General features: G+C 46.7%; 5 protein-coding genes across 16 annotated transcripts; 2 read left to right on the top strand and 3 right to left on the bottom strand.

The window, feature by feature from the left end:
- Positions 1-1376: 1376 nt before the first annotated feature.
- On the bottom strand, positions 1377-10701 carry DRG2 (developmentally regulated GTP binding protein 2). 2 transcript variants are annotated; one of them, XM_074598056.1, is made up of 13 exons: positions 10546-10701; positions 9274-9434; positions 8765-8854; positions 7523-7583; positions 6498-6588; positions 5990-6062; positions 5769-5859; positions 5476-5573; positions 4807-4883; positions 4267-4355; positions 3362-3420; positions 2886-2939; positions 1377-2800 (listed from the first exon to the last, which is right to left on the bottom strand). In XM_074598056.1, the coding sequence occupies exons 1-13, from the start codon at positions 10607-10609 to the stop codon at positions 2714-2716; spliced, it is 1095 nt and encodes a 364-aa protein (XP_074454157.1). In that variant the 5' UTR covers positions 10610-10701; the 3' UTR covers positions 1377-2713. The 2 variants fall into 2 exon arrangements, with proteins under 2 accessions (XP_074454157.1, XP_074454158.1); XM_074598057.1 differs by lacking the exon at positions 3362-3420.
- A 432-nt stretch (positions 10702-11133) lies between these two features.
- GID4 (GID complex subunit 4 homolog) lies at positions 11134-21117 on the bottom strand. Its single transcript, XM_074597350.1, has 6 exons — positions 20759-21117; positions 18157-18216; positions 17063-17170; positions 16219-16320; positions 15062-15192; positions 11134-13917 (listed from the first exon to the last, which is right to left on the bottom strand). Exons 1-6 carry the CDS (start codon positions 20969-20971, stop codon positions 13854-13856), a joined length of 678 nt encoding a protein of 225 aa, XP_074453451.1. The 5' UTR covers positions 20972-21117; the 3' UTR covers positions 11134-13853.
- Positions 21118-21213: 96 nt separating this feature from the next.
- ATPAF2 (ATP synthase mitochondrial F1 complex assembly factor 2) lies at positions 21214-28377 on the top strand. Its single transcript, XM_074597349.1, has 8 exons — positions 21214-21518; positions 23320-23364; positions 23719-23864; positions 24701-24798; positions 25201-25281; positions 25414-25526; positions 27001-27116; positions 27746-28377. Exons 1-8 carry the CDS (start codon positions 21389-21391, stop codon positions 27881-27883), a joined length of 867 nt encoding a protein of 288 aa, XP_074453450.1. The 5' UTR covers positions 21214-21388; the 3' UTR covers positions 27884-28377.
- Positions 28378-28384: 7 nt separating this feature from the next.
- DRC3 (dynein regulatory complex subunit 3) lies at positions 28385-46160 on the bottom strand. 4 transcript variants are annotated; one of them, XM_074597345.1, is made up of 13 exons: positions 46099-46160; positions 44350-44523; positions 42843-42959; positions 41154-41320; positions 40405-40551; positions 39033-39152; positions 38012-38124; positions 36543-36717; positions 33632-33763; positions 32279-32349; positions 31359-31482; positions 29774-29905; positions 28385-29607 (listed from the first exon to the last, which is right to left on the bottom strand). In XM_074597345.1, the coding sequence occupies exons 2-13, from the start codon at positions 44504-44506 to the stop codon at positions 29464-29466; spliced, it is 1599 nt and encodes a 532-aa protein (XP_074453446.1). In that variant the 5' UTR covers positions 44507-44523; positions 46099-46160; the 3' UTR covers positions 28385-29463. The 4 variants fall into 4 exon arrangements, with proteins under 4 accessions (XP_074453446.1, XP_074453448.1, XP_074453447.1 ...); XM_074597347.1 differs by having other exon boundaries at positions 44395-44523; positions 46099-46157; XM_074597346.1 differs by lacking the exon at positions 46099-46160 and adding an exon at positions 44648-44750.
- A 402-nt stretch (positions 46161-46562) lies between these two features.
- TOM1L2 (target of myb1 like 2 membrane trafficking protein) lies at positions 46563-104764 on the top strand. 8 transcript variants are annotated; one of them, XM_074597058.1, is made up of 16 exons: positions 46563-46668; positions 66827-66911; positions 67606-67684; positions 69356-69505; positions 73853-73987; positions 74961-75119; positions 75886-76002; positions 78675-78808; positions 81262-81310; positions 81977-82100; positions 83202-83319; positions 85248-85323; positions 88512-88577; positions 95795-95854; positions 98486-98522; positions 99056-99694. In XM_074597058.1, the coding sequence occupies exons 1-16, from the start codon at positions 46617-46619 to the stop codon at positions 99202-99204; spliced, it is 1590 nt and encodes a 529-aa protein (XP_074453159.1). In that variant the 5' UTR covers positions 46563-46616; the 3' UTR covers positions 99205-99694. The 8 variants fall into 8 exon arrangements, 6 of the variants coding, with proteins under 6 accessions (XP_074453159.1, XP_074453161.1, XP_074453160.1 ...); XR_012588634.1 differs by lacking the exon at positions 88512-88577 and adding an exon at positions 102693-104764 and having other exon boundaries at positions 46577-46668; positions 99056-99256; XM_074597059.1 differs by lacking the exon at positions 88512-88577 and having other exon boundaries at positions 46567-46668.
- The last annotated feature ends 2283 nt before the right edge of the window (positions 104765-107047 follow it).

Raw genomic sequence — 107047 nt, 5'->3', positions numbered from 1 at the left:
GCAGCGCAGAAGAGCAGACCGTCACCCAGCCTCGCTGAGGGCGGCTTTCTCCCTCGTACAGCAGACGCAACGCAGCGCGCTCCTCTTTGGGGGGCCAAACCCTCAGCTCCTGCCTGCAACCGCCCCCCATCCTCCCGGACAGAAGGAAGCCTTTCTCCAAAAACACTCAGCAAGGAGACTCCGAGCACATCTCCCTTCGGCAGCAACCTCACGGAGACAACGAGGGGTCTGGCCGATTCCATAAACCTCAGGAAGCTCCGGTACAATACTAATGCTGCAGTAGATTTCTCCCTGACCTTAGGACCTTGCTTTCTCGGGATTCAGAGAGATCTTCAGGCAAACCTGCTCCTGCACCGAACTGCAATGTTTGCAGCTTTTAACGTTAGTGCAGAACAATTAGGGAAGCCGTCTGGAAGAATGAACACTGCAATTAAACGCATGCATTTTCAAATATAGCTATAAACTTGCTTGCAAAAAAAGAAGCTACTCCCACTAAAAAAAAAAAAGAAGTTAGCTTCTTCTGGCTTAACTATTTTTACTTCATCCCCATTCCGAATTTAATCATGTATCAGTTCATTTTGAACAGGATAAAATGCCCGATTTCCTCCATGAAGAGTAAGGCTAATTAGAGAGAGGGTTTTTTAATGACGGCACGCTAGACTAGTGAATTTGAAACCCGCAGACACGAAGAGGTAGGCACTAACTAACCAAGGACGTGTTTTAGCAGGTAATACTGTGCCTTTCAGCCTCATGCAAGTGTCAGCCATTTCCCCAACTCCACGCACTACCTGGCCTAAGGACGAAGCCCCGTCAGCAGTTCTGGCTGCCCGTTCGCGCGCCAGGGCTTGGCAGGCTCCTGGGTTTGGAGTGAAAAGTCAGAAGCTCAGGGACAAAATGAAACCAAAAGAACTCTTTGTGCGGGCAGCTCTGCCTGCGCAACCTTCACAAGAAATTTAAAGGGCAAGTTAATGTGCTGGAACAGCATCCCACCCAATTCACACAGAGAAGTGCCTGCTTCCTCCAGCCAGCTCAGGCATAATGCGGCTAATTTGGAGCTCATTCTCTGCTAGCTGTCACCGCGGTCGGGATTTGCTCTGCACTCCAGCTGTGAACAAAGCCAGGGACAGGGAAGGGAACTTACAGAGTTCAAAGTCACCTTCTTCGCTTGGGTATTGTGTATAATATCTATTTATCTCCCATCACACCTCAGCAAATCCCCTCCAGCCCCAGAGCCCTCTCGCAGCTGCTTCACAATCTATTCCCCTCTAAGACCTCCTGCAACAGCATCTAGGATTCCTCAGGTGGCCGAAGGTAAAAAAAAAAGAGAGTTAGAAAACACACCAAACTGCCTACGCACTGCAGGCAGACACCGACAGTTCACGTGAAATAGCAACATTTATTTTCTCAAATAAAATAATCCTTCCATTTCTGCTCGATCAGTTTGCGAGGGGTGGGGAGGAGCACAAAGGAGAGGGAAGGAGCCCTGCTCAGACAAGTCTGCGATCAGACCTGTCCTCACAGTTAAGAATCCCCATCAGACCGAACCCTTTTTCAATGAAAGAAAATAAAAGCTATTGGCAACTCTTGACCCCGGAAGGAAAGAGCTGTTCTCTATCAGGCACTCTGAATTGTTTAGCATCGGTATTCAATGAAAAAGCATGATTAGAAAAAATCCGATTTCTGATGAAAAATATCCAGACAAGCAACAATGTTTAACAGGGCTGGGGTAAAACCCACGGCATGGGATGGTACCTTCAGCTCAAAGAGCTGACACTGGAATTTAGGGGCACGACTGAGAAAGAAGCAGATCCCCAGCAATACTCTCAGGGACTAACGGGCAGGACAAGAGCAAAGGAGGAAACTCCCAAGACAGCTCCTCGGATGAGCGATGCGCCAGAAGTGAATCCTCACTGCAGACTACGGCTCTTTGATCGTACCCTGCTGCAGTTGAGCCAGGTTAATAACTCGTTAACAAGGTTTCATTTCTCATCTCTCTCAGTACCTGTTGGATCAGGATGTCCCACAAACCCTACTGCAGAGCTAAGGAGAGGCACAGACTGCCACGCTTTAATGTTAATTGAGGCGGGACCATTATAAATTCACCAGGGGTCGTCTCCGATGCAGAGACTGAAGTCTCCAATGGTGAAAGCTGCAGAGACAAAGTGTCCCAATAAGCAGGGGGGGGGAGAACTTTGTTTCTGTTTCAGATCAATGATGAAATTAAGTGAATGGATAAGCAGCAAAGCATCAGCAATGTTCTCTCAGCCCTAGCTTCCCCGTCCCAAAGCACGGGGCCAGACTTGTTCACGTAGACCCATAAACTTTCCACCGGTTAAGCAAGCCACTGGCTGCTTAACACACGGATCCACGTGGAAACTGTACTAGGGGCAGGACATTGCTGTCTGTGGGAACTGTGTCCTAGAAGAACTGGCTCCTTTTTTATTTTTAAGAAATATTACTTCACCTGAAACACTGCAAGATGGAAACCCATCTTCCCCATCCCCACCTGCAAGTACAGTAGCCTCATTTTCTGCCTTTCTCCAAGAGAAGGAGCTTCACAGAAGCTTTCTTGCTTTCTTGGCTGTAGAACATGTCTCCCTTTTTCTTTTTCTTTTTTTTTTTCTTTCTTTTTTTTTTTTTGTTTTGTTTTGCTTTTATGTGGTCAGTTCCAATTCTAGCGATTAAAGACAAGGCCAGGCACCACCAAAGAAGGTTACTTCTTTACGATCTGAATGACATCTTCATGCTCCATCATATGGGTTAAACCCACCCTTTGAGGGCTGTATTTTGTGCTTGTCCCCTTTAAAGCAAAAAGGGGGAGAAGGGTTAGGAGACCAGTCACAGACACCAGAGGACAAGGATTTCATTTGCTGTTAAACACTTACCCACACCAAGGCATATTTGAACTGGCTGGCTAATGATCTGTGAATTCGATGGCACTGCAAGACAGAGAGACAGCATGTGAGGCAGTTCAGTGACATTACTTTGCAAACAACTTGCTCAACATCCAGGAACTAGAAGCGACTCAGGTCTATGTCAGAAATTACAACAGGGACTTTAGGAACCAGTTAACAGGACTTGAAAGAACACAGAACAGGCACACAGGAATCACCAGTCCACATAAAGCCCCATTCCGCTGCTTCCATGTGCTTTTTCACTGGACTGCTTAAAGTGATTTGGTTTTGACTTTTATAGCAGCTAGGAAAGAAACCCGAGGCAGATGGAATCAGTAAAGGTAACAAAAGGAGAAGCCCAACTTAACACTGACATATCCTGAGCTTTACAAAGCACAAATCATAGCAGGCTCCAGATGAATCTGCCTTCTACGGACAAGGAAACGTAAAAGATGCAGAGAAATTACCACATGTTCCACAGAGGCCCCTTTCCGTAGAATAATGGCATCTGTAAAGTCTGGTCTCTCTGTGGAAAAGCAAGAGCGGGGGGGGGGAAATTATTGGATTTTCATCAAGTGTTTTCTAACATGCTGACATCACCTCACATTGTTTTGGGCTTACTACTCCCAAATTCCTCCTCCCGTTACACGTGCCAGCTCCCAGACAGAAGAGGTATCCAGGTACTTGCAAGTATCAAATCAGTTCATACTTGACTTAGGACAAACAAACCCACCCAAGTCAAAACACACCTGCATAAGTAAAACCAAACCTCACTGCAATCCCCAAGCTTTCATATCTTAACAAGCAAACAGAAAGTTCCTTAATCTCCTCACATCCACCCAAGTTCAGAGTCACAGCTATTCACAACCAAACAGGAACAAGCTGCAGACGTGCCTCCATCGCTGGGAGAAGCTGCAAGTGAATTATAAAGCAAAAGGAGGATCAAAGGCACTCCTGAGCCTCAGGAGCCTGGCATGGGAAATCACCAAACCTCTCAGAGCGGGAAGAGGAGACCTCTTCTGGGTAGAGATGGGCTGAACAGTTCATCACAGGCTGTGCATAAGGAAACAAGCTGCAAACTTGCAAACTTTATTGCCTTATATCATCATGCAAAGCCTTATGAAAATTCAGCTCTTTCAGTGCAGAGAGAATAGGAGGGTTGTGGTGGGATATACACATGGCTGGATCAGATGGAACAGAAAGCATTTCCCAAAAGCCGAAAGTTTGTTAGGGAAAGCGTAATTGCAGCACTTCAAGACACAAGAGATCACTGACAGCCAGCCAGCCAAGGCCCGCTGGCAGCCTGTCTGCCTCTGATGAACAGCAGCGCTTTGTGCCTTTCAAAACTTCTGTTCAGCTAATGGTCACTTACGTCCTCGTTTCTTGGTGTAGATGCAGGTAAGTGCCAGGTATTCCCAGAGCTTCTCCAGCAAGTAGTCCAGGTTCAGCTTCATGCCACAGCTGCAAAACACCAGGAACATCTCTGTGTTTACTGCTGTTGTGATTTAGAGATCCAGAAGAACAAGGTGAAACGTCTTATTAAAGTGCTAGGGAACAAGGGGAAAAGTCTTTAATGAGGCCAGCAAAGGAAAAACACAAGGTGAAATAAATATGGCTTTCAAAAGGGCAAGGAGCTTTGAAGCAGCAAAGCCCCAGTCAGATACATCAGTACTTCTAAGGAAACAAGCTAGACTGGCTTACTCTGGCCTGCAGACAGTGTGGAAAAGCCAAGCCTCCTGCCTCCCCAGGGGAAAGAAGCCTGGAAAAGGCTGCACAGCGGCTCTGCTTCACCCCCCAGCAGCTGCAGGCAGCCCTGGGAGAAGCCCCTTCTTGGGAGAAGCCGGAGAAAGCGGAATGAAACGAAGTACCACACCATTTGGCCGGTACATCAGGCAGCGTGACAGGCTCCTACCTGATTACAACGCTGTGGGGTCTCCGAGCAAGACGATCCACTTCCTCCATAGATATCTGGTCAATCTTGTTATAAACCTAAGTCAAAGCAAAAACAACACACCCTTTAGGAAGGGAGCTCAGCAACACTGCAAGGAAGTAAGACATGTACATGCAGGTACAACAAGGTAGTTCCAGCATCTGAAACAGAAACTCAGATCCCGTCAGCCGGAGGACAGGTGAAGCTGCTTAGTAAAATAAACTACCAAAATTCAGAAACCTAAATGTAAGTTTGGGCCTTTTAAAGTTGTCCTTTTGGGAAGACTTGCAACACATTCTTCAGCATCTTGGATTTCACTATAGACCCAGTCACTATCAAATAGCGCCAGTAAGTGACCTCTGGCACAAGGGACCAGGAGTGAAAACCTAAATGCGGAGCTTGCAGCACAGGAACCGGAGGCTCCACACCGTGGGAGCAAACCCAATGCCACCAGGACACGCAGCTCGTCCTGCTCCACGGCAGCCAACCACAAGAGGGCACAGGGAACACACACAGAGCACAGCCGCAAGAGTAAAGCTTATAAAAAGCTCCCTGTTGAATCGTTACTGCTTTAGGAACCAGGCACACACAGTGTTTCCTCCAGCAAAGAACTTGGTGCGGCAGAAGGCAGGCTGTTTCTGAGATACTCACGTAGAGGCACGGCATGTAGACCCTGTTGCCTACAATCACATCAATGAACTCATCAGGGGAACAATCCTCTCTGAAGAGGACCTCAGCGTTGAAGATTTCTGAGGTGAACATCGTCAAGGCACAAATCCCAACACATCTACGCACCGCTGTGAGCCAACGGGGGGAGCTCGCTTGTGAAAGCCTGTTCTCAACGCAGAAAGCACCAAAGACACAGCAAGGCTGTCCCACAGCTGGTACAATTTGATTCATGAGCTGCCAATGGCTTAAGGGTCTCCCGTTTTAAGAAAGGATACTATATTCATGGAGGATGAGCTGCACCAACTTCTCGGAGCACTGAGTCAACGTGACAGTTGAGTTGAAGGAGATACCTCCACCCTTCTTCGGCTGCAGGGAGGCAATAAGGCAACCTAAGAACAGTCTGCAAAATCCAAACCCACCCCCTTCGGTCTGTCCAACACGAGGGCCAGCACACAGTGAACTTGTCTGTGCTTGCAGCAGCCCAGGAAACCTCTACCTTGAAGTAGATATTTGGTTTGCTTTTGTTCAGCCGGATTCCTACAGATTCCAGTTCTTTCTCCAGCAGTGCCCTGCAAGGACACTGCACGTTAGTACCCGTGAGACTGGGCCAGTCAGGTGACACACACCCCTTTCCTTTTTGACTATCGTAGATACAGCATTGCCGTAAGCTTTCATGACAACCTAAACCCCACAGCTAATGCAGGACAGAGTCTGTGGTGAAAACCTATGTTGACATCCCCACCTCTGAAGAGCCATCCTGTGGGCATGATCCATCAGCTGAGAAGCCCAAGTGGAGATCTGTAGAGATCTCTGTAAATGCTGCTCCCAGTCAGCTACCACGCTTCTTGCAGAGCACAACCTCCATCTCGCACTCCACAGCTTAAATATTGGTTCCCCAACATTCACAGGACACACAGGCAGCTGGCGTGTTTTCTGGGTACATGGGAACCCCTGAACCTGGCCCATGACCCCACAGCTCCACGTGCCCAGAAGCACACTCTTACCGCTGCACTTCACCCTTTGTGGCATCCAGCATCATAATAACGACGTCTGCTGTCCTGGCCACAGCTATCACCTGCCGACCTCTGCCCTTCCCTGAGAAGAGAGGAGATGGCCATACATCAGCAAGAGAAACCATAGGGACTCCTGCCCGGCTACAGCTGCTTGGAAGCAAGGAAAAAGACCCCGCAGATGCTGTACTGGCTGTAGTCAGCTGCTGGGCATCCCCAAGTGAGCGTATCTGGTCCATCCATATTGTCTTACGTCCAGCATGAGCCCTAACAAATACTCTTTGCTGCTGCTCCTCCACCACAGGTTACATGAACTAGTGTGGGTAAAGCTGAGTACGGCTGCACGGGTGGAAATGACACCTCTGCCATCAGGACAGACATCCCCAAACATGCGCAATGGCAGCAGAAAGAGCTTACCCAGAGCAGTGCTGTGGGCCTGTGGCCCCTATGTGGAGAGGTTACATACACTTCCTGGTCAAAAACGAAAGAGACCTCATAAATCAGGCCATGATCCTCCCCCCCAAAAAAGACCATTAGGAGATTTTCCGAAGTTTCCTAAGGCATCTTCTGACACAACCAGCCAATCTGGACAACGACGAAGCAGAGGGACAAAGCCAACACCTCTTCCATCAGGAGTTATGCGAGGACTGGCAGGAACTCAGGAAATTAGTCAAAAGAGGTTACTGTTTAGCTGCAATTTCCCCCTCCGCCTCTCTAACATCTTTCTTTAGATTTCCTCTCTACCAGAAAACAGATGAGCAAGATAACACTCACACAAGAAGGTGAGAAGTGACTGGCTTGCTTTGGCTCCCACCTCCAGAAAAGCATCTTTCTGCTACATATAGAACCTTCCGTGGGCTCAGGGGTAAGAATCGTGCCTCACATAAGATCAAGGACTCTAAAATTTGGAAAGCCAATGTGGGAACTACTGGCCCGGGAAACCTGCTAACGTTTGAGACACCCAGGTATGCTATTGAGGGCAAATCCCTACTTTACATGAAACACAGAGATCAGCCAACCTTGTGCTGCTCCTTCGATGATTCCGGGCAGATCCAGAAGCTGAATATTGGCTCCTTTGTACTGAAACGGAAACAGAAGGATGGAAAGCTGAGAGCCTTGTGCAGGGCACCTGACCTGCCTCGAAAGCCCCAAGCACATGCTGGGGTCCAAAGCCTGCAGAGAGAGGAACTGAATGAACCTGACAGAGCAGGACAACTTTGCACAAAGCTGATGGCTCTGTTTTGTTGAGGGAACCTCCAGAGTGTTTCCTCTGAAGCTGCGTTCAACACCACGTACTGCGGTAATTTAGGTCCAGACCTCCTAAAGCATCACATGATTGCAGTTTGATAAAGCGCCAGGAAAACAGCACAGCAAGAGTAGCGTTATCCCAAGTTGGTGAAATGGAAAGGCAAGAAAAAAACCTCACAAACTTACTTTCTTGGTCTAATGAGAAAGCACTGTAACAAGCAAGTGCCACCAGCTCTTACTGAGCCGGATCAGAACTATTCAGATGTGCTGCAGGTCTTACAATACCAGGAAATAACGGGAGACTTTCATTCATCAGATCTGCAGGGGCATTAGCTTTCAAACTATTGTGCAGCAGAGTCCTCAGTAACGGCTTTAACGAGTGACTGCAGCTCACGGCTGCATTTGGATGCGTTACAATATTTGTGTTCGTTTTAACACCAATACGGTTACTTTCATTATTTAACTCCGCTTTCAATTCTGACCCAAATTTGCTCATTACTCTTGGACAGTTTTCAGTTTGATGCCCTTTATCATTTGCTTTACTGATGGATGCTTAGGCCACCACTAATAAAACTCCTCAAGGACAAGAGTAGTTGTATTTTCTTTCCAAATTGATCACGGTACAGATTGCCTCTTTTAAAGCTTCATTAAAAACAAATCTGTCAAGGTTTCCAGCCATCTGGTCAATGGCGCCAATAGCGGTTATAAAAAATTCAGTTGAGGATTGTCGTATTGCTCTGGTCAGTCAAACAGCAGCATATGAAACCCCGCGCAGGCAGTCAATCCTGAAGAGTTATATAGCCAAGGGAAGTGCTAAATCAGCACTGCAGGTTGCAGAAGACCTGACACCGCAAGCACTCGAGACCTCCTAAAGCTTAAAGCAGAAGTCAGCGGAGACCTTTAGATATCACTGCTTCTTAGTGGTAGCACAAGTGCAACTGGTGTAGACAGACACATTTACATGTCTGTGTTTCTTACCACTACTATGCCAAAGGGAGGAAAATCCTACTTACTTCTATGACTCCTGGGATACACGTCAGGGTTGTGAACTCGTAAGAGGCAGCTTCGCTGGCAGTTGAGGTCATTAAACTCAAAAACGTGGACTGAAATGCAAGAGATCAGCATCACTATAGTTACACAAATGGAAGCACTGGTAAATCTTCAGCAAAACAAGCAATGCCAAAGCGTTCCTCAGCTTTTAGAAGTCATGTTGTGGCTGTCCCAGGCACAGGGCCTGAAGCGGCGATGGGACAGCCAGCACATTTGCAGAATGAAGGTAAATCCTGTACTCTCCACTATTTTCAAGTCTTGCCCAGCCACAGCAGTGTCAGGCTGTCCGCACAGCAGATGATGGAGTGTTTCCCCTAGCTCTAACTTTCAGCTCTCGGCATATAATAACTTTCTGTTAATTCATGGCAAGAAGGTGAAAGACAAAGAGAAGATGGATATCTGCTTTACAGCCACTGCCAACCACAAACCTGGAAACGCACGTGCCACGTGGTTAACGTAGACACTCACTGACCTTACCCACAGAAGGAAAACCGATCAGTGCCACCCGGGCATCGCCAGATTTCATCACATCGAAGCCTTCCCCTTTAGCAGCTGAGGATTTGGACGGTTCTAGCAACTGAGCTCTGTATTTTGCAAGCTTTGCCTTCAGCAGGCCGAGGTGGTACTCAGTGGCTGGAATAACAAAAACGCAACAACTGGTTGACAGAAAGCTGCTGACTCCAGATTCTAGATTCACTTCTAGAAATAAGAACCTTCCTAAAAAGAAACGCTATGGATTTCAGTCAACGTCTTAACCACTGCCACACACACAAGCTACCCCCCAAACATTCTGTAACCTTTTGAAATACTGGGCATTGAGAGCAGAACTTCTGGTATCCTGCACACAAAGTCAGACTCGAGGGAAACAAGCAGCCAAGAAATTCCCAAGTAACAGGGGCAAGGAGGAGGGAGAGCAGGTGCAGGAACAAATGGGTGAAGAAGCCAGTTAAGGAGGGAGAGATCACAGGGGGAACAGCCCCGCCTGGGCAAAGGCCCCCCCTTACACTCAGTCACTTTCAGCACCACAAAAATGCAAGGTGTTTTTTTTCCCCTGCTCCTGCCAATTTTTAAAGACATATTTAACTTGGAGCTTATGTGTGCATGAAAGTACTTTATTGACTTATTCTCAGCAAAACATTTGAATTTACACCTGATACAGAAAAAAAAAAACAAACAAAAAACAAAAAGCAAAAAACCAGAAGGTAGTTGTTTCCCTTTGTACCAGGAAAGGGCAAGAAAACCAGGAGCTTACATGATTTACTATTTTTGCGTTCCATTCTGTACCACAGCCTAAAGCCTCCCGAAGCAGCGAGGTGCTGGGCACCCTCTTTAAGTTAAGACGTTCAAACCCCGTCTGGGGGACCCCACAGTGGACGGCCCCGGCCCCCCACCCCCGCCGGCAGCACCGGGGGCCCAGCTCCCAGGAGAACCGGGGCGCTGCCGGGGCTCCGGGACACCGCCAGGGCTCCGGACCTCGCCTCCTCCAGGCCTGCGGCCCCGGCCTTCCCACCGGCACCGACCCCCGCACCCCTCTACACCCCACCCCAGCCTGCAGGCTCCCCCTCACCCACCCCCATCCAGCGCCCCGCACCCACACAGCCCACACCGTCACCTCACCCTCCCAGCCCCGCCAGAGCCCCTCACATCCCCGGTCACTCCCCGTTCCCGTCCCCACCAACAGGGGCCCTGCCCCGCCCGGTACCCCCAGCTACCTCAGCCCCCGACCGCCCCCTCAGCCCCGGACCTTTGTTCTTCTGCGTGCGGGCGATCTCCTTCTCGATCTCGGAGATCTTCTCCAGGATACCCATGGCGGGGGCCGGCCGGGCCCGCTCCCCAGGCCCCGCACGCCTCACGCCGGAAGCGCCGCCGGGTCCCTCCGTCCGTCCCCCTCACGGCTCCGGTGCCGCGCACCCGCCGCGCCGCTCCGGCCGCCTCCCGCCGCCCGCCACCGGCGTTCCGCCCCTCCCCGACCCTCGGGTGGACGACCACGGGCCCGTGGGTGTCCCCGGGAGGGTGTTCCGGGCTGCCCGGGGAGCCCACGGGTAGGGGTCCCCAGCTGGGCGTCACGGGCTGCGCGGGAAATGCGGCTTAGGAGGGGGGTAACGGGAGCCACTTACAGGGAAAAGGCTGAGGAACCTGGCTGGTGTCACAGGGAGTTCCCCCCCCACCAGGCCTTGCCCCCTCCGGCTCCTCTAATTAAGGCCAGATCCTGCATTTAAGGCAATCAGCAGCTTGTTGGGCTCCTGGAGAAACCCTCGAGGGGGGAGAGGCAGCCCAGCTCTTCCCCGGAACGGAGAACACTTTGGTCAATAACCACGCATGGACACAGGTGCCTTAAATACAATTTCATGTTTAATTTGGACGTTAATCGCTCCGCAAAACACCTCCTTATCCCCTGCTCCCTCCTTCACCCGCAAGTACACCACTTCTGCAGCCAGCGTGGTTAAAAACAGACATTGCAACCCTTTCAGAGACCAAATACCCCATTTCTTACCTCCGCACCCCAAAGATCCACCCCCAGCCAGTTCTCTCCACCCCACCACGACATACGTAACATCTCTCCTTCGCTCATCAAACGAGTCAAAGAAAAATAAAATCAAAATGAAGGCTTTCGAGGAGGGAAGCTCTCAACACCAACAAACCTCTTGGCTCCACGACCTGCTCTGCGCCCACCACCCGCATCCCATGGGCCGGCATCACCCCGGCCGTTTTGGATTTCAGCCGAAATGGTCTGAAATCCAGGTGGGAAGGAGACAGGCAGAGAGCAGGATGCTCCTTCCCCACCCTTCTCACAACATATCAAGTCTCAGAGAAAAACTTTAAAGGTTTTGGGGTAGTTATACGTATTAAACAACCCCAGGACCCTTCCTAATCCAGCTTCTGCCAACGACTGCAGTGTTAATTCAACTGAAACACGTCAGAAACCCAAAGTGTCAGCCCTGGGGAGTGCAGGGAGACCGGTGCCGCCGCCAATATTGCACAGACAGCTCTGGAGGGCTGCAAATTGCCGCTGGAGCTGGGTCCCTGCACCCACACAGCACCTGGGAGGAGGCTTCACCCCCACGCTTGGTCACAGCCGAGCAGCACCGCTGGCTTTCGCCTCTAAAACCAGGACGTCTTGCAGCACCGCCTGCGAGGAAACCCCTCTCCCCACTGCCAAAGGGGACGAGTGGCTCCAAGAGGAGCAGAATGAAAGTGGGAATCCGCTTCCCGACTGCTCTCCTCGCAGCCGCTCTCCCTCTGCACCTCGAAGCGCTCTCCCTCTTGCCTTCGCACTGCTCTACAAATCTACCTGCAACAGCCAAGACAACGGCACACGCTGCCTCCATCATGGGGGCAGGAATCCTGCCAGGTCTCCCCCCTTCTCTCCTAAGCAGGTCTCTCTCCATTTGTGTTGGGGAAAAGGATTCATCTGCGGCAAACAGCACACACAAGGCGGGTGCTTCCCACATCATCTCCCGAGACCAGCCTGGCCGCTTCTCCGATCACACGAGATCCTGACTTGGAATATAGGAAATGGGCTCACTGAGACCTGAATACTTTTCTCCTTAAGGCTTAAACTAGCAATTCAGCTGCTGCAATAAACCAGACAGACATGCTGCCGAAAGGAAGAAAGTTAGTTAAAAAGAAGAAAACCCAAAGCAACTTGGCGCTGGGCACACGGGGGGCTTTGCTTTCCTCTCAAACCCGTTCTCAACGCCCGTCCGGTCAGGGCGTGACACAAGCCTGCTTGAAGGGGGTTGTTTTTAAAAACAGCCAGAAAAACGCAAACTAAACTCTCCAAAAAGCCCCACAGGTGGGACTGTCACATTAAATATACAACCGAGGCCAACTTTTAAAATGTCTTTAAAAAAAAAAACCAAACAAAAATAACAAACCACACGCGCATACACACACACTTTGGCACAAAAGCCTTAAGTTATATCACTTGAAACATTTCAAAGTCAGAGGAGAGTTACTGGGGGTTTTTTGTTCTTTTTTTTTTTTTTTTCCTTTTTTTTTTTGCCTTGTAAAAAGGTATCAAGCAGTGGTGTTGGTGAAGCATGAAGAGTGAGTACAAATGCTGAACAATCCCAGAGCTGTTCCTGAGACGCTGCTCAACACTTGCACTCCGATTACTTTCCCAAAGCGGCTAGCTGATTACATACACGTATATAAAAACTAACGCAAACATTCCTGGTTTTCAATGTGAAAACGGTAAAATGTAATCGAGTACTTGTGCATTTGCCATAGGGTCCTTGGAAAAAGGAACCATAAAAATATTTTTTTTTAAATAAAAGTCTTTTTTTTTTTTTCTTTTTTACCCTTAACTTAAGTAAAGAGCAAATATACACCTATAAGCAGAGTTCAGATCCACTTTACTGAGAGCCTGGAAGTCCGTACATTAAATTAATTCCCAGTGGCATATCCAGACACCGGAATAGCTCCCAGCTCCAAAGGACTGGCATTCCTGAAAGATCTGCAGCTCCGGCTAACCTCGTTAGCCAGCGCGAAGCAAAGACTCATTCAAGCCTTATCTGTCTCAGCTAACACTTCCCCAACAGATTCTGCAGCTGAGCAGCTCTCTGCCAAGCAGAGCCTCACACACAGGACCCGGCTCTGGAAGCATCAGAGCTGGCAATCTGGGCAACAAACCTGAGTCCCGGCGATCTCAACCTATATCAGGCTGTAACAATGAAAATATAAGCACTGAGCTTATATTTTCTTATTACTCAGAGGACAGACCAACTGATTCCAGCTACTGAGAAACAGCTTCCAGAGAGCCGGGAGGAACTTCAGTGACAGAGAAAACTAGCTGTGCAATAAGAAAGTGCATTTAAAGGTAGCTTAAAACCAGATTAAAGATCAAATCGCCACTCGACGGGAGGGAGAATCAAGCTCCAGCAGCCACGCTCCTTGGGCTGGGTGAGTTAACATTCAGGCTCTCTCTCGCGAGTCCGAGGGGCAGGAGAGAAGCGTGCATTCCCGTGCTCCGACAGGGACAGAGTTCTCCTGGCAGGCCATGCTCTCCTGCCCGGTTTGCTTCCGTGCAGTATCAGTTCTGGACAGCTGTCATCGGAATTCGTAGATAGGAGCGCTGTGCTCAGGAACGTGAGTTAAATTCAATGACTGATACCTGAGAGAGAGGGAAAAGACAGACGAGAGGATTACATAGAGCAACAGAACTCCCCTGGTGCTAACAGCTCCTGCTTGGCTCCTGGTGCCTGGCTCTTCTCTGCCCCTTTACGGTCTCAGAGGCATTCAAGGCATCCCCAACACCCACTTACCAGCAGTGCCAAAATCCCGTCAGGACTTGGCATTGTTCCTCACTTCCATTCTCGTGCCTTTGAGCTACCTGCAGCCAGGCTGCGTTCGAGGTGGGCTGACTGTGGTTTTTGGACACCTTTTGAAGTTCAACAACTTTCATGTTCAAATGGTGTTTGCTACAACTGCAAATTACACTCAGGTCTTTCAAAGCTTAGCTCGAGGGGATTCGTCTGAAAGCCTCCCAGGTACCTTGCCTCCCCGTGAGAGCTTCCAGCCACCCTACAGATTCACTTGCTGCGTGTGACAAATATCCAAGGCTGTCAGAGAGAAAAGGGTTCTCCATAGCTAGTTATCACATGGCTTTAACAAGAAACCAACCAATTAACTTTGACTGTTCCCTGTCTTACAGCAACACCCCAAGGACTGTGGACTACAAAGCACTAGCCTAACAAGATTTCTGCGTGAAGGCAGCAACAGCCAAGCTGTTGTACAGGAGAAAGCACTGAGCTCCTTCTCGAAGGCCCCTCCGACATCCTCTGAAGGGCCAAGGTATGGAGAAGCTCAAAGTTTGAATCACTGATCAAATCACAAACTGAGGGCCCGACAAGTCCTGAGAACACTTGGACTGGAGACCAGGCTTCTGGAGAGATGCTTTTAGTGAACCACAGGTGATGTTTGCCTCCCAACATACCAGACCATTGCTTCACCGGGCCACAGCATATCTCCAGACCTCCTAGCTCCCCTGTGCCACATTGCCAGCCCGATTATCCCTAGCTGTGCAAAAAAGGCAGCACTTTATACTACACAAATGGGCTATGCTAGCCTGGCGCTGGCCAAGTGTGGCACACACGCCCTCCTTTCTGCCCCGAGGTCCAGCTGCCACGCTGAACCTCCTCCCCAGCCCAGAGGAGCACCGTCTGGACACTCCCAAGGCTTCAGACAAGCAGAAGAGGAGTCACTGCTTGGTTTGAGGAGCCACCCTTCAGTCCGCAGGAGGAAGGAAGCTTCCTTACCATTCTGAACTCCTATGGTAGTAATAGCCCTCTATAGATGCTGCTGACTTCTGGAAGCAGATGTAATAGAAACCAGCAAAGGAAGCACCGCTGATGTCTTTGATAGTGTGATCTGGGACTAGGAACTGTTCCTGCACAGAAAACACAGGCCGTATTTTAAAATGCCGGTCAAATACTGCCCCCCCACCCCAATCTGCCCTCCCAAACTGAACACTGGCACCCATTAATATGAAGGCATTTCTGGCTGAGCATTTCCTGCACTTGCAGCAGCCCAGATCACAGAGACCAGTATGTTCTTTCACCACCTGCCACTGTGGGCATCTTACAGGGAAGCGGACAACTGAGAACAGAATCAGTTTTAAAGAGTGCATGAGACCAGTTTCAGTTCAACACCTGCCCACTGCAAACCAGAAGCCAGTTGCAAATCGGGAATCAGAGCTGCCAGATGATGAAGAGGAGGCTTGGAGAAGACCTTATTGCAGCCTTTCAGTACTTATAGAGGGCTTACAAGAAGAGAGGGAGACTTTTTACCAGGGCCTGTAATGACAGGACAAGGACTAGTGCCTTTTAGGAAGAAATTCTTTACTGTGAAGGTGGTGAGACACTGGAACAGGTTCCCAGGGAAGCTGTGGAGGCCCCATCCCTGGAAGTGTTCAAGGTCAGGTTCGTCGGGACTTTATGCAATTGGAAGATGTCCCTGCTCACGGCAGGGGAGGAGCTCCGTACTAGATGATCTTTAAAGGTCCTTCTAACCCAAACCTTTCTGTGATTCCATGATTTCCTCCCATCACAGTTGCACAAAGCTTGTGTAAAGAGGAGGAACTGATCCAGCTGAAGAGCAGAGAGGTGCAGACTGGCCAGTCTGCATCAAACACACAGGCCCCACACAGGGACCAGAGACACCATTTCTCTCATCCTCTGGAGCATCACCAAGCAAGATTTTCCTGTTGTGTTTTTAGCCACGATTGCAGCACTTAAGGACGTAATTAGCTGGCTAGACAGGAGTCACACTGGAATTTGCAAGTATGGTGCGTTACAAGGTTGGTATGGTCAGATCTTTCATTAAACCAGCATAGCTGAAAAAGCTTTCAAGCATCACAAGCCTCTGTCAGTCGCTTGTAAGCAGCTCATCAGAGAAAGAGACACGCAGAGTTTACCTTCCATCTCATGAAGACATAGTCCCCATTTTTCAGATCCTCATAATCAAAGTCATCGGAGTTAAATGTTTTTGCATACTGGTAAAAAGCCTGGAACTTCCCCTGAAACAAAAAAGAAAAGAAAAAACCAGGATGCTTATTTCAGGAGTAGAGCTCACTAGTGCCAGCTGCTATTTAGGAGAGAAAAACTGCTACGGAACAGGATCTCCTCCCCAAAGGGTCTGCTCTTCCCTCGGAGCAGTGCTTAACACACACCCCAGGACAAGCACAGGGCAACACAGAGGATTCCCAGACAACCACAAGCCAGCTGGAGAAGCTCCTACACTTCCAGAGGAAGATATTTGACACAAACATAATAAACATCCGTGTCTGGCAAACAGCAAAGGTCAAGGTGGCGAGGCAATTGGCTGGCTGCTGTGGCCCTGATCCAGAGCACAGGGCAGATACACCCTACCCCGAGCACAGGGCTGAGGTGGCCGGTCGCCTGACTGAGACACAGGTACCAACTGCCCTGCCTGTGCCAGAGCGGCACCTCTCCCCTCCATTTTGCGATAAGCCTTCAAAACAAGGACTGTGTTCTCCCATGGGTGCAAGAGATGGGGATTCCTCCTGCTCCCTTCCATCCCAAGAACCAGCAAGCGGAAAGCAAGACACCTTCTCCTGGATCACAGCCTGCTGAAGGGACCTCTAGTTCCAAAGATCCCAGTGGGGGGGAAAGGAGGGAGACACACAAAAAGGAGAGCTTTCCAGGCCCTTCTGACAGCTTTTGCACAGACACCCTCTGCACCTCATCTCCAAACCAGCTGCTCAGCCAGGACTGCATCCACCCTCTTGATTTATTTACCCAGTGTTTACGATCCACGTCTTCATCAGCATCCCATTTGCGTGTTAAGAAAGGGTGCTTTTTACTGATTATTTCCCCTTCAAAGAAAGTGGTGAGGGTTGGGTACTCCTAGGAGAAAAAAAAAAAAAAAAAAAAAAAAGAGACGAATGAGAGGTCAGATTTGTCACCACAGACAAAAACTCAAATGCAGACAGAAGTGCACATGCTCAGCAAAAAGCAGCATCTTGCAGCACGAGCTCCAAGCAATCCAAGGTCGGTGCTCCCATCCTCCAAGCAGCACGCAAACTCGTCCCGCTCCACACCTCCTAAAGCCTGACTCGTATGCACGCACAGCCTCCTCACTCTTATTCTAACCTCTCTTTACCCCTCTGTTCAGTTCGTGAAACCAAAAGGAGCCCTGTCAGAGTTGGACTGCAGGGAAGCTCACAACTGGACAATCACAAGCGACCGTTTACAGCCAGCACCATTCCCCAGCAGACACCTGGCGGTTGCTGCATGACTGGTATAAAGCCCAAGGGCTAGATTAAGCCACCCCACCAGGGGAGAAGGTGCTCCTCTTCAGCTTTGCATTGGCACCGAATTAGGAGAATGCAGGCACGGAACAGGAGCCTCAACTGGGACAAGTAAGCTTCTCCAAGCACTCCTGTGTAATGACAGACGCATGGTGCACCACAGCTGAAAGAAGCATCACCCCTGGGAGACAGTTCTCACCGACTGTCTGACACCATAAGCACATCATAAAGGATGGACAGGGAAGGAAGCGTGTAAAGATCCGACTGTTCGGGTCCCGGTTTATTGTCTTTCAGCAACACACTACCACTGGTAAGAGTGCCTAAAGCTCACGGCAAGGTCAGATTCATTTCTGCTCAGACCTTAAGGGATGCCAGATAAACTGCCCTCATTCAGGACTCTCATCAAGGCGTCATATTTGCTTGACACGCCAAGAACAACAGACTGAAGCTATGAAACTACTTCATGGTCAAACTTACTGTATGCTCAATCTCTCTGCTTGCTGTTTCTCATGGTAGTTTCTCCACCAGGAAAAAGAAAACCCTTTACACAGCACCTTTTCTTGTTTTGCAGTTAACACTCACCTCTGTAAGGCCTTTAATCTTCAAGTATCCACAGAGATAGGAGTTTTCCATATCCACATGCTAGAAAAGAGTACAAAGTCCAACCATAAGCGTATGCATGAAGGCACCCAATTGATCCAAAGCAGTTTCTAACCCCTCCAAGGCTAATTTCAGTTTCATCTGGTACAGACTGTCCATCTTACTGCCCAACGCTCACATTGGCAGCCCTTCCCCCTGGCTGGGAACCACTCAAAAAGATCATTTACAGGTGCCCAGCTCACCTCTGACAGCCCCCACATTCCAGGCCTGACAATACCCTGTGTGCTTCCAGCTCCATCACACTGAGGCAGCACCCTCTGCCCAGATGTTTCCAACGGGAAGCAAACCTCCCCTCTCCACCCAGAAGGAAGCAGACTCACAGTTTTCTTCAAGTGAGAGCACCACTGGCAGAATTACCCACACTTCCAGCCCCCACATTTCCCAGTCAACCACTACCAGCAAAGTGGGTTTAGGGTAAGTGAAGAGTAAAAAACATCTATTTACTGGAGATAATTCAGGCTAGAGGAAGAAAGCATGGCCCTGAGCTTCATCATCTGCTTATTTAACAGGCCTGACCCACACCTCTCCAACAGGCTACCCATACTCTCTGCCTAGTGCCTGGCAGGACGGCAAACAGCAAAGCCTGCTCAGAAGCCAAATGATGTCGTGTATGTTTCAAAGGAGGCCTTTCTCCCTGATCTAACGCTTTTGTGCCACACTTCTTTTGAGTTACGGGGCTATATCTGGCGGCTTCTGCCCTGCAGAAGCTAGGCAGGGGGCGGCGCCTGTTCCAAGCACCTTTAAAGCCAGGGGATTTTCCAAGCTTTTCCCTGACATCTCCAGATCCGTTTTCAAAGCAAGAAGCTAGTTATTTGGGGAAGTGCAAACATCAACTGTGAGAAGATGGATCTTCCCCACCTGTGATCAAAGAAAAGCAATGTTTCTCTGTGCTCAGCACAGGGAGAGCAGGCAGCCACCTCTTCTCAGCTGACACGCGCAAAACAGCAGCATTTTTAGCACAAAGACACAGCCAGCCCCTGCGAGAAGGCTACGTGCAGTGAAGCTGATCAGCCATAGGATGTCCCCACCACAGCAAATCATATCAGGTACGTTTGTGTTGTTGACAAGGGGAGGACTGTACGTGAAAACAGACGGTCCGGTTCAAATGCTACCCTACCTGCTGACCCTGGGGCTCTGACACTGCTCCACAATGCCAGCACACGTCAGGCTTCATCACTGTGCTTGCTACATGCTCAACCACAGTCCCCCAGACCCCGTGCCACCAAACTGGGAACAAAGCTGTGACTCGCAGGGTGCTCTATAGGAAAGCGTGCATCAGATGTCTGGCTTGCCCGCGTACTAATGACTCCACACCTCGCCAGCTCTGCCCAAAGTGATTGTGCCAATGCCTAGGACTAAAAATAAAGCACGCAGGGTGACAATGACTACAGGGAGGAATAGGAAAGCCACACAAGCCAGCGTCCTGATTCCCCAGCACAGCTGGGCACTACAGCTGTCTGGCTGCATTCCTGCCACAGACAAACAACTTCACTTCGCCCCAGGCTCCCTGCTCAGCCTGGGGGAGCCTCCAACACGCAAGGGATGGGGTACCCTGGGTCCCAGGTCCAGCCAGGGACTGGGACCTGGGTACCTGCTGATTTCCAGCCAGGCTTGAAATACAGGCTGTCCCACTGATAGAGACTTCCCAGGACAACACACACTCTAAGCCGGGCTCTTACCCTTCCACCCTGTGGCACAGAGGTGCACGGCCACCCCAGAGGATGAAGGGAGTGGAGGAGGGATCCTGTGTTATGAAGTTTACGAGACCTGATAGGAATGGGGCAAAAACGTGTGGGGTAAAGGCTTGAGTTCGGTGGGCCCTCCTCAGGGTTTGAGGCGAAGGGGGCAGTCCTGGGCCTCAATGGGCCTGAGGGAAAGGGGTCTCTCCTGGCACGTGAGGGCAATAGGACAAGGTCTTTTCCCCTGACCTGAAAGGAGGGGAAAGCATAAGGGCGGACAGAGATCCTTCCAATGCCTAAGGACTCACAACCATTACCAGGCTTGATGGAACCAGGTGAATCACAGGAAAGCACCACCAAGTGAGAAGGAAACAGGGGCAGGAGGACCTGGCCTGAGGGGAAGGGTCTCCCCGAGGCCTCTGCTACCCTGGTCCCACCTCACTAGGACCGAGGGGAACAAGGACGCTGGCACTAAGGGAAAGGGGTCTCCCCCACCTTAGCCACAGGCTTTGCTGGAGCTCAGGAGATGGGGCACACAACGAGCTCTGGGTTCTGAGGGAACTGGGGGAGCGCTGACACCGACCTGAGCCCAAGGGGGCCAGCAAGCGGAGCCTGAGAGGAATGGCGGTGGGCAGAACGGCAGCAGCCGGGGGACTGGAGGAGGAGAAAAGGCAACTGGGCCTGAGGGGACGGGAGACTGGACGACCGCGGCCTTAGAGGGGCCGGGAGGGGACAAGAGGGTGGCGATCGCGGCCTGAGGGGACCGGCGGGGCGGGACCGGCGACCGCGGCCTGAGGAGAGCGAAGGCCCGGGGAGGGGGAGGCGGCCGCCGCCGGGCCCCTCACCTGCATGACGACCTCCACCTCGTAGGCATTGCCCTTGCTGCGCTGCTGCCCGCGGAACTTGGCGCCGCTGTAGAGCAGCGAGGTGGCCACGCCGGGCTGCGCCGTGTTGATGGGGGGCGGCGGCACCAGGCTACTGGCCGCCGCTCCGGAGGCCGGCGAAGAGGCCGAGCCCGCCGCTCCACCCGCGCGGCACCTCTCGCTCCGCACCGGCATCTCGGGAGGGTCCCCGGGCGCCAGCGTGGACAGGGGCCGAGCGCGGCCAGGGGTGCCGCCCGCTCCGCTCCCTCACGCCGAGGCCGCCGCCGCCGCCTGGCTCAGGGGCCTCCCGGCAGCGCCTCCGCGCGCTCCCATTGGCCCTCGCGGGCGCTGCGGGAGGGGCGGTGCCGGGCGCCGATTGGCCGCGGGCGCGGAGCACGCGCTTCCTCCCAGCAGGCGCGGCCGCAGGGTCTGTTGGGAAGTGTAGTTTTTCCCTCTCCCCCCGCGACGGCACGGGACGGGGCGGGCGAGGGGGCAAAACGCGTTCGCGGCGCCGATTGGCTGCCGCCGCGGCAACATGGCGGCGCCCGCGGAGCCGCGGTGAGGCGGGAGGGTGAGGGTGGTGGTAGTGGCTTCTCCTCGTCTCTCATCGTGATGTGGTGCGGCTGCCGCCGGCTGCTGTGGGGTCGCTCCCCGCCCGCCCGGCTCCCCCGACCGCCTCCTGCCGCTGTCGGGAGCGGCCCAGTGGGGCCGGGTGGGGGCCGGGCTTACGCCCCACCGGCAGGTGAGGGAGCGCCGGGCTGAACGGGGCCACTCCAGCCACCTTCAGGGAGGGGGACACTTCCCTGGCCCGGCGGGGCTGGACCTGCTGGAGGAATCCCCTTCCTCCGGTGACAACCCTCAAGGTCACCTCGGGCCAGGGGAGGGCTGGGCTCGGGGCGGGTGGAAGCACGGGAAACGGTCAAACCGCACCCCCCCGGCGGCCCCTAGGGCTTGTAGCATCTCCGGCGACGTGGCCCAGGTGCTGGGCCTCCCCCGACGCCCTTCTCCTGGCGTCAGCGCGGGTTCAGAGGGGGGGATTTGCTGGCGGCATGGCCAAGTCCCCAGTGCACTGGTTTGCATTTGTGTTGTGGTGTTTCTTGGAGATTTGGGGGGGGATGGGACCAAGCCGGGGTGGTTCATGCACCTTCTGGGCTATGTATCCCCTCCACAGATTTTGCTGGAAACGTGTGGGTTTGAGGACAGTAAAATCTGTCCTCCAAAAATCATTTTGTCTGAGGTGAGGCTGCAGAGTCGCAGTGACTCATCGCAGGGGGTCAGAGCCCACTGACATGACTCTAGGGTACACACATGTTAATTTTTTCAGAACTATGTCTCAACAGTGTGGTGTTTTCTGTGGCCCCAAAGCTTGCAGGTTGCTGTGCCTGAGCAAATCCTGTTCCATTTCCTCAGCAGGGAATATGCCTTTTTTAGCCTAGAATAACAGACCTGCAGGCTGGCCTGCTCGCTTCACCCTCCTCGAGGTAGATTTGTGGTTTTGGGATTTACGATCTGCTTGCTGTCGTCAGGGGAATGGCTTGCACATTATTCCTGCCTTGTGTGAGAGATACAAGCGTTTGCAACACTTGTAATCCATCTCTTGGGTGTTGGGATTGCGTGAAACAGTGCTGGTTTCACAGGAGGCTGCCTTTAAAACGGAGACCTGCAATTCCCTTGGGCTTACCTTGCTGGTGGAGCTGGCGTACTCATGAGCCGGAGTGGGATGTGTGGGCTGGAGGCAGCTGTGGGGGGTGGTTCCTCCGCTGGTGACTCAGTGTCATGCTGTAGTGTGTCCCCAACACCATCCAGCTGTTACCGCCAGCAATAAACCTGCCCCTGTGGGCAGTCGCAGTGGAGGGAACAACGTCTTTGCTCCTACACGCTCCGAGCCTGCTGGCAGCTGCGGCTCTTCCAGAGGGTGCATTGGCTGCAGGTCAAAGCGGAGAATGAGTGAGATGCACTGAGGGAGAGCATGTGGGCTGGCACCGCGTAGGTTTGTCATCATCGGGCATGGAAAGAGAGGTTGCTGTGGCCTGCCCTGCGTCTAACCCTGCTGGGTTTTTTGCTGCTCTGAGACAGAATACGCAGGGAGAGAGAGTTAGTCAGGGCAGTTCAGGGATTAATTTGTCAGATGTGATTGCAGTGGGAGAATCTTGAAAGATTGAGCCCAGAGTGAAACTCCATAAGGAGTGCTGGGACAGGTCTGCTTTGGAAACCACCTCTGCCAGACTGTCTAGAGACTCAGTGCCGGCCAGTTCGAAGGGAGCTGAGAGCCCAGCCTGGCAGAAGTGAAGCTGGTCCCGTTCACTTGCCAGTTGTGCACAGCAACACTGGTTTTCACCAGTTTCATGGTGCTTCCCCAGTTGAGTGGAGCTCACTGAAACGGTGTAGTGCTTGGAAGCTGTGGATGAATGGGCTGGATTTTTTGTGGCCAGGCCACCTCGACAGCACCAAGGGCACTGTCTGTTCTGGGCTGTGATGGGGAGCAGGGGAAGGGACTGAACCTCCTCAAACTGTTCTCTGAACGGCTCTGTTTTTACCCTCAGAGAGGAAGCGGTTTTACCAGAATGTGAGCATCTCTCAAGGAGAAGGTGAGTACGGCCACAGGCACAGCACCGAGGGGCTGGTCCCTGGGAGGGGCGTTATCAGCCCACGCTGCTTCAGTGAGAGCGTGGCGCACCCACAACCCAGGCTATGTGAGTGGGGTATTTGTTACCAGCCTGCTGTGCCCTTTCCTCGTCTGTAGCGAAGCTGTGGGGTGGGAAACAGCTTCCAAGACTGTTTGGGGGAAAAGTATGTCAAAGTGGTGGTGGGAAACTTGAGTATCCCTGATCCCCTGCTCCCATCAGCTCTGCCTCTGAATCTGCTCCCGTTGTGGGGTTGTCTGTTGTTCCTTAGTTCCTGCTCCTCTTTGATTCCCCAGGATTTATACTCTGATTCCCCAGGAGGCTTTGAAATAAACCTGGACCACCGAAAGCTGAAAACGCCCCAGGCCAAGCTCTTCACTGTCCCTAGTGAGGCCTTGGCCATTGCAGTGGCAACAGAGTGGGACTCCCAGAAAGACACCATCAAGTTCTACACTATGCATCTGGTGAGCACGGCAGGTTGGCATGCTGAGACCTTGTCAGGGCAGAACGCAGTGTGCTGGGAGCAGTCATGTCAAGGAAGTCAGAATTAAAGACAGGGAATCGAAATACTGGGGGCTAAAGATGGGTTTGCCAGGCCACTGCCACAGGGAAGGGCTTTTCCAGCTGGCAGAATGGATTTCAGAGGAAGGACTGAGAACCACTTTGGGACTGGGGGGTGTGAGACATGTGCTGGGTTGCATGAGACAGGGGCATCTTCTGAGAATGCTTCCTTCTGTGTTCTTCTCCCCCAGCTCTCCTGAGTTCTTGCAGTAGAATTGGCATGGCTTGGTCTAAAACTGGGGTGACTGTGTAGACATGAGAACCATCTCTAAAACCAGAACATCCATGTTCTGGAGAGAGGTTTCCTCCTAATACCGATAGAATTGGGGAGAAGAGGTTGGGACTTTGGCTGGGCACTCGGGGGAACCTTGTGGTTGTGAGGGCAGTTAGATACTGGCTGAGTGACTGTCTTGGGGGGAATCTGTGTCACTGGGGGACTTGAGAAGGAGCTGGACAGTATTACTGGGGTTAGCAAGGCGCAGGAGGAAATGGGATAAGCTCTGGAGCAGTCCGTGAGCCCTCTCCTCTGGTGCTTGATGGGTCTGCTCCCAAAGCTTCTGAAACCAGTGAGAAGATTGCTATTATGTGAGCCATGTTCTGGCCCTGCATCCTTTTTAGATGGGCTCCTCGGTTCTCTGTCTGCCATGAATTCCTCTACTTCTTCTTGGCTTTGTACAATGGAAGCTTCTGCTTCCCCAAGCTTTGAATAACAACAGTTTAAACTGTCATTATTCCGCAGACCACGCTGTGCAACACGGCGCTGGACAATCCCACGCAGCGAAACAAAATGCAGCTGATCCGTGCGGCTGTGAAGTTCCTGGAGACTGACACTGTCTGGTACGAGATGGGGGCCCTGCTGGCACAGCGGCGTGGTTGTCTTGTCACTGTGGTTTTTAGAAAGGTGGTTGGGGGGAGTGAGGAAAAACGTATACCATAACCCAGTCATGGCAGGGCTCTGATCTCTCCTGGTTTTGGCCCAAGGGTTTGAATTCATTTAGGCCAGTCCTACATCTGCAAACTTCCTAGAACAAAAAAAAAACCCTCCGAATTTGGGGAAGAGTAGGGGGATTGTTAGCAATCACTGCTGCCACTGCCTGGGTGGACAGTAGGCCCTTGCTCCCTTTGCTGTGGTCTCGGAGGGGAAAGGTTTCTTCCCAGAGGTGTGCCCCAGCCTGGCAGGGAGCAGTCTGGCAGCCTGGGAGTGAACATCCAGCGTGGTTTTGTTCTGTAACATCCCAGCTATCGTGTGGAGGAGCCGGCTGCCTTGGCAGAGCTGCAGAAGAATGAATGGGATCCTGTTGTCGCCTGGGCTGAGAAAAGGTAAAAGGTCAAAGATGTTTCTGTCTCTTATGCCCAGCCCTGCTGAGGCCAGGAGCTCTAGTGCCTGTGATTGTTGGAGCTGCAAGGTCCACAAGCCCTGTGCTTTTCTAAGGGGCCGCGTGATTATTCCAGGTACAACGTGGCAATTGGCTCCTCGACCAGCATCCTGGGGCCAAACATCCCAGCCAGCACCAAGGAGACCTTCATCAGCCATCTGGCATCCTACAACATGTGGGCTCTGCAAGGTGAGAGAGGCTGCACCAGGGAGCCCTCTGCTCGGGCTGTGCCAGTGGAGAAGGCGGTTCTTCTCCACGGGGGAGAAATGTGACTGCAATGTTTTTCCTCTCCTGCTGATGTGCTGAGATAATCAGAGTGTTGAGGCTTTATATTTTAAAACTCCAAGCCAATCCCTTAGCTGTATTTGTTAGGACAGGGACTCTCCCTTTAGTGCCACTGGTGTTCAGGGTCTGACTTTGCTGGCCTGCAAGCTGTCTGCTCTACCCCAGCAGAAATAACTTCTTTAATAACTTCAAACTTTCTAGTGACAGAGTCCCCAGCTTTGTTACTAGGAAAAGAAATGGGATTTAGTGCTCCAAGTATCCATGGCTCTGTGCAGTATCCTCACTCTTTCACCCTTATTGCCCACTTGATCTTACCTGGTAGCGCCGAATGACACCTAAAGATAAAGAAATTAAGTAATGTTTGCTTTGCTCAAGTCCTCAAATGCAACACTTGAATGAGCAGCAGACAGTGAAACCGATAGAAGACACTATCTGAGCAGCTGCTCAGGTATCAGGGACAGGAAAGGTCCCTGAGTTGCAAAGCTTTCCCATTACCCCTGTAAAGATATTATTTGATGAATCATTTCTTCATAGTTGGTAATCTGGGTAAGCATGGTGGAAAGGAAAGGCACGTGCCTTCCCTGGGGAAGGGGAGCCTCTGGACAGCTAGTTGATTTTAGACCTGAAATTCAAGATCTGGCTTAGGCTGGTAGCGCAGGACGAGTCTGACTTCAGTTCCTTCCTTCGACCCTGTCCGTGTGCAGGTACCTCCATTTCCTGTCAGCTTGTGCTAGACCATGAGTGCTCAGCAGCTCAGAGTTTTGAGCCCTGCTTTCCTCCTCCTCCTGGCTGTGCACGTCTTCAAGTTTTGCTCCAGTCTCTCAGCCATCAGGCACTCGCTCTCCTGCCTTGAAGAGGGGTGTCTTGCAAGCCAGTAGCTGGTGGTGTGGCAGGAAAGAGCTCTGCTGTTTTATTAGCCAAGCCCAGCAGCTGTGTCCTTTGCCAACACAGCTGTCCCAGGGCACAGCACACCACACACATTTGCGCAGTGTTTTTTTTATGCGTGATTATAGATGTGGGCAGCTCTTTTATCACCAAACAGTATACGAGTCCCTCTCACCCTGGACTTTCAGCTGAGTTCCAGAATATTCGGGCCTGGATGGGTATCCCTTCCCTTTGCACAGGGCAGGTTTGTGGCAGAATAATAGCAGGCAGTTTCGAAGCCATTTGTCACTGCGGTGACGGTGGCCAGAATAGCGCTTTGTGTCTGCTGTTAACTGCAGATCTGATGCTTAAGTGCCCAGATGCAAGTGGGAGGTATCGCTGTCCCTGAGGAGGTACCGCACCCTGACTGTCTCTTCAGAGCATGCGAAGATGCTGCTGGAATGCTGCAGAAAACAGCCATGAATCTTGTTTGTTTTGGGTTATTGTCTTCCAGGTATAGAATATGTAATCACCCAGCTGAAATCTCTGATTCTGTCCATGGGTCTGATTGACAGGCACATTACAGTAGAGAAAGCCGTGCTGCTGTCTCGCCTGGAGGAAGAATACCAGGTAAATGATGTTACAGAACAGCCCTATAATTCAAATAGCAATAATCTCAGCATGACAAATGCATCTCCCACCACAAATAACTGGCAAGGGAAGTGCCTGCTATTGCAGGAGAGGTTCCACTCCACCACTCTCCCCATTTGAGAGTTTGGAGTGCACTGCTGTAGAGGAACATCATGGGCGCAACAGCCCAGAGTGCTCCCAGGGCTGCGGCTGCCAGTTTTTTGCAAAACCCAGATGGCTGCTTTTCTTCCTCTCTCATCTGAAGCGCAAAGTTGTGGCTGGCTTCTGTTGCTGTGGGTTACTCAGCCTGGAGGCCTTTGTAGACACCAAGATAATAACTTGCTTGCTGGTAACTGGCCTGGTGTGAAGCTCTCCCTGACCCAAAAGTGTCTGAACTTGATGGGAATCTTTTAATCCTCCCTTTAAGGGGTTTTGTGTCAGACGCCAGTACAGATGAAGCGTGTCCTCCATACTCATCTGGAGACCTCGCTACCCCCATAGTGAGTGACCGGCACAGCTCCTGGGGGGTTACCCGTGTTTCACAAACATGAAAAGGGAGGCTGAGAGTTGCTGAGCAGCTCTCTGTGTAATCCAGTTCTGAACTGACTTGCGTTCCTCCTCTCCTTCAGATTCAGCGGTGGGGCAATGTGGAGTGGGCCCATGACTATGATCTGTGCGAGCTGCGTGCTCGCGCGGCAGCTGGGACTCTCTTTGTTCACCTCTGTTCCGAGAGCTCGACTGTAAAACACAAGCTGCTGCAGGACTGAGGCTGCTGGGCTGGGCACAGGAGGAAAATGCCCAGCTGTGAATCGCTGGCATGACCCAGTGGATGGTAACCACCCTCCTGCCACCAAGCCTTCCCTGGGATCAGCCTTGTGCTGAGGAGCTGCAACTTTGTGGGCATCTCCTCGCTTGGACTGCCTGCCGCAGTGCAGCGCTAGCAGTTTTGAGCCCACAAGGAGGGAAGGTCAAGGTGAGCTTCCTCTGCATCCCCAAGACAGCAGCTCTGTCCATTACCGGTGTCTGTAACTCATCAGAGGAGCTCCCATGAAAGAAACAGCTTCCTGGGCAGGGCACGGCACAGACATACCCAGCATATGCCACATGTCTTCATAGCTGCCAGCTCCTGACACACACTTGTTATGGAAATCTGAAAACAGACTCCATTGCATCTGTTCTTCATCCCTCAGTGTGCCTGTATGTAACACCAGGGTCTCTCTGTTTGATTAAAGGCACGCCCGTGCTAGATACTGAAAGCCAATGCTGCTGAGTATTTCTTTGTTTTAATCACCAAACTGCGGTGTAGGTCCTGAGCTGCCAGGCTCCAGGCAAGTGCTGAGCTGGCTGCAGGCAGAAAAAAATACAGAGCAGAGCTGAACAGACACTACCTCGCAAACAGATCTGCTCCCTCCGCATCTCTGTGTGAGCCTCTCCATGCTAGCTGCCCTGTCCTTGCAGCCAAGGAGTAGCAGGGAGCTGACAGCAGTCCTGGAGCAAGCGCAGGGGGAACCTGGGCTCCTGACATCTTCAAGAGCACAGGGTACTACAAGCTAAATCTGTGTATGACAGGCAGCACCAGCCACAGGCCTTTTGGAGAGAACCGGCCTCTCCCCAGAGTGCGTATGCAGCCACCCTCTCATTTAACCTTCCCACCTTTCTCCTTGCTGCTTGCCTGGAGCAGTACCGCCCCGGCCAGCATCATTCCTCAGAAGGTGCCCACAAGTGAGCGTAGCAGCCGCTGTCACCGAGCAAGGAGGGGAATTAATGACTCCTCGCTTGGCTGTTGTGAGCGGTGGTGTGTGAGCTCCTCTGGAACCATTGATTTCCCTTCCTGCTAGCTGGGGGCTGCTCTGTTCACGCTGCAGAAAGCTGCTTTTGCGAGAGGTGGTGAGAAGACAAGGCTCCCAGGCACGCAGAGCCCCCGCCAGCCTTGTGCTTGCTGAGCTGGAAACCTGCTGTTATCTTGGGGGGTGGTTTGATGGAGAGCAGTCCTCTCCCAGGCTGCTGCCGCGTGCCTGTGGCTCACAGGTTCCTACCACCGCGCCTGCAGGTACTAAAGCTTTCAGGCATGATATGCTACGATGGTTTGGTTCAATCAGCTCACAGCTGATCCATAACCCCTCGTGACCAGGTCTGAGCTCTGTCTGCCCGGGCTTTGTGCCAACGTGATGGAAGAGACAGAGCTTCATATGCTTTTCCAGAATCAGTAAGTATCTTTTATTTGCAGTTTATGGTGGGGTGGAAGAAGTATGCCTTTGGCCTGAAATGTCCCAGGCAGCTCAGGCATAGAGAGACAGACGTCCCTGCTGGGTGTGCTGCCGCTGGGGACTGTCCTGTGTGCCCCCAGCTAAGGCAGCTGCCCAGCCTGTGTCAGACCTACCCCATCGTCTCCAGGATCTCTTAGGTTATCCAGCTCCTCCTGGAGATTGTCGATGTACTGAATGATCTCTCCGACACGCTCGCGGTTTCTGTTGATCTCATTTTGGACAGCCTGAACAGATTGAAACCAAGCAGCGAAGCCGCAGGCTTGTCAGGGTCCCTTGCTGCAGCACAGAGGGCTTCAGCAAAGGTTAGGGAACATCTTTCCCAGCAGTGTCCCCACCGCTTGGGCCAGACCTGTCTGTGCCCCATCCCCCTGAGCATGCCCCATCTCTTACCTTCTCCGTCACGGAGGTCTGCCAGCGGTAGGTGTTGCTGAGGATGTCGCTCTCTCGCTTATCAATCTTCAGCAGGTGGATGCCATGGGACGTGTTGACTGCGTTGACAATGGTGTTTTTGTCCACAAGAAGCTAGGAAGTAACGTGACTGGATGAGGGGAGGAGGCGGGCTTGTAGCGAAAGACTAGCAGCACAGTAACTGCAGCGCTTGGGGGAAGAAAATAATCCTTCTGTTTCAGCCTGATAAAGCCCTAGTCATCAGAATGAATCCAGTGCTTTACCCTTCACAAGAGGGTCTGGGCCTCGCCGTGGTGTAATGGAGTATTATTCCTAATGTGGGTCGGGAAACTGAGGCAGCACCCTCGGCCTCACGGGCTGGAGCGGGGAACAAGCGCCTGCTGCTGGGGGCTGTGCTGCAGGCAGGCTGCCTCGCAGCACACGGCAGACCCTGCGGGCAGCTGGTGTTGAAGCAAGACTGCATATGCTCCAGCATGCCTGGCCCAGCAGGTGCGGGAAGTGGAAAATCGCTCTTGGAAGGGTCTCTTGCACTGGTGGCATTGGCTGTAAATCTTCATTTTTGGAGAGTCCCAGCTTCTAATCAAAGCAGTGACTTTCCCCCGTGGCTCTAAATAGAGGGTGGCTTCGCTAAACCGTAATGACTCTCCTCCTGCAGCCAAGTGCAGCTGTTGAACAAATGAAGATTGCTTCTCTGTGGAAATGGATGGCAGCGAGGCAAAATGGGTGCACAGCAACGGTGCGTAACTGCAGCCATCTGCACAGACCATAAAGCAGGGAGCTCCCCCGGGGAGGCTGAGGGGTCTGTTTTGTGTCTGTCAGCTCTTGATTACCTGGAGTAACAGTGGGGCTGGGGTAATCAGGACAGAGCGAAACCACAGCGAATGCAAAACTTGAGTCGTTTAGCCACTAAATGAAGGAATAACAGAGTCAAAAAGGTCAGCGGCGTTGCTGCGTGGAGCACTGCAATGATCTTTGTGCTTTCTGAAAGGCTTTTGGGATCTTTGGTATCACAGCACGACTGAGGGCTCAGTGGAAGGCTGTTTGAAATGTCATGTCCCGCCTCCAGATCAGCTCATGGCCTGGGGAGCTCTAGGAAGGGCTTTTGAAATCACAGAGGGAAACAGAGCCCCGGTGCAAGGAAGTCAGAGCGGTGTTTGGATTCTCCTAGGGGAGCAGGGAGAATCTGAACAAAACCAGCTGCGAGTGCAGCAAAGATGCTGCCTAAGTGCCTGCTGGGTTGGGGCTGCCTGGAAATCAGCCAGAGAAGTGAGTTGTGCTGGAGGCAGGAGAAACTTGCTCAGTACCTCTCCTGGGCTGCTGCCACCAACTCTGGCAGGGCCCAGGGAAACCTGCAGTGCAGTTCTCCTCTGTCCTAGTCAGTGGAGATGTCCAGCAGCACTGCAGTTCAGCCAAGTGGCTGGGGCCTCTTAGGAGGAGGTTATACTCTGGTTTAGCCATGGCTTTAGCACTATTGAGCATTCTGGAAACCCCGTCCCTTCTGAGGAGAGGCTGTGGCCTCCTCTTCTTGCCAACTCCTTAGCAGAGATGAATTTTTTGGTGCCCTCACCATTTGAACGTCAGCTGGCAAATCTTCGTCAAGCTCATTCTTGACTGATTTCTCCAGTGTGGTGATGGAGATCTCTAGCAGCTCTTCATGGTGACGGTTTTCCAGGTCCCGGCACTGGGTGATCGTAGAGAAGATGGTTAAGGAAAAGGCTGACGACACCAATCCTACAGATTAAATGTAACCAGATTCTGAGTGTCCACACAGCGTGTCTCCACAGGAAAGAGCCTGGCTGCTGCCAGAAGCTACCATGATGTCTGGATATACACTTGCTGCTCTTCAGCGCAGCTCACACGCATGAGGGCTCATCCTCACTGCCATATATTATGCAGAACAGAGACTGGGACTAGGTTTGCAAAGGAAATTGCAGGAGGCCTCCCAGGATATAAGCTAAACTCTGAATATAGTGCAATTATTTGCACTAGGCCAACAGATTTTTATGTTTAGAGTAGCATAATCTGTCACTGAAGCACTTTGGTATTCTCATCTCACTTTGTTCCAGAAGACATCAACAACACAAAAATGAACACAAAAATGTAAAGAAACTTCAACAAGAATTGTAGGTATTTCATTGCCTGCTATGGCAAGAAAGTACAAAGAAATCAGCCTAACCAGCTCTTCCCAGAGTTTTGTCATGGCTGTGTGGGGAAGAAAGGAAGATTCCCAAAGAGGAGAAAGCTGCGTAAGTCCTACAGACTTTCACCACAAGAGAACTTAGATCCTTTTGTGCTCACCAGAGTCTCCACAGAAAGAAGCTGGGCACCTTGAATAACCATTCCTGCAAAGCTGGGAAAAGACTTTTTCTATTGATTTAAAAATATAATAATAATCAAATTCTATACTGATGTCTCATTTCTGGATTTAGAATTGAAATATACATACATCACTGGGAGGTCCAGGCCAACGTACTATCAAAAGGATATATCCCTTTAACATTTTCAATGAATGTTGATGCTATGACGGCAATGTTTCCTTTGAAATCCTCTATTAGTTCCTTAACAGAGAGGAAAAGAAGGAAATATTACAATGAAAACTTGCATAAACATAAAAGGGAGTCAGGCAGTCTAGGAAGAATCAACAACTGATTATAATTTGGACTCACTGCTGTTATTAGCACAGTCAGAAACTGCACTGCCTCAAGCATTTCAAGTGTTTTGAAAGGGCTGCAGGATTTTCTTTCCTCATTCAGAGACAGAAAATCATAGTCAGTTTATTGGAGGGAAGCTGACTGACTGATGCCTTTACCTGGTGTCTGGAGCAAGCCAGCTGATCCTTTTTTACCCTCACCTAAGTAATGCACCGAGTGTGCTGTATTCCCGTATCCTGCCACGCTGCAGTATCCTTATATGTATGAAGAGCCTCTTGTCGGAAGCATAACCAATGCCCGGGCTTACTGCAGCTTTTGTTTTAGTCCTCAGAAACTAAAATTGCTACTGCCCTCTCTCAAAAATGGCTGATGGAGCATCTATGAAGCGTTGCACTTAAATGTCTCGATACAACAGTTCAAATACAGCCACCTTCTGCAAATCCAGAAGGGCATGCGGAGAGGAACGTTTCTGCTCCTTCCATCAGGGACTGCAGATACATGAGGACCAATTCAGAAAACACTAAAAGGCACAATCCTGATGCAGTGAGCAATCCATTTTAAGCCGCTGCTTTCTGTCACGCATTCACAAAAGTAAACTGCTGCATCTGCTTGCACGCAGGCCCCAGCTCCTCTCTGCTAATTTTTCAACAGCTTACTTCTTTCTTTTTCTTTTTTTTTAAAATGAAGATGCACATTAGCAGCCCTGCCCTAGATTTTGAGGGAAAGTCTGGGGAGAAAAAAGGCAGCTATTATGCAAGCAAATGCAGTAAGCTGAGCAGGAATGTGTGTAATCTTATTCATAGCAAAGATCAGCTTCAAAGAATTACATCTCTAGAATCCCAAATGCATACCTCACGCAGGTCTCTACACAGACCTATAAAACGACTGAATGGCCTCAAGTTCCTTTCTCTAAAGACTAGGAAATCAGCTTAGATAGATGCGAAGGACATACTGCACTCTGCTCTGAGAAACAGAAATCCGTTGCGATGTATTAATGTCCAGGGCCTGCTTTCACCCAGATCGACATTGAGCAGAAAAGACTAAGATGGAGGCAAGTTGTTAGCCTGACTGGAAGACCTGTGCCCCCTTCTTTGTGCAATGGGCTACTAAACAGAGGGGTGAAGCAACAGAAAATTGACCCCCCCATGTTCTGGATGTGAGGTCTCACAGGTATGTGCTTGACCCTTACCTCCAGCTGGTCAGCTGTCAGCATTTCCAAGGTCATGAGTGCGTCTGACAGCTGAAGTATGTCCTCCTTGTACTCGGCTCGTTTAGACTCAGCAATATCATAACTACTGGCATTACGAATCTCATACAGCCTCTAAACACAGAGATAGATACATAAATTACTTATAGTTTGTGTTCAGCACTCCATTGCAATTTAATTAACTTGTTACATATGTGAGAAAAGTTCCTGCTGCTGATTAGCTGAAATGAAATGTGATGATTCAGGAAGTCTCCAGATTTACATACTGGGTAGTCAACAGTGCTGAGGTATGCTACCCCGCTAACGATCCAGGGACATTGCAGTGAAATCAGTGAAAACGCTTCCTCATCCTCCAGTCAGCAGAAGACTTTGCCCCCTTCTACGCTTCCAACTTTGGTTCCCCTTCTGACACATTTCAAATTAAAAAAAAATCCCAACAACTATTAGATTCTTGCCATTGCTGGCCACGAAGAAGAGATTAACAATTACCTTGTAGAAAAAAATGCAGGCCTAAATCCTGATCCCCTTCATGTCAAGGACAATCTTGATTGACTTCCGTAGGGTCAGGATTTAGTATTCTGAATATGGAATACCTATCATTGCCTGCCTTCCTCTTACAACAAGGATTTATTGCCCTTCAGAATTAAATATTGACGTCAGTTTTGTATCAGACAAGATTTATGATTTCTTGCATCAAAAAAAAAATCCTCTTGTGCTAAGCAATATATAATTTTCTAGTCTGTTCAAAATAAGTTAACAATCAAACAATAATAGGAGGAAAAAAAATTATACATGCTTTAAGATGTCTAATCCACTTCTCCTGAGAGGGAACGGAACAGGCTAAAATAGAGAATTCTCATGAAAATTGTTGTCAAGACTTGTGTCTGAAAATGGACTAGATTACCCAAACTTTGCAGCGTTAAAAGGAGGAAAGGGGAGAGCAAGGTATCTTCTTTTCTAATGTAAACAAGTTAGGAGGCTCAAAAATCTCCCCAGTCATTCAAGCCTCACCTCTGGGAGCAATAACTTCAAAGGTCAAGGCCTTTAATGCTTCTTTGCTCCTTAACCAACTTCAGAGAGCAGAGTTATTTTACAGGTTACCCAAGCTTACATGAAAGGATTACAGCGAGACAAACAACCCCAAAGAACGGCTCGCAGATTTCAGGCTGCTGGGACCTCTGCACCTTTTGAACTCCTCCGGCAATTTTAAATGAACGGGGAAATGCTGTTAAAATACAGTGTTCGGTTTTGACACCAACTCCTTCAGTTTTTATATGAAAACTGTCACGCTGACCACTGTGTCCTGTTCTTGCAGCTCAACGTGTAGCTGAGCCTGCACGTCATCGGACAAAGATGAAGGGCCAAAATCTGGCCTCACCCATGTTTCTTTGGGTTTGATTTTGGGTTTTCTGGTTGGTTTTTTGTTTGGTTTTATGGGTTTTTGCAGCTTTTTTTTTTTTTTTTTTAAATGGAAAATATATCGGGAATTCAAGTGCAAGTTAACCGAATATACATATCAATCTTTATACGTTGCCTTCTGGTAAGGCTGCAAACTCGTGCCCTGACCGGAGCTGATGGAGTCAGTTTGCCAGCATGAGTCAGCCAGGTTGAAGGACCTGGGCGCAGCAGAGTGACTCAGCAGGCTGCCAGCGTGTGACAAGGCACCTAAATAAAAGTGACCTGGTTTTCAAAGGGAGCTGGCGCTCGTGACTCTGCCTGGTGTCAGTTGTCAGGGACTTGCTCTGCTCAGCTGACAGTGTTACCAGGCTTTAGCCCCCCACCCCCCTTATTTTTTTCTGTGGTAACAAAATAATGATCCATCTATTATACATGGTTAGAAAGGGATCCAGCTAGAAGCTACGCCTTTAGCAGCCACAATGGCTGGCTGGAGTTTGAGCAGAATGAAAAAAGGTGGTTTCTGCTTTAAAAAGACGAGAAATACATTACAATAACTTTATCTGATTTTTTTGTTAAAGTTCTTTGAGCTGTTGTGGACAAAATGAACCGAAGCAGAAAATTACTCAAAAATAAACTGAATACACTGCAATCTCTTCCCTTTTCTTCCCTATTTTTCAATGAAGAAGAGCTATTGGAAGCCTCAAAGAGAAGGGGAGTGGCATTAAATCTGATAACTCTATATGTTTTAAATCAACTTCATAAAAAATATGTAAACTAAAAGAAAGGTTGAACGTTTCCATTTTCTTAAAAGACTGGTAACTTCTCTGGATGTCAAAAAATAAGCAAAAAAACCCCCAAACCACCACGTTTAGCCACTTTTTTCCTGTAAAGCCTTGAAGGACCTTTACCTTTGTGGACAACAAGATAGCATTATGACATGTTAATTTTGTCCTACGCTGAATTTCCAGTATAGATAAAGGCTGGCAGTGTTACCTGGTTGTGGTTTGCCCAAAGGGTTGAAATATCAATCCCCAAATTATTTTCCTACATAAAGTGCTAAAAAACTTTTAACATGATGTTAGTTAATGACATTATATTAGTTAACACGACAATTTTTCTTGGTATAGATTTATACTGTAAGAAACATGTAAAGAAAGATCCGTGACTGAGCACTGGAAGTGGTTGTCCAAGGAGGCTGTGGAGTCTCCATCTTTGGAGATATTCAAAGGCCGTCTGGACACGGTCCTGGGCAGCCTGCTGTGGGCAGCCCTGCCTGAGCAGGGGTTTGGACCAGATGAGTTCCAGAGGTCCCTTCCAACCTCAAACACTATGATTCTGACATTAGGGATCAAGTACCGATTCCTATCACAGCAGGGTAAATCCAGAACAATTTTCTTAATTTTAATGGAGTCACTCTCGTTGTCAGTGAAACTAAAAGCTGGCATATAATGTAGAGAAGTCACATATCAAACAAACAAAAGTATAACAACGTTACCCTTTTGTTCCGATTTTCGAAGTCTAGGATTAATTTCCTGCCTTCTTGCTGGTTGGCGGTTAACGCTTCATGAAGGCTTTCGTAGAAATCGGAGACTTCAGCTTCTCGTTTTTCATGCTCTTTCAGGCCATAGTTAAATAGGTTCTCACAAGCTGAGACAAACTCCTTCCTGTACGTGACACCAGAGTCAAGGGATTTTGCTTGTTCAGTGGAGCAACGTGCTATGTTCCTTCTATCCCTGTGAATTTCAGCAACAAGAGTTACAAGCTACTGTGATGTAAACTCTGCGGCTCTTGCTGGGAGCAGGCTGCCAAGTATTCTGTCTGTAGCAGGACTGGGTCACCCAGTCACATTTTATGCATAGGATTTTGCTACCTTAAAGGTAGCAAGCTGTGGCAACGTGAGGGGGAAAAAGGCCTTGAGGAAAAAAAAAGGAAATACATATACTTCTCTGACTCTTTTCTGACAGAGCAGTGGAATGAAGCATACAACCCTATCTGTCTTCACAAGCGTGAATACGGCGTCTGCGTCGTTAATAAATACAGCTCTGGAGCCTACAGCCAGAGCACAGAGTAAACTACTGACTCGGTAGCATCACAAAAATAACGTCAATTTTTCTTCTGCTATTATCTTGGCAATGGAATTGTTTCTAGAGTCTATTGTAGTTAAGCCGTGATGCATTTTTCCCCAACAGTGTAATGCAATTTTAAGGAAGGTCAAGTTACTGGCCTTGACAATGCCCTATTAATCTGAATGAGAAAAGAAAAAAGAAAAAAAAAGTGTCTGCTTTCTGATCCCCCGTGTAGGAGCAATGATCAGAAAAAAGTGCTGGCCTGAAAACTTCACGTTGCCAGCTCTGGCAGGTTGTGAGATATGCGACTCATATCGTTCTGATTAGTCTGTTCCTATCTCCTACCACTTCAATTTCAACATGATTTTAGCGACTGCGCTCTTACAATCTAACTGACAGAGATTTATCTTATAGCTCATTTTAAACTTTAAGTGGATTCCAGACTTAAAGAAAGTACAAAGCCCTGATTCTTGAAGGGTCAGAAAAGAAGGCTACCAAAATTGTGTTTGATTCAAGTGAAGGAAAAGAAATATGGTAATTACAATGGCGAGAATTTAAAACGCTGGAATCTCATGACCTGTTGGTGATAGAAATGAGTGCTTTTACAAATAGGATGTTTCAAGCTGGGCTGGCCAGCTTGCCAGTAATATAAACCATTTGTTTGTAGCCCTCATATTTCACGAGATATCAAGCCTTAAAGCTGTCAGTGGTCTCACGGTCTTACAGTGTTTTTTTTGGTTCCATTCCAAAATTAAACACAGACTGTCTCAGATCTTAGATCAATGTAGCTTTCAGCCCTGGACAAAAGCAACGGATGAAGAGTCCCTGTGGATGTACCTCCTTCTTAACCTAAGGCATTCCGTTTTAGCTGTAGGTATTCTAAATCCAGGAAGGATATGCCTGCTGCAGGTCATCCACTCCAGGGAGGTAAGCCAGTTTGGCAGCTTCTGTATCCTCTGCATACATACTGTCAAACAGGAATGATCCATTCAGGTATTCAACAAAGGCTGCCTTTGAAGAGAATCAGAGCAATATAAGTAAAATAAAGCATGCTAACTGCCAGTCCTCAGGATGTGTCTCTTCCATAAGCACTTTACCAGTAGAGGAACACTGGTGCAGACAGTGATACCAAGACAATAGATATACCAATCAAGGCATGAAAGCACCCTGCAATTGAAGTGAATATCATCTAGGTTCACATGCGGCTTTGCCGCTAGAACTGTCTAGCCTAAAGACAGAAAACACTGTTTAATATATAAAACATTATTACATACAACCACATGCTGCACGGCTATTGAGCCTTTCAGATAAGGAGTCAGCAGACTTTGGGGAGGGATGGAGGGAAGAGCTGCAGGTATCCTCCCTGTCACTTAACCGCCTCCTGCTCTTCAGCCAGTCTGGTCTTCTAGGGCTCCGGAGTACACAGCCAGGCCATAACTGAAAGCACCATTTTGCCTGGTCTTGTTTTCAGCCTCTTCATAGGACTGCTGTGATCTCTGAAAGTCCTGAAGACTTTAACCATAAAACTAATGAAAAACATTAACCTATTGTGAAGGAGAAAAAAAAGTCACCGCACCATGAAAATGCTCACAGTTCCCTCAGACCTGTAATTTTCTTAATCTCATATCAGGCTGATAAGATCCTTGGGTATGATTTACTATTTAGCTTCGCAGGGTCTATATCTGTAGTTCCATTGTTCAGCCAAAAGAATTATGTTCCCCCACGTCATGTGTATTCCACAGCAGTTCCTGTTTTCATTCAGAAGATGAGATTCAGAGATCACACAGATTAATCCCAGCCTTAGTTTTAGTACAGTCGATGTTAACCTCTCATTAAATCTTCAAGCAGGTAAAAGAGAAGTCAATATCTGTTGCTCTTCTTTCCCTGAGACAATATACAACCAGCCAAAGAAAACATACCTTGTGGTACTCCAGCTCTTTCTGCTTTGCCAGTTCTTCCTCCAGCTGAGCCAGGGCCTGAGCCTCTTCACGTTCCAATGGCTCAATAAGGTCTTGATACTTTAAAACTGCAACTTCTCGCTGAGAAATACAGAGAAATAAAGTATTTTTATTACATTTTCCAGTATTGCTCAACAAATCTGGGCATAAGCATTCAGTCTTTCCAGAACGTGCACCTAAGTGGCATCTGCATCTCTAGTTCTTTGTGAGCTTTTTATTACATTACCTATGAAGTTTCTAATCCATTCCTCATCCCATTTTTTGTTGGCATATTACTTTGCCTCTGCATTCAATCCATCTGAGGTGATTCAGTCACAGGAAACTTTTCTCTCCCATTTCCTTATGTTTAGGTGTTTTGGGTTTTGGTTTTGTTTCGGGGGTTTGGTTTGTTTTTTTTTTTTTTTTCCTTTTTTAGCAGGAGGCCCTGTTTTGAATCCAGAATTTGAGGTCTGATTTGATCAGCTAGTGAGTTTAATGCATTTACTAGGAAGGAAGAGGCTCTTCGGAGGAGCGGATGGCAAGGTAGTAGCAGGGGCAAGAACCTAATTAACTTGAAACTGAAGCTTGACAAATTTAAGTATGCGATTCTATGACGTACTGTCTGTGTGAGCAGGGACTGGACTCAATGGCCTGGAAAGCCCTTTCTGTCCTATGATAAGAGTAATGTATATTCCAAGTACAGCTCCTGCTCTGTGCCAAGCAAATTTACAATTAATCATGTTCTTTCGTTATAAAAAAAAAAAAAAAGAAAAAAAAAAAACAAACTCAAAAAACCTCCTCTTTTTTTGTTTGAGCCCCGGGATCAGAAAGCAGTCCACAGGTTACTGATGTGGATGCACTGTCCTGTTCCCAGAAATCAAGAATGGGAAGTGCATTTGATGGCACCTACTTGCCTTGATAGTTTGTCAGTCCACCACAAACAAACTGCTCAGCGAGCAGCAGGACCACCAAGCCTCCCGTCCCCTGGATCCACATCTCAAGACTGATTTCCTCCGAGATTTTCTGATCTCTAAAGCGGCTTGCACTCACACTGCAGCCTCTCTGGGGCAACATTAACCAGGTCCCTCTCCCACACACAGCTGCCGATTCTCACAAAACCTGTGAAGATGTCATGCCTCTGACACCTCTACCTCTCTGTCAGATTTGATAGAATTTGGCCTACAGATTCACAGCTGTTAGGTGGAGGCAGAATAAACACTGTGTGTTTCTGTAAGCCTAATTTCTGCAGGGAACCTGCCCTGAATGCTAGAATATGGCTGGCACTTCAACATAGCAAATGCTCTGTAAGATGCTGTTGCCCGATTTCACAAGCAGGGAATGCAGAAATGCTTACCGTAGTGTCACTCACGCGCTTGTAGTCCAAGTATACCAGGTCTGGAAGATGAGCAACAACAAATAGCATATACTGCTCATCGTCGCAGAGGGGGTTCCCCCTGAGATTCAGCGTGCGTAATTTTTTAAACCTCCTGAGATAGATCACCTATGCCAAGAGGAAAGAGATGCTGTACTTCCCAGTGCTGGGGAAGCATGCAGCCTTGAAATTCATTGTTCTTACTACAACTATGTTGGAATATGTATCCTGCTCTGCAGCCAAACACAGATGACATTAAATTATGAGTTTCTAATGGTTTCAGGAAAGGCAATGCTTAAATTCACATTGTGAATATATAAACGATGGATGTAGAAAGAAGACCTTTAGCTGGGGTGGACAAATCAGAGGCCTTAGATTGGTAAGGTACCCTCAAAAGAACCCCAAACAAATCCCAGTTTCCCCTCCCTCCTTTTCTCATATGTAGCTACCTAATCTTTTCCAGCTTTTATGGGAATCAATAGGAATTTTGCCATGGCTGATAGCAGTAACAGAGCCAGGCCCCCAAGAGTCAATAATCTAAAAGAGAAATAGCTGTAGTAAGCACTTAACACCAGGACAGCTTACCAAAACCATAACTTAGACTACAGAGGAAGTGAAATCCTAAGGAGAATTTTCTCCTCTAAGGAGGGGCTTGGACAAAGTGGCAAATGTAATTTTTAGAATATTTGATCCTTTGATAGGGAACATTTGCAAAGATGGGGAGCACTCACATCTTTCAGAGTGGTCAGGTTATTCTTTCCTATGGAGAAAATCTGCAGCTCTTGCAATGTGTCCATGTGCCCAATTTTAGATATTCTGTTACTGAAGAGAGTTAGGTCCTGCAGTTTGATAAGGGTATCCAGGCCCTCAATTACTTCGATATTGTTGAAGGACAAGTCTGGGGAAGAGTTTAGAAACCAAAAGTTTTGCAAGCAAAAACTAAATTATCTCTAGCAGAACAGCCTGAATCAGACCTTGCGTTTAGCTTGGTTCTTGACTTAGGAATTTATATACAGGATTTTCCTCAGGGGCGTTCAGTGTCCCACAGGAAAGGCTCAGCATTAAATTGTCACTCTCTGGCCAGGAAGTGATGTACACATCTCCTCCTTGCAATGAGAGGAACAGTTGAACGCATTTCATGTGGAGTCCACATACACAACCTGAAAGCAATTTCTACCTTATAGGGAAACACAAAATACAAGAAAAGAGGTGGGGAAATGGCCCAAAAGGGGGATATTTCTGTGACAAGTTTGACACTCCCTGCCTTGTTTCTTGCAGACTCTTGCCTGCCATACCAATGCCTACTGTCATGGTCATTCCCATAAGACCAACGTATGCCAGTCCCACGCTCACGATTGCCCTGTTGTCAATGGAGGTATGAAAAGGCATTTACTCACTTCAGCTATTTCACTTGGTGATATTTCCTCTTATCCTGCCAGAACATCTATCCTAACACCTACATTCATCACGACTAAGGGCAGTATTTGCCCTCAGGCCAATACTGAGTGATTCAGGAGTCCAAAGATTGTTGACAAGGTTACCAGCTGTCTGCATCACCCCAGCCCCTGGACGGCTAAGAGACTCATGCAGCAGCTGCTGAACCACTGCGGCCTTTGGGCAAACGAAACCCATGAGTGTGCTTCAAAACACTCTGCTTACATTGTGGTGATCAGCTGTTGATTCACAAGTACATTAGTCATCTGTGCAGCAGAACAGTGCAGACAACTGGGTGGAAGAGCCCATTAGACGTTTCAAGATGTGCTTATGAGCCAAAGCCCTGCATGTTATTTTCAAAGACGGCTGGGGATATATTTACGCTGCCAGCCAGCAATGTGGCTGCAGTTCCCAGAGAATGCTCTAAGCTATGCATCTGTAGCAGCAAGCGCACTGTTCTGCCCAGCATCAAAACCTGCACCACCGTGTGATGCTGCTATCAGCAGCCTGAGTTTTGAGTTGAAAGTAGTCACGTAAGACTACAAGGATGGGCACTTCTTGGGACAACAACGATGACAACCCCTTAAGCATATACAGGTAAAGATTGTAGGTTCTAGGCTCTGAAATGCCAGCATTAGCTTTGAAAACAGAATACAAGCTTCTAAATCACAGAGGTGTTTCCCTAAATATTTCTGAAATTCACCTCCAAATACAAGTACAAACCCTGTAAACAACCTTGAAATCTCAGCTTCCTGTTGCTGCCACACCAAATGTATTAAAACCAGTTTTTAAACATTTAAAGGATTGTTTTGCAGCTCTGATACTCAGACATTTTGACAGTCAAATGAGGAAACACACAGACAGCTAACAGTCTTCCCTGGGAAAGCTCCTATCAGTTGTGTTTGAGAAGGAATGCGACATCCTGGCTTTATCGCAGATTGCTTTGCACCTGTGAAAGCATCCAACCTCATATGCCTGTATCTTACCAAGCCATACAAGGTGAACCAGACTCTCCAGAGCTTCTATCTTCTCAATGATGTTGTTGTTCAGCTGCAGTTTAGTCAGATTCTCAAACTGCCACAGATTATCAATCTGCAGAATATCTAAAGCCACAGAAAAAAAATAAAAAAAATTGCTTTTCATGTGAGACAGCTTTCAGTTTAGCAGACACGCTATCTTGCACAGGGAAAACACATCCAGTCTTACCTCCAAAATTATTTTCAGCAGATTATGATAGCATGTGATGACTGCCCTAGAGAGCTGAGAGGTCCACTGGCTGGATGAGATTTCAATGAAACAGCCCAGTTAACATCACTGTCCTGCACCAGCGCACACTGCTCATCAGCAATGCCAACGAGTCGCTGAGGGGATGCTGACTACGTCCCTGCAGTCAAGAGTGGCTTTATGAATCCACTACTAGGAGGCCTTGACCTTCATTTTCCTTTCCAGCTCCAAGAGGGAGGTTTGGGATGAGACTCCACGTTTGCAGGCTAGCGGTAGCCAGCTACTGCTTTTGTAAATGACTCTCCTGCTCCCGGGACTTTCATCACAGGAGAGCAAGTTGGGGGCTACTCTTGCTGTGAAGGCTGCAGTTTAGAACTAATCAATATCCCTGCGTTTAGCCTTCTCCAAAAACAGAATCGCAAGGGCAGGCCGTTTGGCATTTCAGCAAAACATTTGGATCAAGGTGACAGAAAATACAGAACAGTCACACTTCCAATTCTCTTTTGCCACCCGATGGCTTCCCAGAAGATTTTGTTAGCTGCTATGCTGCTATTATTGTTAGTGAGTGCGGTGTAAAGCGAGGAATTGAATACACAAAATATTCACACGGTTCTATATTTTGTATTTGCAAACAAATACATGCAGGACCAGGTAACAGGGATTCTGTTCTAAGGAACTCAACCAATGCATGCATTATTTTACTGGAGCACGCAATGAATAATCAAAAGCAGCTTTTTGCCCATGAAATTATATACCCCTGAAATACTCAAATATTGAGCCAAATGTCCTTCCTTTTCATTTTTTGAATGCAAGTTTATGACTGGCTTGACAGTAAGAGGCAAGCTGCGATAATGCTACAGATGACCAGAGGAAGCCACGGAATTGAACTGTAATCACCATAATCTACCAAATAGCTCTCACATAATTGCCAGCGATGGCGGAGCCTGCCCAGGCTTTGATTTGTCCACGTACAGAAGGGCCCAATAGGCCTGTGGCCTGTAGGTGTCACCACAATATAAATGTTAAATAAGAATAGCAGTGACAATAATAGCATAAAGTTAAGCAGCTTTAAAGTCACCCATTAGCAAAAGCACCCAGCTCTCTCTAATGAAACTACTTCATACAGGTATGACTAAAAATGTAAGTCCAGATGTTACTTTTCACATAACAAATCTAAGCTAATCATGATTGTTTGCCAGTTAGCCACTTCATGCTTAATTCTACTATCCTCTAACAAAAGAAGAAGAAAGTATATATACTGATACTCACTTCTAAAACTAAGCTCTAGCTCCGTCACGTCTTTAAAGTTAATACCTGTCCTTTTGGCAAGCTTTCCTATGTGCTCTGGACGCTGCTCTTCGATGGCCTTCTGAAGCATTTCATCATCAATAACATTTGGCTCAATATTATTGTATAACTCACTCATTTTTAGACGGTATCAGCCTTAAAGAACAGAAAAGAAAAAGAAATTAAATCACTCCCTGGCTACTATTTCCAACATTCATTGAACAGGCATGACAATTCCCAGGAATTAAGAGCACAGCTGACCATTGAGAAGATCTAATACCTCACAGCTGGTATTAAAGACAGACTTGACTTTTATCGCAAAGTCACTGATGAGACTCTACGCACAGCCTTATAGCCCAAGCGTTGTAAAATGGCCAGGCACGATCATATGCAAACTTCACACCATGTTTGAATGTTGTCCATGAAGAATGCCAGATTTTGGCTAGATAAATAAACCGGGAAAGGAGGGTCTGAGCAGCACCTATGAACAGAAACGATCCATTGTATGGCAGTCATCTGTTGCTGAAACCCCTCTTCACAAAGAGGGCATATTAAAGGCTCTGTGCACCATTTAATCTGGTTATAAAAGGGTAAGTTTCTCATTATAGGCAAGTTTGATTTATAGAGTAAGAGACATGTATTTATAGCATAGGAAAATTAATAACAGTAGTTCACTAAATTTTAAACACCAACATCATAAGAAAAGTGAAAACAAATTTGACAAAGGAGGAAAATTTATAAATAACAGTGATTTTCTAAAGGTGGCAATTAATGCAGATCCATAGTAAAGGCTGTCTGATTCAGTCAATATATAGCACTGCACACAAACACCTTCGCTTTGGGAAACAGACGATTCTGTCAGTCAAAGCTTTCTGTCCTGGCTTTGTCATTTAAATATCCTTAATGTTGCCCTGGAGGCAATGAAACTACTTATCTTTCTAGAACTGTGCGCAGTTAATGAATCAGCATGAAGGACTTGAATCTTCAAACTTCTGCTTGCGTAAGATGTCTATAATTGTGGAAGAAGTTCTGCTGATTTTTTGCATGGGAGGACAGGAATGATAAAGGTCTACGTTTAGAAAGCTGTCTCCTCATCATGCCTTTTAATTAACAAACCAAACCTCTCTATAGCTGTGCCCAATACAGACGGAGGAGTAGAAGGTTCTGAGTTTATTCATCCTTGACCTGCCAGACTTTCCACTTCCCTTGGATTTGTCCAGCACCTCTTTAGTCAATGTCGGATCTACAGAGCGAATCTTGCCCAGAGAAGCTGTGGCTGTCCCATCTCTGGAGGTGTTGAGGCCAGGCTGGATGGGGCGTTGAGCAACCTGGTCTGGTGGGAGGTGTCCCTGCCCAGGGCAGGGGGTTGGAACAAGATGATCTTTAAGGTCCCTTCCAACCCAAACCATTCTATGACTCACACGGCAACACCAGCACCTTGCTTGCACTCAGGGAGAACAACGCGGGCGTCAGTGCACTAGTGGGTCTGTCACCCAGAGGAGAAGCTGCTGCCTACAGCCAGCTGGAGCCCAGGCCCCGGCCCCGACACTCCAGGCCCAGCAGGGCCCGGGACGAGGACCCCGACTCTGCTGTCAGGGTGCCTCTGCCCCAGGTGGGCTACCGCCTTCCCTCTGAGACCCACCCAGGCCCGAACCCCAGCCTCCCGACCCCTCAGGCCGCGGGTCCCCCAGGCTCCGGGCCCGCTCCGCACCCCCGGTACCCGGCCCCCACCTGCGCCTCAGCCGCGGCGCCCGGCCCGGCTGCTAAGGAAGCCCAGGCGCGTTGCTAACGGAGACCACGTGACGGGCTCAACCGCCAATGGTCGGGTAGTGGGTGGGAAGGCTGGCTGCTAATCAGAGCACGAGAAATCCGTGTCAGCCAATCAGCACCGGCACCGTGCCCTCGGGGCGGGAGGAGGCTCTTGTGATTGATGTTTCTTTTGCCCAGTAGCATTACAGAATGGTTTGGCCGTTGCCCAATGGAGAATGCCAGTAACGGTGTCCCTGCTGTCCATCAACCGGAGGGCGTGGAAAGGACTGGGACTATCGCGGGGGCGGGCCCCTCGCTTGACAGTGATGGACACACTCTTCAGCCTATGACTACACGGGGCGTCCAGCCGCTGTCCAATCGAGGTTCAGGAGGCGGGCCACGCTCGGCAGAGCGAGCTGCGGTTGGTGAGCGCGGGTGCCAGTCAGGGCGGGGTGGGGGAAGGGGGGGGCCGCCGGGCCGCTGTTTGTTGTCATCCCAAGATGGAGTTTCTGCTGGGGAACCCGTTCAGCACCCCGGTGGGGCAGAGCCTCGGTAAGGCGGCCCGGGGGCTGCAGGGGAGGCCCGGAGAGCCAGCGGGGCCATTGGAGGGGGTGGGGGGCTCCAGGCAGCGGGGGGCTCTGGGGGTCGGTGAGGTGCTGTGGAGGTGGTGGGGGGTCTGTGAGGGCCCATGGGGGGCTGTGGGGTTTAGTGGAGGTCTCTGGGGGCTCATAGTGGGTTCTGGAGGTGGTGAGGCGTCTGTTGGGGGCTCTGGAGGTATGGGAAGGAGTCGGGGTAGTGGGGATCTCGGGGCTGATGGGGACTCTTGGTAGTGGGGGGCTTTCAGGGCTGGTAGGTGCCGTAGGCCTTAGTAGGGGTCTCTTTCATGGTTGGTAGGAGGGTTGGTAGGAGCTTTCAGGGTCTTTCAGGGTCTTTCAGGGTTGGTAGGAGCCCCCCCTCTGGCTCTGGGGGACTCTTGGTAGTGGGGGGCTTTAAGGGTTGGTAGGTGCCGTAGGCCTTAGTAGGGGTCTCTGGGGGTTACTGTGGATCGTGGAGGGCTCTGTGGGCAGCAGAGAGCTGGCGGGTAGTGGTGGCTTCAGGCAGGCTGTTTGCCATAAGGAAGGAGCGACTCCACTTCAAGATGGTTGATGGATGAAGGAAAGTTGTTGGATCCCCCAGCTCCCCTTCTGGCATGTGCGCACCTTGTTCCAGAGCAGCCCTGTCATTCAGCCACTTTTTCCCCAAAGTGTTGAAACCTCCCTGGAGTGTGCATATGCAGGGACGGTGACGTGGTTTAGAGATACAAGTACATGCTCCATTTTCAGCCTGGAGCTTGAATTGTGGTTTTGCTAATGCTGTGGTGACATTAGGCAGGTTATTTTGAATGTGCTTTCACTGTGCGGCTAGCTAGGGCCTCCCTGGGTTGCTGTGTCTACTCTCTCCCTCCCGCAGATATGTTCACTCTCAGCTGTGGCAAGTCTGGTTTCAGTCTGGGTTGCCATGGCCTGGGCCACAGGAGAAGGCCTGGGTGCCACTTCCGCAGCGTTTGTTAACTTGCCCACGGTTGGGTGGGCTGTCATTGCCATCCGCATTCTTCTCGTAGGCCCTGAAGAAATGCAAGATCTCTCATATTGCGGTGGGAAGGAGCAACAGACTGGCTCAGGTTCCTGCAGCGCGGGGACTGTGGCGTACGGTCCCAGACGCCAAGGCAATATTCAATTGAATGTACTTGTGCTACCATCCCTCCCCAGTGAAACTATGCTTTTAGTTTCCTTGCTTTGTTTCATAAACAGCAGTAATTCTAATGCCTTATTTAGTAGTTATATATAGCATAATGTATAGCTATGTATAGTCTAGTCTATAGCTATTCTAGATTAATTTATGGAACGATAGAAGACTTGTGTCTTTGGAAATTAAAGTGGAAAAATTTTGCAGAGTACCTGGTTGTGGCCCCAAACCCCAGAAGTTCTTTTATAGTAGTCTCCTCACTGACGCGGGCAGAGACACCCCCTTGTAGAGGTAAAAGGCCCTTAAATGGGTAAGTCTCGCACTGTGCTTTGAAGATGGCTGGACTCTTGCTTTGTCAGACTATATGGAGCATATGTATAGCTTGCTGTTTTTCTTTAGCCATCTGGGGTGTTTATTTCTTCTGCTTAGGGAGAGAAGTGCTGAGAGTTGGAGGATAATAACAAGAACAGTGAAAGTTAAACACGATTTTAAAGTGAATTTGCTTTGTTGTGTTTGGCCATCTGACCACATCTGCCAGGACAGCTGGCTGCTTTGCTGCTTGGACAAGCCTTCTATACAATGAGCGTTGTTAAGGGAAGGCAATAATTTCTCATCTATTTGTTGTCAGTTTCTTTTAGCATCAGTAAGTGGTTTAAAGGGGTTTCCTTAAGACTTAAGAATTGTTGGGGGGGTTAGCAGTAAAATCTGCTTTTCTAGCCTTCTGCTGTTCTAACTCTGGAGTGCAAAGATTTTCATAGCTCTTACATCCCCTTGTTCTCTTTGAATGAGCAGTTGCTGCCAACTTAGAGGCTTCAAACACAAAGCTGTGAAGGAGCTGCTTTCATCAGATAAGGTTAGGTGTTTGTGAGGGGCTTATAATGCAACTTCCCTTAATACAAAATTCAGCTGCACTTTTAAGAATGTTTTTTCATCCCCAGGGGGAAGAGATAGCTGCAGATTTTATTTTGAAAGAAAATTTTTTCTGCTTCTCCTATCACTGCCAGTTATCCTTTTCTGAGACAACAGTAAAACAAAAGCATGCCTTGTTCTCAGACGGTGCTATTTGCTCAGTGTTTCCACAGTTTTTTTTTCAATGAGCTTGTGGAATATAATTTTCACTTATGTTTCTCTTCATTCTTTAAAAGAAACTGAATAATTTGGTATTTCTGTTTAAACATATTGTGTTGAACACAGTTGTGATGTTTTCAAGCAAGGCCTAACACTCACCATAAGGGAGAAGTGCAGAAAATTATGTAGGTCCATCAGCGCACCAAGAATGCATGTTCTCTGCCAGGAAGTAGCAGTGGTTCACATGAAGATTTAATTAGGCCTAGACAATGTCTTCAGATAAATGCCAGGTCTGAAAGAACAAAGATGTCAGAGAAGGTTTGAGGAGAGCTGAGAGAGGTAATACAAGGGATTTTTCTCCTTCTCTTTATCTGGATAATGTCTGAAGCTAGACAGGCTTTTTATGTTAACTCTTTTGCTTAATGTGGGAAAGTAATGCTAGGATGAGCTCAGAGGATTTGTAATGGAGATGGATAGAGTCTCCTGCATCTAAAGTGCCAGTTTAAATGGCAGCCAGGTTCCTCATCGCTGAAAGCTACCTGATTTTTTGAATGGCTTACGTGTTAGCCTCTATTTAGTTGCCAGTGGTGGCATAACAGGAACTGTATAAGCCATCACCATGGCTGCTAATTACAAACCTCACTTAATTTTTCTTTAATACTTTGATTGACCCGTGGACACTGAACTGTCCGTATATCTCTAGTAAGGTCCTCTTCCGAGCAGAGGGAGTGGTCTTTGACAGAGGTGTTGTATGGAAGGCAGTCAGCTGCTGTGCTGTGCCAAGGAGATTCCTGAAATTAAAATCCATTTTGCCCAATCCATATTGCTTTTCAGCTCGATGTTGCAGTGAAAGGAGATAGGTAATAATCCCATAGGACTTAGAAGAAGTCTTCTGGATCCCTTCAGAATGTTGCTTTTATCGTTGGTTAGTGATTACTAGAAAGCCTCCTCAGGGGCTCTGTGTTGCAGCTGATGGGCTTCTGGTGTTTTTAAACGGTGCTGGATGCGCGGTGCCTGGTGAATCCAGCAGCCGTTGGCGATGGCTGGATTCTACCTTCTAGTGGAAGGTGTCACTGCCCATGGCAGGGGGATTGGAATGAGATGATCTTTAAGGTCCCTTCCAACCCAAACCATTCTATGAGTCTATGATGCTGGACGAGGAGCCCAGGGGGGCACTGGAGCTTGTACTGACAGATTGTGCTATGTGGCTCTGGCCAACTGAGGGGTGGTTGTGCCACCAGCCCTGGAGAAGGTCTTTGTGAAAGCTGGAGGGGTGGAAAGCTGGAGGGGTGGAAAGCTGAAGAGTCTGGAGGGTTTGTTGCTTTGTTGTGTTTGTCCATCTGACCACGTCTGCTGGGACAGCAGGACACCAGGAATTCTGCTTTGCAGGCTGCCAGGTATGTTGGGGCTGACAAGATCCTCTGTGGCATCGGGTGTTGGCCCGGTTCTTAGAACTGAACTGTTTATTTTTTCCAGTCAATACTGTAAATACAGTAGACCCTTAGGGGAGGACTATTTTGAAGAATACTCCTGATCCGTGAGAAGTACAGGAAGATGTGTAGTAAAACGGTGAAGACAGACTGCTTGCTATTGGGAGAGGGGCTGATGTGGGGAAAACGCTGCAATTTACAGTGGCAGGAATTTGCCTTGAGATTCAACATCCTGCCATAAATTGCGTTTTTATCTTTCTTTGTTCAAGGGAGCCATCTTTAAAGTGTCACCACTCTATTCAAGGTTATTAGAACAAATACCCTTACCATAGGTTAGCGAAAACATCTTGGATGATTAAAGCTGATTGAATTACAAGAATGTGGAGTGCTGGTGACTTTTTTTTGCTCATTCTGCTTATTTGATGTAGGCCATATGGCTTACACATGAGAACACAGTAAAACCAGTTAACATTTTGTAGTATTGTTTTTTACTCTGGAGACTTTGCAAAGGCTTCAGGAGAGTGCTTATTTGTTTGAATCCAAATCAAGTCTTGCTGCTCACTCCCCCCAGCTTCCTCAGGTGTGAAGGGCTGAGTTGGGGCAGTGATGTGTGAAATGGGCTCCTCACGGGGTGATGGATGGGAGTGTCCGGGTCCGTTTTGGTAAGGGCTCTGGTCAGGGCTGTGCGTACTGCTGAAGTCAGCCGTTCTTGCCACAGCCTGAAATCTGCTTGATTCTGAGCCAAAGACCTCCAGGGAGAGAGGTCCAGCACCTGAGTTAAATGCACAGAGACCTGAAAGTTAATTTTTAACAATACAGTAGAAATTAAGGTGTCCCGTATGACTGGGGGTGTTGATCAGGCGGTGCTGGTTTACATCCCTGGTCCCCGTTGATGAAGGGAGGTTTGAATGAGGGGTGCTGCTCTGGGCACTTGCCTTGGAGTCTGTTTTCAGGGGAGGCAGAGTGTGGTGATTTAATGCAGAGCATTGTTTAAGGAGGCTAAAAAAACAGGGTTTCAGCAAAAGATACAGAGGCACTTTATTGAAGCAACAGTGAGGCAGACAGCTTTTCAATTGATTTTTATCAAAGCACTTGCAGTTCCCATTCAAGGCTGTTAAATTGATAATAAATATGGTGGACAGAGTCTGTTTCCAGAGCTGCTGTTTTGTTTCCCCCTCTTTTTTTCTTTCCATAAAGAAGCACTTAAGACCTTTCTTCAGGTTTCTCATATCTTAAGATTTTTATGAGTCTTAGAAAAAAAAAAAGGGTTCCTAAATAAATGAGTTGATAGCTACATGCAAGAATAGAGAGATGTATTACAGTGAGCAGCCCATGGTAATTCTGCAGGAGGAATTAACCCAGGCTTTCTTTACCACATACACAATTTGCCTAAATTTCCCTCAGAGTAAACTTACTACTTTTCTGTGCTGTAAGAAAAACATATCCCCACAGCATATTCTGTATCAAAAAGATGAATTTTGTCTTTGCCTACAATGAAGAGGGCACAAGAAGAACTCTCCTCAGAGTTTAAGTACTTTTATAGTTACTCCGGTAGCTGGTCAGTTGTTAAAAATCCAACCCCCCACTGTTCATGTAGAATTGTGCTAGTCATGCAGAAGAGAGTCTGATAAAGTGCTTTTAGTTTTATAAGATTATTTAGATCTGCTTTCACTTCATGACAATGGATTATGTTGTAAGGAAAATCTCCATGAAATACAAAAATGGATATCTTTGCTTTTAAAGGAGCAAATAAATACTGAGTCATGAATCTGGCAACTTGGAGAACTACATACATGTGTGAAGCTGGATAATTAGTATAATACCATTTAATACTAGGTTTCTAAGACTGGATTTATTTTATAGGCACAAAAGCAGATTGTAGTTCATGAAGGTATTATAGCATGTATTTTTGAGTAATGCAGTTTTATCTCTTCCAGCACAGTATGCTTAAATGTATACTCCATATGCTTCTAATATAAATCTGTATGTAAAGGTTGTAGTGTGAGGACAGCTCGTTCCCAGTTTGATACTGCTCTGTTCATATACTCGGCAGATTTTCTAAACTGCATATTTAAAATATGCTTGACTGAAAACATAGTTAGAAAATTCCCACAAACCCTTCCAACTGATATCGTATTTCACCCAAAGCAAGGAGGTATTGTGTGTTTTCCTTAGTTTAATTAAAACCAGTTTTAAATTAGTCAGACTTTCCTTTGATTTCGTAAACTACATTGGATTTTTAATTAAGCACTCTTTGAAGGTGATCAAGGCGTCTGGTAGTAGCCTCAGTGATAATGGTCAGTGGAGGAGCCATGGCAGTTGTTGCAGAAATTTCGGTGAGACGATCCTTTGTGGGGGAGGACTTTGCGTAGTACCTGCAGGGCTGGTGCCCTTCAGGGTTGGCCTGGCAACCTCTTCCCTTGTCTGACATTTCGTATTTTACTCTGGGTAGATAATTTCACACTTTGTGTTTTGGTTTAAAAATCCGTGCAACGTATCAGTGATAAAAAGCATAAATGTTTGGAGAACACAGGGGGAAAAGAAGAGTTGTAGGAGCCCTGAGAAGTTACAAAGTGACCCGAAAGGCCAGCCCGTGTAACACAGTTGTTCCCCTATATGACGAGTCTGCACAGATCATCCAGAACTAATTTTCGGTTTTCTTATTTGCATCCACCTGGGGAATTACTAGTTTTCTACATAAAAGAAACTTGTTGCTGAGTGTAAAAATCCTATCTGGGATAGATAGGCCTTACCTTCTGTATTTGCTTAGTCAGTCCCCTGACAGTTCACCATTGTTTTGCTCGTTTGTTTCAGTTCTCGTCAATGGGAAAGGGCTCTTTTAAAACTGATGATTCTTGAGCACAAAAGATGCTGGTCTAAAGGCTTTGCTACAGCCTGGTCTCTCTTCCCTTAGGAGCAGGTCCTTTGCTTCAGGTAAACATGTCTATCCATAACTCATGGAGCCGGATCTTCTAATCTGTAGGTACTCTTCCCGTTGCTCAAGGAGGGGAGATGCAAATAAATCCAGCCAGTCTATTATTGGTAGCATTGTCTTTAAATTTAAAAATATGCTCTATGATTGCTCTGTACCTGCCAGAATTATAAGGTAGGCCCCATAACGTAGTAACTCATTTCAAAATCAAGGATTAGGGAAGAAAAAAAAAGTCTGTGTATGTATATACTCTGTCTTTGTTACGACAGTTCCTGGCACGGCTATATATAGACTATTTACCCCTGCTTCTGTATCTCTCAGTTCACAGAAACCCTTTGGCAGCTCCGTGTTTGCGACGTAGTCTCAGACAGTATCAGGAGACTCAAAAATGAGAAGATATTCAGAAGGAACCTGTTGAACAGTTTGCTTAGTTCGTAAGCCTGCTTATTCTTTGAGAGTAAGCCAGTCTGTTCCCCAGCTGGTCCTCAGAAGCCTTCTGGGTTAGATTACTTTGGGAAGAAATTCTTTGTTCACATTCAGATGAAAGAAAACGTACACAAAGTAAAGGCACAGATTGGTGTTATAAACTGTGTTTGAACCCTAAGAACTTTGCAGAGCACTGGTTTCTTAGTCTTAAGGCAAGAAAGACTTTGTTACATCCCACGTGGTCAGGAATGTTGAAGATATTGTTAACTTGGATGTGTTGCATCCTCTGTATTTTTGTGGGATATATCTACTGCAAGAGCTGTGACCAGCTTTGTATTTGACCCAAATAATAAAAATTTCACATTTATCGCATAGCTGAGTAAATGCAGAAATAGTCCCTTTTTGAAATCTGGTATTTCCTGAGGTTTTGGGTTTTTTTTAATTTTCGTTATGTCTCAATTATAGCTTTCTGCATTTATTTTCCTTTTGGGAGGAAAAGGGCATCCTTCTTTGCCTATACACACAAAAAGCTACCTTGAGCAGATTAAATAAATTGCAAGCTTGAGCAGCTTTGCCAGCAAATTTTGGAAGGTCTTTATGCTGTACTAGCCTCACAGGCTAGCGGTGTTTCATAGCTCCCCATCACTTTGTTTTCTCAGACTAACAAATATGTCTGTATGTTTTAATAGAGGCATTTTACTGAGCTGTGATGACCAAATACTTACTAAATACGGATTTTTTTTTTTTCCAGACATCTGAAAGGCTTTAGTTAGTAATTCTGTCCAAAAAGTCAAGCCTGAAGTAAGTTTTCTACTGAGGTGATACAGAGATGAGATACTATATTGTAGCTTTCCCTTCCAAAACATCTTTCTTTGCAGTTGATGCAATAGACATCTGTTGGGCTCAATACAAACGCTTCTCCCTTCTTTATATGAAGCTGTCGAGAATCTGAACTCCTGTATTCACCAAAAAGCACTCCTATCAGTTAACAGAGTATTAAGGAATGTAACCAGTTAATTGGTTCCAAATTAAAGTTTAGGAGAGAAGAATATGAAAACTTCATTGGAATATTTCAGCTGGAGTGAATCTTGAAATCGGTCTCCACGTTGTGACCAGTTATTACCTGAATGCTGTCTAGTACTATTTTTCTGAGCAGTTGTTAATGGTGTATAGGTATGATCATAAGATGATTGATAGTGAAAGGTAGGGGTTAAGCAGGATCCGGCATATATTTGGTTTTGGGGTACCCTTATCTCGTGTTTAAGCTGTTGCAGTAAATAGCTTGTTTTTTCATTATCTTTGAGCTGCCCTTTCTGAGCTGGTTTTCAGTTCTTCTAATTAGAAGGGTATTTTAGTGAAAAGAGCGATCTCAGACCTTTGTGAAATTTTCTGCTAGTACAAATAATGGTAAATCTGAAATCACTTATTAGACAAGAAGTTGTTATGGCAACTATAAGATGGTTGGCTAATCAGAGAGTGAGATCAGTTTTTATTTACAAGCATAATGAGCAATTAAGTTTGAGCAGCTGTCAGACTTGGAAAGTGATTAAAGTTCAGCAAACAGCCCAAATGGGTCAGTGTTCAGTTCTGGTCGTTTTCTGACACTTCAGCTTGATCATGTGTGGGTTTTACCTACTATAATTAAAACTGCCTTTAAAATCCCCATCTCTGACACAGAACTTGGCATAGCCAGTCAGTAATGAAAAACTCCTCTTCCATCCAGGTTCCTTAAAGAGTATTGGCTTTGAGTCTTGCTGCAGTTAATGAGGTATTTCACGTGTAGCATCCCTTAAAGCAAACCTTAGTTTGCATGCTGGCTTGCAGAATCATCTCCAGGCCGTTGATGCTCACCAGGAGAGAGATGAAATGGTGCAGCCTTGCTCAGGCAAGCTTTACACCTCTAAAGGGCACTCTTTCATAAAAGGCATCATTATACTGCTGTTGGTTGCTTAGGAAGCTGCTGCTCGCCTCAGAGGAAGGACGTGCACAGTGTACATGAACATAAAACGCAAAAGAAGTTGAGAAAGTCTTGGTTCACCCAGATACATAAGGGAAGTCCCGGGTGGGCTAAGCTCAGCCAGAGCTGGTGATGCTCAGTCATTCAGCTGGCCACCAGAGAACGGGGCCAGGCTAGTACCTTTGCTGGTACTCATTGCTTTCTCAAGCAGGAGCAGTGACACTAACATATATCAGCGTCGCGCTGCCAAAAAGGCTTAAGTAGGTTTCGTATTTATCATTTGGTATCCTGTGACATCTCCTGTGCTGTTGATTAACAATCTGTAAGCAGCAAAGACCAGAGAGGTGGTTCTCTGTAGATTCCAGAAGATCGCATATGTTCACACTGGGAAAGTTCCCCTCCATCCTCTGCAGTTTCCAGAATGCACTAGAACACAGCCCTTTGCATTTCCTAGGATTTGCTTCCCTGCTCCATATGGTAAATAAGCCAAACTGTTTGTAAGCCGTGCTCAAGATCTGTGTTCTAGTTAGAATTTTAACTGTCCAAGGACCAATATAGTTATTTTCCAAAAGTATGCTGCAGTCCCCTGATGCATTTACATTGTTTTTAATTTTACTACACTAGTAGTATCATGTAATATAGGCGATAGCAGTGGAATGTGAAATGCATTGGGACAGTTCCTGACCTGAAGAATTTACAAAGTCGTATGACTAGATAACACAAGCTGGTGAATGGGGACTTAGGGGAAAATTAAAATGACAGTCTCAGAAATAGGCATTTGCATACTTGATCTAAACTTACGGTATTTACATTTTCTATTTATCAGTCTTTTTCAGGCTTATCTACAGCAGTGACACATGAGAAACAGGGCTGTAGAAATGGAGCAGAATTTTTAATAGCATTATTAGAGGCCAAGAAATCTGCATTTCTCAGCCCGTACAAGACGGAATTGCACACATGTATCTTGTTATTAGCGTTGCCTGATTTGCACTCGGGTTTCCTGAGCAGATCATTTGGAAGTGTTTAGCCGCTAAGCTTTTGCAGGCATAGCGAGCTTGGCTTGTTGGAACGGGCAGCTGGCAATAGAGCCCTTCAATGACAGCAGCGTTGGCAAAAGCGATTCCTGTTACCTAGTGGAACGGGCGCCAGCTCTCCCCTCTTCCCGTGGCGAAAACGCTTAGCGTATTCCAGACGCTGATCCTCAAGCCGTGGAGACATTGGAGAGTTTGAATGGGATCGGAGCTAGCTGCCTCTTGCATAGGCCTGCTGTCATCTTGTAGAGCAGTGTGAGGGAAGGCTGCGAAATTGAAAAGCAAACCGAAGCATTTCACACTAGAAAACGTGAGCCGTCAGCCCTCAAAAGCTGCAGACTCCCCACTGTCTCCTTCGCTTCTGCGTGTTGGATAATCGTGGTTTTCCAGAGGACACAGCTCTCACCTTCGTAGTTGTAGATATACTGGAGAGCCGGCTGTGGGAACATGAACATGAAACAGGCTACTGCAAGAGCTGTTTCATTTAATTCATAACACATTTTAATTATTGTGTATGAACGTTTACTTAAAAATCTGCTGTAGCATGCTGCAGCTAAGGAGTAAACTTGTTTGTAGCTGTTTTTTTTGTAGGCATGAAAGATTTTGACTTTTTTTCCCTAAGTGCAATTAGTGTTTTATTTTAAGCGTGTGAGAACGTGGGCAATTGACTTTAGGAGTAACTTGTAAAAAAATAATATAAATAATACTAATGTAGGAGCCTGATGGATTATCTTTGCTTTATAGTTTGTTTGCAGCAAACATGTTGCAAGTGAGTGGGTGGGAGGGGGAGTTTTAAATATATGGGGATGGATTTTTAGAGTTTGCAGCTGACGTGGATTAAAAATTCTTAGAACATTTCATCCATGAAAGGCAATTAGTTTTGTTTTATGAATATGAAAAGCACGTAGCTTGTAAGTACTGGAGTGAAGTCCCAAGTGAGTTATTAGAACTTGCTTTACTCATGTAGTACAAAATTAGCCATCAAGAGCTGATAGATTTCAAATATAGCTCACTGACACACTGATCATCCATAACTTTTCATAAAGACGTTTTTTCGGTCTCACCTGTAATTACTGGATGCCATTAAAGTCCTGAACGGGGCAGGTAATCACAGATCAGGACACCTTCTTGCTCTTGATGGTGCGTTTTGTGCAGCTGAGATATCAAATTGTAATGCCGCTCTGCCTGCGGTTCTGGGTGGTAAAACTGCACCTGGATGCATAGACTATTCCTCTCTCTCTCACCTCCTGGTGGTATCTTACTGATCAAATACATTCTTCTGCTTTGTATTGTGATACCGTTTTTCTGCATTTTGGGGCAAATGTTTTAAAAAGCAATTTGCAACGGTTTATATAAGGAACTGTCATTGGTGTTCTGTGTGGCTCTTATAAAGAAAACCCCACAGTAATAGAGCCTTTAGGCATACTTGTTAACAAAGAAGTTGAGAAATAAATCACTACTTTCAGCTGCCCTTTCTCTCAGATTTGTAAGTTAAGGCTAATAAAAGTAATGAAATCTGCTCTTTTTTTTAGCAGTTGTTTTTTTGCATTAGGACAAAGTCATGTATATGTATTAGATAGTTGTTTAAGAGCTTTTTTGGAATACTAGGATTTTCTATTGTGAGTTGTCTTTCTGGTGAGAAAAGCTTCACACCTACTAAGGTGTGTTTGGAAAAAGATTATTTTTCCAGCTTCTTTGGCTAGTTTTTTTGTCTGTGTTTTTTTTGGGGGTGGGGCAGAGCCAAAGACTCAGCTGTTAAAAAAAATTTGTATTTCTAGTGTTGGTAAACAGGTGTTATTCATCCAGTATGTCAGTGTTTTAATACGTGAGATTCTCAGGTAAGGAACTGGTAGCCCCAATTAAGGAACAAGGTAGTTCCTCCCCCCCAACCCCCCCCCCCAGTCATCCAAATTCCTTGGAAAAATTAAAACAATATAAAAACTCTTTGGCAGGTAGTAGGGTACAATTCAAGTTCTGCCTATGGCAATGACTAAATGTCGGTGTGATTTGGTATAGAGGACCAGCTGCCTTACCGTGATCAAAGGAAGAGGAGATTTGGGTAACCATCCCAACGCAGTGACCTGTTTAAACAACGCTGTGCTGATAACGTCTCCCATACAGAAATCATATGGACAAGTCACAGCAGTGGCGGTCTAATTCAGAAAGGCAAATCCGTGGGAGAACGTTTTGTCACTCGGAAGGCTTTAATTTATGCTTTCCTGCCTCTCATCTAGAGAAGAAAGATGGACACTCAGAGTGTGATAATATTAGACTAGTGGAAGTGTTGCCTAATAGATCACAGATGTTTGCGAAGTGGCGAGCCATCATCTCCACCGATACAACAGTACGCGGGGACAGTCTGTCATGAGATGTGACATGTCATAAAGGAACATTGATTTGTCGCTCCCCTACAGTAAATCACACAGCAAACATCTCCATTCGAATCCATAAAAATCCATTAATACAGGACGTATATTTTAAAACTGCTTTGACATTTCTGATTGAAGGCTTTAGCGTATTGATTTCTGACGTGAGCAGGTCCTGGTTTGTCAATTGCAAAGAAGCACCGTATGTTGAATACCATGGGTTTGCGGTGAGATGGGGACCTGGCCAAGGTCACTGCTGAAAGAGGTGAAGAAACACGCAGCGCAGGCTCAGTTTTAGGGAAAAGTGCTTCTGAATCATGCAAATAGCTTGATGAGCTGGGAGCTGCTGCCATATGACCTAGCTCTGAAGGACAGCTATTTACAGTACATGGGTCAACCCGTTAGCTTTAATGGGTGTACAGTATGTGGGAGGAAGGCGGTCTTTTGTGTTTTGTTTTTTTAAGCTGTGTAGAATGAAGAACTCAGAGGAATTTCACGTTGTTTTAAAGAAGCAGTACTCTCTGCCATCTGTTTTGAAAGAGAGCAACTTATATACACATGTCATTCAGCGGAGCATGCTGTCAGCAGCAACAATTTCTGCTGATGGGGGAACTTCAGTGAGAAGATTCATAACAAAAGTCTTTATTGTAGAGAAACACACTGTTCTGCTTGGGATCCAGACTCCAGTGCTTTTAAGGACTATGACTAAACCATCATTTGTGCCTGAGATGAATGACATTTGAGTACAGAAACTGCCTGGACTAGGTTACCCTGTCAGGCCATTTCTGTACGATACAATAGCGCAGTCCGGGAAGGTCAGTTTGGTTTTACAACCTGCAAATGCATCGAGACCTATGAGATGTGCTAAACTAAGCGAGTCAGGCAGATATTCTGTCTTGCCTACTCTGATATTATTATTAGAATTTCTGTTTTGTTTTTCTTCTTGTTCAGGTGAAGCTCTGATCTGAGTATGAAAGAAAAATTTTTCTTTGTTATACAGCTGTTAATATTTGTTTAATATGTATTAATCCATTCACCTTGCTCTGCTTCTGAAACTGCTGTGTAGCTATGCTCCGTTAATCAGCTGTAGTTTCCTGCTCCTGAGAGGCTGAGTTTGTGGGAGATGTTGGGCGATGTCTTTTCTGTAGCATATCTAAATCGCAGGAATGTTGTAGCATAACTCTGAATACCATGTGGTCCTTAAAAAGGCACAGTAATTGCATATTACATATTCATGATTGCAGGTAAGCGTGATCTGGAAAGCAGGTTTGAAGAAGTTTGGCATTTGGGTTGCAGCTTCAAAAAGAAGAAAACTTGAAAGTTAATTGGAGAAAATGACAGTTCCCAGTTTGCTGCTGTGCCTTCAAACAGCATTCGAGCTAAATACTCATTTTGATTGCACATGTGCATGTCCACAGCTTCTCTTGTTATTTTATTTTAACGTAGACTCTGCAGTCATTATAAATCATGATTATTCATTTATTCAGCTCCAGAAACTTTGGCAAAGCAATGAGGGGAGGATAGATGACTTCATCCCAAAGAGTTTTGATGCAAGCATAGCTAAAATCAATTGAAAAATCACAACGGTCAAAGTGGATGACCAGTGCTGCGGCAGTACAACCCAAATCACGTTTTTCTGTAATGCCTTGCAGTTCAGATTGAGCCCGTTTGTTCTAGCTGACTGGCTTTTTCTTTGGAAGTGTGAAGCTCAGCATTTTCAGAGCAGTGTGAAATAAGGAATGTAGAAAAAGGACTTGGAGCAGTGAGGTGGCTAATTGAAAAATGCTATTGGAGCTGTGCTTTCTAACAAAGAAACTGGCAGGTTTTTATGAGTAAGTCACTTCAGAGTTGAGTTTTGATCTTGAATTTTGAATGAGTCACATTTATTTTTTAATAGCAGCGTTTTGATAAAAAGGAAAAAACCTCCTGTTGGTTACCATAATGTCTAAGTGTCCGTGACTGTCTTTCTAAAAGCAAATACATAAAAAGCAAGAATAGGCTGTTAGGTCCAGGAGTATCCAAGTGTGTTATTCTAGTGTATCTCTGTCTTCCAAGTGAGATGTCTTGAACTCAGCAGCCATGTGAATGCTGAGGATCTTTAGTCGTATCTTCATTTTGCTTGGACAGCTGATATATGTTTCCGTGGCCTCTGTATGGTCTTTCCCCAGGTCTTATTGACGGTGCCATGCAGGTCATTGATGATTTGCTGAATCCAAGAGAGACAACTGCAGTCACAAAATGTAATGATGCTTTAAAGCAAAACAATTCTATAAGCTACAGCTCAGAGGAGAGGTGTTATCGTCTCCTTCAATAGCTTATCTTCCCTCGTGAGCTATCTTGTGTGTTTTGCGTTGCCTTGCAAAACTCTTTTTTTTTTTTCTCTGAAAGACCTCTGTCCATTCTACAAAAGCATTTTACATTTGACCTCAGATGATAGCCCTTGCTTCTGAGAGAGCTCCACCGAGCTGAAGGGAGGGGGACAAGTAGGATGGAAGTAAAAGCCTGCTAATAACGTGGCGTCTTCTGTTCTCTGTCACATATTATGCAGAGTGAAATATAACACATCTGACTGTTTGATTTGCTAATTTCAGTCTTGGAGCACAGCTGGTAGGCAGGTGGACTGTTAAGAGGCAAGACAAAGATCTAAGATCTGCCATCTTCTGAACTTCCGAGCAAAAAAAAAAAAAAAAAAAAAAAAAAATGTTTTCTGCTGCTTGAGCACCAAATGCTGTTGGAGGGAAGGGGAGAAATTTGGAATCGGAACTTTTTTGCTTTTGGATCTCTCTAATACGGTGCATTGGTGTGCACGCTTCTTGCATAAACAGAAAATGATTTTTTGTATGTAATTCTTCCCAAACATATGAATCAAAAGTCTCTGAAGCAACATCTGGAGAAGTCCCAAGACAGAAAACTGTGATTTCTCTGAGCACAAAGATGTGTTCATTCACAAGATTCTGGTATTCAGACAGAAAAAAGCACAGTTCTTCCATTTTCATTTAATGCGATTTATAGCTAGTACAATATTTAGCTTTCACTTTTGCCTTTTCTTCCAAGAACGTTATGCAGCACCACAGTCGCTTATTGGTGTCTATAGATAGACCTTTTGGGGAGATTTTTACCCTGGTCATGCCTTCTGTAATCATTCAGGCAGAGTAGATGTTCCCAGCGTTTCCAGCAGTCGGTTTTTCAGTCTTGGCATATGGCATGTGAGTTAAATAGCATACAGACTTCCACTTGAGCAGTTGCAATCCTAGTGAAAACCGTCAGGCCGTCTGCATTGGCAGGTTCGGTGTAATGGTCAGAGGAGAGTATTGGAAGAGGGAAGCAGGGAAGAGAGACGAGTTCTGCTTTTTCTCTGTGTGTGAACAAAGTCAAATTTTAAGCATCGTCAACATTAAACCGTAACTTTGAAGCAAAAGTAGTACGAACTGTAAAGGGCTGTGACAGCAGCTTCTCGAGGACCACCAGCAGTCACGTATCTTTGTTAGGTGACTTTTGAGCTGGGTTCAAGATGGGGGTAAAAGTTTTTTTTTTTTCCCCTTGCATTTTAAAGAGCATTCCTGTACTGCCCTGCACAGGCTGTTTATGATGTGGCAATTACATGGGAATTTCTGACTCGATTTCCTTGTGGTGACATCTCTCAGGTCGGAGCAGGTTGTTTGGGAAGAGGCTTGGCTGGGGGGTTTGTGGGCTGGGACGGTTTACACTGAAAACTTTATGCAACTGAACAGTGACTTCTGAACGCCAAAAATGTACACGATTTCAGTGTGAGCAGGGAAATACTGATATTGCCATTTGGCAGAGTGTAAAATGCGGCCACAAGAGTTAGATCTCAGAGGGAAGGTGTGAATGAAAAAATAGCACCATTTTTTCTCCTTTTCTTTGCAGACTAGAGATAAGCTAATGCTTGCGTGTGCATATGCAGTGTCCAAGGTCTGCAGCGTGTCAGGCGTGGAGAGCCAGATTGTCTTTCTTTCTACCAGAACATTTATGCTTTAATTTGGGAAATGTGGTGGGAACTGATAGCATCTTGTTTCCGAGAGAGACTTTCTGATGATCTTACTGCTTGTATCGCATCTCCGTGTCAGACAATAACTCCTGGCCCCTGCTGTGGTGGCAAACTCGGCAATAACACAGCCCTCAGAGCTGCTCCCGGGGCAGAAGCTGTGCAAGGCATCCTTGGCACCCGGGCTGGGACTTGCCAGCCCTTTTGTTACACAATTAAACTCTACCATAAACTCTTCAGTTCAGTGAGGGGAGGGGCAGGAGAGACTCCTGCTCATTGCTTTTTTCCTTGTCTGATTTAACATTTCTTATGTCACCCTGGAATTCTTTGGTCATGTTCCAGAGTCCTTGTGTGAACTAGTGCCATTTAGATGCCTTTTAATGAGCTTGAAAGAGACCGAGGAACTGGTGGCTTTTCTAAAGGGTATTTGCATCATTCGCATGCCATTTCTTCACAATTCTGTGATAGTTTCCAAACTCTGTTTTATCTTGTCAGTCGTATCTATTTGCTGTTTGTGGAGGAGCCTCAGAGATATACATGGCTTCCAAAAACGTCCAATAAATACCAGGCAGGTTGTTGAGTATTTTTAATTTACTGCATTTTTGGATATATTGGCCAGGGAATCTCTTAAGGAGGAGTGCAGGCAGAGCTGTTTCACCAGAAATCCAGAAGTGACGACCCACTGTGTTTTGGTTCTGGAAGAGCTCTACAGGCTTTCAGTTCATTTCAGTGTAATACTGTTCTTCAAACAAATCACACACCAACTCGCATGCCTTCTCTGCAGTCAGTTAACTCCTTTCTAACAGTTGAGAGAGCGCTGCAGCAGCAAATCTGGGTCACACACCCTACAAAGGACAAACGACTACAGATGACAAGTGCTTGTGTGCTCTCTGTCGCTGAAGAAGAGACTAAAATTAGCTCCCGACTCTTATTCGAATTAACAATTACCCAAGGGGAAAAGAACTAATTCTCAAAAAGACAAATGTTACGTCTTAAACCCACACAGTCTCAGCCACGTATTACTCCAACTAAAGAACAGAAATGCAAAAATAAAAAGGCGGTAACCAAACTTTCTGGGAGAAAGGGGATTTCGTTTTCCCACGTGGTTCTCAGAAGGGAAATATGAATGAGGTTATTGAGGACCCCAGACGAGTGTGTGCTACCCTCCGTACAGTGCCGCAGCAGCATCTCTTTACCATCTCCAAAATATCACAGTTTTTAGCTGTGGAGTACTGGCATATACACATTTTGTCAAAATAAACCTTAACTAAATGGGTTTTACAAGCGCAATGAACAAAGTGGCGGCTAGCACAACTTTGTGCAGGATCAGCATTTTCTGCAATCATTTATAAAAAGTGATTATAGCAGACCAGAGAGTACGAACATCGCTAAGTTGCTGCCTGACGCCAAATGCTGTCAAGAACACACAAATTTGTTAATACAGTTTTAGATTAAGAAAACAAATCATACGCCCAGCTTAAGGAATACCCTTTATTTAAGGCGTAATCTCTCATTTTGTGGCACTGTGTTTATAAATCCTTTGCAGCTTTGGAGATCACCTTCTCCAGCAGAGCAGATGTAGTGATTTTTTTATATCCCTGACTGTTAAGGGTTTTTCTCTAATATTAAATAAAACGTTTTCCTAAGCAACGAGGACTATATGGAGGTGAAGGCAGATCACATTTTATAGCAATGAAGTGTTATGTACAGTAGAAGAACAAAATGCAACTAAAAACCCAATTGTTACAAGTAACTTTGCACAGAGATGAATTCCTGTATCCCAGAAAAGATTAAACAGCTCTGCCTGCACTCTTCCTTAAGAGAATCCCTGCCCAACGTATCCAAAATGCAGTAAATTAAAAATGCTCAATAACCTCTCCAGTATTTATTGGACATTTTGGAAGCCATGCATCTCTCTGAGGCTCCTCCTCAAACAGAAAGAGTTTTCATTGCCAAAGAGAACTCCACATGAGGTGGTGATGGCTGGAAAAGACCCAGAGGTGAAGATGGCACAGCTGGGAGTTTTGCCATCTCTGTTTCCTCCCCGGTTGGTGAGACACGGCGATCTGTGTGCGTCTCGCAGCACTGCCTCTCTGAATGGGAATTGAGGCCTGCAAAGAACAATCTCCTGTTCCATAATCTCCTTTTCCACAGGGCCCTCTCCATTCCGGAGACAGATGGCTTCTTTTCAGCACTCTCTGCTTGGATTTTGCATGTGCTGCCTGGTTTGTCTCAGACTTCTGTAATTGCTGTCCTTGGTGGAGCTGCTTTTGCCACTGCTCGGGTGTAGACAAGTCACTGAAACTTGAATTACCCAGACACATAGCCTTTCTCTAAATAATGTCCCATAATTGTGGCCTGTGGGCATCTCTATCCTCAGTCACAGTGATAGAAATGTTAATGGGAAAAACGTGGCTGGTAAACAGAAAGAGAGATGTGTGAAGAAGTCCTTGGAGTCTGGTGTTCTCAAACAAAATCTGCCTTGTTCTGGGGGACAGATTGGGGTCTGAGGTAAAGACAGAAGGAAAGCTGGGGAAGATGGTACCTGTGGTTTTGTTTGTGCTTTAAAATGTTTAGAAGTTGGTGGGGGTTTTGGTTTGTTTTACATTTTAAACGTGCTTTTGTTTACCCTGTTTGCCTTCCAACATTGGATGTCAGAGATCTGTAGAAAAACTTAGACTAATACAGAGGAGAAGGTCGTGTTCATCTCAAAGGTGCCCTTTTTAGGTCTCTCTGGCAACAGGCTTTACGTTCAACTCGATAGCGTTTCTGAATGTGGGTAGTGTAACGCAGCTAAGGTTTGAATGCCGCAAGTGAAAAGTGTGAAAAATTCAGGGGATGTTCTAGGCACCACCAGACAGAACTATATTGATTTAGGAGGAAATCCCAAGGAGGAAATAGTTCTTGTCAACTGATTACTTGAAGTTATGGTTATGCTACTCTTGCAGACGACTATAAATTAAACTGCCAACAGTTGGCATCTGCCACTGTCACAGTGCTATAGGTCATCCTTCCCATAGAAGTTAGCCTGATGCCGGAGCGACTGACTTACCTGCCACACAAATAGTGAGGGAGCATTTGGGAGTCGGGAGGAAGGCGGACTGTGCTTGGGAGATGTGCACGTAGCTCCAGCACGGAGAGGACATTGGGGACAGAGGGAAGCAGTTCCCAGCCCCCTGGCAATCGAGTATTGAGGGACAGCGGTACAGGAGTAAAAAGAATCCCAGGCAAAAAGGGGTGCCCATGAATGATATTGTGACCTGAATTGTCATGTGCTAAATGTTTTCATGTGCTGGTGGTTCTTTCTACACTGAAATTCCGGGCTTCCTTGAATTCTGTCTCCAAGTTGCTATCTTTCCTCCCTCAATTGATGTGTCAGTGTTACCTACTGAAACAGGGAGGAGGTCATGTTGATTTTGGGGAGATTTTCCTACCTTATAACTTGCCAGCAACACAGCATCCAACAAGTTCAAATTGGAATTAGCTGACATTTTCCTACTCTCCCAGGAATTCAGGAGTCTTTGAAGAGCAGCCCATCTATGTGGGCTGAAGGTAGTGAGCTCGAGGGATAACTGATTCTGTCTGGAAACCTTTATGCTGATCCCTAAAACAAGGAGAGAAAGTTTGACATTGCTTACAGTCAGTGGGGACTTTTTTTTTTTTTTCTATCTTCTACTGGATAGTTTCAGCTGAGAGTAACTGAAGATGGACTGAAGTATAGTACCTAATGAGGAAGATATAAAAAGATTTATTTTTCTTTCCTTTACAGAAAAGGCCACCGATGGCTCTCTGCAGAGCGAAGACTGGACACTTAACATGGAGATCTGTGACATTATCAACGAGACAGAAGAAGGGTATGTGCTATTTCGCTAAACTTTGAAAGGTTCACGAGCACAATCTTCATCCAGTTGTACTCAGCATGTGAAGAGATGCAGTGAGTCCGGGGGCAGATGCTCATAGTTTGAATGTGGTTTGCATATAAGCTTCTTTGTTTTCCTGCTCCTTAAACATTTCAGAAGACCACTGTATGATGCAGCACTTTCCGTGGTCGGTCTCTGCTTGGGAGGGCTGGCATGAAAAATGTATTGTTGGAGAGGGTACCCAGTTGTACTTCTGGGGTTCTTGTTTTCAGCAGGTGTATCTCTTTGCAGTGCTGCAATGCTATTAATTTCAGCTATTTGAGTAGAGAGCTTCTCTGATACATCTCCTTCAGCATCAGAAAAGCTGTGCTGCTTGCAGTTTGCAGGAGAACTGATCGCTGGTCTTACGCCCTGAGCCTTTTTCTGAGTGGCTGTCAGTCTTTCCTCCTTGATCAACATCCTGCCTTTTTGGAGGCCTCGGGCATTGCTCTGGTCTTGACTTCTGTGATATCTTGTCTCCTCGCATAATTCTACATGACCCTAGTTTGGTTGTCGTCAAGTAATCTGAAGTTAACACACATGCTTATGTCCAGCTGGAAATGGTAAAGGATTCCTTTTCCCACATTATATGTATGGCATGTGAAGAGCGCCTGAGCTGTCTTCTAAAAATGGTGTGTTTCTCCTTCAGCCCAAAGGATGCCATTCGAGCACTGAAGAAGAGGCTGAACGGAAACAAAAATTACAGAGAGGTCATGCTGGCGCTGACGGTGAGTGGGGGCAGGCTGGAATGCCTCGAAGGGCAGAACCCTTTTCTTCTGTCATTTCCTTTTCCTGGCACTCTCTTGAATGAACGCACTATTTGCTTTAACAGCCACTGCTCTGCCCTTTTCTTCTCTCCAATTGCCTCCTCGCTTCCTTGGGGAGAGTTGCTGGAAGCTTTGCATAGCGTTTTTCTGACTCAATTGATTTCTGCTTTTTTTCTGGGCTCTTATTCATCCCAAGTACTGACTGAGGAAAGTTAAAGTAGCCCAAATGGGTCTGTGTACTCTTTGGGGCTTTCCCTTCTACTCATCTCCCTGCGTCCTGCTGTTTCTTCCCTCCAAGACAACAGCTGTGGGCATATCTGCAAGTGAGGATGATGAACTTGCCATATTTTCAGCTTCATAAGTAGTTGATGCACAATTTCCCATGTGAATGGATCTCTGTAGGAGACTCAAAACTAATTTATGCTGATCTAATTTCACTCAATGAAGTGTAAATTATATTCTGTGCATTTAGGCAGCACTGCTAAGGTGTGAGATAATTTGCCAGTGACCTTTGCTACTGATGACTTTAGCTAGGGGTTTCCTGGGTAATGCAGCACTCCTGAGCGCGCGGTGCTGGGCAGGCTCAGCGCCGCAGCGGTCTGAGGAATGAGCAGCAGTAACTGGATCGAGTTGTGCTGCTGTGGGTAGGTGATCTGTATGATTCTTTCGCACAGCTCTTGTTGCATCTCCCTGACGAAGCGTGACTGTACTTTCTGTCTTTTTGCCATTTCCTATCCTGGATTGTCATTTTGACAGATCACCAAAGACCAAACCATGAGATTATCTATTGTGCTGGAAACAGCGAAATTCATCAGGAATGAGTCCGTGTCATCAGGGCTGATGAAGGTAGCTGAACTAGGAGAGTAATTACAGCCTCCCCAGATAGAGAGTCGCAGTGGTTATTAGGCATGGCTGTAAGGAGAAGTGACGCATTGGATTTATCTCCATGCTAATCATGTTCTTCAGAGGAAAAATCAACAGCTGTTCTTCCATGGCAGTTGAATGGCAAGTGGAAGGTGCCTCTAGCTAGGTTGCAGGGGGAAAATGTGTCAAAGTATAACCTGTCAGAGCATTCACAAGGGAGTGTTTTGAATGAGCGAAGATCATTCACCTGAATTCCCAACTCTAAAACGCGGCTTATAGCTCAGAGCAAGTGGGTCCAGCTGTGTTCCAGGTACATAGGAAATGGTGGAGTGGCACAGCACGATAATATCTCACTGTGACAGGATGTCCTCTGTCTTACCTGCTCTTGATGTGATGCTGTGTACTTAGCTGTTCAGCTGCGCAGGTTGGAAAGTTCTGCTTTGAAGAGGAAGAAACTTTATATTTTTTTACCTTGAAAACGGGCAAAGTTAGATCACAAAAGTGCCCAATATGTTAATGGTGGGTGAGGTACATCTAAATGTGTGTGTAGAAAAGTAAGCTTTCTGGTAAAATTGGGGAAGAAAAGAAGAATTAAAAGTGTGATTTCTCCTCTGTCTTCTCTCCCTCCCATCAAAAGTTTTAGAATAAAATAAAATAAGATAAATTAAAATAAGATAAAATAAGATAAAATGAGAAACCAACCAGATAGGTGCTATGTGTTTGATCAAGCTTTGCTCCAACAATGAATGTTTTCTTGTGTGTGTGTAGGTGTTGGAGACCTGTGTGAAGAACTGTGGCCATCGCTTTCATGTCTTAGTGGCAAACCGTGACTTCATAGATGGTGTTCTGGTGAAAATCATCTCGCCCAAGAATAACCCCCCCACTATTGTACAGGATAAAGTACTAGCGCTGATTCAGGTACACAGCTTGTCTCTGCTTCCATATGTTGCTGCCTGAAATAAGGACTGTCTGCTTCAGTGCTACGCATCGCTAAACATGCTGTCATCATTAAAAGTGTGGCAAGTTTTTTATACGTAAAAACAAACAATATATCCAGATTGGCAGGGAAGAGCAGACATGCACATGCATAGATATTTTATCCAGGCAGAAATGCCTGGATTCTAGTTAGAGAGGTACCACTCTGCTCTAAAATAAGTGGATGGCTTTGCAATTTAACAGTCAAATCTAGAAGCTGGAGACCTGCTTCTGTGATGGGCTTGTCATCTGAGGCCAGGAAATTAGAGGATCGCACTTTCGCTGTCAGTTGCAGAACACTTACCTTTCTGTGTCTGTTTCCCTGACCGTCAAATGAAGCGGTTTCCCTCCGTTAGAAAGCGTTCTGAATTCCTTTTAAAGATGGTTATAGAAAAGTAAATGACCATATAGGAGTTAAAATGGGTTTGGTGTCTTTTCTCTGGTTATTGTGCAGTAAAAGTGCACTATCAGATCCTTGCCTGCAGTGGGGAAGTTCAGACGTAGGCTTGTCTGCCACTTCTCCTTCTGTGCAGCATAACAATAAACAGCCATGTTAATTCCACAAACCATTAGCAACACATGAGGAAACATTGGTGCCTGCCTGGAGGAAATCTGACAATTATAGGAAGCTTTATCACTAAGCTCCTACAGGCTATTGCATACACCAGAGACTAAAAGACACTGCGTATTTAAAATGATATAAACCTGCTGCAGTGTTTCTTGTGGGAAGGTACTTAGAAATGCGCAGCATAGTTTTCCGGATATACTTCTGATTTGTGTGGCAAAGCACGCAGTTGAATTTCTCCTGGTTTATTTGTTATTAGGATATACAGATACGAGGACATCGTTAGAGCATGACAATGTAAATAAGTGATTTCCGAACAGGAGATAGGCTGGGTGGGGGAATTAGGTGGGCATTGCATTGGGGTCTGTGGGGTCCCTTTATTTCTGGTCTCTGATCTCAAGGCTTCTTTAAAAAAAAAAAATCACAAAATTAATGAAATTATTAAAAGCGATTCTTGTGCATCTGAGTGAGCCCTTGGGTGTCTGCCTGCTTTGGTGGGAGAGCAGGTGCATGCTGTGACCACCAGATGAGGTTAAATACTGTCCCATGAAGAGAAACTGTGCGTGTTTCCATACTGTTTGCTCTGCTACAGTGCTTTAGAGAATGTTGGTTATGCTGGGTCCTGGATTTAAGTGGATTCCTAGTCATCAATGCAACTAAGATGGAAGTATTTGTAACATAACCAAAAAGCCGCAGTCATAGCCTCAGTGTATCAAACAGAGCTTTATCTGAGTAGACTTGGTGCAGTAGAGCTAAAAGCCTGGGTACTAAATGCCTGTTGGTATAAAAAGCTTGAGAATTATGAAAGTTGCCTGTGGGTGGGTTCTGTTAGTGTCTCTTTAGCTGGAGGTGGTAGGGGACTTTGTTTTCCAGATTGCCTGACAAGTTTGGAAAAGTGATTGCAGTCACTCATCTCAGCTGCCCTGTGGACACGCACACCCGAAATATCCCGCACGTCGTGACCACTTTGCTCAGCTTAGACTTTGCTCTTTAGAGCTCCCTGCAGTTGGAGTTAACTCCCTTCCAGGGGTCTGATCTCTTCTCAGCTCTGTTCCCCTGCTGTAGGCTCTTTAGAATTTGATATCAGGGAATTAATAAGAACAGAAATGAGAGGATTAATAGCACTTGGAAGCACGGAAAAAGCTGTGCAAACAGTGTACGTGTCCAACCATACAGCTCTTGTACTCCTGGGTCTTTCCATAGCAAGGGCAGATGAAGCTGACACACAATTTCTTAGCTAGAGACTTGACTGTTTTGAGATGTTGGGCATCTTGTGTCTCACTTTCTCAACCTATTTCCCAGTGTACGTGAATTAGCATCTATTACATATTGCTTATCCTTCCTTCTTCTTGCTAAAAAGGCCTTGGAAATGTTCCTTATTGCTGTGCCTCTGGTAAGAGCTTGCGTGTCACCTCAGAGTTGATACCACTTTGCTGCCCAATAGCTGAGCACTGTTATCAAAGATGAAGCATGGGGAAACTTCTAGTGGCACAGCAGATTCTTTGGAGAGTACACGTGTTAAAAAGTGTCCAACGCTGGAAAAAAATTTTTGTGATGGTCACTGATTTAGGGGCAAGATTTGCAATGGTATTTAATTAACCTATTTGGACACACTGAGGTGCCAAGTGGGATTTATACAGCAGCATCCTTAAGTATCTACCTTTGACAGTCTGGCCCAAAGTCTTAGAAGATTTGAATTCAACCTCACCTCTGTCATACACTTGGTCGGACAATGGGCAGGTCTCCTAAGCTCTGTGTGTAGCTCCTTATCCGTAAAGTAAACCTAATATTACTTTTGCCTGGTTGAACTGTAAGCTGTCTAGGACAGGGATTGTCTTACAAGGTGTGTAGACAGCACTTAGAACAATAGCGCCCAGTCCTGCTTGTGGCCTCTGAGACACACACTGATGAAGATAATGCTGCCAGCTCAGGCAGAAGAATAGAAATGAAAGTGTCCTTTGTGCAGAGAGGAGTGTTGCAGAAGAAACAATATATTAAAAAGGTAGAGTGCAAATTAAGTGAATTCACTGTCATTAGTGCCTACAACAAAATTTATAGGAAGCCAGTGAAAAAGAGGATGCTTTAGTACATCCTCCTGGGCAAACAAGCCTCATTAAAAGTTGGGGGCAGCAACGCAACATCCTTCCGCCTCTAAGTTTGCTTTTGAGTGATTATTAAAAGAGAGCATCCCTTGCCTAACATTTTTCACTTGCAAATAGAGTTGAATTGGGGAACACCATTATGTAGAAGCATCATTCAGATGACTTTTTATGTAAATTGAACATGCAGAGAAAGTGCAAGGGTAGAATTACTTGTACAGTCAATATCTCCATCAGAATTAGGGGTGGTTTGGAAGGTCAGTTCCAAGGAAACAGAATGGCTCTTTGCAGTCAGAGCTGTTTTCTCTGGCTCAGATGGGGCTGTTTGGACTTGCACTGCATCAGAACAGTTGATGCAGTTAATTTACTCTTTAACAAAGCTGAGAAGCAAACCCAGAATTGTTAGCTTGCAGCTGATAATGGATTGTCTCCTGGGCATGTAGGGTAGGAAACGCTCGTTCTTAGAATTGAACAGAATAGGAATGTAAGTTAAATATTAATATTATTTCTTCTCTTGTTTTACTATCCTTGATTTCTCTCCTCTCAAATATAGGAAGTGGGTTAAAACAGCTTTTAAAGTAAAAATAGTCAAAGAACTAGTGTAAAAGTGATGACTAAATTAATTAAGTTCAGAGCCCACACACACGTCTCACAGTAGTTCTGGATCCAGCACACTGATACTCTGCCTCACATATGTGGGGGTTTGGGGAATGCTTCGTTTTTAATTGAGTCATAATATTTCAATTTTTCCTTCCCCTAAATTTTTAATACTTGGCTAATTTCCAGCAAAAGTGAAAGGGGGTAGAGGCTTTCAAGATATTATGCTCCTAGCAGCTTCATGAGTATGGGAGGCTGGCTAGCGAAGAGAAACACTTAGTACTCCCACGGAAGGAAAAGCTCAAATATGAACTGAAGTCTTTTTAGACACGAGAGAATTCATGCGGGAGAGATGTTATGAGTGTTCTGGCTGTGGGAAATTCTCCCTTTAAACTTGTCCTTTTTGACACACTGGGGTGTCTAAGTGTTGGATATGCTCTGTAAGAGCCCAGGCTTCATTAGTTCTGCTGCTCACGGGACTGCATCTTTCACAGTATAAGAACCTCAGAAACTACCTTTTTTATATAAGTTTGGTCCAAATAAAATACTGAAGAAAACTTGACAGCTATGGGGTTTTCTTTATTTGGCAAGAAATGAGGGTGTTTCAGAAAGTAAATTGAGATTACCTAAGATTATTGTATGACTTTATGAATTTTGCTTAGATCTGAATCTTGCATACCGACTTTTTTTGGTGGGTCATTGGCCATTGAATAGGCAAGGAAAGATCAGCACGCAGTCAGTGCTTAGTAGAGGAGATTGGAAGGGGTTTTCATTTGCATTTACAGATTCTGATGATGTCAGGCGTTAGACATAGCTGCTACGCACTGGGTTCCTGTCTATTTTATATTCGAATAAAACGTGTACTTGACTGTCTGAATAATATTTGCAGGACCTTTTAGACCAGGTCTAATGATTACAGCTTCCCTTTGAAGCTGAAATACATGAAAGCTTTTGTAGCCTGTATCTGAGGTCAGGGTGGAGCTGGAACATCATTCGGGAGGTTTATGGATAATCCCTCATGTTTTCCAGGCTTGGGCTGATGCCTTTCGAAGTAGCCCTGATTTAACTGGAGTAGTGCATATTTATGAAGAACTCAAGAGGAAAGGCATAGAGTTTCCCATGGCAGATCTTGATGCTCTGTCTCCAATACACACACCACAGAGGGTAAGCTGCAACACCGTGATTCCAGGGGTATTTTTCCAAGACGTCTAAATAGTTGGTAACTGCCCTTCTTTCCCCTCCCGTTCTCTGAATTTGGCACATTTTCTCACTTCTGTAAGGACTTTTTTAATAATGAAAGGGCATGTAGGAGAAGCATAATGGAGCAGCTGCATTTGACATGCCGATAAGCTAATGGAGTCTCCCCCCTTGAGTCAAACGTCAATCTGAGAGAAGAGTTTGGAGGAGGTTTCTACACTTGTCTTGTACCACAAAACCACCAGACAAATGCAGCTAATTTGTTCAGAGAGAGTCCAGCAGGGTGTATGATGGAGATTTACTTCTTTTTCTCAAAAGTATGGTTGTTTCTGTTGGTGATGACCCTGAACCAAGGCCTGCCTGTCTTTTAAAGGTGTCTGAATCTCTCACTGATCCTGTGGTAACGTGTGATCTTTACACCTTTGAAAAGTTAGGTCTGTAAAGTTGACAGAACTGCTGCTAGAAAGTAACTTAATGATCACAGGTGTTCTGATTATTCACTCTGAAAGCTTAAGTTAATGAGTCTTTGAAGTGGTAAATGCAGGTGATCAAGGACTGAAAGACTACAATTCTTGTGTCAAGATTAATTAAATCCAGTATCTATATATCACATCATTTTTTTGTAAGCCTGCAACTTAATTCCTAGTTTTAAATAATTTATAATTATTTATCTCTGGCTCGTTTTTATTTTGCTTCTCATTTTTCTTGTAAAGATAAGTTGACTTAAACGCATGTGGGTTGAGTCAAAAGATACGGGCATGCATTTTTGTTACGGCTGTCTGTTTATGGGATGGCCTGCCAGTCTGTTCTTGTAACTACACTGACCTTTTCCACAAGGTGCAATTATGTTCTATATTTGAACGTATTTGGCCTGAGGTTGCTGACAAAGCAAGTGCTGTCACAGTTCAGCTTGTGAACTCTTGTCTTTTTGATGTGGCAGAGTGTTCCTGAAGTTGATCCTGCAGCAAATATGCACAATTCACAGTCTCAGCAAAGGATGAGCACCAGTTCTTATTCCTCATCTTCTCCAACGGCGTATTCTGCTCCTCAGGCTCCAGCTCTGAATGTGACTGGTCCCATCACTGCTAATTCTGAACAGGTATTGGGATGATGATTCTTTTGAGTGAGACTCTCAGCAGATCAAACTAGAAACCAGTTTGCAAAGGAACTTTCATTTTAACTCTTTTGACTTTGATTGCCTCCTAGATCTGGTTCTACTTAGTAGTCTTTCCTCCTATTATACAGTAAAATCTGGGCTTTAGATTTGTTTGTATGGCCTCCCAATGGCAGCAGTTACGAAACCTCACGATCTGAAAAACTCAGCGGTTGTGCAGTAGGATAGCAGTTATTCTCATTAGCCCCCCTCCTTGAAAGGCACAGAATATCTTGCAGATGCAGGAAGCCTTTCTAACAAGGAATTAAGCCTGTATCCCTAAGACCCTTCCAAATGCCCTAATATAGGATCTTATTTTCTCTCTGCAAAAATAATAAATTCAGAGCCAAAGATCCTGCTCAGAAGTTGTACATCCTTCCCCACACTTGAGTGAGGCACTCGAGGTCTACTGCAGCTGAGGTCTGTTTTTAGATGCTGGTTTCAATTGCTTCCCTTCCAGGCAAGCGTAGCACATCTGGGTTTGTGATGATAGTGAGTGGTTCTACAAAATTCTTTTCTTTTTCTGTTGTTTTTCTAAAATTCTCTCCTGGGTAAACTTTTTGTCTTTACTTTTTTTTTACCCTGCTAGAATGTCTGGAGCCTAAGATATCAAGTCAGACAGAAGCAGAGGTATCACAAAGTCAGTTCTTGAAAATGATCTGCTTAAACCAAAAGATTATGCAGTATTTTGCTGTATTTTACCCCAATTTAGATTGCCCGTCTGCGCAGTGAACTGGATATTGTTCGTGGGAATACAAAAGTGATGTCTGAAATGCTGACAGAAATGGTACCTGGACAAGAGGATTCCTCAGACCTTGAATTACTCCAGGTAACAGTTTCCTACAGTTTCCTAGCAAATATGATTCTGATCCTTTCTGTGCTTGAGTTTCTCTGGGGGATGTTTTTTGTTGTAGTTCACTTCACTGCCTTGGTTTGCTTGTTTTACAAAATCAATGTGGACTGCGCTTGACCCCAGTTACTCTCATCACTTGATGTTCTTCCTTTGTTAAAGCTTCCAGTGACAAGGATTTCCTGACTTCCCTTGGAACTTGTTCCAGTGCTTTCTTCTCCGTGTAGCTAGAAATTTTTCCCAATGTTGAATATCAGGTCTCCTTTGCCACAAAGCAGCTTAAAATTGCAATAGGCTCTGTAAGCCCTGAGCATTTCTGCTTCTTTTACATCCTCCATCATCACTTGTACAGTGGCAAAGCGTTCCCGGTCACTGTGCAAAAAAAAAAGCACTTCCATCTGAACTGAATGTTGTCAAGGGTCTGTGGATTCTCTGCCACTTGAAATCTATTTTCCAGAAGATGTGCTGTAGCTTCTCCTGAAGGTTAAGGCAGGCACTCAGGCAAAGTTTTGTGCTGTCCGGAGGGTTAGACTGAGTAATCAGAAGGGGTTTCTTTGCTGGAAAGTCTCAATCCAGTACAGGATTTATTACCTCAAAAGGGAAAAGTTTCAGTTGAGCTCATGTCTCAGGCTTCATACCTGTTTCCCGCGGCCAGTGGTAGCAAGGTGCCCTTTTGCCTGAGGAAAGTAATACGGTACCACGTGCAACACAGGTGAGGAATGCTGCGATCTAGCATTCCAGCTGATGCCCTTAACGTGGTATTTGCCTTTCCATAGCTTCAGAAATAGGCTTCTGAAATAGGCTTCTGTTTTGATCCTCCAGCAGGGAGGATGGGCTGCCACAGCAGTACATTTGGAGGAAGGCAGGGAATTGCTCTCTGTGATACATCAGAGTTTGAAATCCATCCAAAAACTGGTCTCTCCCATGCAGCGGTATTGTGTGTTTGTCTCAGAGCCATCATGGCAGCTGATGAGAGGCTTTGCAATAAAGAGCCTTTCAGTTACTGCCCATTTGGGTCGGACTGCTCAAAACAAAAGAAGCTTCCAGGAAAGCACAACAGACCAAAACAGCGTAAAACAGTTTGCTTACATTCAGAAACAACTACTAATATCTTGACAGCGTAACCTTACAGCATAGCTTTAAGGTGAAAGAACTTGATCATAAAATGGAGTGACAGCAACAATTCTTTATTCCAACTGGTTCCCTTCTTTGACTGGTGCTTCCTAAACCTGAATCACAGAGCTGGGGAGAACCCGTTTTTGATCACAAAGGATGGTTAGTCTTTTGAAAGCTGTGAGCTGGGTGCTGCATGCAAGGACTCCTTGCTTTGAGGTTTATATAGCCCTCCTCCTTAAATAATTCCTGACATTTTCTCCAACAACCAAATGTAAACAGCTTGCTGGAGAGCCAGCTCTGAGCAGAATAGATAGGTACTGTCAGCCCTCTCGGAAAGGCAGCAAACAAACCTCTGAAATGTCACAATCTGCTTCTAAAGTGATGGGATCAAAACTGACATTGGAGAACACATTCCTCAAGCTGTTAAGGCAGCTGGATTGCACTAGGTGAAATTTATCCAGAGCTTAGGATGTCAGACCATGCAAGGAAAACAAACACATCTTTGCTTTCATCCCGAAGGTTGTGTACCAACAAGTCATCCTTGTTTAGTGCTGAATTTTTGCTGTGAAGTGGAGCTGGGGTGGGGGGGTAGAAGATGACAGAGGGACATGCTTTAGTTGAAATGTCAGTGCTTATTGAAGTAAAACCATGGGCCTAATCAGTGGCGCCATGCAATATGTCACGTTTCTTCTTGTAGTTCCTCCTCAACATGCCGGCTTTGACCTTTGGTCTTGAGGCCTTTCAGGAGTAAAGAATTCTGCTAAGTAATCGCTGATGGAAGAGACGTCCTGGAAGCATGAGAACTCCTGGTTTAGGCAAACTCAAACCTAGATTTCTTGGCATGAGACACTTCTAAAATAAATGCCCTTACTCTATATTCTTTAAAATTTTCTTCTGAAACTCCCCACTGCCTTTCTGCAGCCTCTTGTCTGTGGATCTGCTCAGTTGAAGGGAACGTTTCTGTGCGTAGTTCAGTACTGAAACGTGCGTGGAGTGCTCATCTTTTTATGCTCCTTCCCCTTGTTTTGTGTTCACCCTCCTGTTCTGAGTAGTTGGTAAGTTCTGTGTCCTCAGCACTTCTTTTCCTAGCACACACTTGGCTACTTGTGTTAGCCCTGATGAACTTTTTTCCCCGACTTGTTCCACCATGTGCATCTTTTAGATTTTAGGGATGATATTGCCAAAAAGACCAGACTGAATTTTCCTTGAAAGCTCTCTTCTGGAAAGCTGTTGTAGTAACATGTTTTATTCTTAAAACACATCACTAAAATATAGATATTTATTTTCTGAAGTGCTCGGAGTTACAGAAGAATCAGGATGTTGAATTGTAAATAGGCTCTCAAGGTTTTATGCCATCGTCTCCTGAAGGGCATCTTTGATTAGATGTGCTTTTGGGTGACATTTAATCATGCAAAGATAGACTTGTCTTAGTGTTTCTCAGCTGGGGGATATGTTTGGCTGTGAACAGAGCTCAACTAAATCTACTTACTGCTAGCTGCTTATCAGAATGTGTGTGCACAATGCATTCCTCCTAGGAACTGAACCGAACCTGTAGAGCTATGCAGCAGAGAATTGTGGAGCTTATCTCACGAGTGTCCAATGAAGAAGTCACAGAGGAATTGCTGCATGTGAATGACGATTTAAATAACGTCTTCCTCCGATACGAAAGGTGGGGCACCTTTTCCATCAACTATTTACATACATTGTGGGTTTTCACTTAAGTGTAAAATAGGTCAGTTGACAAGAGCTGGCCATCTGGGCCAACATCACAAAACATGGAGAGCCAAACCACAGAAAGCATTTAGCATTTACAGAGTCTTTTTATGGTCTTTTATGGTAACATTCCGGGTTCAGTTGTTTCCTTTAATACCATGTTTTTATTTTTTTTTGTCCTAGCCATTGAATTTTTGTGGGGCATAGCCATAAAATGCAGGGCAACCTTGTGCAAAACTCTCTGAACTAGCAGAGACTCGAGCCTGCAAGTCCCTGTTGTGCGGTGCTGTACAGATGTAGGGACTTGGGACTGAAAATAGCACGGCCACAGTGGCTGGTTCTACTTGCTCGCTTGGGCTCTGCACAAATGCTTGTGCTGCGTCCTGGCTTAGGGAGGCTCCCGTGAGCTCTCTCTGTCTTCTGATCTTGGAGCTTTCTAGTTCCAGTACTGGTGCAAGGGGAGCTGCCTGAGGTGGGCGTCACCTTCATGCATGTAAGGGCTTTGTTTTTAAGTAACACTTAAAATCTTGAAAAAAGCCTGTTTTACGCAGAGTTGAGATGGTCTGTGGGAATCATCCCCAGGGGCTGGACTTGGGTCATAGGACTTTCGACATGTTAGACAAAGGCGCTGTCAGCCACATCTGCTGCAGTAGGTGACACGTGATACAGCAGTCTTGGGAAAGTTTAATCTTCCCCGTAATGACAGGCCTGGGGAGCGAGGCACTAAAGAGTACCCTTTGTTCCTTGCTCTTAGCACGGGGCTTTGTTTCTCAAGCCTTTAAAAATAAATTGGGCTCTAGATATGTGAATCTGGGCTGTCACAGCAAAAGCTGGAAAGAAGACTCAGTGGCCTCGATTTTGTCTTTGATTGAGTCATTCAGAGGAGATGGGGCAAACTTTGAAACAAATGCTGGCTTTTTGTGTGCAATGGTATGTGTGTCATGCCATGAGCGTGATTCTGCAAGTGGCAGAGTGTAACTGCCGCTAAGGCTTAGTCTGGTCACCCTTAATATTTTTCCTAATTTCCCCCATCTGCGACTTTGCTGATGGGGGCTAATGTATTTGTAGTCATTATACACTGAAAGGTGAGCTGAGTGATGTGAGCAAGCGATTTGTGGTAGAATAGCTTGGTCTGACCATTTCAATAAATTCCAGTTCCTCCTCAACTATTCCAAAAGCTCCACATTCATCACGCTGATTTCTAGTATGGGTACCGAGCTCTGTCAGTGACTCAAGCCTTCGCTGTGAAGCTCTGGATGTAAACGAACGTGTGGTTCATAAGCCTTTTGGTGAGAAATAAGAGGTGGGAGGTGTCTTAGGTTTCCAGCTAAGGGAGCTGGATTTCCAGTAATAGTAGACACCCACGGTTTCCTAAAATTGAAATTTGGGCCTGAATTTGGTTTTGCTGCCCTTTAAGTCTGCGTTTCCCTTTGTTACATCAAGAAAACATTTCAGTTTGCCTGAGATTCCCTGGTGCATTTTGTCCATCTGTGAGAAAACCCACAGGAATATATTAGTATTATAGGGTTTTTATTGAAAAGTGAGGTTATGTATGAAACTTCTTTCAAATGAGGAAAAACTCTAACCTCAGAGAAATCACGGTGCTTTTCCTGGTATGGAAGGCGATCAGACTGGGCTCAGACAGGCCTTGGGAGGAGGTAGTTCCCCCTGCTTTTTTGAGTTCATGAAAGCTGGGTTTAGGTTTGTGGCCCCAGATGCACAGCTGGTTGGGAAAGGAGTAGAGAAGAGACCAGATCTTGACTAGCCAGACTTCTTCCCCTAAGAAGTAGGAGCATTTTTATCCAACATCATTACTTTTCATTCTTGAAAAGTACCAACCTATTTGAACGTAGGCTCTGACGATCTTTGCGCTGAGCCAGAATTCATTTATGAAGTGAATCTGCTAATCATTGTTTCTCTTGCCATGTGCTGCCTGGGTAGGGCCGTGCTCGCATGCATATGGCTTCTAATTTACATGTATTGCAGCAAGAGGGAGCTGTTAAGTGGGAGTAAGACTTGCTGCGGTACTCAGTTTATTTACCTGGGAGCATCAATCTTGCTGCAGTTCCTCTTGTCCCTTGACTAACAGAATAGTCTATCATGAAGCACTTAATGAAAAATAAAAACAAAAACCCAACACCAACCAAAGACAAATCCTACAGTGTTTTTCAGGCGTGTGTGTGCTGCAAGATCAGATTAGTTAATACCCACATCCCCAAAAATGCAACTTCTGCAATTATCCTCCCTTTATCCTGGATTGGAGTTGAAGCTTTCAGGGTTCCTTCTTGAACAAACAAAAACTTAAGTTCAGTGGCAAGCATGTCATGGCTTTGTTATAAACTCATGTTTTCATCGTTTATTGGTAGCTTTGATAGTCCATGTTGGGTTTTTTTATTTATTTCTAAACAGATTTGAACGATACAGATCGGGACGTTCAACACAGAATGCCAGCAATGGAGTAAGTACCTAACTCCATTTATTATATCAGCAGCTACACCGTACTACCCGTACTAATATCGCTAGTATCAGACCTTTTACCTGTCTGGCCCTGTAGTGGCTAATAGTGGATACCAGGAAAAGAGCCTAAGAATGCGGCAAACCACAAGTGACAATTTCTGGCTCAGGAAGACACTACTACTAAAACATCTGTGTGTTTACAATCCTTGATGGATTTTCTCTGCTCTATTAACTTTTTTGATTGCTTTTGAGTCTGTGTGGACTTTAGGCATTGTAACTTTAGTCAAAACAAAGAAGTGTGACTCCTTTGTGTGACATCTGTTTACACCTGATGTGGAAGATGGTAGCAAATTCAGTTTGACTTCCATCCGATGTTGGTCCGGTGCTAAAAGAGGTGGAGAACACAGACACATTAGATCGATCTCAAGAGATGTAGATGACCTCCAGGAGAGCTTCCTGTTGTGCTGAGCACTCAAACTGAGTTTTTTTGGTGGCTGACCCATTTTATACTGCACTCATCACCGTAGTATCCAAGAGACCTGTCCATTTTGCAGTATGCAAGAGACATCTTTTTAGGAAGCGCCCATTATTTTTTGGTGTTTAATATTGCACTGCAAGAAGAAATCTCTGGCATGTGTAACTTGCTGCATTTCTTGTGTCCCAACAGGTACTGAATGAGGTGACAGAAGATAATTTAATAGATTTGGGTCCTGGCTCTCCAGCTGTAGTGAGCCCAATGGTCGGAAACTCAGCACCTCCGTCTTCGCTTTCGTCACAGCTTGCAGGGCTTGGTGAGTATCTGACCTAAATAATGCTGATGAACACGAGGCTGCAATGCATGGACTTTTTCAAGCCTAACCAGTCTGTGCATCTTGCACAGCATGCAGGGGCTGCTATGCAATCCAAGTGTGGGATTGTGGGAGCAAGTCTGAGCAGTTGCTGAGGTCCCTGTCACCAGCCCAAACACCCACTACAAGCCCTTATCGCAGTGAGCTGTTGGGTTTACGAGGAGACATTTTTCACTTGTCGGTCAGGGAGCTTCTGCTCCCTTTGGCCCTGCACTACCTGATTAATGTTGCCATGTGGCTTTCAGAAGGTTTGCGTATATGGCTTACAGGATTAGGAAGGCTTTCCCACTCCCTTGCGCTGTAACAATTTGTAATTGGGAACCAGCCTGGCACAAAGGAGGGGATTTATTAACCAAAGGGGAGACTGAAGGAAAGGCTGCAGTTCTTCTTCATGGTAAAACTTGTACTACTACTTTTATATCTGCTTAGGTATAGCTCTCCATGAAATCAGTCTGGTGAATGTTCTTGATTCTCCTTATACAAATAATATTTGAAATCTTTGGATGAAAGGTTTTATGAAACTGTTAGGTGTTGTACATTAAATCAAACCAGATTGCTTGATAGGATCACTTGATTTGACTGAAGGTTCTCCACCTCTTTCAGCACTGTGCCAATATTATATGACTTGATTTGAAGCTGTTGGTTTCACAGTCAACAGCTGAGAGACAACATTGTGGCAAAGACCAGTATCCATGCCCAAAATTTTGGACCATGTTAGTGAATAGTAAATATTTCAGGATGAGTTTGGCAGCAGGTGCACAGCAATTCCCAAATGCTGGCTTCTCGATGAGGAGTACTTATGGTGTGGTGCTGCCAGGAGGAATAAGACAAATCTCTACATTTGTCTTTTAAAAAATGCATGATTTGCAGCTTCCAGCCTCTTCTGGACAGAACTGTGTTCAGTGCTGCAACTGTTAACTAGGTGATATCTATAGCTGTCCTGTATTGTTCATGACTTCCTCTGTAGCCTACATAGTCATGGCAGCGGTGCTTGCGTATGGTTTGCTGTTTCATTGGTTTGCTTTTTTTTTCTTCTGGTTGCAGACTTGGGTACAAACAGCGTCAGTGGCACACTCAGCTCTCTACAACACTGTAATCCTCGTGATGACTTCGACATGTTTGCACAGACAAGAGGCAGTTCCTTGGCTGAGCAGCGAAAGAAGTATGTTGGAGTTTGTCTTTAGTGCTGTTTGAGTCACGACATTGCTGTTTTCTAAGGGCATAAATCTGAAACTTCTTGACTTCATTCCAGACTAAAAAAGTAGTTTTGGTGTATGTTTTTGTGCTTTTAATCCAATCCCTATCCTGTTGATCATTATTAGTATGAGCAAGTGGAGAAGTTCCTGCTGCTGGGCAGAACAGACTGGCTGAGTAACGTTATTTGACTGTCTTAGTTAATGAGCTCACTGGAAACTTGGAAATGAACTTGCCTTTACTTCTGCAGATGCTTCCTCTCATAAAGGCTTGTCATCCCATCCACCCGGCCAGTGCTTGAGATACAGGAGCATAAGGGTCCTTCACCTGAAGGTCATGGGTATACTTTGATGATGGAATTACTGTCATCAAGGGCTTGGAAACAGAATTACCATCCAGTTAAACTCTCCCTTTGGCCCAGCAGTCAGATTCTCGCAGTCTGTCAAGGCAGTGTAGCTTGCCCAGCTGCCATGCTATCCCTAATTTGTTTATATGCATAGGGCTTGCATCTCTAGAGCTGCCGATCTGGCACTTTCAAGGGCATTTAACAGGCCCAATTATTTTAATGTAAAATAAATCTATGAACTTATTAAGAAATCCTTTGATCCCTGTCAAGTGAGATTCAGTAAAAGACACGCTCAGGTATTTTTCTTTCATATATTATTTCTTGCCTCCTTCTGGCTTCAGATTCTAGATATAGTGGCTACCAGCAGTCAGAACATCATTAATATCTTGCCTCAAACTAAGAAGTGTTGTTAAATAGTTTAACTCAGACCGTAGCAGATTATCAAAAACTTAGCAGCTCTGGAAAACCTGAGCCAGCAAATTTATTAGGATCCTTTATTTTCAGTCATCAATATAGCTGTTGGTACTGCCTCAGCTGTAGTATTGGTGTTGAGAAGTCGTGCTCTACTGTAGAGGCGTACATTACCACTGGAGATTACAGGCTGAGAGCCCTAATGTATGGTCAGAAAGGAGATGCATTGCAGAGAGATCTAATGGAGGTCCCTCTGTCTCTTCTGCTAAATGAAGCATGAAACTAGTCTTCCCACACTGCACCTCAGTCTCCTCTGCGAGCTAATGGAACAAGGCGCACCTATCAGTCCATGATTTCACAAGGGAGGATTGCTCTGTCTCCCTCGGATTGTACGCCGTATAAATGGAGCAGCAGGGAGACAGCAAAGATGCGTGGTGCATAGGCGAGAGCCTCTGGGTGCTGTGCTCCGAGCTTGGGAGAAGCCAGCACGCTGGAGGAGAACGTGCTCCTCCTGCTCAGACATGCGGCTCCTCCCAGGGGCTGATTTGTGGGCAGGTGTTGGCGTCTGCTTCAGCTCATGGTTCACCCCTGTGCTCTGAGAAACGATGCTATTGCCTCTGTCACCTGACTGCTACGTGTCCCTTTGGAATAGCAATTTAAGCTTTTAAAAAATCCAACCTCTGTAAATAGAGCGTTTCTTTGTAGGCTTTACTGCAGTTGCTTGGTTATGTTTCATCTGTCTTCAAGTCTCCCCCTGCCTCCCTCAATGCACGCCTCAAGGTCAGGCTTCCAAATGTCATCTTCAAAGCTTTGCAAAACGTAATCTGTAATCAGGCCTCTTTTCACAGTCCCCTGCTAGCTCTTGGACGTGCTTATGGTGCCTCGTAACCTATTTGCCTGCCTTTCATAATGGCAGCCTTACTCTTTTTGCTTCAACATGCTTACTGAAACTGATGGATGGTCTTTATACAGATGGTCTTTATTCATCTTCTTGGAATACACTTAGTACACTTGAAGTCTTGTAAATAAAAAGAATGTGCTTTCTGATTTCCAGGGGAGTAAATCAGAGTAGCAAGTGTGTTCTGCATGGACGACTGCTGGGCTTCCTTCTAGTTCTGTGGTTTGTTCCTTTCTTTCAGCGTGACGTATGAGGATCCACAGGCTGTCAAAGGACTAGCGTCTGCCCTGGATGTTCGAAAACAGAACACAGGAGGGGTAGGTCATTGCTCTGCGTTTTGTTACCTGAAGCTGTGCGTGGAATCCAAGCTTGTAGGCAGCTGCTTTGAACGAGACTTCTCATTCTGTATTCCAGCAACATGCTAGTACTGGCTATTTTGAAATTGATATCTAGGAGCAAATACTTGCTCAATAATGATCTCTAAAGAGCTGCTATTTAGCACACCAGCCTAAAAGACTTCAAAATTGTAGTGGGTAAATTCTCCTGTGTTCTTGCAGCTTGCCTGGGGGGTCCATCTCTTTGGCTGGAATCACTGCTGAAAAGAATACGTGGGGAACGTCTTGTGAACACTGGTGTGCATTTGTTTGGTTTGGTTTTGCTTATGAAAGTTGATGCAGTCTTAATCTAGTAGACTTTGCTCTAAGTGCGTGGATACACGAGCGAGTTACAGGGAGAGAAATTATGTAGACTTTTAATGCTTCGCATGCCTTGCCATAACTGCTCTTGCATGCAGTCTGTTCTGTCTGTCCCGGGGCAGGCTCCTGCTATCTTGTGTGGGCAGAAGAGGCCCATGCACTGTCACCTCACAGCAGCTGATGCTAGCAACGTGTTTGAGAGGGCGAGCTTGGCCAGCTTTGTCTGCATACCTTGGTGAAAGCATAAGTGAAAAGAGCTTTCAGATCGTCCCTCGACCCCTTTCTACCACCCTGCTTTTTAAAACTGTCCTGCTCTTTTGTACTCATCTGTGCGCAAGTTTTTAGATGACGGAGCAAGTTCGGAGCCTTTTGCTGGTCTAATTTTGATCTGTGCTGACCACTAGGGAGCATGGCAGAGCCAGTGTAGCACGGGAGAGCCAGTGCAGCGTACACACCCCCGCCTCCATGGAGAATTGCCTCCCCATGCCTTGGCTGATCCCGCCCTGGTTCTTTCATAAGCTGAAATGGGAGCGCTCAGGGCAGCTGGCATGCCTGGCAGCTTGTGCTCTGAGCCAGGGAGAATTTGTGTTCAGAGCCAGCTGGGGTCAGATCACAGCTGCCTGCCTGCCTGGGCCACAGTTCAGTGGTATCAGAGTTTCAGCAACGATTTCTTATGGAGCATCCCCCCACCCCACAAATCTATCTGCTTGTTCCTGTCCCTGTCCTCCTGCAAAAAGGGAAATTTGTAAGTCAGGTCATCCCTGTGACCAGTTTCAAGCTCAGCCCCAGAAAAACTCATCCCAGCACTATTGAGAGAAAAGGGGGAAGCATGGGGAGGCAGGGACAGAAATATATTAAGGAGTGGGGGTATGAGACAGGAATTCCTGAAGCCATTGTGACGGCCCAAGCCCCCAGTATCACAGCACTGTGTTATTGGCAGGACCTGGGAAAGGATTTGCAATTCTGCTCTTTGTTCCTGGCTAACCAAAGCAAGAGGCTTGCATTTAGCTACTGGTCAAGGGGGCTGCATTCCCCTGGTGGCCACAGGGTCGTGTCCTTATTTATTAACACTTTTGTTCTCAGCCAGTTCTGCTTGAGGCACCAATGCGACGTGTCAATCACACCAGCGTAGCTGCTGCTCTGCCCGAAGTGTTGTCAGTTCAAAGGGCTGTGTCTAAGCTAATCTGACGGTCAAAGTTTTTTGGGGCAAACGCTTTATGGGTTGTGGAACTTTGGGCTCTGAGATGTTGTAGAGACTTTCAGCCTCTTTTCAAAGGTCCTGATGACCGTATCATGTAATCAGAAGAGCGTGTTTTGAAATGCAGTCTTACGGTAATTGGTAAACACTACTTTTTGTCAAGTGTTGTGAGGCTTGTGGGTGTCTCTTCTTAAAGGAAATAAAAATTAAACTCTCCTAAAGTCACCAGCCCCAGCATGTGTAGCAAAAAACGGGCAGCGCTCAGTAAACGAAAGACATGCATTAGTTTGGGTAGAGAGCTAATTTAAGAACAGCTCTAGGGAGGAGCCAGAAGCTTTGCAACACATTCTTCACACACATCTTGTTCCAGCACAGTTGTCCAGTGGTAAAATTCAGCACATCCGACGTTTCTAATGTAGTCGTTCTCAGAATGGTCTGTAGAGAGATGTCTGATCACGTGGCATTAGCTGTCTTTTAATATGATTTAGCAGCTGGAAACAAGATGAGCTAAAAATACACTTGCTTTCTTAATATTGCTTTTCCATGTTGGGAATTGCTTTTGTTGCCGCAGAGTTGTTGCGTGATCACAACTGGGAGGAGAGGTGTCCAAGAAACAGTTCTCTAGTGTTACACAGATAGTAGATGAAGTTGGAGTGATTTCCTCCTTTATTTTCCCAGCACAAGTACTGAAATGAGACATGAAAGATTAGAGCTGATTCTCCATTATCTGTGGTAATGGGGACAGGAGAGGTATCCCACGTATATGGGTATCTGGATGGAGGTATGTAAGCACACCAGGGGCTCTTTGCTGAGCTAGCCAAGTTCTGGCTGGAACCACTGGGTTCTGCCGGTCCCGAGCGAGCCCCTCCAGAGCTAGAGATGACTCTGCATCTGGGCGCTGGCTCAGGGATGAGAAGCTGAAGGACAAGAAGCCATCTTGGGAGTCTTTGTGTTGCTGTGCCATGCAGTCTGCAACCTGCTCCGAGGAACTGGATGCATCAGCGGTCCTTTTAACCTCTGCCGCTCTTCGAGAGGGGCAGTTTGAAGAGCTGCCAGAACACTGCAGCAAACGGCCATTACTTACCCTCCCGCTCAACGCCGTCATTAGAGCTGTCGTACTGTTGGAGTTTGGGGCAGACTCTGGCTGCTGAGATCAAGGAGGTGAACAGGGTGTGTGCTGCAGCTCACAGCTTCATAAACAAGGGAGACTCTACACTGTGTAATACGGGTGTTTTCAATAAAGTCTGACTGATTTTACTGGGCTGTATAACCTATACTTTTTCTTCTTCTAAGAAGGTGACAAACATCAGCCTCACTACTAGTCAGTGATTTTTTTTTTTTTTAATTATTATTTTTTTAATATCAGCATGGAGGAAGTGCTAAAATTCTGTGAACTGTCTGTAGGAAGTGCAGAGGTCGGGGTGAGGTCTGTCCCTCCACGGACAGAGCTGACAGGCAGCAGAGGGAGATGCAGCTGCTGCCAGAAGCTACTGTAGGCAACTCTGTGTGTGTATGTGTATGTGTATGTGAAGTTTTTAACTTGCTGCTGTTTTTACTTTTATCACGGGTTGTTGCTGTGGTTTCTCTATGGACCTTTCTGTTCTCAACACAGAGGAGAGGTAAAGGTGGGAACTCAGACATGGAGCCCATAGACAAGTGGCTAATTACACAAGGAATGGTGAGGACTTCACCAGTGAAGCGATTCCTACTGCCCACCCCAGTCCCTTTACCTAGAATAACCGTCCTCCATTCACCTCTCGTCCTGCCCTACTGAACCACATGAAATCAGACAGTACAAGGAGTTTATTTGCCACCTACATCATTACCTGGGGCGAAAGGAGAGATTTGCACCTATTTCTGGTTTGTACAGCACAAAGGCCTGTGACCAACTGAATCAATTGTAGGATCCCACATCACCTTCAGAAGAGGCCTGGGGATCCAGCTGGTTCCTTATACTGTCTTGATTTATTTATGCAGTATCCACTTTTCGAGGGATAAACACAAGTCTCATGGATCTTGCTCATAAAGAGGACACTTTCTATGTGTCTTTAAAGCAATCTTTTCTGCTAGTGCTTAACTTCGTGGTCTGGAATAAACATACGGAAGTTGTAGGATCATAGCTAATCCAATTGAGTAATGTAGGGATAGTTCTTTATGAAAGGAAGGGAATGGGAGAACTGCTACCCAGATTGACACCTTCCACTCCCTGGCATTAGGATTCAGACTCCAAAAGGTACAATAGTGTTTCTGGCTTTAAAGATTTAATTCCCATGTCTAGTGATGCCAGTGCTCTGATAAAATCAAGCTTCTGAAGATGATAGAATCTGTGCACATTTTGACCTTGTTTGAAGTTGTCCTTCATCAACATGCTTGCAGAGAGAAGTTCAAAAGCCTGCTTCAAGTGCAGAAGTCAGAGGTAGGCAAAAAAATAGCCTCAGCTGTGCCTTAAAGCCAGGTTCTAAGACCAATTTTGTATTTTTGGATGACATAATCCGTTACTTTATTGGTACTAATCTCAAACACTTAATGGGACCTAACTGTACAAAGTCCTTGTGAGACAGTCCTGATTGCAGGCGAGTGCGGAAAGGTGCAGTGCAGAATTCCCTTTGGGCTGGGGCTGGGTGTCAGCAGGCCATTGAACAGGAATGCCTCACTCCGGAGAGAGCCTTGAATGTCCCAGACTAAGCTGCCCAGGTCTTAAAAAGAGAAACATCCCAGAGAGATTAAGGTTGAGAAAATCCAGAGTGTGCAACATCAAAATGCACCAACTCTGTGCAACACTTTGCATTTATTCTTCTAGATTTAGGGCTAATCCAGATTATTTCTGAGAGCCAGCTTGTGAATTTGTCAGAAGTTTGCATGGCTGGTGCATACCCAGTGATTGGACACGCACATATATATATATACACACGTGGTAAGCCCAGCTGTAGGTGCCTATCCATGGGAGCCAGAGATTCCTTTCAGGGCTTGTCAGAGACCCACAGCTCATAACAAGAGAGTGAAAAGCCATAAAGTGAGCAGCGCTTGCTTTGCCTCTGATACTGTTGACGGTGGTTCACAGAGGCTCTTGCTGTTCGGTGGCTCTGTTGCAGCCCGAGATGTACTATGCCACTGTTAGATGTTCATCCATAATGAATAATCCAGTGATTGAGTTAGTTCCTCTTCTTTGCCTTTCCACTGTTTACAAGAGCAGGGAAGCATGAAATCGGCACCCCTGCTGTTCACACCACTCACACCACTGCTTTATTAAAAAAACAAACACAATATTCGTTCATTGGCTTGTGGTTATTCAGTCTGGAAAAAGGATACTGCAGCATTCATGGAGGCACATGGATTTGGGGAGGGAAGGGGGTCTGGCCGTCCAGCCAGTCGCTGCTCTTATAAGCCTGTCACCTTGTTTGTATGCTAAATATGAGAGAGAAATACCTAAAATTAAAACTAAACTAATCATTAACTCTGTTTCTCTCTTAACTGGCGTAGTTCTTAACCGTATTTATTAATACGACTTTGTAGCATTTGCAATACCAGTGGAATAACTAGCATCCCAGGTATGAACTTGATGTGCACATTCTTTGGTAGCTTTTTGTATTTTTGAGATGAGGGGGGAAAGAGGGGTGAGCTGACGTTGCCATTACCTGTGCCTGCACAACACTGAGGCTACTCACATCTCTCCTGGCCTGACGTTCTTCTTTCCAAACTGCCGTACATTTAAGCTTAGGGTTGAGTTTTTCCCACACCATTTCTGTGCATCCCGGTTCACCAGCACACCTCTGCAGAGGGAGGCTCGTTCAGGGCTCCGTGTGTACTCTCCCAGTGAATTTGGCAGCGTTGTTTCTGTATCAGCTTAATCTACAGCTCAGTTCTGCTGGCAAGGTGATGCCAGGACCACGGAGACACGAACCGCACCTTTATCCTTTCCAGCTATGCCTACAAAACTAACATAGACAAAATGGTATCTGCAGAAGACGTTCCTGGTTCAAACGAGACTGATGTTAGCTGAGCTGTTCCAGTGCCAGGTCTGTTTGCAGTGTAAGGTCTGGGTTTTTGCACATTGTGTCATACCAGGGGTCTGTATCAGCAGCTCTTGGGCACAGACTTTAGCATAAGGCCACCACGTATTAGTGCAGGTAATTCCAGTTCCCTTCTCATGAGTTTGAGCAGCTATTGAGATTTGCATGGATATATTCACTTGCTAGAATAATCTGTCACCCCACTCGCATGCCAAATGGATATTTGTTACAAAAGCGAGAAGCATGCGTTGCTTCAGCCACCACATCAGGACAGACATTATTTGGGACAGTGGCAGGGGAAGAATGAAACCGAACCAGAATTCACAGAAAGTGATACGAACAGCTTTCAGCATTGCATCTTGACCACCAGAAGCATAGCTGGCTAGAGAGGAGATTCCACTCTGTAGTAAAGATACGTGAGTAAAGATTAAATGAAACCTTTGCTGAGATGTTGTTAATTAAAATGGGATGCCACTATGTGTGCCTTCAATAGAGAGATAGGATCTAAGATTTGGAAATGACTTGGGTAACGTGAGACTGTTGAAATATGTCGTCTTCTTGGAGACTAAAGTGCTTGAATTGTGGACAAACTGAGAAATAAACGTGTGAAGATCTCACTACTTCTGTATGGTAGGAGCCCTCTCCCTTTTGAAGGCAAGCAGGCGCGTTCCCTTGTTCCGAAGACCACGTGGGCTTCGTTACCTGTCCAGCCGTGGCATTTTACGGAGCACTCTATAAGGACAATCTGATACCCCTTGTGAACGAAGGCTTTCGCTGTCCGGACATGCCTGTCAGATCCAGATCGGCTGGTTGTTGTGTGGGCACAACAGGCTGCGTTGGGGCACACGCTGCACCTGAGCTCTTGCCTTCCCCTATGCGATGTGTAAACACAGTTACAAGTAATCAAGTAGCTAATGCAGTCCTTACATGTAAAGTCAAATGTGTTCTAATATTGAGGCCAGGCAGCTATTTCAAGATCCCAACAGCTTTAAATAGATGGTAAGGCTGTAGTAGTAAGCTGGAGTAGACTGTTAGTGTGCATCTGAGTGCTCTCCTGCTGCTGCCGTAGGAACGACAGCCCTTTCTTTACTATTGCTAACGAACGGGGGGGCGTGAATAGCAGCTAACCTAGTATTGGTGTCAGCTTTGTTAAACACCTAGAAAGAAGTGGAATTAACTAAGCTACTACAAGACAGTAGTCTAGCAACAATTAGCATGAACCTTGTTAAACATTTTGAGAACATTAATGAGCTCACCTAGAGACCTGAATTGTCATTTCATACCTGCTTCTTTTCCAGTGGGATCATTTTTAATAGAAATAAAATGTGATAATAATAACCTTAAACTGTCTTTTTAAGGGTAGAATATTGGATTTTATGACTTCTGAGGAAATATATTGGCAATACTCCTTGGCTTTTGATTGCTAGTAGGAACACCAACACAATCTAACTTAGATGAGTATGAACTTGAATTCCAGGTTCCCGTGGGTTTTGTGGGACTGAACGCTCACTTTTGTTCTCCCAGCCCTCTTTTTCCATTTCCCTTTCAGGACTGTTGAGATGATCCCATTTGTAGGATTTTCCAAAGACTAAACGAAAAATGGTATTTGAACAACGAGCCCGACTTTTAATTAAAGCCAGTTACTTGAAGTACCCCAAAATATTTTCTGACTTGATTTCCATTTAATTTGAGTATAGACTTTTAGAAAAGAAATCACAATATCGTTATAAAAACAGCTCTTGCAGCCAGCGCTGAGTATCTAGGGAGCTGTCTTGCCAAGACTGAGAGCTTCACTAGACCGTGTATGTTTGCATAATCAAAGTATTAACAAGACGGTATCCCATTCTGGAGCCATTTCCATGTCGTCTGCGGCTGCCACTGCTGTTTGTTCCCAGAAACTGTTGTCTTTTTTAATGTGTAAACTAGCTAATTTGTTTTTACATTGCTTCTGTTGTGTTTTAGGGGATTAGTTTTAACAAAACTCCCCTCCACATTTTTTTTCAGTTTAGGGCTTCTGGAAGGGGGAGACTTGCCAAATACGCAACTGACTGGCAAAAAACGAACTTCTCTGTGTGGTCAGTTGCAAATAAAATATAAATGGTACAATGTTACAGTCAAAATATTTTAAAACTTCCAGTTACTCTTGAGAGTCTCCCCCCTCTCTATTCTTGAACAAATTGAACCTGAGACATTTAACCCATGTTTTGTTGGGAAAATGGGGCTCAGAGTCTGAGGAAAATAAATTGGAAGTTTGAGCATGGGAGGAGCAATAGGTACAAACCTTTGGCTCTTCTGGAAGTGTGCTGGAAGACGGGGGAAGCTTTTTAAAAGGTCAGTGCTGAATAGCAAACGGCTAACATGCTTAAATGTTTATCTTACAGCTCTCTCTGCTTCTTATATATGACCTGCGAGAAGTGTTCTTGCACTTCTGAGGTGTGTGTTTGTTTGTTATATAAAGTAGGTCCGCCTGAAAGTAGAATTCCTTTTTTTTTTCCCCCCCTTTTTTTGTTTTAAATCTTGCAAAACACAGCAGCACAGATTCCTATACGGCTGAGCTGTTCTTCAAGGACTCCTGCAAACTCGAGAGCCCTGCGATTCTCAGGAATACATTACTTGCTCAGTCATCTGTTGTGTTTTCAGGATAACCGAGACTTGAACTGTGGTTCCTCCTAGTAAAAGGACCGCAGTACCACCACACTTTTTAGAAAAGCTGCTCTTATTGTATTCACAGAAAAGAAAAAAAAAACCCTGCTATTTTCCTCCTCCTCTCCATACAGATTTTCTTAACCTTAAAGAAATGTAAGTACCTTTCTGAGCTGCAAACTAGCCAACAGCTCTGAAGGCTACACCTTCCAGAGCATGGCTTATTGTTTGCAGTGTTAAGCAATACAAGAGGGAGACAGCAGTGAAACTTCTACAGTAGGTTTTAGGTTGCTGTAGGCTGAATAAATTCATTGCTTTGTATCTCTGAAGCCAGTATTTTCCAAAGCTGTTAAACTAACAAGCCAGTTCTACAAGATGCAACTTGTCCTTGGGAAGGAACCTGTTGGAAGATGTCTACAGAGCCCTCCTCTCACTAATGGCCAGCTCGCAGCAGCTTCAGCGCGCTGCGTTAGCGATGTACGTGCATGATTCAGCTCTCCATTGCAAATTTAAAAAGGCACAATCATCCTAAATCAGGCCCATTCCAAAGAAACTGCAGGAACTTATTTAAGCAAAATGACAACTTGCACCTCTGACCCTTCTGGGATCTGTCACGTGCACTTTGTCCAGCAACCTGCAGAGTTGGAACCCAGCCATCTTCCCGGTGCCTCGCGTGGTGGGAGATACTTTGGATTGAACTCTGGAATTCCAGTCCTTTGACACAACTAACCCATCTTAGCAGACTTCCCCTCAAGCAAGGGCTTAACTGACCCCCTCAGTTCAAAGGCCGACTGGACTAGAAGAAAGAATTCTTGAGGAGCTCTGCTAAACAGCGTCAGCCTGTGCTGCTGCCTCTGTAATTCAGTCCGTCTGTCTTCCTCTGCTGGAAGTCCCTGAGAAAACTACATCTCCCAGCAAATTCATCTGCAGAGCCTCTTTCAGCTCTTCTTCCCATGAGAGGTTTCAGGCAAAGCTGTGAACAACCCCTGACGCCTTTTCTCTCTAGGAGAGCCTCTCCAGCACCGTGAGGTCTCTGCCTGCCAGCCTCGCTGCTCGTCTGCCATGCTCTCGCCTGCAGCCTGCTTGCCTGACGTTGCTTTCCAAATATTTTTCAGGTTGTCCCTATGCGATCTATTGTGCTGTTTTCCTGTTTACTTCTGCAGCCCTCTGTCGTGTTCAAGCAGTGTAGTTAAGTCAGGAAATTCTACACCTAATATGCCGTAATTTCCCTTCGCTGACCCAGTTGCCTGTAGCGCTTTGTGAAATAGCTGCGCTTCAGCGCTCTTCAGCGCATCTGTGCTGCCTGTCGCAATCACACAGCGTAACGTGAGGGGGTTTATCGCAGGAGGAGAGGCAAACTTTCCACGCTTTTTGTTAAACCATGACGGGCAAGCTCCGGTGAGCCTTGCTGCAGCGCTGCAGGGTGTTGCCGGTGCTGGAGCGGGAGCTGAGAGGGGCACATGCTGCGCCATCCGCCCCTGCCCACCCCAGGACCTGCTGCCCCATCCTCCTCCTCACCTTCACCTTTGAGACTCCACACTTTGCTCAGGCATACCTTGGGTTCTGCTGCCTCAGCTGCGAGAGGGACACCTTTGGCAGAGGACTGGGGAAAAGGAGCTGGGACTGTGTTTTGCTTTAAACCGGTGTGCCGAGGCTTGCCAAGGCTGGGTGGTGTGGTGGGAAGGAGGATCTGGAAGGAAACATGACTGTGTACCCAGGGCTCTGACTGCCTCCACTCGCGGAGAAAATCACGTTGTTTTCATAGGCGTGTTGCCTGAAGACTTTGAGCCCCTCTTTTTGCTAACCCTTCACTGTGGCTAATACCCATTTTAAAAAACAAAAGGTGTAAATTTAACATTTCAAAACCTAACCGATATATCCAGTATTCTACCCTTAAAAGCTTTTCACGATCAAGATTAGAATCATCAGTGCATCTTGATGGTTTTAATATGTGGTCGAGAAGTTACCCGTCTTACACTGGCATCCAGTCACGTCATTCCCCATAATCTTTCTCTTGGTTTTTTTTAGCCTTGTTGTTCATAATTTCCTTTCCAAGTGTTTCTTTATTTGAAATGCCATTTATATTTTGTTGCCTTTTTTTTTTTTTCCAGCACATCTTACATCTTTGTTTTTGTTTTGTTTTTTAATCTTTATTTCTGGCGTTTTCCATCGCTCTGTGGCCATGATTGTGGATGTGTTTTGGGTTTTGCCTGCCTTGCTGTTCTCTTGCTGCACTCCCTAGATCCCTGTTGCACAGTCCTCTGTCATGGATGACATTGAGGAGTGGCTCAGTACCGACTTGGTGAGACTCTTTATATTTTCATTTTTCACATGGGCAATAGCACTTGTACGGGTAACTTTCAATGCATTCCTGAGTTACTGGTACTTCTCGTAACGGGAGGCAGTGAAACTTCCAAATATTGTGGCTTATTTCCCTTGGAAGGAACTACCTAAGCAGGAGGAGATAGGGTCGTGTTCAGCAATTCAATCAAAACAGTTTTTTCTGAGTTGTTTTATTTTCCCTTCTCCATGTTTACAGCACGGAATAGCATGCATTCCAGAAATCGTGTGTTTCTGGTCCCCGTACAGGGAAGCATTTAAACACGTGCTGAAGTTTACCTGTGTTCTCCACTGGGCTTAAAGCACCTGTTTAAAGCTGCATTAGCTTTGACAGGATCCAAGTACACGCTGAGGCTGAGGCATGCTTTTAAGAGATGCTGGATCGGGGCTTAGACTCCTTGCAAATCAAGTTGCCATTGTTAAAATGGCAAGCAATCTTGACACGTTTCATAAGAGCAATAATAAAAATTTACAACGTCTCTCTTCAATGTTTATAACTCAGTTTCTCCTAAATGATTATTGTCTGATAATTATTAAACAAACAAACAAAAGACAGAACTAAAAGTAGCTTTTCCTTCACTCTGAAGTTTGTTTTGCTGTACCAATACACCTTGGGTTTAAGCTGTGGTACAGCTAGTACGCATTTATTCCAGTCTCTTTTTTTAATGTAAGCGTCTGACTCAAATTAACCAAGTGCATTTTGGGGACGGGTGGTGGGTTGCGTTTCAGACTGTTCTTTTAAACATGGTTTCAGTGAACTGAACTGGTTCCCTGTGGTCACCGTATCCCTAAGGATCGTCTCCTTCCATTACTTCTTATGACTTCAGATTTTGTCCCTAGATAACTCCCTACTCCTTAAGGTCTCCCCCAGCCCTTGGCTATTGCCTGCTCGGCTCCTAGCTGGGAGCTGCGGGGTTCAGGCTCCGCTGCCTGGCTCTGGCAGCAGTGCTGCAGGCACGCTCTGGCATGTCCGCTCCGGCACCGGAGGAGCTGACTGCACTCAAAGGGAGAAAATGCTCCTGCTCTCCAAAGCCCAAGAAGCACTTAAACAGATTCTGGGTTTCGGTGTTGGAGTTTGGCAGACTGACTGGCTGTCTTTGAAATGTCACTGGTTTTCAGCTGCAGATAGTTTTTTCAGGCCTTGGTACAGGCAGTTATTTTCAAATTTAATTACAAACTAGCCCCATTTTGTTAAAGAAATATAGTAAATGTAGCACGTCCACTCTGCTTAAGCAATAAACTTTTCTCTTTGCCATTTAGATTAATTTAGCAGGAGAGAAGATGTTACGGAGAGATATGGAGGTAGCTCTGTACATCTTTCATCCCCTAGATAGTCTTGCTCAAAGAGAGCAAAGCCGAGAAGTGCCCTGTAAATGCCCGAACAAGCCTGGGGATCACACGCGCTGTGACTGTGACTGTTGGGGCTTCCCTTCTCCCGGGTACCTGGGTCCCCATCCTGACCGTATGTGCGTGCAGCAGAGAGATGCCCTCTGAGACAGTTTGGGATGGATTTTTGTTTTTCACTCTGAGTTCCCCCCCTCCTTGTTCTGTTAATGCTTCATTTCAGTTCTCTGCTTCCCAGCTGAGGAAGTTACAGATTAGCTTAGCTAATTGTTATTTATTCCCTTACCCTTTTTGGGGTACATTGGAACAAACAGTGCCTCTGCATGTGAAGTAGAAAGCTAGCAGGTGCTAGGTGGCATTAATTCTTAGGCATTAAAAACCTTTGTGAGGCCAATCGGCGTGTTCCCGCTCTCCTGGTAAAGAAGCCAGGGTATGGACAAACACTTTTCTTTTTCAAAGGAGGTTCAACATGAGGTTTTCAAGTAGTATTTTTGTCCATTTTTAACATCCTGATAGATTGACAAGGATGCCACATCCGTGGACTTTTAATTTCCTTATTAAAGCACTGTTGGAAATTCGATTGTTGAAATGCACACAGCTGGTAGAAATGCACTGACCCTCTGGCATCCCAGCCTTCGTATGTCATGGATGGATGCTAACTGCCCATCAGTATCCTTCATCCAGCCCACCCTGTCTTGTCTTTGTACAGCGTGGACGCCAGGAAAGCTGCTATATTTTTGTATGAAGTCTAAAATGAACTCCCACAGGAGGAACGCTGGCCCCAGACTATTTTGCGACATATGTCCTTTGTCAGCTAAAAGTGCATTTTATTTGAAGACACAATGCAAACCGCAGTCCTGACTTTTTAAAGGACTGTGTGACAAAAGGTGGCATCTTGTACAGTGTTTGTGTGACTTACACAGCTCAGTTTTTGACTAGGCCTACTGTCTGAAGTGGAAACAGCGCTGGGCTGCCATTCAGGTCCAACGGGGAAAGTTTAGGTATCCACCAGCAATCTTCAGAGGCATCTCTAGTGCTCGTCCTCTTGCTCTGCAGCGCGGTGAAATGTCAGTCACCACTGGCCTCCCGACGTGGCAGCCGTACCATTTCCCCAGGTCGCCCTGCTCAAATAGTTAACGTGTGGAAGCAAGTGGTGGCAACTGTCCAGTTGCATTAAACGTGTGTAGAGGATAATAGTGAAGGTGAAGCGCTGCCTGTGTGTTCACCCGCCTTTTTGTTCCAATTGCAGAAAGGAGACGAACTGGAAGAAGGAGTGACCAGTGAAGGTAAGCAGAGATGCCTGTGGCTATGAGCCGTTCTCAGGTTAGTGCGCAGACTGAATTATCTGCTTTGATCCCTGCTGAGATGCTGACTTCTCCCAGCCTGATGTTCCCCAGCAAATGCTTCTGCGCTCGGAAAGGCGGGAAGAGAGCATTTTAGAGCAAAAAGGTAGTATTTATGGTGTGAGGAGCCTTCCCAGCTGTAAGTGCTTTCCTGCCATCTTCTTGGCTGTGCACTGTGTTTGTGCCAGCAGGAATGTGTCCCCAAGCTGCTCAGCCCTTCGGAATGATGTTTCCCTGCTTCTGTCGCAGCCGATGGCGTAGCGTGGGTTTGATTCCCTCTGCTGCCTGAGCTAGGGTGTCTCAAAGGACATCTGTACCCTTTCCTGAGGAACTCGGGCTGTACAAGTACATGTGCCTGCGAACACAGCCCGACGGGACACCAGGCGCTGGAATTTCAACCCCTGCTAACCTCTGTCCCCGGGGCTAAACGTACAGCCCCAGTTCTTACCTGTCTTCCTTGTTTTTTTGCATTGCAGAGTTTGACAAATTTTTAGAAGAGCGAGCCAAAGCGGCGGAGATGGTTCCCAATCTGCCATCCCCTCCCCTGGAAGCCCCCACCCCTCCGACAAATCCTTCCAGCAGGAAAAAGCAAGAGCGCTCGGAGGATGCCCTCTTTGCACTGTGAAGATTGCTCTTAGCCGCCCTCCCACCCCCGTGTTCTGCAGGCGAATGTCGCTGTACGGCCACTTCGTCCTCTCGCAGTACTTGGCTAACAACGACCCCCTTCCCCCCCATTTCATAGATTGCTTCTTCTTCCCCCCCTCCCGAAACAATCCACCCCCACAAGCTGACTCTTTCTATTTAAGTCCAACACTATTCCTGCCAGACCACAATTCTCCAGCACTCGCTTAATCCCCTCCTTCCTATCCCAGCTGCACAAAACCAGCTCTTGATGCTGAAAACCCCTTTAGAATGCATGAGTACGTCACACTGTGTTGAAACAAAAGCCCGGAGGGGAGAGAGCAGCCTTGCCCTTCAATTTTTGTAGGGATCATCCTCTTCTGTAGGCAGGTCCTGCCAAGTAGACTGCTCTGTCGATCAGCATGTAATTGACTGAGCTGGAATGTTCAGGAGGAGTGTGTCTTTATTTTTAGATAAAATGTTAATGTATTGGCTTTCGTGTTGGATTCGACAGCAAGGAACAACTGTTCCCCTTTCAACGTGTGCTTCACAAGTTAAAATCCTTTACTCTCCCACTCACACATCTCCCGGTACCATATGGTGGTCGCTTTTCCCCACTTTGTGCGGCATTTCATATTCTAAATCTCACAGGGTATTTTTTCCTTGTGTTTTATCTGGGCTTGCTCTAATTTGAAAGCAGTCTGTTGGCCATGTCCAGTAGCTCTGGCAGTTGACAAGAATGAAAAACGCTGAGCTAAATGGATGCCATAACGTTAGCGCATGAAGCATTTTGCTCTTTGGGAGAGCATTCTCACATGAGGATTTTTTCTAGTGGGTTTGCCTTTTAAAATAGCTAGGTTATTTTTTCCTTACCTTAGATTCCTCCTTCAGTGACTGTAGAGCTCTGCGTTTGTCTCAGCAGTTGTAGATGACATCCATGCAGATGGATGGGACTTGCTCATGGACTGGGTGTCAACTGAGGTTCCCGGATTCCCTGCCATGCCTGGTAGGATAGACATGCTGGTTCTTGGTGGTAGGTATGAGAAAAAGAGGCAAACCTCACAGAGGCTTGTACAAAAATGCTGAGGGAGATGGTTGCTGTGGAGGGATTAGCCATTCCTGCCTGCGCTGGAGGTGAAACTCCTCATTTCCTTCTAGGTTTGGGCCTGAAAAAGTGTTGGATGATTGTGGCCGTGCTGTTTGTAATTTTTAGGGTGTCCTTTGATAACCTCTGCCCCTTTATTGCCTCCCGGCTCCTACAGGGCTGCAGTCTCCCTCCTGTCTGTGCAAACAAGCATATTCCCTTGCTTGCCAGAGGCACGGCCGAGAGTGCTGCTCTTCCTGGAGCCGCCAGAAGGGATTCCAGCATGTGTGCCTGCCTTGCTGGGCTGACAAGCGGAGCTGGAGCAGGCAGCTCCAGCCATGGCTGCATCCCCCAGCATGTTCCTTGGTAGGAAGCCAGTGGCGCGAGATGGCAGGATCAAAGAGAGAGCTGAACGCTGGGTGGCAGGGAGGGAGAATCTCCAGTCCTGACAGAAGGGAACTTTTATCAGATGAACGCCCATGCAGGCAGCAGCGCTCCAGCCCCTCTTCCTCGGGGTGCTCGTTGTTTTAGGCAACCAGCCACTTTGTTCTGACTTGGCACGTCTGAGCTTCTCGGGGTGCTGATGTGTGTCGAGCTCTCTCAGAAGTTGTTCTAGACCAAGAAGCCGTGCTATAAACGGCTGATATGAAAGCGATAGAAGCTTTTATCTGAGCGTAGTTATTTTGGCTCATAACATACTCTCTAGGGTACATCATGCTTTGGTAGGTTGTGACACATAAAACCTTTTACCAAATGGCCCGATTGCAGCGCTGATGGTCTTTGAGAGCAGCCGCATTAATCTTCCGAGGGAAGTGTTTGGTGCAGGATTTCCAGGCCATCCCAGGTCAGATGTCACTCTGTGCTGTCCCTGCTCATCCTCTCCTCTGTCCTGCCCTGCCTGCATCCTCTTCCAGGATCCCTCCGTATGTAGCTGGGCCCAGGCAAGGCTGTCCTGCCACCCCCAGCACCTTGTCGCTGCTCCTTAGCTTGCTGCTCCCTCTAAGCTCTGTGCTGTGCAGAAAATGGCATGGCTTCAAGCGGAAGGGGAAAATCGGTGTAAGGATGGAGATAACTTGGGGATCAAGCTGCCTCTTTTCCCCACTTGCTGGCCCTTTCCCCAGTTGTAGCCCTTCTGTGTGGGTCTGCAGAGGGTTTCTCTCTATTTTGTCTTCTCTGTGGTTAATGGGAAGTGCCAGGACAGGTTGCACGTACGCACTGCTGCTCTCGCCCGCTGCCCTCGCTGCTTGACACAAGGTGAGCCCAATGCTCGGAGACTGGCTGCCAGACACCCCGCTGCCAGCTCCTGCCAGACCCTGCCTTGCTGCAACACGTCAGATGTGGCCACCAGCTCCCAGAAACCTGAGGAAACTTCTGTTGCGATGCTGATTTGATTTCAGACAGTGTCTGGTGATTGCCTGAGCAGTCTTGCCAGCACAGAATGAATTGTTAGTATTCCTGTCAATGCAAAAAGCTCCGTGGGTGTTTTAAGTGTGTATTTTCTCTTCTAAATCCTTGAAACACATTGACCCTGTAAATGGCCACATCAGGTGATTCTAAGCATGTTAATCCAGCTTCCCTGCCAAGCCGGAGGAGATAATCGCATTGCTCAAGCATGGGGACATTGTCAAATGATGCTGAGTGGCAAGGATATCACCGGTGCTGTCACCGAGCCCCCCTGCAGAGTCCCACTGCTGTGGATTTGCTGGCCCTTTTTCCCCCACCCCTCAGCAAAAAAGGGGGGATGGGGGAGGAGTGTGCTGTTAAAGCTGCTTCTTTCTGTCGTGCTAAAGCTCTCCTGGGACTTCCAAGTTGTTGCTTTAGAGAGAATCTGGTCCCTTTCAGGAAGATCGTGCAGAGCTGTCAGTGACTGCTCCTCCGGCCGGGGAGGAAAAGAGATGAAACAAGAAGGCTGGGGCTGAGGGGAGATAAGGAGCGTGTGTTGGCACGGCTCAAGGGACTGTCCTCTGTGCTTGCAACCTCAGGCACTCCGTGGTCCCCACTGACACCCCGCGTTATCCTCTGGAAAGCAAGGGCACGGTTTGCAGGGGGTGGCAGTTGCTGTCGGCACAAGCAGTGGCTTTGCTGGAAGTAGGGCAGCACTCGGGAGATGCCGTCCTTGGGAGGCGTGTGCTCAGCCTGGCAATGGCTAAACGTCCTTCTGGTGGGACCCTTGGTGGGTGTGGAGAAAGCGCAGCCCTGCCACGCATTAAATTTGTACCCCAGATCCACCAGATATGGCTCTCGCGGGCTGAGCACACAGGGGCTGGAAGCACCGAAGGGGACAGAGCGAGTGGCAGAACGGGTGGTTTGGCCCAAACCTTCTTTAACACATATAAGAGCTACGCTAGAGCTTCCCTAATGTCCTGTATCAGGATCTCTCATCTTCCTCATCCTTTTGTGGTCTGCAGAAAACCTGAGCGGTGGAAACTGTTTGGGGGAAAGGGAAGGGGTTTTTCACTTCAGAAGACCGCCATCTCCATTTATTCTTCCTTCGCTTTCACTCTGAGTGCTTCCCCTGTGCAAGTGGGCAGAGGACGTGTGTGGCTCCGACGCTTGTGAGAAGAGGGGATGGAGCTGCAGCCTGATCCGCTTTCCCTAAGAAATAACATCCCAACGCTTTCTAGGCATATTAGGAATCACAGCTTGAGATGCAATGACACTAAATTATTATTGGGGACCTTTGTAAGTTCTAATCATACCCTATTTTAGGTTAAAATATTTATTTTGTTGATATATTTTCTTTCCAGTGTGTTTTTTAACCTCTTCTGTTAACCCTTCATGTGCTGAGATGTAAGAAATGAATGGTTTCTATTTAAATATATTCTTTCGGGTTTTTTAATTGTTATGTGTAGATTTCAGCTGCATCTTTGGCAGGTGTAATAGATAACAATGTGCTGTACAGACATTTAGGGTGTTTAGTATGTAGGTAAGGCTCATAGGAGAATTGCTCATAAAAACGTAGCACGGTGTCTCTTAAAAGCAACAGCAAAAATGCAGGGACTGGTCCTCACCAGGACCTTCTCGTAGCCTCCAACATACCCTTCCCCTTCTGATTATCACAGCCTCCATCTCTGAAATGTGCTGATCAAATCAGCCCTGCCATTTCCAGGGCTGTTTTTACACCTCCAAGCTGAAGAAGGATTTTAGTGGGGGTTTCCATTTGTTTGACTTCATTCGGCTCTTTTTTCATGGAATACGTTGGCTGTTTTCCACTTTTAAATGGAGGGCTCGGCAGAGCTGGCTGTGGTGGCGAGATGTTTCCCTCCAGTGGTGGAAGAACAGATCCGGGCGGTGGTGCCAGACCCAGGGCAGGGGTGATGGTCCCCCTCCGTAAGCTGCTGCAGGAGCTGGGCCCGCGCTTCCCCGGCACCCCGACCAACGCAGCCTGTTCCCGTTCCTCTGTATTCAATGCTCTCCTGCTGTCACCCATGGGGACAGGACATGCAGACCAGGAGAGCAAACACAGCAGCGTTTTCAACAGTTTTTTTCAGCCAATGAGTTGTCAAGTCTCTTGCGGCTGCCGGGAGTCCTGTGGAGTGGGAACTGCTTGTGCTATCTCCATCCCCAGGCCAGCCTCATCCAGCTCAGTCATTGTTTACCTCCTCAATGCTAACCACAAGGCTTGTGGAGCCTGGAAAAAAAAAAAAACAGCTCGGAACAGTTATTTTTATGGAAATAATGAAGCAGGCAATCAGTGAGTGGATTTATAGCCTTCTTGGAGGTAACCCTTCAGCTGCCGGGGGCACCCACCTGCCCTCGCCCACCAGCAGAGGAGAGGAGACAGGAATCCCCATGCCAGGCGCCATGGGGCATTGCTGGTGCCCACGCAGCACCTTCCACTCATCCCTCCCAAACTGCAGCCTCCGGAGCGGGCTGTCCCTGCCTGCTCCATCCCCAAGCTGCCAGCCCCAGCCTCCCGCACCCTGCCGAGGTTGACCCTCCGTCCCGGAGAGAGGTGAGGTTGCGTTTTCACCAAGAGCCGGGTGGCTTTCCAGCCGCGCCGAGCTCGGGTGCTGGATCTCTTTAGCCCATGGCAAACCTACACCAAACTGCCCACCCTGCTCTGTGTTTTTATGAGTACGAGCTCCTCATTCTGTACATGTTATTATGAGCTATTGTTAACCCTACAAATGTAACCTGTGTAATAGCTTCTCTGTATATTACAGCTGTAGGCTTTCCAGATAAAAGTGGATAATATTTATTTACTGAAGATACTGGATATTTTTTTGTTTGGGAATGGGGTAGGGGGAGAAGCGGGACATAACTGTTTAAAGAGATTGACTATGTAAAGAGAAACAAAATACACAACAAGCAAAGCAACCCAACACTAAAATGTTGCTGTATTCACATAGAAAGTGTTTACGTTGAGGACGATACAACTGTATTAATCTGCCATTGTTTAACTTGCTCCAGAAATCATCTCTACTTTGGTTCCTGCATGTGAGATACTCCAATAAATACACTACTAGTGTGACCTGGAGGGTGGCATCCGTCTGTCTCTCGGGTGGCATCTCGCTGCGTCACTGCCCGGCCTGAACACGCCGTACGAGTGAGCAGGGAGACACGCACGGCCTGCGGCTGCCCGTGGGTGCCGGTCGCATATCAAAACACGACGCAGGCTTTTGGGAATCCTCTATGTCTCCTCCAAATGACAGAGGCCCAGGTATTCTCACCGGGAGAAGGGCTGTCCCCAGCGGAAGGCGCTCTTTGTGTCTTTACGTGGGTCTCGGCTGTGCACTGTGGGGTGCTGCCACTGCTGGTAAATTCGTTCCCTGCTCAATCTTTGGCGCATCTTTTGTGGCTGACCTCGGACAGGCACACGGGTGACAACCTTGGTGCGTGGTGGGACACCTGCCCACCTTGCAGGGTTTGCCAGATGGTCCTCAGGGAGTAACTTTGGATCACCTGCCCGGGTGACCTAGAAAGTGACGGGTAAGGAGCTGTTGTGCACTGCAATGCAGGTGATGTCCCCAGCCCGTGCAATGGGTGACTTTTCCTGACTCATCGTCCAGGAATTTACTCCCAACGTTCTCATTTATGAGGCTGGTTGTGATGGGCAGAGGAGAAGGAAGAGCGGCCATCTAGGAACGCTGGAGAAGTGACGTGGCACTACTTCGGCCAAAAACGAACCGATTTTTCAAAATGGTGCCCTCCGTCTTGCACGTGGAGATCACAACTAATGGCCTGTGGTTTAAAAGCTGCTTTGGGGGAAGGGGTGTGTGTGGAACAGCTTGAAAAATGGGTTTCCCCTCCTTGGAGCTGCAGATTAGCATGCATTAAATCCAGCTTTGCCCCGGCTTGTTTACCATCGCACTCATCATGTGCCTGACTCTGTGTTGGATGTATTCGGGGAGGTTCATGGCCTGCCTCTGTTGAGAATGGTGAGGAAAAAAGAGCAGAAATCACACAAAAAGCACTGGGTCATAAATTTCCAGCGCTGTGCAGGAGGAAGGCTGCCAGAGCGGGGTCTGCTGCCTCCCCGGGGGGCTGCGCCATTGTCTCCTTCTGCAGCCCCATGGTTAAACGCATGAGGCAAAGATCCCTCTAACCCCAAATCCTGTCTCCAACAGGGGCCAAAGGGGACAGTGTAAGAGCAGGACAAGCACGCGGGGGTCATTTCACAGTGGTGCCCCCCCCAGCCTCCAGCTGCTGGTGACACCTGAATCCCCAAACCGAGCATGGCTTCCCCGGGTTTGTGACCCCTGATGGGCTTCTCCAAACCTGCCCGGGCTCCCGCAGAGACCGTGCAAGCTCCCGGCGCGGGCTGGGGCTTCCGCAGATCGCTGCCCCCCACCGCCGGCTGCTGAGCCCCGGCGCAGGGCCGAGCCTTGGCCCGGCTGCCTGTCACCGCTTGTCAGCGTCGGGCACCGAGTTTGGATCCCAGTGCGAATGGGAAGTGACCCCACGTGTGTTTGCCTTTCCCATTTCACCTCGGGGTAAATAAACCCCGAGCGGGGGCTGCGCAGCACGCTGGAGTGCCAGCGGGCCCTGCTGCGTGTTTACCCAGGCTGTATCTCAGGAAGGGACAGTTGACAATACAAAGTCACAGGTAGTGAAGGAGAGAAGAGGCTTTGAATCTGTTTGCAACACGAATTAATGATTAACGCCGCGCCCTGCCATAGCAAAACAAACCCCCGGAGCACAAGGGATGCCGAGGGCCGGGAGCGGGGCATGTCAGCGAAGCCCTGGGCAAGCAGGGCTGCTTTCAGCGCAGGGTTCAGGTGCGCTGGCAAGTGGAAACACCCGGGGGCTCGCGGTCTGGCTGGGCACGGCGTTTCGTGGGGGGCCCACCCGGCTGAGCGAGGGGGCAGCAGGATGGGGGATGCTCCATGCAGGCTGCCGCGTCTGGGCTCTGCAGCTGAAGCATGGCACGTCCCCTGCGGCTCGGGGCGATGCTCCACGCCGCCGGCAAACCCTACGCAGCCCGCCCGAACCCGCTGCAGCCGCGCGAGCCTGCCCAGCCGGCTCGGTGGCCAGAACCCAACCATCTCGGGGCCGGTTTGTTTTCTTTCTCATCCCTGCGGTTTCCTCCCAGCCTGGGCTCAGGAAAAACGTCTCAGCGACTCCGGAGCAACCACGTGGCCCCGCTGCCATCCCCGCAGGACCGACATGATGTAATCGCGGGCCCTGAGCCGTGATGCAGAATCACTCCACTCCGGGCCGCCGCGCTTATTGGCTGCGTGGCCCTGGTCCTACAGGCGGGGTTTTCCCTACCCCGCAACCAAGCTTACCCCGGGGAGCCCCACCCCGCCTGGCATCCATC

This window comes from Larus michahellis, chromosome 8, assembly GCF_964199755.1.
Source record: "Larus michahellis chromosome 8, bLarMic1.1, whole genome shotgun sequence".
NCBI lineage: Eukaryota > Metazoa > Chordata > Aves > Charadriiformes > Laridae > Larus > Larus michahellis.
This window is presented reverse-complemented; position numbering and strand designations above follow the sequence as displayed.

Bases quoted from the DNA above. Each gene is read 5' to 3' on its own strand.
- DRG2 (XM_074598056.1), bottom strand. From the start codon at position 10,609: ATGGGTATCCTGGAGAAGATCTCCGAGATCGAGAAGGAGATCGCCCGC. The intron at 9,435-10,545 runs GTCCGGGGCTGA...TTGTTATTCCAG, and splicing joins CCGCACGCAGAAGAACAAAG to CCACTGAGTACCACCTCGGC. The intron at 3,421-4,266 runs GTAAGTGACCAT...GCTTTTCCACAG, and splicing joins CTACACCAAGAAACGAGGAC to AGAGACCAGACTTTACAGAT.
- GID4 (XM_074597350.1), bottom strand. From the start codon at position 20,971: ATGCCGGTGCGGAGCGAGAGGTGCCGCGCGGGTGGAGCGGCGGGCTCG. The intron at 18,217-20,758 runs GTGAGGGGCCCG...ACTCTTTTCTAG, and splicing joins AGGTGGAGGTCGTCATGCAG to CATGTGGATATGGAAAACTC. The intron at 16,321-17,062 runs GTAAATAAATCA...TTTTTGTTTCAG, and splicing joins ACGTGGATCGTAAACACTGG to GGGAAGTTCCAGGCTTTTTA.
- ATPAF2 (XM_074597349.1), top strand. From the start codon at position 21,389: ATGTGGTGCGGCTGCCGCCGGCTGCTGTGGGGTCGCTCCCCGCCCGCC. The intron at 23,365-23,718 runs GTGAGTACGGCC...CTGATTCCCCAG, and splicing joins GAGCATCTCTCAAGGAGAAG to GAGGCTTTGAAATAAACCTG. The intron at 24,799-25,200 runs GTACGAGATGGG...GTAACATCCCAG, and splicing joins CTGGAGACTGACACTGTCTG to CTATCGTGTGGAGGAGCCGG.
- DRC3 (XM_074597345.1), bottom strand. From the start codon at position 44,506: ATGAGTGAGTTATACAATAATATTGAGCCAAATGTTATTGATGATGAA. The intron at 38,125-39,032 runs GTATGTTTTCTT...TTCTCTTCAAAG, and splicing joins AAGAGCTGGAGTACCACAAG to GCAGCCTTTGTTGAATACCT. The intron at 36,718-38,011 runs ATATCCTTCCTG...CTCTGGTGTCAC, and splicing joins GTGGATGACCTGCAGCAGGC to GTACAGGAAGGAGTTTGTCT.
- TOM1L2 (XM_074597058.1), top strand. From the start codon at position 46,617: ATGGAGTTTCTGCTGGGGAACCCGTTCAGCACCCCGGTGGGGCAGAGC. The intron at 82,101-83,201 runs GTGAGTATCTGA...TTCTGGTTGCAG, and splicing joins GTCACAGCTTGCAGGGCTTG to ACTTGGGTACAAACAGCGTC. The intron at 95,855-98,485 runs GTGAGACTCTTT...TTCCAATTGCAG, and splicing joins AGTGGCTCAGTACCGACTTG to AAAGGAGACGAACTGGAAGA.